The sequence below is a fragment of the Sorghum bicolor genome, chromosome 1 (assembly GCF_000003195.3).
Source record: "Sorghum bicolor cultivar BTx623 chromosome 1, Sorghum_bicolor_NCBIv3, whole genome shotgun sequence".
NCBI classification, from domain to species: Eukaryota; Viridiplantae; Streptophyta; class Magnoliopsida; order Poales; family Poaceae; genus Sorghum; species Sorghum bicolor.
Genome location: NC_012870.2, coordinates 66709480 through 66831375, shown reverse-complemented (window position 1 = coordinate 66831375; position 121896 = coordinate 66709480). Strand labels below are relative to the sequence as shown.

At 45.5% G+C, this 121896-nt stretch overlaps 16 protein-coding genes and 2 non-coding genes across 18 annotated transcripts; 12 read left to right on the top strand and 6 right to left on the bottom strand.

Moving 5' to 3' along the window:
• On the bottom strand, positions 1626-3104 carry LOC8082331. Its single transcript, XM_002465263.2, has one exon. The coding sequence runs from the start codon at positions 2764-2766 to the stop codon at positions 1882-1884; it is 885 nt and encodes a 294-aa protein (XP_002465308.1). The 5' UTR covers positions 2767-3104; the 3' UTR covers positions 1626-1881.
• Positions 9447-9983, top strand: LOC8082330. Its single transcript, XM_002467853.2, has one exon. The coding sequence runs from the start codon at positions 9541-9543 to the stop codon at positions 9793-9795; it is 255 nt and encodes an 84-aa protein (XP_002467898.1). The 5' UTR covers positions 9447-9540; the 3' UTR covers positions 9796-9983.
• On the top strand, positions 11215-18097 carry LOC8082329 (putative potassium transporter 8). The gene is made up of 11 exons (XM_002467852.2): positions 11215-11537; positions 11761-12105; positions 13212-13409; positions 13505-13739; positions 13839-14084; positions 14192-14245; positions 15183-15443; positions 15580-15632; positions 15720-15843; positions 16349-16603; positions 16696-18097. The coding sequence occupies exons 3-11, from the start codon at positions 13371-13373 to the stop codon at positions 17844-17846; spliced, it is 2418 nt and encodes an 805-aa protein (XP_002467897.1). The 5' UTR covers positions 11215-11537; positions 11761-12105; positions 13212-13370; the 3' UTR covers positions 17847-18097.
• On the top strand, positions 18378-20109 carry LOC8082328. Its single transcript, XM_002467851.1, has 3 exons — positions 18378-18413; positions 18574-19479; positions 19573-20109. Exons 1-3 carry the CDS (start codon positions 18378-18380, stop codon positions 20107-20109), a joined length of 1479 nt encoding a protein of 492 aa, XP_002467896.1.
• Positions 21223-25210, top strand: LOC8082327 (uroporphyrinogen decarboxylase). The gene is made up of 6 exons (XM_002467850.2): positions 21223-21500; positions 21588-21712; positions 22371-22481; positions 22655-22843; positions 23971-24096; positions 24385-25210. Exons 1-6 carry the CDS (start codon positions 21383-21385, stop codon positions 24898-24900), a joined length of 1185 nt encoding a protein of 394 aa, XP_002467895.1. The 5' UTR covers positions 21223-21382; the 3' UTR covers positions 24901-25210.
• Positions 30473-33355, top strand: LOC8083660 (CBL-interacting protein kinase 10). Its single transcript, XM_002467849.2, has 2 exons — positions 30473-30728; positions 31574-33355. The coding sequence occupies exon 2, from the start codon at positions 31907-31909 to the stop codon at positions 33221-33223; it is 1317 nt and encodes a 438-aa protein (XP_002467894.1). The 5' UTR covers positions 30473-30728; positions 31574-31906; the 3' UTR covers positions 33224-33355.
• On the bottom strand, positions 35457-35538 carry TRNAS-UGA. Its single transcript has one exon. It is a non-coding gene; the product is annotated as a tRNA-Ser (tRNA).
• LOC8082326 (WEB family protein At2g38370) lies at positions 36669-39333 on the bottom strand. Its single transcript, XM_002465262.2, has 2 exons — positions 39001-39333; positions 36669-38394 (listed from the first exon to the last, which is right to left on the bottom strand). Exons 1-2 carry the CDS (start codon positions 39178-39180, stop codon positions 36937-36939), a joined length of 1638 nt encoding a protein of 545 aa, XP_002465307.1. The 5' UTR covers positions 39181-39333; the 3' UTR covers positions 36669-36936.
• Positions 43070-44801, top strand: LOC8083659 (peroxidase P7). Its single transcript, XM_002467848.2, has 3 exons — positions 43070-43432; positions 43591-43785; positions 43915-44801. The coding sequence occupies exons 1-3, from the start codon at positions 43199-43201 to the stop codon at positions 44482-44484; spliced, it is 999 nt and encodes a 332-aa protein (XP_002467893.2). The 5' UTR covers positions 43070-43198; the 3' UTR covers positions 44485-44801.
• On the bottom strand, positions 45003-46651 carry LOC8082325 (peroxidase 2). Its single transcript, XM_002465261.2, has 3 exons — positions 46054-46651; positions 45770-45935; positions 45003-45650 (listed from the first exon to the last, which is right to left on the bottom strand). Exons 1-3 carry the CDS (start codon positions 46573-46575, stop codon positions 45265-45267), a joined length of 1074 nt encoding a protein of 357 aa, XP_002465306.2. The 5' UTR covers positions 46576-46651; the 3' UTR covers positions 45003-45264.
• Positions 49123-53483, top strand: LOC8083658 (putative tRNA pseudouridine synthase). The gene is made up of 7 exons (XM_002467847.2): positions 49123-49442; positions 49528-49563; positions 49957-50069; positions 50173-50321; positions 50420-50564; positions 51650-52063; positions 52516-53483. The coding sequence occupies exons 1-7, from the start codon at positions 49169-49171 to the stop codon at positions 52945-52947; spliced, it is 1563 nt and encodes a 520-aa protein (XP_002467892.1). The 5' UTR covers positions 49123-49168; the 3' UTR covers positions 52948-53483.
• On the bottom strand, positions 55170-57116 carry LOC8082324. Its single transcript, XM_002465260.2, has 4 exons — positions 56895-57116; positions 56527-56658; positions 55879-56055; positions 55170-55708 (listed from the first exon to the last, which is right to left on the bottom strand). The coding sequence occupies exons 1-4, from the start codon at positions 56979-56981 to the stop codon at positions 55610-55612; spliced, it is 495 nt and encodes a 164-aa protein (XP_002465305.1). The 5' UTR covers positions 56982-57116; the 3' UTR covers positions 55170-55609.
• Positions 66453-67159, top strand: LOC110432432 (uncharacterized protein F23B12.7-like). The gene is made up of 2 exons (XM_021452845.1): positions 66453-66752; positions 66884-67159. The coding sequence occupies exons 1-2, from the start codon at positions 66453-66455 to the stop codon at positions 67157-67159; spliced, it is 576 nt and encodes a 191-aa protein (XP_021308520.1).
• LOC110432430 lies at positions 81529-82583 on the top strand. Its single transcript, XM_021452839.1, has 2 exons — positions 81529-82302; positions 82380-82583. Exons 1-2 carry the CDS (start codon positions 81529-81531, stop codon positions 82560-82562), a joined length of 957 nt encoding a protein of 318 aa, XP_021308514.1. The 3' UTR covers positions 82563-82583.
• TRNAG-CCC lies at positions 95690-95760 on the bottom strand. The gene has a single exon. It is a non-coding gene; the product is annotated as a tRNA-Gly (tRNA).
• LOC8082323 (alanine--glyoxylate aminotransferase 2 homolog 3, mitochondrial) lies at positions 101496-104271 on the top strand. The gene is made up of 8 exons (XM_002467846.2): positions 101496-101857; positions 102047-102277; positions 102406-102576; positions 102651-102794; positions 102919-103098; positions 103216-103441; positions 103584-103697; positions 103815-104271. Exons 1-8 carry the CDS (start codon positions 101657-101659, stop codon positions 103943-103945), a joined length of 1398 nt encoding a protein of 465 aa, XP_002467891.1. The 5' UTR covers positions 101496-101656; the 3' UTR covers positions 103946-104271.
• LOC110431614 (fumarate hydratase 1, mitochondrial-like) lies at positions 107706-117784 on the top strand. The gene is made up of 17 exons (XM_021450781.1): positions 107706-107984; positions 108131-108248; positions 108810-108959; positions 109260-109370; positions 109458-109541; positions 113387-113485; positions 113582-113632; positions 113699-113748; positions 114498-114579; positions 115177-115271; positions 115357-115423; positions 115524-115574; positions 116259-116354; positions 116522-116620; positions 116707-116736; positions 116826-116891; positions 117312-117784. Exons 1-17 carry the CDS (start codon positions 107824-107826, stop codon positions 117396-117398), a joined length of 1497 nt encoding a protein of 498 aa, XP_021306456.1. The 5' UTR covers positions 107706-107823; the 3' UTR covers positions 117399-117784.
• LOC8082322 (probable phospholipid hydroperoxide glutathione peroxidase) lies at positions 117938-121721 on the top strand. Its single transcript, XM_021450782.1, has 6 exons — positions 117938-118628; positions 118759-118835; positions 120804-120865; positions 121005-121123; positions 121266-121433; positions 121532-121721. Exons 1-6 carry the CDS (start codon positions 118488-118490, stop codon positions 121562-121564), a joined length of 600 nt encoding a protein of 199 aa, XP_021306457.1. The 5' UTR covers positions 117938-118487; the 3' UTR covers positions 121565-121721.

Below are 121896 nucleotides of genomic sequence, written 5' to 3'. Positions count from 1 at the left end.
TAAGGCCTTGTTCAGTTCGCAAAAACTTGCGAAAAAGGGCACTGTAACACTTTCGTTTTTATTTGACAAACATTGCCCAATTATAAAGTAACTAGGCTCAAAAGATTCATCTCGCGGTTTACAGATAAACTGTGTAAATAGTTTTTGTTTTCATGTATATTTAATGCTCCATGCATGTGCCGCAAGATTCGATGTGACGGGGAATCTTGAAAAATTTTGCGAACTAAACAAGGCCTAAAGCTTCTTTTATAGCTCACTCTAGGCACCACGGTGCAGCTTTCGTCAAAGCTTTTTGTACTATTTTTCTTACATGTCCATGTCCTGCGTCTCTGAAAGTTCAAAAGGCCATCTTTTCCCTCACCGTTGCCATGGCGCTGCTGTGGTAGGGATGGTGGCAAATTGGCATTGGCCCCTGCTGGCTGCTGTGGTAGGGATCTCATCTCATCTTTTGCTGCTTTCCTTTTTCCTCCCCTGGCAGTGGCAGCCAGGCCACGGACGCGCAAAATAGCCCCGATCCGCACTGGCCCTGCGCAAACTGGCAGAGAAGGTTTTTTGTGGCTTCGTGCGCGCTGGCTTCTGGCCGGTGTTGGAACTTGGGCGTGCTCGTTCTGCAATCTGGGGCGGATGCGAGTGGCAGAAGATCAGCAACAGATGCGCCGGGTCGCAGGATGTGCGTGGTGGACTGGCGGTTATCAGCTGGTGTAGTAGTGGAGAACTGTCATTCCAATATTCCATAGTGCCCGTCCGTTTCACACTTTCACTCCCCCAGGAAACTTGTGGCCGTGCAGAGTGTCTCACACTCACAGAGTCACAGGAGGTGGGTAATGCCATGGCAAAGACTTTTCTCACCCACACCGCACCCTGTTCCAAAAAATGCAGCTGTGCTGTGCAAATCCAAAAACTAGTTAAAACATGGACACTCATGTTGACACACGATGCAATTTTGCGGCTATAGAATTTTACATGATCTACATGGATGCACTTTTCCCTCAATAATAAGTTCAGAAATGCACACAAAGTGCATCGTGGTGTAAAATTTCAAATGTGGGGGGTGTAGTTGAGCTCGAGCTTTAGCTCTGCCGCACTCGACATACGACGGTCTTGGATTGTCCAACCTAAAATGTCACCACTGGGACCGGCACCTCCCTCGTTCGTAAAAGGAAAATCGACAAGCAAGAGACCGGCCTCGTTGTGAAACAATGATGGCATCATGGCAGACGAGACGACCAGAGGGAGATGAGATAGGCACGGCTGCAGTTGCGGGGTACGAACCCTACCGATGCTAGTTTGCTACTAGTCGGTTGGTGGTGGTCCGGCGCTGCGAGGCTACCTAGCCTTCCCGGAATTCACCCCTTCACCTACCTGGTGGTGTGGGGAGTGTGAGACCCATGAGGGGCCACGGCCGGCCTGGCCGATCTTCAAAGCAGAATTCCACAGGAAGGATCGGTGATCAACAGCTCGGTCCGCATCGATCCTCTGCGCTGCGTCGTCGAGCTGTAAAGGCGCACGATTCCGCTCGCTTTTCCTTCTGGGAACCAAAGTGGGGGCTGCGGAGCGCGCGCTTCCATTCTTCAACCTCACGGCGTGCCGATGCCGACACACGTACGTACAGCGAACACAAGAAATGCTGTCAACTTTGCGTGATCTAATCGAGAGAGCTCCAACGCAACGCGATTCCGGCACGAATGTACAATCAGGAAGCAACTAAAATAGGTGTTGATTATAAACACGGCAAGATCCATGCAGCTAGCTAGGCAAGATGCATGCCTGCATGTTCGCCGCCGTCACAGCTCACACGACGGCACTGTTACGCTAGCTAGCTAGCTGTGTGTGTCAGCTGGTGTGTTGCGTGCGTGAGGTGCGTGGCTGGCTGCACGTACGCTAGATGAGCAGCCTGTGCTTGTCGAGGAGGAGCCAGACGTGGCGGAACGCGGCGACGACGGCGCGGTGGTGCTCGGCGGCGTTGAGCGCGAGGTAGCACGCGAGGAGCTCCTCCAGGTCCTCCGACGACCGGATGCCGTTGGCTACCACCATCTCGGACATGCTCTCCGCCAGCTCCCGCTCCGGGTCCGACGACGTCTTCACCACCACCAGGCTCTCGTACAGCCACCGCCGCCGCCGCAGCCGCTGCGTGGGCACGCGCCGGGACGACGATGGCGGCGACACCTGATCCTCCTCCCCCTCCTCCTTCGCGGCCGCCTTCCCTTTCTTTACCGCGACGCCGTCGTGGTAGTCGCGCTCGCGCCGCCGCCGACGCCGGCGCTGCCTCCGGACGTGGAACCCGCGCGACCTGGTCGACGGCGTCGTGGCGGCCGACGTGGTGGCGCTGGCGCTGCTGACGCCGCCTCCGCTTTCCGAGGCGGCGGCGGCGACGGCGACGGGCCTCGTGACGATGCGCCGCAGCTTGAGCTCGGGCGTCCCGGGCGGCGCGTCGAGGCCGCCGAGCCGCCGGTCGCCGCCCGCGCGGCGGTGCACCACGTCGACGCGGACGTCCAGTAGGTCGGCGGCGCACGGGAGGTCCCTGTCCTGGCGCAATCGGTCCGCGCTGGCGAAGTAGTAGGACGCCCTGTTGAGGGACACGGCGCACGGCGGCGCTGGCAGCAGCGACGGGCATTGTTGCTGGCCCTGCGCTGGCGGCGCGGGTGCGTCCGCTTCCGCGTCCACCTCGGCGGCGGCGGCGGTGCATTGGCTTCTGCACGGGCTTTGCTGCTTGCCCTGCTTGCTCCTCCTCCTCCGGAGCTTCTGGAACCATTTGGGCGCCGGCATGGTGGCGTCACCGTGGAACGAAGCTAGGCGCAGCAGGGGACAGGGGCAGAGACCGGCGTCGGCTGCAGCCGCGCCGAGACAGGGGAGTTGGTGTGCGTGTGCGTGCGCGGCTGCGCGCCTGTGGAAGTGGAACTGCAGCGCAGTCGCTGATCGCCTGGCTTCACCTGGGAGGCTGGGACGATGATGTGTTTGCCCTGGCTGCTAGCGAAGGCCTTGAGACTTTGGGAGGAGCACTCGCATTCGCATCGCATGATCAATTGAAGTTATACTGGGAGTTGGAAAAGCATGCTTTCGAAGCGTTTCCAAATGTTTCGATTATTATTATACTCGCATAAAAAAAGAAAAAGAAATGACAGTGTAGCAGAGAGGCGAGTGAGAGTCCCGGGCAGGATGCACTGTGGCAGCGTGTCTCTATATTCGGTACGTGGCGGACAAGTAGGTCGCCAAGGTCAAAGCTACGCTACGCGGTCCAGGACACACACACGCATGATTTCAATTTTGTACGCGAGCTGCTGATGCGCCCGCCCCCACTACTGAAGTTTGGTTTCCCGCACGCAGTGGGGCAGGGCCTGCCTCCCGCGCTGCCGGTGTGGCGCTCGTGCAGGCCCGAAACTTGAGCCGCAGCGCCGCGAAGATGGCCGGCTGCGCTGGGCGGTGGGTGCTGCAGTGCATGCACGTCCTGATCAAAGCGCAAGCAAGCAAGCAGCACGGCTGCTGCCTGCTGACGCAGGAACAGCAGCACGCTGCGAACGAAATCGACGATCGCGGGGGCACGCACACGCATCACGCATCAGGTCGTGCGCCCGTACGTGTACCGCATCTTGGCCTACCACGGCCGGGCCGGGCTGATCGATTACGCCAGTCGTGCGCGCCGGTGGATTTTTGGCGTGGCAGCGGTACGTCAGTCGGTCGAGGGCCACGGGCCGGCTCACGGTTGATTTGGAGCCCGACCAGAGGATCCGGTGCTTCCTAGGCACGCGGTGCCATGCCATGCCGCTGGCTGTTTTGCAACGTCGCCTGCATGCACCGACGATTTTGGATGTGAGACCGATCGTCGACGGCCGCGTGATATGCTGAGCCAGTTAGTCGATCAAAAAGGCCATCATTTTCCAGAGCGAAGAGATTCGATCGTTAGAGGCCATCATCAGTCGATGTTGATCCGAAGCAATCATACAGCTCGCACACCAACACATGCTTCCTCTGTGCATGCCAGTGTGCTCCCCACCTTTACAGTCTTTATAGCCCCTATCATTTCAAAGTTAGTATGCAAATGGCTGCTGATAAAACCCCCTAAAAGCTATGGTTAGATAGGACACGGAATATTCAAGTACTTGGAGTGGTATCACGCGAAAGACTAAGGGATGTTTAGATTATAGCCACACTCAGCTACACCAGCTATGGTGATATTATCGAATGCCACAGTTATAACCGAATCCTAGTCTATAAAAAGATATGGCCGCCAAAGATATATAAATCACCAACCAAACATCACCCTCAGAAGCAGTGGCAGCCATAAAATGTGGCGTGGCGTACGATGGCCGAAAACCAAACGCGCCCTAAAACACCATTAGGAGAATGAAATGGAGGGGAAAAACGAATATATGCCAATAATTATGTTACTATCACCTTTGTGTTTTTGCACGGACAGGATTCTTAGGAAATGTGAGCACTTAATCCCGTGGGAAAAAATAAGGTCATAGGCCAAACAACAGTACATTATTATTTTTCTGCTCTTTCCATCTTTATTCATAGTTTTTAATCATTTGCATTCTTCATTGTGTCTCGTCACTCATACTCTCTTTTATTTTAAATTGTAAGATGTTTTACCTTTCACACTTCCTAGAATGCATGTGCCTAAAAACATATCCAAAGACGCCTATCAACTGAATGAAAGAAATCAAAGAAGAAGAAGCTCCAAAACCATCTGATTCAGATCCAACAGATGAGAATCGTTGCCTAGTTAGATGCAAGATGTATAGCAGGTCCCTTTATGTTTCTAGATATATTGTTTTTTACGATGTATTTACTCATAGTGTATGTCTAAGTGTATAACCAGTTACGTATCTAGAAAAACCAAAAACCCTTACATTGAGGGAGTAGTTGATTCTTCATGTACATATATGTTGTCAGTCAAAACTTTAACTTGATTGAGTTGCCAGCTCTTATTTAAAGCCTATATGTTTTTATTTTTTATTGTGTCGTTTTAGTCCTCAAACTTATTGAGATGTGATTCCCCTTTTAATCCTTAATCTATGTTTGTGTCTTAGTGGTCATCCAAATAGGTTTTGGTCTATGGCCACACGCCGATGTAGTATGAGAGGTGTGTTGATATGGGCCTAACTTGTGAGGCCTGACAAGTAGGGGGCAAAGATAGAACTAGATTGCTTAACATAATAGGTTAAAAACAAATTACGTCAAGATGACCTAGACATATAAAATAGATTAATATTTACAAACTTCCCTGTTTTTCCCAAAACTATCATCGTCTGCAATGGTTAGCTAGGCCTTGCAACCCATTGAGGGCCATGAATGGCTGCGGGTGGCATGACTCCCGAGGATCGAGCGAGTGACAATGATGGTGGTAGTGGCACACGAGGCGACGACGGTGTTGGCTATGGTGGTGGCTCATAGGGTCAACATGGCTAGCACGAAGAAGCCCAACATGACATCAACTAACTCCAATGAGTCCTCCACCACATGTGGTTGAGTCGTCTATGATCTCCATGCCCCAATAGCACATGCATCCACCACTCTTGCCCCTGCTGGCGGCCAGCACTGTCTCCACTGCCATTGTCTGTCCCTTAGCCGACAAGTCCGATGACACCCCCTTGCCCTTCCTGAATGGCCGACGAGAAGCATGGTTGAAAAGGCCACGACCATGAGTGAGGTGGGAGAGAACTAATGGAGGTGACATGTATCTTGCGTCCATGTCATCACCCTATTACGCGTGGTGTGTGCCCAAACCCGTTTGGATGACCACTTGGAACCAACGCAAAGATTAAGGCCTCGTTCGTTTGACATGGAATCAATGCTTGGAATGAATCCTACTGGAATTGCTTTGAAAATTTATATAAGCATTGATCAAATGGAATAATTCCTGGTGAAATCCTGTAGAACCGAACGGGGCCTAAGAGATTAAAAGATGCAATGGAAAGTACAAGGATTGGTGTGACACATTTCAGTAAGTTTGAGGACCGAAACACGTAATTTGTGAGTACGAGAACCGACTTTACACACTCTGATAAATTTGATGACGGGCTATACACTTTACTCTATAATATTTAATAACTAGGTGGCAACTGTGATTGCAAAAATCTAACCATATTAATTTTCCTTATAATAATTAAAAATTATTAGCTAAGATTATTAGTTAGGGATTCTAAAGTTTGAATCTTGATATGTGTACGGTGCTATAAAGAAAATCAGAGAGAGTAATCCATGCATTGCCACCTCTAGATGTCACCTAAATTATAGACAAAATAGTACCCTCATTTTATTATTATCGATAACTTCAGCAAGAAATAAAGTCTATGACACGTATGAGAAACACACTCGGAAGAAGTTACGGTGCGGCAAGAGTGCAACTGTGCAAGTTGCCCGTCCATCGAGTCGTGTGGGCTCGCCCGCAGGCCGCAGAAACACATGCCTAATTGTCACGTCGGCCGGCCGTATGTGCCGACGCGATCCAATCCCCGGAATTCAGCTGACACGCAGCAGCGGTCGGCGGCCTTTGCCAAAGCCACCGCGCCACCTCCATCAGCGCTCGCGGCGCGCGGTCGTGTCAACGCTGCGGGCGCAGCATGCGCAGATTCACCCGCGCAGGCGCTGCAGTGCCGCAAAGATTTGCCTGCTCGGCCGGATCGGTGGCGGCCGCGCGCGCGTGGGGTCCTTGCTTTCTTTCGCCATTCATGCCGGTGTCGCGTCGCGCGATCAGCCGAGAGCGAGGAGCGAGCACGACAAACTACTTTGCTAGCAGTACAGTATACAGGTAGTCCAGACTGACGACAGTACACGTCCTTCGTTGTCTTGCCGCTCTTGTCTCCGCAGCCACACGTGCGCCGCCGTGTCTACTACTGAGACGAGGCCGGCCGGCACGTATAAGGTATCAGAACCGTAGCATGATGGTAGTGGTACATTTGTACATGTCATGTGTATATCGTGTATCCCTGCAACCCTGCTCGAGTAAGGCCTTGTTTAGTATTTCGTTTTTATTTGACAAACATTGTCCAATCACGGAGTAACTAGGCTCAAAAGATTCATCTCACAAATTACCGGTAAACTGTGCAATTAGTTTTTATTTTCGTCTATATTTAATGCTCCATACATGCGACCAAAGATTCGATGTGACGGAAAATTTTGAAAATTTTTGCGAACTAAACAAGGCCTAATTTTGCCAACGAATTAGCGTTCTTTTTAAAAAGTAACGAATTAGCGTTTTGATTAACTAGCTATATAATATGTTCGTGCAGTGAGGAGCGCCAGTACAGAAGAAAAAGTGGGTTGGGTTGGCTTTATTCCTTACGTCGTCGTGGGCTGAGTTGTTAGTTCTGTGACGGTGCTGGAGCTGGGCCTACAGAGTACAGACAGACAAATCGGTGCCGGACCAGTACGTGTGACCCATGCATGACTCGCTCTACCCGGGCAATCCGTCGAGCCCAGACCCATGCATCGGCATCGGCATTGGCGTGGCAACCCGCCCGTCGTCCCGTCGTCAGGCTAGCTAGCCAGTGCGGCAGGGCGCCACACTGATGACTGGGGCTGACCGCCCGCCCGGCCGCTGCCTAATTGCGCGCGCTGTTTCCTTGCTCTAGATGGTACTTCGATTTTGCGCAGCTTAGGCTCCGTTTAGATGGAGGATGAAAATTTTTTAAGTGTCACATCGGATGTGTCGGAAGGATGTCGGGAGGGGTTTTTAGAAACTAATAAAAAAACAAATTAAATAGCTCGTCAGGAAACTGCAAGACAAATTTATTAAGCATAATTAATCTGTCATTAGCATATGTGGGTTACTGTAGCACTTAAGGCTAATCATAGAGTAACTAGGCTTAAAAGATTCGTCTCTCGATTCTCAACTAAACTGTGTAATTAGTTTATTTTTTTATCTATATTTAATGTTTCATTCATGTGTCCAAAGATTTGATGGGATGGATAAAAAAATTCTGGATGGGGAACTAAACAGGGCCTTACAGCAACTACAGCAGTAGCCCCAAAACTAGCCCCTACTTTTAATTTAGGTGCTCCCCCTACTTCTTAGTGTTCAACTTTTTTTACTTCAACTCCAACAGTAGCCACCCAAATTTGAGCCCCCAAACCTATTCCAGAGAGAATGACAGAAGGGACCCACTTGTCAGTGTTTTTTTCTTCTTCCTCTTTTCTTCTTCCTTTGGACATGGACACAATTAGAGCATCGAGCCGGTTACCGTAGGGTGTCATGCACATGCAAAGGTAGAGAGAGAGGGAGCATGCGCTGGGGCTAGGACACGCGATGGAGGATGGGGGCTGCCCTGTTGGGCCAACAGAAATGGGGTCTGGGGGAGAAATATGGGTGTCCAGCCAAATATAGGGTCTGGAGTAGGGGCCCTGCTGGAGTAATGTTTTTAGCCTGGGCATTTAGCTATTTGGGCTTGAGTAGGGGCCCTGCTGGAGTTGCTCTTAGGCCTTGTTTAGTTCCTCAAAAATTTTGCAAAATTTTTCAGATTCTCCACCACATCGAATTTTTAAACGTATGCATGTAGTATTAAATATAGATGAAAATGAAAACTAATTGCACAGTTTGGTCGGAATTGACGAGACAAATTTTTTGAGTCTAGTTAGTCCATAATTAGACAATATTTGTCAAATATAAACGAAAGTGCTACTATTCTTATTTTGCAATTTTTTTTGAGAGAATGTTCGCCTGTGGAGACAGAGACGACTGCTGATTCAATGTACGGTGCTGGTGTGTGTGTATGTGGACTGCTCCTATATTTGATGATTTGGTTTGGTAGGGATCGATCGGATGGCAGTGTGCAGTATATATGCAGCAATGGTAACCGATGGTAAGTTTCCTTTTCCTTTGTTATGATTGTGAAGGAATACTACAGAGGCTAGGTTTCCTTATGTATACTCGTCCTTGAATCATTTCAGACAGTCACCTTTGTGAATATGACTACTTGACTGTGACATCGCAGAGTTTAGGTCCAGTTGGATCCATGTTGCTAATAGCTAGCAGTAACTAAAACTTATAGTAAAGTCTGAATCCAAACATACAAGCCACCTACTAATAGGTGTAGCTACTAGCAATTTTTTTTTTTAAAAAAAGATATATGTTGCTAGCAAGTGCTAATAAGAGCTAAGCTAGCATGCTAGTATTTTTCAGTAGCATCCAAACATCATATAGTATAATTATGACTTGCGATGGCTCTTCTTGTGCAGCATGTGAGTCAGTGAGTCCTTTCTTCTCGCTACACAATGAACGGAGAGAGAGAGAGAGATATTTCAAAGGTTCTGTTTGCATGGTTACAGTTGAACAGCATAAAAAAATTACTGCAGGAAAAAAAAAGGCGCTCATTCTCGTTAAAAAAAGGCGCCTACTCTCACTCCTGTCCGTCCATTCCCATGCCCTAGAATAGAATAGGCCCAATTGCCCTTACATATGACCTCGCTCAACCTCCCCCAGAATATAGCCGGAACGAAGCATATCCGTGCAGATCAATCACCAAGATTTACTACTTGTGCTAGACGAAATTTAAGGGAACAAATTCGTAGGCCGGCCGAGCCGAGAAGTATCACGCGATGGCCGCGTCGACCAGGCGAGCCGCAGCGGCGATGCTGTGGCTGGCGGTGGCGATTATTGCCGCGGCGCTGGCGGCGGAGACGGGCGGGGCGGAGGCGGAGCAGCTGGGGTGCTTCTGCGACTGCATGAAGAACCGATGCATGACGCTCGGCGCGAGCGCAGACAAGTTCGACTGCGCGGCCGCCTGCACCGGCGGCTGCACGCAGATCGGCCAGCCGGGCCAGCCCAGGGCCGACGACTTTTGCGGCTTCTGATGAGCCCGCAGGCTCTTGGGCTTGCAGGTTAGCAGCCCAGTTGGACGCCACGGCGACCGGCCCAGTCCAGAATGATGAATTCATGCATCATGTGTGCATGGATGTCCCAAAACATGCGTGTAAAGCTGACTGTTAATATTTTGTTATTATTATTATTACTCCTTGCATAAAAAATATTATTACTCCTATGTCCTACTCCGTATATCATTTGCAGTGTAGGATTAGATCATTCTCTCTCTCACACACGCACATGCTAAACACAAAGCCAAGACTAGATTCGGATGTAGGATCTTGTCGTTCACGATTAGAGTAGACTACTAGCTATATATGGGTACATTCTGCCATTCTGGTCGTTTTTGAGCATAGGAGCTAGGAGCATCTTGGGAGTTGCGCTGTTAATGTTATTTTTGTGGTTTGCAACGAGCATGATGATCTATTTGTAAAACTAGCTAGTATCTCCCTAGTTCAGGTAGTACATCGCTTTCAATTTCTGGTCACTTTTTATCTGTTGCTTTCACCCTCCACCCCTGTCATTTGAATAAAAGAAAGTGATACAATGACGACCGTTATTCTGTGGGCAGTATACAGTTTTAAGAGCCAGCCATTAGGCAATATGCCACAGCTTTTGCCATTAGGTCAGCCCCAAGCCCCCAATGCGTTGGTGGTGGTTTCATGTCGTTTAAGACAGTGATACGGTCTCTAAAACACACGGTCTTTCATGACATCTCTTATTTTTATGTACATTTTTATGAAGTATTTTTAAAGATAATTTTATTTATATAATTTTTATATTTATAAACTCAATAATTTAAAAATTATTGATGTTTTATATTCTTAATGTTTGACTTAAATTTTGTCTAAAATAATATCTAAATCTTATATGGATGGAGTATTAGCAAAAAAGATGAGAGACCATGTTGCCTCTCATTAAACCGCTGAACTTTCATAACTCCAGGTGTTGTGTTAAATGCAATATAGACTATGAGAAAGATTAATGTGAATCGATGGATAATTCACCTCCGGAAATCGATTTTTTTTAAGGTAAATTCTTGGCCTAGAAATTGATTATTTTCATGGAGGAGTACATATTTTGGGAAGGATCGACGGGAGCAGTTACGAGCGCCTCCGGCTCCGGCCGGCATATCGCGTTTCGCGGTGGCAAGAGAAAGCAACTCTCACGTACTACCGACGCCCGGGCCCTGGCTGCCTCAGTGCCTGCGTGCGTGCCTCGGTCATCAGGCGGTCCAGCCACAGCCTTCCTCCGATCAGAATAAACAAATCGCCGCGCGTGCTCTGCTCCCGGACACAGCACCGCCCTTGGAATTTGCTCTCCGCTTTTGTTCATCTCTCTCCGGACGACCGGGCCCTCATAAGTATTCTCACCAACTTGAGGAAGACCCCCTTTGTTTTATGGTCGCCATTGTTGTGTTGTATGGGCGGCACGGCATAGCGCATAGCCAACTGTTGGAGATAAAACTGACGGATATGCTACACCAGTGCTGAGTGCTGACAGTAGTGTAGTCTTGCCCGATCAATGGATACAATACAACTACCCCAGTAGCTGAGTGATCGAGTGTAGCGTGTGGCTGTGGACGCCCCCCTTCTCGTTCTTCGTCCGGCGCGAACGGAGGCCGCCGCTCCTTGCCGCCGCAGCACCAGCATTGCGACGCCCGCGAGGTCCGCCAAGAACGCAGGCCGCCTGTTCTGCTCGTTTGGTGCGCGTTGATGCTGCTAATAAAAAGGTGCGAGCTTTATGAGCTACTCCTCCGTTGGTAGCTACTACTACTAGTAGGGTCTTGTTTAGTTGAACCGAAAATAAAAAACTTTTTAAAATTTCCGTATTAAATATAAATAAAAATTAATTGTATAATTTGTTTGTAAATAGCGAGATAAATTTTTTAAATCTGGTATTTTATAATACAATGTTTGTTAAATCAAAATTAAAAAAACTTTTTGGATCTAAAGGCCTAGTTTCTTGACGGGACTACGGGAGGCATTATTTTCTGGCGATAGTATAAATGCGGGCGAAATCGATCTCTTCGTCCGGTGAGGAGGATCCGCTTTCCTGGCGTTCATTGATGGAGGATTAATGCCACTGCCGACTCGCCCGTTCAGTAGCACAGTGTACTGCTGCTGCTTCGGTGGTTGGGAGGACAGGAGAGGCTCTGCAAGTCTTTGCCCCGTCCTCACCAGATCACCGCTCAATTTCTTGCTCCATTGACACAGGAGAAACTCTGTTTGTGGTTTGTAGTTGTTGCAGTCCAGCTCCAGAGAAGAGGAGCCTCGCTAGTCTCACCGGAGCCTCGCAAGGTGATGTTTTCTGTTTCGATGCTACTTATCGTTATAATCTACAGCAAAAAGGGGCTGGGATTTCGTGGTTTCCTTTTCTTCAGCTGTCTGTTTAGGGAGAAGTTTTGCCTACAGTGTTACGCGCTTATTTCTAGACTATATAGATAAATACAAAGCTGGAAGAAGGTATGGGCAGATGCTCTGTTGTTATTCTTGTGCTTCTGGCCTTGTGGGGATTTGGTTGGTTAGCGTCAGTTCCTTGTGGCGTGAGGATTCCTGGTCCTGGACCATCCATTCCTTGCCATATCAAGCAGATGCTCTCACGGGGATTGCATTGCTTGGAATTGGACCTACCACGAAACAGACAGCAATTCAGGAACTAGAGCTTCGGTCCAGTTATTATGTAGTATATTAGAACATGGGTGGCATTCATTAGCGATAACTACGGGCGTGTTCTCACCAGCAGCAGGTCGCTCTCATCTCATAGGGGATAATTCAACTCTCGTTTCTGATGAACCGCTATGAAACGACCCCTTTTACATGGCTCCGGCCCGGTGGCACGCGTGTCTTCAAAAGTGAGCGAGAGCCGAGAGGGAGGGAGATCACATGCATTTGTCCGTAGTTTCACATGGCGTGTTCTTCCTCGACTCTGCTCCCCAAACGCATTCGGCGCCTTTTTCCCCGATTGCATCAACACGACAACACCACACCTTGAATTTGACATCTACATCCGTGGGTATTAACGAGATAGCAATTTCGATGTGACCTAGTGAGAGTTTTTTTTTCTTGGCCGGCGGCTCGTCTCCCTTTTCTACTTGATTTTTTGGCTCTGCTGTTTGTGCTTCCCTTTCCTTGCAACTCGGATCTCTTGTGTAGCTGTGCCGTGTTGTGCTGTGTTGCTACGAGCAGTGTAGTAGCAGCAGTAGCAATGAGTAGTCCACAGCTCCAAGAACACGTGGCCGTCCTTCCCTGGCCTCTCCCTATCGGTAACGCAGGGGGGAGGGCTCCACCGGCTTTAACCATGGCATGTGTCTTTTGCCTAGTCTGGTCGGCTGGTCCCTCTGCTCTATCCCCCTTGAGGGCTTGAGGCTGTTGAGTTGAGCTCATACCTCAATTTCTTGTTGCAGTTTCTGAGGTGTTTTCCCCCTTCCTTCCCTCCCAGTAGTTTTTTCATTACTTGGGGATTTGGAACAACTGGCAGTGTTCTGAAGCTGGTGACATTTGTTGAATGGTGCGGAAAGAGAGACAGTGTTATGTGTGAAGGCTAGGCTCTCACCGAGCGAGCGATGGATCTTGAGTTCGGGAGAGCCCTGAGATCCCCAAAGGTAAGTGTATTTTTACTAGTCTGGTAGCCTGTTGGTAGGATGGAGTGAGCAATGCTTGCTGAATTGCTAGCTGTTTGTTTGGGTTTTTCTTGCAGAGGGACTCATGGAAGACCACCTTGCTGCTGGCCTACCAGAGCTTGGGGGTGGTCTATGGAGACCTCAGCATATCTCCGCTGTACGTGTACTCGAGCACCTTCGCCGAGGACATCCAGCACTCGGACACGAACGAGGAGATCTTTGGCGTGCTCTCCTTCGTCTTCTGGACGCTCACCTTGATCCCTCTCATCAAGTACGTCTCCGTTGTCCTACGAGCTGACGACAATGGCGAGGGTATGGTGAAAAAAAAAACTAGCAGTAGCTTGCGCTGTGCAGGCTTTTTAATTTGCTCGCGAAAGAGTTTTAAGTTTATATGGTTTTGCAATTCTGCAGGAGGAACGTTTGCCCTGTACTCTCTGATTTGCAGGCACGCCAATGTGAGCCTTCTCCCGAACCGGCAGATTGCTGATGAGGAGCTTTCCACCTATAAACTGGAATGCCCTCCTGAAATAACCGACAAGTCCCGGATCAAAGTGTGGCTTGAGAAGCACAGGAAGCTGCGCGTTGCTCTACTGATCATGGTTATGATTGGCACATGCATGGTTATCGGGGATGGCGTTCTCACGCCAGCAATATCTGGTATCCTCAGATCAGCTTTCTTTCCTTAGCCCAATTGGATTTCTTTTCTTCAGATTGAAATACTGATAGCTGGTTCCTTACTGTGGTTTTCTGAAAACATGTCACAGTGTTCTCAGCAGTTTCAGGCCTTGAGTTTTCTCTGTCCAAGGATCACCATGAATGTGAGTTATCCTAGAAAACTTTCAAATTGAATTCATTTCCTCCTTGCTATGTTTGCTAGAGATTTTCACATTCAAAGAGTTGACTATTAGCACAGGGACATCTGTCAAAATGCTAGCCTATGTTGTCATTGGCTTCCTTCCCCACATTAGTACTGAATATTCTTATCTGGTAACTGGGCATCTATTGTCCATAGCCGATTAGTCGTGAAGTACCTCCAGGACCTCCTAGGTTGAGATTCCTATTCCAACTGCAAGCATTGGTTCACACAAAGGATTGCATTGGCTGTCTTGTTTTGTCGATACGAGTTTTCCAATCTTATCTTGGTTGAAGAAGGTGCTATGGACGTTGACTGTCTTCTGGCAATGCTGTGTTTGTGAGTTCAGTTTCGAGAAAAAAAAAATACTCTTATGGGAATTAATTTGACAGCAGCTTTTTTTTAGAGAGAACGCGCGCTGCGCGTATTTCATTAAGCAGAGAAAACACAAAGTTTGGTACAGGCTTAGTAATCCAGAGATTACCAACAAGCGACTAGCCCTAACAAGACTAGCACGTGGTTGCATATTACAAGACACGGGATTGCGACACAACAGCTACAATCCGATCACAGCAACCACTAGCGCTGGAGCGATACCAGGTGCCGATACCGGGGAACGGGAGGCCCTGTCGAAGGTCCTTGCATTCCGTTCCTTCCACAGAGACCACCCTATACGGAAGAGAAGGAATCGCTAGTTTTTCTCCCCAATGCAAAGTAAAATTCCAATGACATCTTTTACTATCTCCAAATGTCATTAAAACAATGTTGTGAACTGTGAAGTCTGAACGCTTGACAAATCGAAATGGTGACTTTTCTAATAAATTGCCTTGCTGTGGTATTTGACCTTTTCCCAGCTTAAACCTCATTGTTTGGCCATACTGATTTATTTCTTCTACATGCAGATGCTGTCATTCCAATAACCTGTGTCATATTAGCATTCCTATTTGCCCTCCAACACTATGGTACACACCGGGTTGGATTCCTCTTTGCCCCGATAGTTCTAGCCTGGCTATTCTGCATGAGTGCTCTTGGCCTTTATAATATCATCCACTGGAATCCTCACATCTACAAAGCTCTAAATCCTTCTCATATGTTCAAGTTCTTAAAAAAGACTAGAAAGTATGGTTGGATGTCACTTGGTGGAATCTTGCTCTGCATGACAGGTAAACTATGGAATGCCTCCAAATATCTTGGTGGAATCCTTATTATATGTTTTATTCTGTTTGAATGGATTCCCTCGTTTGTATCAATAATTGAATAAAAATAAGTAGGCTAATGTCTAGCATGTTAATGGTGCAGGGTCGGAAGCAATGTTTGCAGATCTTGGACACTTCTCATACAGTGCAATCCAGGTAACTTCTTGACTCTCATGAGAATTCATATGACATTTCTATGCTAAGTTATTCTGCGGATCTAATAGCTGTACACTTCTGGTGCAGCTTGCTTTCACTTGTCTAGTTTACCCCGCACTGATTCTGGCATATATGGGCCAAGCTGCTTACTTATCAAGACATCATGACTTTTACTCTGGTTCAAAAGTTGGATTTTACATCGCAGTTCCAGGTACGCTTTCTCATTGGCTATTCCAGGTATTTTCATGACTATTCCATGTACAAGAATTTTGCTAGTTTAACACCCCAAAAAAAAAATCTTGGTTACATATTTATGTCAATTAATCATCATATGGAAAGCACTTTTGAAAGCTTGATTAATAATTGGAAAAGGTTCAGTAGGGGCCTGCCCCATCCTGTTGCATAAAAAAAAATGTTTTGACTAAATCTACTGCACATCTTGAATTCTATTTCACGCTTATGGAGTCTTCAATAGTTTTCTGTTTGAAGGTTTATATAATTTCTATTTATAAGACAGGACAGAAGATTCTAAAGGTCAATTTTATCTTGCTTTATGCAGTCTAGACAGCAACTATTATGCATATACATCCATGATCGACCCATTATAAACTTCATAGGAAGTTACCGATGACTGATACTCTTCTAATCATTTCTTATCTGCTATAAATTCAATACCAGTCGAATTCATGTGGAGTTCTCTTTGATAATAACTGCAGATAAGATCAGATGGCCAGTGCTCATATTGGCAATCTTGGCTTCGGTAGTTGGAAGTCAAGCGATCATCAGCGGAACATTCTCAATCATCAATCAGAGCCAGTCCCTGAGCTGCTTTCCTCGAGTAAAAGTTGTACACACATCTGAGAAAATTCATGGCCAAATATACATTCCTGAGATCAATTGGTTGCTCATGATCCTCTGCATTGCTGTGACCGTTGGATTTAGGGACACCAAACACATGGGAAATGCATCTGGTAAGATAGACTACTTGACACCAGCTATTACACCGTGACCGATTTGATTTTATCCTTTGATGACTATCGATCAAGTTGCATGCTGTCCGCAGGTTTGGCTGTGATCACAGTGATGCTGGTGACCACGTTCCTGACGTCCTTGGTCATCGTTCTGTGCTGGCACAGGCCACCGCTGCTGGCATTGGCTTTCCTCCTGTTCTTTGGATCCATCGAGGCGCTCTACTTCTCTGCGTCCCTGATCAAGTTCCTGGAAGGCGCGTGGCTGCCCATCCTGCTGGCGCTGATCCTGATGGCGGTCATGCTCATCTGGCACTACACCACCATCAAGAAGTACGAGTTCGACCTGCACAACAAGGTGACACTGGAGTGGCTCCTCGCCCTCGGGGACAAGCTGGGCATGGTCCGCGTCCCCGGCATCGGCCTCGTGTACACGGACCTGACGTCGGGCGTCCCGGCCAACTTCTCCCGGTTCGTGACCAACCTCCCGGCGTTCCACCAGGTGCTGGTGTTCGTGTGCGTCAAGTCGGTGCCGGTGCCGTACGTGTTCCCGGCGGAGCGGTACCTCATCGGGCGCGTCGGCCCGCCGGGCCACCGCTCGTACCGGTGCATCGTGCGCTACGGCTACCGCGACGTGCACCAGGACGTGGACTCGTTCGAGACGGAGCTCGTGGAGACCCTGGCCACGTTCATAAAGCTGGACGCCTCGTACCGGTGCAGCGAGGCCAGCGAGCGGGAGCAGGAGCAGGAGCTGGAGCCCGGCGAGCGGGAGCGGCGGCTGACCGTGATCGCGAGCCACCCGCTCAGGCACCGCGCCAGCTACGACCTCCAGGACAGCATGCAGCACTCGGCAGCATCCACGGTGGAGATGCGCGCCACGGCCACCGCCGCCTCCGCTGACGACGACGACGACAGACGGAGCCCCGGGCGCGCGGAGATCAGCTCGGCGGCAGCGGGGGCGAAGCAGGTGCGGTTCTTCATCGACAGCCACGTGGCGAGCCCGGAGTTCGCGGAGAACAAGCAGGTGGCGGAGGAGCTGGAGGCGCTGGCGGCGGCCCGGGAGTGCGGCACGGCGTTCATCCTGGGGCACTCGCACGTCCAGTGCAAGCCCGGGTCGTCGGTGCTCAAGCGGCTGGCGGTGGACGTCGGGTACAACTTCCTGCGGCGCAACTGCCGCGGCCCGGACGTTGCGCTGCGCGTGCCCCCGGCGTCGCTGCTGGAGGTCGGCATGGTGTACGTGCTTTGATGGAGGCTGGGAGCCTGAGATGACGACACGGCTTGTTTTTTTTTTTGCTGGACATGAACATCTGAAGATGATACAGTAAACACGACTGTTTTCAGTTTTCCCTGTAACATAATGAGGCCTTCTTTGTAGTTTAACCTGTGTTCATCTCGGTGTTGTAACGCACCATGCGTGGAACGGATCGGCTTGCACCTGGGCGGCTGTATATATCTATATATCTATATGTATATCGAGAGAGAAATAGTAATGCTGAATCGCCCGGCAGTTTGGACCCTTGCTCATGCGAGTCTCTCCATGCGTCTCTTGCCCTTGTGCCTCCTTCAATCAAAATCCAGACGGCTCCAACCCACCTCCACCTCTGTTTTGGAGACGGAGTAGTAGTTTCCCGTCGGCCAGGCCACGGCTTCTCCTCTTTATATATAGGAAGGATAGGAGGCCGAGCTGATGTTCACATTCAACTATCCATCGTAAACAATAATAATCGCTGCTGCAATAAACAACCAAGATCCAAGCTACTTACAACGTATACCCGCCATGAAGAATAAGAAGGGTAGTCGCCGCAACCGCAATGTAAGCCACTTGCCTTTTCTTCATTTGGACCTGACGAATTCTTTTCCCCCATCATTCTGCATCTCTCTATTTACTTCTTGTATTTGTATATATGCCTCACACTGCCACATGCATCTGCACTCTGTTTAATTTTGTTTCGCAATTACATATATTGATGCAGAAATCAGCAGCTCACAATGGCCACTCACTAGTAGTGGATAGGTTCACCAAGCTTCCTGATGATCTCCTGCTCAACATCCTCGACCGCCTCAACACGCCCGACGCCGTCAGAACCTGCCTCCTTTCTAAGAGGACGCTCCACCTCCGACATTTGCTCTCAAACTTACACGTTTGGTTCACTTCCTTTGTGCCTGATTGTGGTTATATCACTTTCAAGGATACAATTCAGATGAACGCTGCGGTAGCCGGTGCAACAGACAACATTCTCACTTTCAGAAGCCAAGAGATCCCCCTTCGCCAACTCAGCATAGGCTTCTACTTGAAATACTACGACTGTCTCACCATTGGTAAAGCTGTTGCCCGAGCCATGGCCACCCACAACCTCCACAGCGCTGAATTCCTTATTATGCCAGAGAAGAAGCCACAATATTGCACTATTGAAGATCGCCGCTGCAAAGGGAAGCTTCTCATGACATTTTTTTATGCCTGTACTGATGCATTTGCCGGCCTTACACGTCTCTATCTACACAACTTAGAGCTTGCTGAAAATGACATTCCCAACATCATTGCCACATGCAAACGGCTAGAGTATCTCGGTTTGTCCATGTGTGAAACAGAAGAGAGTGTGTTGCAACTGCAGGTGGAACACCCACGGCTTGTTGAGCTTGATATCTGCAGTGCAGGCTTAGAACTAGTTGAGCTCAGCTCCCTACCGAACCTCAAACGGCTGGTTTTTAGTGTGTGGGTCTGTCCCCAAGAACCCTTGTCTTTTGGCAACATCCCATTGCTTTCAAGCCTAAGCCTCACTAATGTAAGCATGGGATGGCAGAAGGTTATCAGATTAAGTCAGTTCCTTCCTAGTGTCCCCTACATAAGAGACCTGCACCTCAGCTTCCTAAGTGAAAAGGTAACGACTACTTTAAAGCAAGCCCTCTAAGCAGCTTATTTGTTCCTCATTCTCAACTTAATCTGCATCCTTCTGTTATTACTTGTATTGTAGATTTGGGTTCAGCCAGAGTGCCCCAAACTTCTGTCGCCGGTTCTCCAGAATCTGCAATTTTTGAATCTGGAAAAACTCCCTGAAGGATGTGATATAGCTTGGACAAGATTCTTCCTCGAGGCTGCACCTAACCTGAAGGAGGTATGCATCACGGTTTGGGACCATTGGTGTGATATGGAGACAGACATGGTGGAACGGGAAGAACGGGGTTACTGTGACAAAAGAAACGTGGAGTGGGAGTCATCTGCACCTGATGGTTTCAGGCATCACAACCTGACTAAGCTCACCATCTATGGTTTCCAGCCAAATGAGAACTTCATGGGATACATCAGGCACGTCATTGAAGCTGCAGTTAAACTAGAGGAGATATCCTTATACGACCGGGAAGTTCTCGAGTGCTGTGAAGACTTGGATCCAAAGGTCGAGGTTGCTCCATCAAGATATCCCCAGACCATCGAGGAACAGGAGTTGCTGAGGGAGCAAATTACAGAGGGATTGGTGATGGCGTCACCTCATATAATTCACTTCCGGTCTTAATTATTCCTCAGCGCAAAGATGTGATTTGCTGAGTAGCAATAAGATATGCTGACCGTTCTGAATTTTTTTTCCTCTTGTTTCAAACGTTTCAACGCATGCATTGGTTTTCTCTTGTTTCCTGCAACTTTGTTTCAGGCCATATGTAAGCATGCTATACAATAGTAATAAATTCTGATGTTCTGAATATTCTTGTTTCCTTTGTTTTTTGTTGCAATGAAATATTTTTTTCGCTTTGTTTTTTGTTGCCATGAAATATTTTTTGGTTGAGAATCTGGAGCTAAGAAAAGTTGTTCGACCATAGTAGCAACAAGTAGAGCTGTTTTGGCTGCACCCAAAGTTCTATCGAATGCACCTTAAATTTGCCGTGGGAAAATGAATTTCACCCTATTGAGATGCCCTAGGCCCGGTCTAGTTCGTGAAAAGGAAAGTTTTTGGATACTGTAGCATATTAGTAACTATAGCAATTAGTGTCCAATTATGGACTAATTAGACTTAAAAATTTGTCTCACAAAATACATATAAGCTATACAATTAGTTATTTTTTTAATTTATATTTAATGCTTTATGCATGAACATTGGATATGATGGAACGAAAAGATTTTAGGTAAAAACTAAATATAAAATACTTTATATGGTTCGGTATGCACAACTATAAATTAATCAATTTTCACATGCTCCCACTAGAATCAATTAAGGCCTTGTTTGGATGTAGTCGGATTCGCATCAATCCACATGTGTTGGGGTGGATTGGAGTGGAACTTGAACTAAATTTCACTCCAATCCACTTCAACATATGTGGATTGAGAAGAATCCGACAACATCCAAACAAAGCGGAACTGCCCTCAATATGAAGAGCTAGAACCGAGAGTCTTCTTAGTAGGAGCCGGTGTGCCCTACCTAGGACAGACCACCACGGCCCACGGGACGCTTGGTGGCGGCCTCCGCAGTAGGCCTGTTTGTGCGTGGGCCGTAGCCCGAGAGAAATTGCCATATAGGCCGGCCTAACTGGGATTGGGGAGTCCGGATCCGGACATCCCGCTCCAGGCCGTGCCCACGATGGCCCACGCTATTATCCACCATCTCATCCCCCCGGATCGTCTCTCATCCAATCTGATCCCATTTCCCATCCCCTTCCGATTCTCCGTCGCCTCAGCGGCTGAGCCAGCCTGCCAAGCCAGCCAGGTCGTCGCCTCCCGAGTCCCGACCCGACGCCGCGACTCCCTCTGCCCCATCCGCGACCGCGAGCGCGGCACCTCCTCGGATCCCGCCCCCAATGGCGACGGCGTGCCCGCCGCTCTCGCTGCCGTCCACCTCCCTCTTCCGCGGCAGGTCCGCCCGCGCCGGGCCCAGACGCCGGCAGCTCTCCGCCGTCCGCTGCAGCGCCGTCGGAGGTGAAGCTCCGTCTCTTCTGCTCACACGTTGGGAGGCTTGGGCTGAGAAGTTAATTTAGTTGCTCTTTTGACGTGGTGGTGCTTTAGAGGCGGTAGTGGAGGAGGCCTCGCTCGGGACGGCGGAGGAGCCGCTGCTGGTGAGCGCAATCAGAGGGAGGAAGGTCGACAGGCCACCCGTATGGCTCATGAGGCAGGCCGGGAGGTACATGAAGGCAAGTCCACCTCCATTTTATTTTATTATTACGATTTTCTCTTTTCTTCTGCTAAGCATTTTGTAGTTAGCATTCCTGTGCCCAGCCCGAGGAAGGATCTAAATTGGTTGGTAGTGTTATAGTCATAGTCTCGAAAAGTAATCGATAAGTTATGTGAGAAATAACAGAATTAGCCAAGATTCTTCATAGAAGGGAACATAAATGCTAAATGTTTGTAGGGTGCTATGAAGTATGATGTAAGGCTCCAGTGGCACATGGAAAAATGGACTAGTCAAGGGGGAGCTACTAAAACTCATCGTCAAAACTCCCTGAAAATCAATGCCCACCCCACAGTTGTTCTACCATTTTGATATTTAAAATGAAGGTTGACTTCTGTTCACACATACATTGGCCTTGAAAAAGAGGATGATTGCACTAGTGATCGCACATTGATCTAATTGATCCTGGTTCTGAACTTGTTCGATTTTTTCATAACCATGGTAACTTTGTGTCTGCGACTTATGGTTTAGATAACCATGTCAAGTTAGCAGTGGCTTATTGAATCAGGATGGGTCTATGTTTTATTTAAAGGCATGCCTGCATGCTTTATTTGTGCAACCAAATGACCAATAGCGAACATCCATCCTTATTAACTTCTTGCCCTTTGAATTTTCTGCAGAGCTACCAATCGCTCTGCGAGCGATATCCTTCGTTCCGTGAAAGATCAGAAAATGTCGACCTTGTTGTTGAGATCTCTTTGCAACCATGGAAGGTTTTCAAGCCTGACGGAGTAAGCTGCAGACTTTAGCCTTTTGTGTATGTTGTTTATAATCTCTGTTAGGAAATTATCACAAAGCTTACATCAAATACATGAATTTGAGATATTTCCCATGTGCAATATCTGTTATTCTGCTATGTATGGTATTTGGTGTTGTGCTAATATTTTTCATATGCTTTTATTAGGTCATCTTGTTCTCGGATATCCTTACTCCACTTCCTGGGATGAACATACCTTTCGACATTGTGAAGGGAAAAGGTCCAGTGATCTATGATCCTTTGAGAACAGCAGCTGCTGTTAATGAAGTCAGAGAATTTGTTCCTGAGGAGTGGGTCCCTTATGTGGGGCAGGCTCTGAATTTGTTGCGAGAAGAGGTTAGTATTATGTTGTTCTGTACCCAGACATGAAAATTGAAAAATGTGGGCAATTGTTCATTAGAAAACATGTTCATGTGGAACTAGGTTTGTCCCTGTTATGATTTTGGTAGCCAACTCACAGTTTTCACTCTCTAATTCATCAATCCTATAGGTTTCACAGAGTATATATCGGTCGCTTTAAGTGGCAGGCAATCTGGGCTCATCTTTTAAGTTTTAATGCAACAGTACTTGGAGCTTGCTAGAGTTATGAAAACATTATGGCATAATTACATCAAGATAGTGCAGTTGCTCATGCTGAGTAGCTCATGTGCATTTTTGAATGGGAATGGTTTCATAAAATAAAATTGTTTCATTTCAATTTTCGCCGCATATGCTTTTATTTTCTTTTGGTCAGCATCAATCCGTTGTAGCCTTTCAGATAGGGCTTGACATATTCTGCAGTTTGTCTTACTGAGAATCTTAGCCTATACTCCCTCCATACCCATAAAACAAGTCGTTTTGGACAAGGTTTGGGTCAAACATTGGGAATGTAAATCATGAATAACTTTTAAGTTGTTGAGTTTGAAAATATGAAAACCATACGAATAGATCTGTCTTAAAAAATACTTTGATAAAAATATATCTATACCACTTTTTGATAAATATTTTTATAAAAACAAGAAGTCAAAGTTAGACTTTGGAGACCGTGCCATTGTCCAAAACAACTTGTTTTATGGGTATGGAGGGAGTATAACTGATCAGTTTAATTTTCATTCAACAATAAGATGCCTCTATTTATTTTCGTAAAAGAAAAACAATGCCATTGGGAACTTTTTTGTTTTTGCTGTCGTGTAATGCAAATATTGTAAAAAAAAGTATAGTTTATATTTGCTGTCCTTTATAGTCAAATGGCTTGGTAAATGGTACATTGAAACAATCAATATCCATTCTTCAAAAGATCGGAAAATAGTTTAGGTTTCAGTAGAAACTATAAACATGTGTCTCTCTAATCTTATTTGGGTTTTTCGGTATTTTGCATGACATTTCATTTTCAGCATAGAGGTAGTATTGAGGTACATTTTATGATTTCAAACATACGATAGTTTTTCTTCTTGCTATGACTGACTAAGTTGTTTCTTTCTCAGGTTAAGAATGAAGCTGCTGTACTAGGTTTTGTTGGAGCTCCGTTTACCTTGGCATCTTATTGTGTGGAAGGAGGTTCATCAAAGAACTTTACAATGATTAAGAAAATGGCCTTCTCAGAACCAGCGGTATGGAAATGATCTTTGTTCCACATGAATACTGTTCTATTCAGCACAATCCCTTGTGAAAATTGTGAATGCTGTAGGATACTGAATACTACACAGTTTGCTTGGCTTCTAGCATGGCATCTGAATAATTTGGTTATAGATATCTCCGAGTACTACAAAAGGACATTGTTAGAGTTTATTGACACAGAACATATTTTAAGTTTGTTACATTATTTCAATTTTTTTCTTGATCATCCTGAGTCTTGTTATAAAGCTTTTTTGTTGACAGCTGCTTTCGTGTTTTTGTAGATTCTACATAATTTGCTACAAAAGTTCACAACATCGATGTCTAACTATATTAAATACCAAGCGGACAATGGGGCGCAGGCTGTCCAAATTTTTGATTCATGGGCCACTGAACTCAGCCCGGCTGATTTTGAGGAGTTTAGCCTTCCTTATCTAAAGCAGATAGTGGATAGTGTTAAGGAAACACATCCTAACTTGCCTCTGATACTATATGCAAGTGGATCTGGGGGCTTGCTGGAGAGGCTTCCTTTGACAGGTGTTGATGTTGTCAGCTTGGACTGGACAGTTGATATGGCAGAGGGCAGGAAAAGATTGGGATCTAACATAGCAGTTCAAGGGAATGTGGACCCTGGTGTTCTTTTTGGATCCAAAGAGTTTATAAGCAAGCGGATTTACGACACTGTGCAGAAGGCTGGCAATGTTGGACATGTATTGAACCTTGGCCATGGCATCAAGGTTGGAACTCCAGAGGAAAATGTTGCTCACTTCTTTGAGGTTGCAAAAGGGATAAGATACTAAAGAACTTGGTTCTTGCCTTTCTCCAATCGGCAGAAGTTGTAGAATCGGTGGTTGAGGATAGAATGCAGAAAGCCTAGTATAGAGTACCTGAAAACATTTTTGTGACTGATTCTGTCTGTTGCATTTCAAATTCCGATTTCAGTGTATATTGTAAGCAGATTTGAGTTGAGGCGTAATGAAGTGCCTACTTGTTTATAGCACTATAGTTCTGTACAATCCAGCCTTGTCTACGAGACTATGAAGCAGAAATATTGATCATATGTTGACATGATGAAAATATTTCAATCTTACCGCATCGAGGGTGTTTGTTCTTGTATTCTCTTAGAATACTAGTTATAAACATTTTCTTTTCGTAATATCAGTTTTTGTTTTTGTTCTTCAGGTTAACTTCGGTTCCTATATAACTTGCTCGTGATCTATCTCGTTAAGTTAAATTTTCAGCTGTGATTTTATATTGTACTGTTTGGTATTCCTACCTTGCACTTGACCTATAGCAAGTTCGATCGATCCAACTGAAAGGTTATTCGTTTCAGGTAGTGCATGCAAGAATTTAGAAATTGTATACATTTTAGGAGTAACACCTGATTCTACATAGAGAACAGTAATTTGGATCATCAAGCAAATGTAGTTGGTTGCTGAAACATCTGTATCATACCTTTAGTGTTGTACTAGTGGCAAACAATGGAAGACTAGAGGTTGTCCCTGTAGGATGTGTTAACCAAAATATCTCTCGTAAATGGCACACGTGAGTGAGCAATTAGCAATGTTGCTTAAACATTCAGCAAAGTATGTATGTAGGACCGCAGGGGGATGCCATTGTTAGATGATTCTTTTACTTACTGATAAAAGTCCACCTTGCTTCAGCTGAAAGCGCCGAGAGCAGGCCAACGGTGCAGTCAGCTGGTGCGTATGCTATTGTTTTTCTATGGCTGCTTCATCCATGCTTGTACTCCCAGTTTAATCCTTCAGCTTGATCCAGTACAGCACGGTGCGCTGTTTGATGATGCAATAAGCCGCATACTTCTAAAAAAGCGTTTCTTATAAGTAAGAATAAAACTGCAATGCAGAGATCAGGTCATGTTTGGTTCTTTGCCATGCTTATCCTTGCTCTCAATTGTTCCTGACGTTGATGACAGGTCAGGCCATGCTTATCCTTGCTTGATCTACTGCTGCTGACAGATCCATATATGTCGCCTTAGTTTGTTGTTAGTGTTTTGTTAGCTTTTGAGCGGAGGAAAAAACTTGTCTGTGCCTGCCGCGCTTCAAAACCTGGATGTTTATCTGCATTTGGTTGGGCAGGCTTGATGCTATCCTTATGCTCACAGCATAATAAAGTAAATAAAGCAGATTAGTATTTATCAACCCCGCCGGCTGCAAGTCTCACGTTGATTTAGGAAGGTGACATTTGAAAAAGAAACTGGAGCTTTTGTTAAATTTGTTGTTGTGTTAGGCCCCACTTGATTATTCATGTCAAATGGTTAATTAGGCCGACCGATGGATAATCGTCCTAGTTTGACGATAATGACATGGATGATCAACTCAATTGTTCCCCTTTTTCCGTGCTAATTCTTTGTTTTCTGAGAAAGGGAAATGTATGACAAAAAAATATTGACGAGAATGATAGAAATGTACGGCCTGTTTGGTTTGGACTTCGTACCTGGATATATATGGCCACATTCCATCGTTGCACGGTGCCGCTCTAGCTTTATTTGACACATACACACGCTCGATTAGACGAGTCTGATTCCAAACAAACGGCGCACCCTTCCGTTTATTTTTTAGTTTTATGTAGATGAGAAAAAAAAAACGTGAAGCTGTACCCTCCCTCCCCTCCGGCAACCCCATCATCATCAGTAGCTCGACACCGCAACAGCGACAAACCCCATCCGGCCCTGTCGTGATAGGGAGCCGCGGCTTGTGGCGCCTCGATCAGGTAGCGACAGGCGGACGAGACCGATCAAGTGACCACCGAACCTAGTAGGCGTGTCGGTCCGAGGAGAAAACCGATCGAACGGGAGACGCCGGGCGGGGGCCGTGTGGTGGATCGCATACGTCCCGTGTTGATCGGGTGGTAGTTGCGGGCGGCTGGGCGTCCCTATCCAGCGGGAAAATATCTCGGGTGGCGGCCGCAGCCCGCACGATGCCGCATGCGCTGAGTGCGATGGTGACGGCATCGATGGATGGTCCTTGTCCTTTCTCATCCATCCTCGCTTTCCATTCCTATATTCTTCGCAATTCCTTTCCTTGCGTACAAACTTTTGGATTTACTTTTGAGCTCTTCTTTATCTGCGCATTCCTCCTTTTTTTTATTATCGATTGACACTTTCTCCACAATACATATCTGTCTTCGCTGATAGGACGATCGATCGAGCTGCCCAGTTCATGTCTATCCGTTTGACCCGTTCGCTTGGCTATATTATTTTCTAATTTATTATGAGAAAAAAGAACTAGACTAGTAGATATAAGCTCAAACGAACTAGCTACTCTTTCGTCCTAGCCTACTTTTTTTTTTCCTTCTCCCGTAGCAAATAAATACTTCGAGATCTCAACATCAGATGGTACTGTACATATCGGTGTCGAAACATCTATTATGATTCATCTATAAAAGGAAACATCGACGACGCGGGCGCTGGTTGACATTGTCGCCGGTCCTTACCGTACGCGAACGTGTATCATCTCTCGGTGGAGTGTGGACGCCGATCAGAGTGTGATCGACAAGGGGATCGGAAGAAGGGATATGCATGCTAAGCTTCTACGTACTAAGTTTTATCGTTTTATCGTTGTACTAGGTAGCGTGTCCGTGCGTTGCTACGGGATCACTAACAATTTATACTAAAAATATATAGATCGCACAATAAGGTTTTAATATCAATATTAAAATAACATTAAATGCAAACCACAAAGTTTTATGAACAACTCGCAGGCTCACAAACTCTACTTTACAGACCTTTCCATGTGTTTATTATAAAAGTTTGGTTGTCCTGTAGTAGTGTTTTCCAGCGTGTTGTCTCAATACAATTTATGCGTCTATTGTATTCTTTTGAATGATAGAATGAAGGTTTTTGTGGTAATTTTTTAATTGAGGAGATGACTTCCTGTTGCTGTTGGTCATATTGTAGATAATGCATCAACAATCATGTTAGATATGAGATGGCCATAGTGAAATTATAAGTAAATTTGACCATCCTGCAATATGAAACTGTACAGAATTGATGCTAATGATTCTTGCCACAGCTCATGCGGGCCAACATGGAAGTACACATAATTGGCACTAATGATTCCTGCCACAGCTCATGTAGGCCTCTGATGGACTACTACATCTCTAATTACATAGTGAAGTCAGACTCGGAACAAGTCACTGTTGATAGTGATCTAACTGAAACGCGGTCTGATCAAAACATATCGAGAACCTTCTCAATGAAGTGCAGGTAAATAGGCTAGCAGTTTGACAATGTTGTAACAATGATAATATGCACTCCCTTGCATAGTTGCACTATACTATAGTGGGGTACTTCAAATCGTCTTCTCGTTGTTGGAATCACTCAATTTGTTTCAAATGGACACTTCAATGGGAGTATGGTGCTTAGATTTATCTTTTTTCTGAAACAAAATCCATCTTATTTTCAAAGTAAATCATAATTAACACTGTTTTCTATTTTTAGAGTCAAATGTATGGTTCTATTATTAATTCATATAAAGGTTTAATCGTGCATTATAACTGCTATCAATACATACTACAATAGATAGGATTTTGGTAATTTTTAGCATGACTTGTCGTGTCATGTATACAGTCTGACAGTCTGACCAAGGAGTAGATCGTGAGGGAGACAGGCGTCGTCTAGCCGGGATGCAGATCGTGAGGGAGGCGAGGGTTGATGAATGCTGGCCCTGTCGACAGGCGTCGTTGGCCTGGAGTAGCAGATCAATGTCGTCAAGTTGCCATAGGGTGTCAGAGGATTGGGGTAGCGGATCGCAGGGATCAGACTTGGTGGCGTCAGTGGCTGCTTGGAGGAGATCACTGTCAAGCAGTCATAGCTAAGGCTGTTTTTTCACGCGTACTGGGTCACGGGAGGCGCTAATAGCGATCGCATGAGACCAGGCGCTGATTGTTGCTGCTGTTTCTTCTTCTTCTTCTTTTTTTCTTCTGCATAGAATAGCGTTGTTTGTTTGCTTTCTTTTTTATTTGCTTGGAACGGATTACAACATTGTTTATTTGCTTCCAAATGAAAAAGATTCTGAGCGCCGATTTTATTTGGAAAGAAAGAGACGGTGATTTGCTAGGAGGGTTTGCATGGAACGCAGGTTTTATTTAGGTAATAACAGGAGGCATCACGGACGCATGTCAGGTGCGTACACATTATTTTGGTTTCCTTTTTTGTTCGTATTTATTTTTTTCCTTTTAGAGCTGCATGTGGGGTCTCAAGAATAGGTTAAGGTTACATCAAATAAAAGTTGCATGAAAAAATTATTATTTTTTTGTTTTTTTCTTTTTAGTTGTAGGAGATTGTTCGCGACTAGTGCAAGAAATAATTTGGCGTCTGACTGTGCAAGCTCAGTCTGTTATATCCGATCCAATCCATCAGTCCTACACTCCTACGTCACTGCACTCTGAAGATATTTTCTCTGGCTTGGCTTTCCACGCCATCGTCGAAATGTTTATTTGGTGGTCTGTCCAATACTCCAACTTAGCTGGACACTACTAGCTGCTAGTGCGTTGCATGGTTACTAAATTGAGAAGTTTCCAGAGTCTTGCGATTTGGTTAACAAGCATATCTATTTTGTTTTTTTTAATTAAAAAAAAACGTTTGCGGCCGCCGAGGCCTGAGGACGTCGAAATCTACTCCCTGCCGTTCCTCAAAGACTATCCTCATCGATCCGGGTCATCCGGCATACGCTGTGCCATGAGAGATCCTCTGAGATTGATTCAATGCATGGATGGCTCGCTCGCTCGTCTAGTCTCTGTTTTCTAATTTCAACACTTGCGTATTGGGACGCTTTCTTTTACCTACTACGGTGCTACCGGAACACATCTGAATAAACACCTTGTTCGCTCAGCTTATGCCAGTTATTTAGTAGTTTTTTTCTCTCATAACAAATCAATCAACAGTACTTTCTGTTATAACTTATAAACCAAACAAACAAGATCGCGAGAGTTAGAGCTCGAGGTGGAGCGAGGCAACCAACAAAACCAAATGTGAGCATCATCCAGTGGGAGCGTGCGAGCTGTAGACCACCACCGCGGCAGCACCGAACACGATTACGGATCACGAGAAATATGATGATTACTCTAATTGATCATGAGGGAAAAAATAAACAAGTGCTCCACCCCACTCCACCGTCAGTCTGAGGCACCAGCAGCCCTACTGCTCCACTGCCTAATCGTCCAATCCACGACATGTTCGTTAGAGTTTATCTGTGAAATTCTTCTTTATAATAAATCAGCAAATTGTAAACTTTTTAATCAAGCAAACAACCTAAACAATAAAGTAACGATGGGCCCAGCTGAGAAACCAATGTTTCTTCTGTTCTGATGGGCCCACGCCACTGGTGATGGTGCGGACCAAGCAGTCCCAGGCAGCCCGAGATTATCATCGGCCATTGCTACTGGCAACGAAGCTCAGCGCCGCCTCCGCCTATAAAGGCGTCTCTCTTACAGTGCGGCATGCTTTGGCTAACCTGACTGTTGAGTCTGCAGAGGAATCGCATCTCCAGTTTCTTCTCAATTCTCATGCGCCGCGCTCCTCTACCCAATCTTACCTGAATCTTTCTGAAGACGAGACCTGAATTGGGAGAGACGTCTTCCGCTTCGCACGGATCGCCGGGATCAGGTACCAGTGCACACCACTTTCTAAACTTGATCTTGTTGGATCCATCCGAAAGAATCTATCTTGTCAACATGGCTTTGGATCTTTAGCTTCTGGGATCAGCTGCGTGTTTGCCCGTTCATATGTGATACTGATTCAGTCTCATTAGTGAAATATATTGGTGAATCTTGCACCTGCTCTTGGTTCTAAAACACCAATATACTCTTTCAGCCTCTTGATTTAGGCCTGCTCTATACGGACATACACGAACTATTCCGTGTGATTACCGTCAGGAGTTATTGCCCGTGCCTGTTGCCTAGTTCTAGTTGGATTGCCCTGTGATTTCAGATCAATCTACCCCTCAGTACATCAAATGCATTCTTTTAAGAGTATCATGGGTATTTTCTCTTCTTGGGGTTGCAATAGTAATGTACTAGTTGGCCTCCTCATAAACAAACCACACCCAAGTACTAGAAGGTACGGTTAGGTTCGTTCTCATCCATGTTTAGACTTTCTTGCATTGACAAAATGTTATCTATTCTTAGTCTTTGTGGAACCTACGATGCAGATCGAGCTTATATAGGTTCTCTATCAAGTAGCCTTAGCTTTTCTTTTTATCTCGTAAAACAATACACACATAAATTCAACTTTGTTATTCTTATACATATTTTGATATATAGTTTTGGGTTAAAAGACCCAAAAATTTATTCAAATTCTTGTGAAATGAACTTATTTCTTCTTCATAAATCAGGATAAAAACAAGAGGTGTTATTTATATGCACGGAAACATTCTCCTTTTTCATTTTAAAAATTCTTTTTACTTAATACTAAACAATTATGTTTCTAAATATTTGATTTTCTATTGGCAGTACTGCTGAAAATATCAAGGGATGCAGCAAAATGTGGTTGCATGATAGAGTTCCTTCCTTGGGAGTTGGCAGGATACCCAAACATAATTGTACTTTGCTTGATCTTGATGACACTGGAGTACAAATATATGCACAACAATTTCCTCATGAGCACACTCATAATGGGGCTACGAGTGGAAGCTCAACCATCATCTCAGGTTACTTTCTAGGTGGAGAAGGCTGAAATTGTTGGTCACTTATAATTACAAGCATCCTCTACATCATTATTGCTTATCACCAACTTATCAAGTTTCAAAATCATTGCTTTTATTGTGGATATAACACACCGAGAAGATGTCTGAGAAAGAGAATATTCTAATGCATAGATATGAGATGGGAAAGTTACTTGGAATAGGGAGTTTTGCCAAAGTTTATCATGCTCGCAATGTTAAGACTTCACAAAGTGTTGCTATCAAGGTGATTGACAAAGATAAGATCTTGAAATGTGGTCTTATGGATCAAATAACTCGAGAGATTTCAGTGATGAAGTTGGTAAAGCATCCAAACATTGTCCAATTGTATGAGGTGATGGCTACCAAAACAAAGATATATTTTGTGATAGAGTATGTCAAGGGAGGAGAGTTATTCAACAAGGTTCAACGTGGAAGGTTTAAAGAAGATGTAGCCCGTGCATATTTCCAACAATTGATTAGTGCTGTTGACTTTTGCCACAGTAGACAAGTTTATCATCGTGATCTAAAACCCGAAAATCTTCTTCTTGATGGAAGTCACAACTTAAAGATCTCAGACTTTGGTTTGAGTGCACTTCCGGACTGCAAGAGAAAAGACGGGTTACTCCACACTGTATGTGGGACTCCTGCATATGTTGCTCCAGAAATAATTAGTAGGAAAGGTTATGATGGTGCAAAAGCTGACATATGGGCTTGTGGAGTGATCCTCTATGTGTTGTTGGCAGGCTATCTTCCTTTTCAAGACAAGAACTTGATGGACATGTATAAGAAAATTTGCAAAGCAGAACTGAAATGGCCAAGTTGGTTTTCTTCAAATGTCCGAAAGCTTTTGCGGCGTATCCTTCATCCAAACCCTAATAGAAGAATCTCTATTGAAGAAATAATGAAGCATCCTTGGTTTAAAATCGGTCTTGATGCAAGAATGTTTGATTCTACTATAAATACAAAAAGAGATGATGTGCCTATTGAAATGGGTTTGACTTTGGATTCTTTAAAAAGCAATATAGTTGAGTGCAATTCAGCAACAGAGAAAGTTACTAATTTGAATGCTTTTGATATCATCTCTCTTTCCAATGGGTTTGACCTCTCAGGTATTTTTGAGAATAACTCAAACAAGGAGGAGTCTAAATTTACATCTACCAACACAACTTTGACAATTGTCACGAAGCTCATGGAAGTTGCAAAGAATTTAGGACTGAGGGTTATAAAGAAAAATGGTGGATTGTTGAAGATGGAAGTTTCCCAACCAAGAATAAAAGGTGTGATGTCCATAAATGTTGAGATATTTCGAATCACACCAAATTTTCATCTAGTGGAGATTAAGAGAATCAATGGTGATAGCCTTGAGTATCAAAATTTTATGAACCAAGGTATGAGACCAGCACTAAAAGACATTGTATGGGCTTGGTTAGGTGAATAGTCTGATGAGAAGTAGAACCTTTGATATCGTGACAAGTGTAATGCCCGTACCAATTATCAAATGTAATTTTTATTATTGTACTTTGTGTTTTATTCTCGTGTTCATGCAATGAAATTTTCTTTTTATTGACCATACTACTGAACATGGAGGAACATCTTCATAATCATTTATTTCTATTAGCGAAAAAATAAATATTAGAGAATAGACTAACCTTACCAAACTATTATTTTATCGGAATTTATTATATGATAAGATTAGTTAGGAAGTTATGCTTTGCTCTAATATAAATGTTGAGAAAATGGTGCATGTTATGACATAGAAGTGGTTTAGACATGTACTTTCTTTTATAATGGAGAGCTTTTGGTTTATTTTGATTTGTTATCTATCTATTAGTTTTGCTAGAAAAATATGTAATGTTTACAATCATAAAACTTATAATTATGAAAATTTTATGGAGAAATAAACATTATTTATATATTAGTTTAAATTAGACACAAAAAGCGTTAAAATGTACATAAATATAATCGCTATATTTTGGCATCCCTCGATAGAAATCTTAACGAAGGTGTGCTTGAACCACCCAGCCCCCTCCCCCGCCATAGCAAGTCCTTTTATAATGATGATATTATAGTGACTAATGTACTTAACATTGCCCTTGAGTATATAGAACACTCTAAACATATAGATCTTTGTAGCTCTCCTATCCCCCGCCATAGCAAGTCCTTTTATAATGATGATATTATAGTGACTAGTGTACTTAACATTGCCCTTGAGTATATAGAACACTCTACATATATAGATCTTTGTAGCTCTCCTACTTGTGTCCATCTGGGGCAGAGCGTAGTGAAGGCCAAACTGGACCTCCATCCCCGCTTGGTTGACAAAAGTTTTAATGGCTATAGCAGGTTAAATTGTATATATCTATAATATGTTATCATAGTTTTTCATTCACCAAAAGTCATTAAAAAAGGCAAAAAAAGCCTGATCAGCCAGATCGGCTGGGCTTATTTGGGTATGGTTCTTGTTGCATGCATACAGTGCACTATACTCCCTCCGTATCAGAAAAAAATGACGTTTAGGACAACATTTAGCATACCAAGAAGTGATTAATTAGAGGGTATCTTTTCCTGTTTGCCCTTATTAAATAAGGCTACGGGTATCCTCTAGACAGTATCCTTCCATAGCTTGACTGGTAAGCTCTCAGCGGTCTGAAACTTGATGTCCAGCGTTCGATTGCCCTTGGGTGCGCTTATTTTTTTAATGGTTCAGTCATTTTGCATGGGCGCGATTTTTCTACAGTTTGCTCGTGTTTGGGCACGTTTATTCACCTTTCGCCGGTGCGTTTTTTTGCATTCACGCCACCTCGACTCAACGGACTCCAGCGGTGCCACCTCCTCCGACATCTCCATGGAGTGAGTTCGGCGCCAACTCCTCCGACGAGCAGTCCGCCGGTATCGCATCCATGGAACGTGAGGAAGCGAGGCGAGCAGCGAGTGCGAGAGGTAAGCGGTGAGTGCGAGCAGCCAACACAAATGGCTAAATATAGCAAGCACGAGAGGTGAGCAGGCGTGGTGTCTATGGGAATCGAGGCACATGCAGGTGCAATGCGGAGCGTTGGTATGCATAAATGCACGGCGTGCCAAACGAAGAGGCAAGGGCAAGGACGTCCACATTGTGGTTGCGGCTCCAAAACGACGTTTTTAACGCAAACGAAGGTAGAGACCAGGACGTCGTTTATTTCTGATACGGAGGGAGTACATGGTTGAATATGTTGGATCTCTACAACAGCTATTGACAAAAATAATAGTCTACCATGTTAATTACTTCTTGTCTGTGCTGACCCACTTGATGTACGATTGGGCTATAAGTACTAGTGGGTTTTATCGCTGTTGAAATGGAGTTTGTGAATCACAATACAAACACACATGCTCACAAACATGCACACATATTCACCCTAATAAACACAGCGCATATTCATAAAGTCCATTTGTTTTTTTAACCTCCTCCGTAATAAAGTGTCACACCCACACTGCATATACATATACAGTTTTTTGTGTTAGAAAAAAAAACAGCCAGGCGAAAACCTAAAACGTCGACAGCAGTGTTCAGCGCATATTCATAAAGTCCATTTGTTTTTTTAACCTCCTCCGTAATAAAGTGTCACACCCACACTGCATATACATATACAGTTTTTTGTGTTAGAAAAAAAAAACAGCCAGGCGAAAACCTAAAACGTCGACAGCAGGGTTCGAACCTGCGCGGGCGAAGCCCAACAGATTTCAAGTCTGTCTCCTTAACCACTCGGACATATCGACGTTTGGTGCATATCGATTTGAAACGTTCTATCTATGCGAAAATTTTCCGGTGCTCATTAATTACCTGCAATACCTTATACTTCACCAATTCGAAATTATAAATTGTTTTGACTTTTTGATTCATTCGTTTTGCTAGATCCATACAAAAATTGATATATCAAAAAAAAAAGACAAACGACTTATAATTTGAAATGGAAGGAGTACAACACAACATAATCATGTTTTGTTGCCCTACATAGGTACTCCATCCACAAAAGAACGCAATTATGAGAATCATGTCAGTCAAACTAGCTCATGTTTGACCAAGCTTATAGCAAATAGTATTAACATTTATGGTCCAAATAAGTTTAGGAAAACATAGTGTATAATTAATCTAACGGTACTTATTTTATATCATGTATGTTAGTATTTTTTATAATTTAATCAAAGTTTAAATTGTTTGACTCCTTGAAAAGAGTGTGTAATTCTTTTCGGGTTGAAAAATCATACACATGCCCTACGTCAGGCCACTTGCTATTTTTTACTATGAAAAATAATTAAAATAAATATATCTGTTTTATTAAGGACTTGTTTAGATCCAAAAATTTATTACATTTTAACACCGTAGCACTTTCGTCTTTTTACAAATATTGTCTAATCATGGAGTAACTAGGCTTAAAAGATTCGTCTCGCGATTTACAGATAAACTATGTAATTAGTTTTTATATTCATATATATTTAATGCTTCGATGTGACGAGAAATTTTAAAAAGTTTTTTGTTTTTGGGTGAACTAAACAAGGCCTTCGTGTCCGGTAAATGGTGTAGGCTGGGCTGGGCCAGCTCACATCTAGCGTGCAACTGCGCAAGTATTGTTTGACACACTAAGTTAGCACTTTTGTCATTTTATATTTGTATATAAACATAGATGTTTTCTCTCTCACACGCACGCACACGTGTGTTCCTATGAACACCTGCGAGGAAATAGTTAGCCGTAAATCTGAGCAATTGTGTTTGAGTTGTTAACTCGAACCGAGTTGCCAAGGATAACGGTGCTTGTGCATTTTTGGCCAACGAAATGGTGCTTGTGCGTTAGATATGTTGCACAGAAAAAGGTAATATTTTAGACCATATAGGTACCTCAACGCAGAAAGGTAAAACTTGGATCCAATTACGTAGATCTCAATAGCATACATAGCAGAGAACTGCTAGTCACTACTCTAATTAGCAGCAAAAATTGCTACCGGTACTTTAACATGATGAACTAAATGTACTACCTCATTCCTCATATAAAACAACCTCATTCCTCATATAAAACATCTGATATAGTTAACTAGTACTAATGACAAGGTTGAACTACATCTACATATTACAATACTATAAAGTGCAACACTGATATTTTTGGGGCAACTTATATCAGTTTAAAAGGATTCTCTCTTCTTCTTGTTCTTTGATTGCTTCGCCAAGAGAACAGAAAGGCCAGTCAATGCAAACTTCTTCCTCTTTCCTGAAATTCTTTTGCGAGTAGCCATATCTTCTCTGCACAAAACACCACTCCTGTTTAGAATCTGACCAAGTGAGATATCTGGTATCTCGCTTGCTTTGTCATCCCAAACACTTTTGTCATACCCATCAGGTCCCATTAACTTCATACTCAGTATCTGCCCTATTGATAATGTTGGTTTGTGTGATCTATTTGAAACATCAGAAATCATATCTGTGGTGTGCGAATATTCGCGACGGTGAGCTACATTTTTGAATTTTGGGGAGCCACCAAGATATCGCTTTTTGTGTCCACTCTCAGATTTCCATCTACGAAGAATCTCTTCCACCGCAAGTTTCCCATGGTTTGCAGCCTCTACCCTCTTTAGGGCCTCTTGTAGTGCCTTCTTGCATTCCTCAACCTCTACTTTGGCATCCTCGAGCCTCTTAACCGACTCAGACTCTGAATTGTTAGCTACATCTACCTGCAGCATGGCGTCTTCTGCTTTCTTCCTGGAGTTTTCATCAGCTTCAAGAGCTTTGGAACACAGTGTGAAATACTCCTCCATCGAGAGAGTTACTCCGTCAGAAGCAGTGTCACCTTCGAAAGAACTTTCACTGCTCAGTAGTGCTTTGATCTCGGCAAGTGCAAGGGCTTCTGCTGCTCTAGCTGCATCTTCCATCTTTCTGGCTGCAATGCACCTGACCTCAGCTGTGCTAATGCTGGCCTTTGCCTGCTCAATTTCTGCAGCCAACACCATAGCTTCAGATTTTGAATCATTTGCCATGCTCCTGAGCTGCTGCACCTCAGTGGTCATTTTCTTGATCTCCATAAAAATGTCCGAGGGGTCTTTTCGTCTCCTCTGCAGATCCTTCAGCGTTTCCATCTTTTGTGCTGCCTGATCCAGCTCATCCTCCAGAGAAGAAACCAATGAAGTGTTAGAGGAGAGCTTTTCTCGGCCTCTTTCAAGTAACAATTTTTCTTTTGTTATGCTATTTCGCAGTAGCTCAACTGCAGCCCGCACTGCAGCCAGATCACCTGTAGTTCTGTTCAGGCTTGCCTTTGCCTGCTCAAGTTCTGCCGAAACTGAACCTGAATGATTTTCCTCTGCACCTTCCATGTCCACATCTACATTGATGTTTTCAGGCTGCTGCTCTTCAGGTCCTGCCTCAGAAACCTGATCAGCTTCATCAGACTTCGCAGCTTCTTCAGGGGATGTTTCAGTGGCTTCCTTCTGTATCTTGAGTTTCAGGTCTGCTATGATTTTCTTGGTTGCCTCCAGTTCCTTGAGCACATCAAGAGTTTCCCTCTCTTTGACAGCCAGCTCGTTTTCTAGCTGTGCAGCCTGCTCCTCTGCGTTGATGGCCTCTGCAGCTTGTTCAGAGTGTTCATGTTTCTGCAGGTTGCAAACGTGGGAAGGAAAAGTAAGAAACAACATCATCAAATCTGTATGTTGCTTGGGGCAAAGATACAAATCCCGCAATGAGATGTTCAAGGCAAAACCACACAATAACTCACACATGTCAATCGACACTATTCGAGCCTTGCCGAGATAAAAACGGCTTGCTGCAGCTGCACCATGGTTGAGAAGACCTTATTCGTGGAGCTACAGTGATCACCCAATTAGGAACCCGATGCTAAACTCTCTCAACATAAATGTGCAGATTGCAATGCATGGTAGCAAAAACAGGCATCATCTGTTGCTGGGTTGCTGGGGGCAGTGACTCGGGGGACCAAGCAACTAGGCAAAAGTGACATGGAATTGACGATGTGCTTATTGACGGGCAGCAAGCACCAGCAATCACTATAGGATAGAGTGAAGCAGCCAGGTACCGACATCCACCGAGACCAAAATGCCCAAATCCATCCAGACAAAGAAGGAAGAGCCAGCAACCTCGGATTGTCGGATCTCACATTACAGCAAACGGAGCTAGGTATACCATGACAGGGATTGACGGAGGAGCAGGAAACGGGAGAAGAAAAGGAGGCGGCGGGTGGTCACCTTGGAGGGCGCGAACATGCGCCTGACGAGGTCGGAGCTCCAGGCGGCGCTGCCGCCGAACCTGTCGACGGCCTCCCGCACGGACTCGAACGGCGCGGACGTGTCGATCTCCGCCCTGCCGCCGCCCGCCGCATCGGGGGCGGCGGCCTGAGCTGCTGCGCATTCGGCGTCGGAGCTCATGGGGAGCTGTGGGAGCAGTTTCTTGGTGGCGCACTGCACTGGTGCGCGAGGAGAGTGGAGTGGCTAGACTGCTAGAGCCTAGAGGCAGAGGGGAGAGATGTGGGAACACGGGAAAGCTGCGGGTTTTCAAGAGCGAGCGAGTGAGCGACCCGGCGAGAGAGAGACGTTGACCGCCCGCCCCACCAAGGAGCCGTTGGCCGTTGCGTTTTCGTATTTTGCAGCACAGCCCCAGCCCCTCCTAATTTTTAAAGTTTCCACTTCCCACCAACGTTGCTGTGTCACGGTCTGCCAGAGCCAGCGCGCGACCACGCACAACAAGGCTGCCACATGTTACCGTTTCCCTGCAGCTGCAGGCCTGCAGCCCTGCAGGCCGCGGCGGCTGCTTCCTCGGTTCCTCTGCCTCTGCCACACCGAGACGGAGGCATTGTAGCGGTAGCGGGCGTGGCATTAACGGTCGGAAACGGAGTAGCTGGCGGGCAGGCGGGGGCGCGCCTTGGCGAAAAATGATGCAGCCGGACACCGAAAAACGATGCAGCCGGACACCGTGCGTCGACTTGCCGTTGCACACCGCGCCGCCCCGCTCACTGCAGTCTGCATCCAAAGGAACGCAGGATCCGCCGGGCGACGCGTCTTGTTTCCCGTCACTGTGTGTGTACTACTACTGTGTCTGTGGCCTTGTTTAGATGCAAAAAGTTTTGGAATTTTGACACTGTAGCATTTTCGTTTTTATTTGACAAACATTGTCTAATTATAGAGTAACTAGGTTTAAAATATTCGTCTCGTAATTTACAGGTAAACTGTGTAATTAGTTATTCTTTTTATCTATATTTAATACTTCATACATGTGCCGTAAGATTCGATGTGACGGGAAATCTTGTAAAGTTTTTAGGTTTTTGGGTGTATCTAAACAAGGCTTGTATGTTGGTGCGCGCGGATCACGAGAAACCAGCCACCCCAGCCCCTATTGATCGTCATCTCGGATCCGGCCTTGGCTGCGAACTGCGATGCCACCGCCCACTTCCATCTCCTGGTCCTTTGGACGGTGAAGCAATAAAACACTTCTGCCTGCCAGTACCAGCACACGGGGACTGAACGTGAACGTTGCCGAGGAGAAGACGACAGCAAGGCCTGCTTCGTTTCTGGACCGTTGCCAAGATCTGAATGGGATGTAAACAAAACCGGTTGCTGATCTCTAACTGTGGTACTATAATTAACACTGAATCAGTTGCTACTACCTACTAGTACTACAAACGTGATCGTCATAGCTCGAGCTATTTCTTATAAAGGAAAAAAAGAAAGAAAGCTTGACTGAGTGAGCTCCCTTCTGTTTGGGTGTGGCCGTTTCTGCAAGTGAGTATAGTACGTATATCCGGAAGAGACAGATTTGCAGCTGTCTGCCTGTCCGTGCCGTGCTACTGGGATCCGAGAGGTTACAAGCTCATGAACTATGTTCTGGATTTTAGCCCATATGCTGCCATTGAAGAAGCCCAAAAAAGATAGGCTCCCGCTACTAACAGGCCCATACTAGTCCGACGCAAAAATAGTTTGTTTTAAATTAAATAAAAAAATCTTAAAAACAAGAAAAGGCACCACAGGCAAAGTTTTTTTTTTTTTAAAAAAAGGAAAACACAGGCAAGGATTTTATGGAAGCCTTGGTGGCAAACCAGGCAAAATGCATCTATTTGAGCCCCCACGATACTTTATGTATTTAGGTAAGTCTAGATAACCTCGGCTCGACTCGTTAGAATAACGAGTTAGTTCGGTTGAGCTCATTATTTTAACAAGCTAGAAAGTTAGCTCGGCTCGGCTCGGCTCGTTATGAGCTCGAGCTGACTCGTTAAGCTCATACGTCAAATATAAAAAAAGATACAAAATATCATATTTACATTTATCTAAAGCTTGAAAATAGTAATAATATAAAAATAATATATCTAATTACCTTAAATAGTTAAATCAAACAAAATATTCATATGAGCTAATATATCAACCATTCATAAGTTGCAAGATGTGAAGTAATACAAAACTAATATAATTTTTTTTCTCTAAAGCTGTGGCATTTGGCTCGCGAACAGCCCACGAGCTGGCTGGAGTTGGCTCGTTATAGCTAACGAGCTAACATCTTGGCTCGGACTCCTTTTGATAACAAGTTAACCACGAGCCGAGCGAGCTAGAACTTCGATTTTTTCATCTAGCCTTGTATTTATGTAATCATGGAGGTACGTAACTTTTTATAAAACATAATTAGACCCGTTTCTATTATTAGCAATGGTAATTAGAGTTTATCAAATTAAAATTATCGAGAGAATTTTAAGGTTTTTTTCTAGCATGGCTCGTGGTAATGAAATTTTGATGAAGTTATCGATTTCTTGTAAATTTTAAAAATCAATGTTCCAAACATGTTAAAATAGAACGACTTCTCTAGTGGAGCTCCTTATAACTTGATCTTACAAGTAGGGATGAAACCAGATCAGATATAGACATATATCGATGTTTCTACATTATGCCCCATATTTCATATTATATCTTTTTTTTTATCGGATCTTAGAATACGCATTCGAATATTGATATATGTCTCGTTTATATATCAGAAATCTAATTTTGACTATTCATATATAGTCGGATAATAAATATTTGGATTTAGATATATATGTACTATCTAAATAGTGTTTTGACTCTTTCGAGACAGACGAATATCAGGAAGTATCTATCCCATTTTCGTCCCTACTTACAAGGGATAGGTGCTGGGTGGAGATAAAATGTAATAGCTTCTTCTAGCTCTCTCTTTGCTATCTATTATGAGAAGTTATTTTACTAAATATTTTTTAAACACCTAGTAAAATTTCTTTTAAAATCTGGTCTCACAAGGAATAGACATCGGACGAAGCTGAAAAATCTTGCTTCTTTCATCTTCCTGTCTTCTATCTACTATAAAAAATTGTTTTACCAAACGTTTTTCTGAAACAACCTTAACTTCACCAGTGAAGTTGCTCGAGGAGCTGAAGTCAAAAGGGAGCTGCTCCACCAGGAAAGCAGAACCGTACCAAACTGAATTTTGGAATTGCACGTTTTTGCGGAACTGAGTATATTAAAAATTTAAAAAGAAGGGACTACTCTATGGATTACTGAGAATTGGTTGAACCACACTCCATGCAAGAAATCAAGAAACTCAAACTTTGACCTGCGCACTTTGTTCACGTACGCATAAATCAAGAAACAAGAATTCGATTCTTGAGAAATTAAACAAATGTTCCATATAATTCTGGAACTCCTAATAAGTGAAACGAGACAACATTATCTTGGCAGTAGTAGTAGTAGTAGTAGAGGAGCTGCACGGTATTACCAGTAGCAGGGTATGCGTAGTACAAGTGTACAAAGTTTGTGTGCTGTTGTCGCTGTCGTTGTCGTGCTGGGTGCATATATAAAAACCGCTTAATAACGGAGAAGCAAAGTACGATCAATGAGCTTGGGCCACACGTACAGCTGAGTTAGTCTTGGGTAGGTCAATTAGATCACCTTCATCTCATGTTCTCATGAAGCCTGCCCGCTGAGCAAATCGAGGCAGCTTCCCCGCGATTAGTTGCCGGCGATCGTCATGCATTAGGAGATCATTATCATCAGATCGACCGGTGGTTAGCTAAAAAACGTTGAGCAACAAAAGGCCTCACCGCAACCAATGCATCAGTCATTCAGTCTCCATTTTTCCTACCTACCAGCTGGAAAAATCCTGAGCATTCCATAGAGTGTAGTCAACTCCACACACGCCTTTCCTTAGTTCATCTACTGAATCATTTATCTCACTTGTTTAACGCTTTCTGCGCGAGACGCTAGCTCGGGTAGCTGCTTGCGTATAACCGAGTCAACTCCATATGGGCTATATAAATCGCTTCCAGCAGCGCTATTCTGTATTCTCGCATCCACAGGAGCCAAAGCCAGCTTGATCGGAGGTTTAGTTGTCGTCTGATAGCTCAATTAGTTAGCTGATTAACGTGGTGCAGAAGCCGTTCAGCTAGCTAGCGATATGATGGTGGCTTCAATGTCTCGCCGTTTCGTGGCGGCGGCGTGTGTCGTCGCGACCGTGGCGTTCGCTCTCTTGGCCTCGACCAGCAGCGCGCAGCTGGACCCGCACTTCTACGACAAGGCGTGCCCCGCGGCTCTCCCCACCATCAAGAGGCTCGTGCAGGAGGCTGTGGCGGCGGAGCCCCGCATGGGCGCGTCGCTGCTGCGGCTGCACTTCCACGACTGCTTCGTCAACGTACGCACGCACGCAGATGCATGCATTACTAGCTAGCAGTCACGTCTCACGCTGATGCAGTGATGCATCCGGCCGTGCATTTCGACTCCTCTCTCGACATCGTCTGTGCGCGCGCGTTTAATTACGTGTCTCCGATCTTATCTTTGTGCTTGGTTCAGGGGTGCGACGGGTCCATCCTGCTCGACGACACGCCCTTCTTCACCGGCGAGAAGATGGCCGCGCCCAACGCCAACTCCGTCCGCGGCTTCGACGTGATCGACCGCATCAAGGGCGCCGTCAACGCCGCCTGCAGGGGCAATGTGGTCTCCTGTGCCGACATCGTCGCCGTCGCGGCACGTGACTCCGTCGTCGCGGTTCGTTCGTTTCACCTCCCTCGTCTTGTTGCACGCACCAAAACCTTCACCCGTCCAGCGCATGCATGCGTGAAACTGAAATGTGAATGCGTCGTGATCCTTTTCCCACCCACGTCCATGCATGCGCAGCTGGGAGGCCCGTCGTACAACGTGCCGCTGGGCCGCCGGGACGCGCGGACGGCGAGCCAGGCGGCGGCGAACAACAGCATCCCGGCGCCGACCTTCAGCCTGGACCGCCTCGCCTCCAACTTCGCGTCGCACGGCCTCTCCCTCCAGGACCTCGTCGTGCTGTCCGGAGGCCACACGCTGGGCTTCGCCCGCTGCACAAACTTCCGGGACCGCCTCTACAACGAGACCGCCACCCTGGACGGCTCCCTCGCCGCCTCGCTGCGGGCCGTGTGCCCGCGCGCCACCGGCAGCGGCGACGACAGCCTCGCGCCGCTCGACCCCACGCCGGCGCGATTCGACGGCGCCTACTTCGCCTCGCTGCTGCGGAGCAGGGGAGTCCTCCACTCCGACCAGCAGCTGTTCGCCGGCGGGCTCGGCGTCACGGACGCTCTCGTCAGGTTCTACGCCGCGAACGCCGACGCGTTCAGGAGGGACTTCGCGGAGGCCATGGTGAGGATGGCCAGCCTGAGCTCGCTCACCGGGAGCAGCGGCGAGATCCGCTACGACTGCAGGAAAGTGAACTACTCTTGAGTGGATTTGCTTCATTCGCACGCGCACAGCTGACGGGCTAGAACGAACGTGTCAGTGTGCTGTTGAATCCAGAACTACTGTTCGTGTCAAACAGTGTTATTTCGGTTAAGTTTTCTACATTTATGTTGTTTTGTCACCGGTGAAAAAAAAAGAGCTTCAGGCCTGGTTCTTATTTTGCTGTAGTCTTTCGTTTGGTTGGCAGTTACTTGTGAGGTGTGTATATGACTGTTTCATCTGACGTTTCAGTTGTACGACGCATTTCAAATTACTACTGTACTTCGATAGAGAGGAAGCAATTCAAAGCTGTTTCTAAGACAGATGAGGGATGATCTGCATCTTGTTATTGGTAATGCTGGTGTGCCCAAATCATCTTTTGCAACAACGTGCACGGGCTTCCTGCTTGTGCGTTCAGTTGGTGGACCTACTAGCATCTCGCTGGTGCTATTGCCATGCCTTTGGTTTTCTTGCTTCTGTTCTCACTATTTCCTTTTGGACTTACAGCAAAAAGTTGCCACGAGTTTTATTACAAGTAGAAAAATAGAAAAACATTTGCCATTCGAGATGTGCATGTCGGTTGCCTTCACAGTTTACATTATGAATTTATTTTTCTCTAAAAAATACACAAATGGCCCAACAATCTTATTCCACCACAGGTCCACAGCACCCACGACACGATCACACCACACCCTGGGCCGTTGTTGGCCCAATGCTCTCTCAATCGCGGGTGCACGCGTAGCAGCACAGCAGGTGGCCAGGCAGGCCGGACTCTCAGTCTCAGTCTCAGTTGACGCTGGAGCAACTGAGCCTGATCTGGCCCTGCGAGCCGGTGAGCACGCCGATGCTGCCCATGCGGACCATGGCCGCGGCGAAGTCGTTTCTGAACTGCCCCGCGTTGGACGCGTAGCTCTGCACCAGCGCGTCGGTGGAGCCCCCGCTGAAGAGCTGCTGGTCGGAGTGCAGCACCCCGCGCTGCGAGAGCAGGCCGCGGAAGAAGGCGGCGTCGAACGTGTTGGGCGTCGCCAGGTCCATGGGCGCAAGGTTGCCGTCGCCGCCTGACTGCGGGCAGTTGGCCCTGAGCGCCGCCGCGTCCGACTGGTTGAGGTTGGACTCGCCGTAGAGCCGGCTCCGGAAGTTGGTGCACTGCGCCTGCCCGACCGTGTGAGCTCCTGCACGTACGACCAACCACTGACATGAGTAATGAGTGCAGCAGGACACAGCATCCCTCGTCCAGGTGAAGGGTTGCCATGCATTGCATTGCATGCGCGTCATGTTCGAGAGCGTGCACCTGAGAGCGCGACCATGTCAGTGGTGGTGAGCCCCTTCCTGGCGAAGCCGCTGATGAGGCTGGCGAGGCTGGAGCCCGGAGAAGGGAGGTCGCTGTTGGCCTGCGAGAGGCTCGCCGTGGTGGAGTCCCTCCTCCCCAAGAGCACCGTGTACGGCGGCCCTCCTAACTGCAAGCAGCGAAACACAGGGAAGCATAGAATAAACCACCATCGGTGTCGGTCAGCGCCGCTGCTTGTCTGTCAAAATCTACGCGCATTTTGTTTATTTGATCGATCGATATCTTACGGTTACGACGGAGTCGCGCGCGGCGACGGCGAGGATGTCGGCGCAGGAGACGGTCCGCGGGCAGACGGCCTCGACCTGCGCCTTGATGCTGTCGACGACGTCGAAGCCCCTGAGCGAGCCCCGGTTGGGGAACGCGTTCTGCTCCCCTGTGAAGCTGCCCCTGTCGGACAGCAGCACCGACGCATCGCATCCCTGTGCACGCCACGGAACGGAATACGTACGTGAGCTGAGCGAGCGAGCGAGCGGCAGAGACGACGACGACCGAGGACTTGCCTGGACGAAGCAGTCGTGGAAGTGAAGCCTGAGCAGGGAGGCCCCCATGCGGGGGTCCCTGTTGACCGCCGCCGTCACGGCGCTCCTGATGGTGCCCAGCGCCCTCGGGCAGGACGAGTCGTAGAACGTCGCCGACAGCTGCGCCGACGCCACAGCGGCAACGGCCAGGAGCAGGAGGACGATCGTCTGAACGGAAACTGAGGCAGCAGCCATGGTACTACTGACAGTATCTAATTTAACTACTATCATTTGACTGATAGAGGCGCAGGTCACGCATATATAGCACTGGCCACTGCTACTCCAACCTCGCGGATAGCAGTGCAGCTAGCGTCGTTGTTCCGTGGCTAGTGAGCAGAACTATCCGTGTCACGGTTCCGTGTCTGCTACCTGGTCTGAATGCATGCGCGCAGGAGTGCCGGGCTGCCGGCGACGCATCTCTGTTACGGTAGGCCTTCCTAAATCCTACTAATTGTGGAAGAACAGAGCGATCTTCTGGCATAAATGCATCTCTGTTAAGCATTGTGCATGGATAATTTTACTGAAGAAAACGTGCGCGTACAGGCAGGCCGAACTCCATACTAGCGCATGATGTTGATCGGTTAACGCACGTAATCGTGCTGAATCGGTAGGAACCACATGCACGTCTGCCTCTAACTCTGCCTCTGCCTGCCTGCCTGCTGCTTGCTGCCTGATATGTACGTGCGAACACACACACAACAAACCAATTCCTTCTACATAATGTATCGTACAGTTTTATCTCAAGGACAAGGAAGGATATATAACTGTAATTAGTTACTATAGCTAACGATGTATGTGATACAAATCCGTCATTTTCTGTCTCTTTCTGTCCTGCGGGAAGCCATGCATGCCAGTGCCAAGCCTGTACTACGTACTGATGGCTTGTATTAACAACGACGACGACCATCAATTAGCTGGACAGCTTAACAAGAAGCAAAATTCCATATGCGGTAGGGACCTTGTACACCTGGCTGCACCCTTCGTTGCACATGCTTCCATAGTTGCATTGCATGGAGCGGAGAGGTATGCGTCGCCGTCGCCGTCGATCGGCACCAAATATAATAACCAAAGCTCTCATACACATACTTAGTACTCCAAAACCTGTATCGATTTGTTATCACTTGATTGCGTTATTGTTTGTTGTCTCCACGATACGACTATATCAGGCAATCCAAATAAGGCCTTGTTTAGTTTAAAAAAATTTGCAAAATTTTTCAGATTCTCCGTCACATCGAATCATACGGCACATGCATGGAGCATTAAATATAGACGAAAATAAAAACTAATTACACAGTTACCTGCAATTTACGAGACGAATCTTTTGAGTCTAATTAATTCATGATTAGACAATATTTATCAAATACAGACGAAAGTGCCACGGTATCTATTTTGCAAAAAAATTTAGGACTAATATCTTCTATTGTCCTCACCTTGTAACTTCGAGCCCCCGAATCAGCAGGGGCCCCAAAAAAAATCGAGTCTCCTTACTTTTGATAAACTTTATCGTCCATCACATCGAATATTTACATACATGCATAAAGTACTAAATGTAAATTATTTACAAAACTAAAAACATAACTAGAGAGTAATTTACGAGGCGAATCTTTTGAGCCTAATTAATCTATGATTGGACACTAATTGCCAAATAAAACGAAAAGGCTACAGTACATGTTAAACTTTAACAACCCAACCAAACACCCTCTTATATTTCTTTCTTTGAGAGGAGCTAACTGGTGTTTAAACTAAAATTTCTTCTTAAGGTCAGGTTGTTAAAATCGTGATGCTAAATTAGATCTGAACTCCAATGCTAGGATCACAGATTGTAGAATCATAACTCGTAGGATTGTAGAATCGTAGGTTCTATTTATTAGAGTAGTAGAATCAACCACCAAAATCGCAATAAGATCATAATAATAAAAGAGGTGCGTCAGTTTTCTGATCCCATAATCTCAGCATATAATTGGTGGTTTAAAACTTAACCACAAAAGCTTGACAACGAAATGGTCTTTACAGGGTCGTTTCTATAGTTTTGAAGGCCCTTGGACAAGCAAGATAGCAAGGGTTATTGTGGGGCTTTTGGTCCTGCAGACATTTAGGTCAGTCTCAATGCATGTTTCATGAGAGTGTCATGCACATTAAATAGGGTGCCACATAAGCAAAATTGCTGATTTGGCAGAGTCATTAAAATGAAAGAGTTTCATCAGATGAGAGAGGAGTTTCATCCCCATAAAACTCATGTGACTCGGTTACATAGTTTATAATCTTGATAACTGTGCCATGAAACTATGCATTGAGACTGGCCTGATCAATGCCCCCCCTTTAGCCTTTGCGACTTGCCATGTACTCCCTCCATCCCAAATTGTGAGTCATTCCAAGAATTTTAGAAAGTTAAAGAATCTCAAGTTTGACCCAATTTATATGGTAGGATAATAACATTTATGATATCAAGTAAGTATCATTAGTTTTTTCATTAATTATATTTTCATAGTATATCTATTTGATGCCATAAAACTTTATAATTTTTTTTTATAATTTTAATCAAACTTGAGATGCTTTGACTTTTCAAGATTCTTGGAATGACTTACAATTTGCGATGGAGGGAGTGTCAAAAATCGAAAAGGCCGTCCAGCATGCAGGGTTGCACGATTCGAGTTGAGCCCGACCCATCGCGGATCTTTCGCGAATAGAGCATTTCGCAGGTCTTAGTCTTACAAGCCCAACTCTAGAAAGCCCATAAGATAAAGCCCATGTTTGGTCTTATCTGCCACTGCAATTAACGAACCTTTCCCGTGGGCCACTCCTCCTCGCATCGCCCCCCTCGACGATGGCCGCCGCCGCCGCCGCCATCGCCACGGCGTCGGCGTCGTGGCTTCTCAAGAGGTCTATATCCTCCGCTTTCCTTGCGAGGCGCGCGGGCCCTAGCATCCTGCGTACAGCCCTTAGCTATTCCTCCTCCGCATCCGCCTGCCCCAAACCAGCGCCGTCCCTGTCTCCGCCTGACACATCCGCCAATGATGGAGGCGGCGGGATGAGGTGGGAGTCTGCGCGCAAGAAGAGAGTGGTGCTCCGCATCGGCTACATAGGCACCGAATACCGAGGTTTTACTCGTCGACTATTTAATTTCCGCCAGGGAAATGTGTGGCATGGAGCTTTGACTGAATGCTATTGCTATGTGCTTGGCAGGGCTTCAAAAGCAGCGAGAGCTTGGCGTGGATTCGAGTAAGCTCTGAATTATTAACTTGTTTGGGCTTGCTTAAAGCTATTTAATTTTGCGTGCTCAGTGTAGCTTAAACTTTTGCAATGTTGCTGCCTGGTAGAACTATGACCGTGCTAGTTGCATTGCGTTGCTGCTAGTGGTTCTACGCATTGGAGCTCTAATGCTTGTTCACTTGTTGAATGATTCAAACTTTCATCGTGATGTTTTGTAATCCTATAGAATGATTGTGAAAGGTCACACACATGACATAAATGCCATTTCTATAATATGGATACTAAATCATGGATGCTCTATAGACTATAGTTGCTTCTGGTTCTTTTGCTAATTATCAGAAATTCAGAATGATGCATTGACAGTATAAGATATAGATTAATTGCTCTGAGCTCATTCTGCAGCCATTGAGTCAGTCTTGGAATCTGCCATCTTCAAGTCAGGTGGAATTCTTGAGAGTAATTATGGAAAACTGCAAAAGGTTGGGTGGGAGAGGAGTAGCCGAACTGATAAAGGGGTAGGGTTTAACCATTTAACCACATGAAATTTTATGAAGAATGCATTTAATTTTTTCCAGCTAACAAAAGCTTGTATGCATGCTTAGAATGGACTAATTTCAGGTACACTCACTGGCTACAATGATTTCCCTTAAAATGGAAATCCCTGATAGAGCGTGGGAGGATGATCCTGATGGCATTGCTCTTGCCAGTTTCATCAACTCAAATTTGCCGGACAATGTGAGGGTTTTTAGTATCTTGCCTGCACAAAGGTAAATGGGTCGTTTATTGTACAGAAATAGTAGAGAGTAGAGGATTCATTCGCTTATACTTAATTTTTTATCATGGCATGGTGTGCATTGAACTATAGGAGTTTTGATGTGAGGAGGGAGTGCTTATACCGTGAGTACTTCTATCTTCTTCCTGCTGAAGTTATTGGAATCAAAGATGGTTATAGCCCTGAAGAAATACAAGAGCACTTGTCAGAATTCAACAGCATACTGAAAGGCTTCGAGGTATGTGCCTGATTCAATGTGTCTCGTTCATTCTGTGGCTGTGCAGTATTGGAAAACAATAGAATACATCTTCCATGAATCTAATGACAACATTCAAGTGATTTGGGGGACATCCTATGTTTAAATCAGAAAGAGGCCATGGCTGTGAGTTTTATTTAATGAGCATATTACATTAGATATCATTGGACCTATCCAGTTGACCCATGATTCTACGAGTCAATCTTGGATCCTGCCCTGGTATATGTACCTGAATTGCTTAGGTCGGTCTTTTATTTCTCAATTAGGCGATAGAAATAAAAAAATCTTGGACTACTTATGAACATTTAAGCATGTTAAGAGAGGCATGTTTCATAATTAAGCATGTTCATTTGTTGGTACTTTTCCAATTGCTTCACTGCTGGATGCTTCAGTGGGCAGTTAAACAACTTCAAGCTCCTTTGGGACTAAATTTGAAGGTTCAGAGTATATATTTTGTGGTACTGACAACAGAAGAACTGGAGCCTAGTTTGTTAGTTGAATAAATCCTGAAGCAGTCAAGGACTCTAGTTAAGTTACTTGCTTTGTTTCTGTATGCGATTAGCCCCTAGCTGTAGGCGCGCTGCAGCCCTCTGCTCAGTGTGCATTCACGCTTGATGTGCGCACGCACAGAGCGCACCAGCTGCAGCACATCCCAGGCTTGTGGGATGGCTGAAGCTGAGCATGAGCATGCCACGGAGATCGGCCACGATCTCAACCATGTAAAGCTATTTAATTTGCATCTATCAACAGAAACGCTGCCGCTTTGCAGCACAAAAGTCTCTGTGCCCACTGTATTTTGCGTGTGTGCTTGCCGTTGGCTCGTGCCATTCTCTCGTGGGCGGTCCTTTGACATAGTTCAGTGTACTCTCTGCGTGACAATTGCTAGGCAATTACTGCTTAGACATAACAAAATTTATAGAAGCCTGGACATATTAAGTCCTTAAGATATTTAAGCACACCCTCTTTCGCCCCAATATGCATATTGGGGGAAGACCTTGTCAGAATGATTTTGCACGTTGAATTACTTTGCATGCATATAAACTTCAGCGTATCTTCTCAACCTGTAGGGAAACCATCCATTTCATAATTACACTGCACGTGCCAAGTACAGGAAGGTTCTTGCGGGAAGGCACCCGAGGGCCAAAGGAGCAAGCTTGACGTTGAAGTCCATGTCCTCTGAAATGGGTATGGCAGAAAGCTCTTCTTTAGAAAGCACTTCTTCAGATGATGATGAGGACTTGAATATTTCATCAATCGACTCTGGTGCATCAGAAAACATTTTTGTGAATGATATCCTGAAATTTTCTGAGAGTCGAGTGCAGATTCAAGCTAGGTGGCTGCATGAACCTGATGAAAGTGATAGATTAAATGCTTCACATTTCAGAGATATCATTACCTGTTCATGTGGAGAGTTGCAAACTTCATCAGGAATTCAATTTGTGGAATTGACCATATGTGGGGTATCTTTCATGCTACACCAGGTATGTGTAATCCACTGTGAAGTCATTATTAATGTACTACTCCCTTGCAACTGATCAGGGAAAACTGGATTTCACAAGATTACTTTTAAGGTTGAATATGTTATGGCTAGACTTTGTGTTTTTGTTTTGGGTGTTTTATGGAGCTAACCTATAGATACGTACTTGATTTTTCAAATTCTCCCTCTGAGAAACCAGCTCAGTATAGTAGTATTTATGATTCTGAATTGTGTTACTTGATATCACTGTCAAGAAACTAATCCTTCTGAGAACTTTGAGAAGCTCACGTGCCTTTAAAACAGTTTCTTTTTTACTAACCAGTTCATTAAATAGTAATATTCGAACAATCTAGTCACATTTGAGAAGCGACTTGATTTTTCAACCCAATTACTGAAAATATCATGCATCATGTTGTTATGACTTTGTAGTCATGCTGTTCTTTTTCTTGACCTCAGATCCGGAAAATGGTTGGAACTGCCGTGGCAGTGAAGCGTGGATTACTACCCAAAGATATCATAGAACTGTCTCTTGCAAAGTTTTCTAGAATCGTTCTACCAATAGCCCCTTCAGAAGTTCTGATCCTTAAGGACAATAGTTTCTGCACAAAGAGCAAGGAAGGGAGAATCGTACGCCCTGGGATCCAGTCAATGAACAAGTCAGCAGCAATCAGGAAGGGGGTTGAGGAATTCTACAAGGCAGCTCTTCTGCCAGAAGTAGCGAAATTCTTGGATCCTGCTGTGCCACCATGGAAAGAGTGGGTGGAGAACTTGGACAGGTTTGCTGGCATATCAGATTCGCAGCTGGACGAAGTTAGGGAGGCCTACAGAGCATGGAAGGCTGATTATGACCGCGTGAAAATGGCTAGAAAGAGTGCTAGCAGTGTCTAATTTCATCACAACACTACCTCGGATGGGCAACTGAACTGAACTGTTCACTGTGAAGAGTGGTGTTTTGCACTTTCAGCCGCTTACTTGTAATGGACCTGTAGGGTTGGCAATGTTGCCACCTGTATGGTGGTTCTGGACGAGGGCATTTAGTTCAAACCTGAAATGATTCCTAGAGATTTGGATCTGTATTGAGGCCCTGGATGTTGCAAGCATTTCTGCTCTGCCGAGGCCCGAGGGGTACAAGGTTGAGAGCCACAAAAGGGGTTGGGTGCCCCACTGCAGGACAATTCACAGGTATGCAGAATTTTGCTTTCATTGCATTGCATTGCAGATTTGATGATTAAAGTCAATCAAGCAAAAAAAACACCTCTAATATATACACTCGTATGGCTCCGTTGTAATTCCCTCCATTTTGTTTTGAGTGGACAATGAATATCAAGCAAGCAGCCAGCGTGCGTGCGTGCGTGCATTGTTGTTCAGTTGATGCTACTAGAGGAGTATATTTCTGTATTCACATGGAGCCATTTGGATTTCAAGGCACATGCACGGATGCACCCCCGTGCTCGGTTTCACGTGGATGATGATGCTCGCTGTCACTGATGCTGGGCTGGCTAGCTAGCTTGTTTCAACCGAACGTCTCGTCAGTCAGCATGCATGCGGGGGCAATGACTAGTGCAGAGCCCCCGGCACGGCAGTGCCCTCCCTAATTGTCGCCTCACGAGCAGCAGCTGCCTGCGTGCGGCCAAGCCCCGCGCGTCTGGCCGGCCGCACTGAGCTGCACTGCACTGCACGTCTGATCCGATCGAGGACGAGGACCGGACGCCGGACGGCAGACGCGACGCCAGGGGGAGATCGAGGACGAGGACGAAGGACGTGGAGCAAGCCTCGCGCCGCGCGCAAATCCCTCTCGTGAGGCGCATGGCACTGGCAGCGGCATGCAGGGGGGCAGCGGCGACCTGCCGGGGGGCCCTCCCCATATAGCTCTAGCTGTGCAGCATGCTGCGCCGTGCTCCCGGCCTCCCGGGCTTCGTCCGTTGGCTCGACAGTGCCAGGTGAAAAACAAAGGCACCCGCGCTCCCGTGCGGGGAGGCGACAAAGCGCTGGCCCTGCCACGGTCGTACGACGCCTGGCCGGACGCGCGCCCTGGCGCGGCCGCGGCTGGCTGGGGGGCATGTCGCCGTGAAGGCGTGAACCAACTAGCTAGCTAGCTAGGCCGCGCGCGGAGCATGCATGGCTGGTGGCACGACGTACCTGCCGCCTCCGCGCGCCGCGACGTCTGCCGCGCCCGGGCATATATCCCCATCGATCCGTCTGTCCGTGGCTTCGTCAGCTTGCTGTGACTGATGCTGATGGTGTCCGCGTATGTAGTATCGGCCTGGCTCGTCCGTCCGTCCCCGGGCGCATGCAAGGCAAGGCAAGGCAATGCAAGCACGGGTCACAGGCGACGCGGAGCCGTCTGTCACGAGAGCGTTGTAGCGATCGATGCGGCTGCCACCTTGCCGCGCGACCCAGGATCAGATCATTCAGGGTACGTACGTGGTCGATGGATGGATGGATGGATGCCTGCTCTGCCTCTGCCCCTCTGCTCGTATCTCGCTCCGACGGACCCGGACCGGGGTAGTAGCCCAGCCCAGCCCAGCCGTGTGTACGTGTTCCCTAAAGAAATGGCACCGCAGATTTTAATAACTGCCGCCCAATGCTTTCGGCATCATCATACCGTCGATCTCACGGTCATAGCGAAATCGACGCTAGCTAGCTTGTTTGCTTGAGCTTATCAGACATGAATGACTACCAAGCCTCTGATCCATCTGGGGCCGGTCCATCGTCCCATTGGCTGCCTTCCTGTGTTTTTGGAACCCGTGACTACTACTGCCGTTTTTAAATAAACACGGTCACGGTACGGTGTGCACCCTGTACGTGCGTGTTTTGTTTGGGCAGATCAATCAACTTGTAATAAAAAATATCTGATACTCCTACGGGGACGTAGTAGTATATCTTATGCTCTTCTTCAGCCACCGTATATGTTTCAGGGACTAGCAGCTACCTAGGTCGATCGAGCTGCCGACTTACCTGCAGGAGATGCTATATTAGCTGCTTTTGTTCATGTTCAGTCGATCTTTTCCAGAAGTTCATATTTCATTTTGATTTCATCTCATGATGGATCGATCTTTTAGCGGATCGGAGTATATGTAAAAGAAACCTGCATCAGTATATGAAAGGGGTAGTTGCATGCCAGCTCTATTCAGCTTTGCTTCCAAGTTCCAACCTCCCACCACCATCATCATTCTTACATCATGCATACATGATGGATCGATCTTATTGTCATCATAGACATATATATGTAAATTACGGCATTCCCCCCTAATAATACTATTACACAGGAAATGGTGCTGCTACGAACGAATTCACCGGATCATCAGCACTCACTCGCTAGGGAGCAGCAGCAATTTCATCTTGCCACGCACCGATAGATAGAGGAAATAGAAGCATAAATAAAAAAAATCAAATTAAAGAGAGGGAACGGAGCTACTAGCATACAAGGGGTCTCGGCTTAATTCATGTATCCTTAAGACCACTACATACGGTCCAGGACATGAGGACGTACGACCAATGCAAGTAGAGGCTTGGTGTGTGCTTACGCGCTCATCAGCCTGCCCCCTGCTTACTCCTCGTCCTGCTCGCTGCCGCTCTCGGAGCAGTTCCTGACGGCCTGCAGGACGGCCTGCTTCACGACGTGCTCGTCCACGTTGTCCGCCACGTTCTGCGTGCACACACAGGCAGGCCACCAGTGAGTGAGTGAGAGAAAGAGAGAAAATTAATTAGCTAGCAGTAGCGTGTCAAGAAGAATCCTCATCAGGCCGACACGACGCGACGATAATTAACCATATCATCAGCAACTGACGACGACGAAGATTGTGGTTAATTACGTACCTCGCCGCCCACAGCCTCGAGGCGGAAGGAGTCGGCGCAGGAGGCGGTGGCCTGGAGGACGCTGAGCCCGAGCTCGTCGAAGGCTTCCAGGACGGAGACGAGCAGCCCCGGGCAGCTCTTGTCGGAGAACACGTTGACGAGGAACGACCCCTGCACTCCTAGGGTTTCCACGGTCACCTGCATTTGCATTGCATTGCAGCCGGCGGTCCACCCGGCCGGCCCGGCCGTTTCGATTATCATCATTTGATCAATCGACGCTAGCTAGCTGCTGATCAACTGACTGAATAATGCAGACGACATGCATGGAATGAAGCAGAGAGACGCCTCCTCGTCGTCGACGCATGTGAACTACTACTCCTATCCTATATGCTGGTCCTACTCGCTGAACCCAAACTTCATCGATTGGTTAGCATGTGAACTGCTGGGGCGTGGAGCAGCAGTATAGCAGTACTACTATATATACACACACTACTGCTTGTTTTACTGGTTCTATATGTAGTATTACTGTTAATAAGATATATCACCATATATCTACATACTGTGTATATCTATATGTACCTCTTATATGTATATCTAGTACCGTACCTCTACGTACATGATAAATATAAGAGATATATATGCGATAGATGTGATTGAGATTTTGTATACCGTCGGATAGGACGACGACTTGTGTCTCAGCGCATCTTGCGCGCAGGCAATCTCCTGGTTCAGCCTCACCACCTTCTGCTTCAGCTCCTTGATGTACGCCGACGCGTCCATGATTATCGATGTGTTGCTCAACTGCGTATATGTTGTGTCCATGGCAAGTAATTAGAATAATATATTTGGATCGATTCAAAGAGCAGGACAGAGAGGGTATCACGAGAAAGGTTGCAGAACTGATGATGGAGATGGGGATATGCATATCATATTATCATTAAAACGTTCTTGAATTCTAAAGAGCTATGAAAAGAATTTGGGAAAATATCAATAAGGAAGAAGCAAAGATTGAGCAAGGCGCGGAGATTGTGTTATACAGCGTGGGAATGAGTGATGGAGCGGAGGATCTTCAGCTTCTCCTGAAGAGCAGCCGCCTGCTTCTTGCGCTCCCTTGACGACATCATCTTTCTCTCCGACGAGTCTCTCTCACTCTACAAAGTCACTCGACGGCCGCTTTACAGCTTTGCCCAATGGAAGCAAGAGAGAAGTGTATAGGTGTGTGGAGAGCTTGAATGGAGGACCAAGAACGAAGGACTCGATCCCCATATCTATATAGTCGTGGTCTCCCGGTCCCCCCGTGGGCAGTGGGCACTCACGTGACCTTATTGTTCTTCTGTTGCTATCCTGCTGCTTCATGTGTAAAGTCATCTACATTTCGTACTGTGTATTTTTTTAAAAAAAGAATAGATAAGTATTCTTTCTTTCTCTAGAAAAGCACAATAGTGAAAAAAGAAAATAGAAAGCCAAATAGTCAAATATATAAAAAAAACATTTGAAACACAGGACATGTCAAATCTATTCATATATCGAGAGCAGCTTTTGAGTTGAACTAGCAAATCGGTGCATGTCACTCAGTACTAGGTCGGGCCACAAATCTGAAGTTCAAATCCTAAAATGACTAATTATCGTTGACTCCTATACTTTTTCATGTTTAAGGCATAAAAAGTAGCCTACTCATAGCAAGTGGTAAAGTTAAAGGGTAGTCCCAACACAAAAACTATGATAATTTTTTTATTCATAATAAGGGTGCTAACTAAGCAAAATGATAATGTGACATTGAAATTAACAAAGAAAGTGGAGAAAATTCTTAGACACAAAAAAAAACTATGTAGATACGGGAACTAAGATATAAATATATGTGATAAGTAGATGATAGGAGATAGAAGAGATGTGATTGGACAAAAAATATTTTAAAGAATAGAAATATAATTTCTACATGTAGTGTCCACAGTCCGCATGACTTGGCAAGTAAATAAAACATCCCATGTTTTTAGATTAAATTCCCTATTAAATTATTAGCTTAGGCTCTCAAGTTGGATTAGTCGGTGCTTGCAACTCAATAAATACATGTGAAATGTTTGGAAGGGTATGTTTGGTTCGCGAACAAAATTTACCACGCCAAAGATTTGGTAAGCCAAAGTTAGGCAAAAAAAATTGTCATGGATTTGGCAAGCTAAATGTGAGAAGGTTGGAAAGTTTTGTTTAGAATCAAATAATAGCCAAAATCGTGACTTGCCAATTCTCTTTGGCTTGGCCTATTTTCAAAGCCTATCAATCAGGCCCCTAGTGCAACAAAATACGGTTTTCCATGAAAGATATATCATATTTTTTTCCATGTGTTAGCTGTTATATATATATAAGTTTTTTCTTGTCTTCTAGTAATACCTAGCTAGAGATACAAATTAAAGATGCCAGTTTATTCTTGTATGGACGTATATATTCTCCCCATGATTATTTTACGGCCGGGCTGGGAGAGCCAATCAGTAAAAAGTTCATGTGTTCGTGTACGTGCAACAAGTACAATTTTATATTGCAGCTCGCGATCGGCAAGGGCAAGTTGTGGGCTCTGCAGCTAGTGATCAAACGCATTACAAGAGAGATAAGGCAAGAAGAGTTTGGCAAGACAAGCTAAGGTCATTCGTGTTATCGTGTAGCTAGCTAGAAGACAGACATAGATATAATTCGGCCACTGCATTCCGTGTGCGTCATATGTCGAGTTTGCCTGGGTTAAAGGAACCTGCATGCACGCCAAGATTCCGTACGTTCCGCATTGCATATATATATAAAAAGAAGCGATATCATTATCCTCTGGCCACTATATATGAACAACTTGAGGTGGTGGGTACATATGAATTGACACAAACACACACCGTACCTCGGATACTCACCACCATTGAAAAGAACCGAGGTTCAAATCAAAACAACGCTTTCAAACAGAAACAGAGGGCATATAAAATATATAATATACTCTCCGGCAGTAAACAAGTGATTCCCCCTTTGTTTTGTTGTTACATTATTGTAAGTCGTTTTAGTTTTATTCTAATTTCTAAATCAAGCATTTTTAATTTCTGACTTTGATTATGTTTATATAAACAAATATGTTAATTAATAACAGTGATATGGATCCAAGGCACCTCACCGTCTGAATAAAAGCTCATTGCCACCAGAGTGGGACGAAGCTGGTGAAGATGAGGCCCAACCGAACCAGGGTACGTCATTAATTAGATGTGGTGGAAAGTACCTATATTATATAGACCTTGGATGTTATTCTATAAAATATGGTAGTTATTCTGTTTATATTTTCCTTGTAACCAACTAGAAAAATATCTATAAACCAAGAATCCATGTAACCCTACCCCCGAACGATTTAAGGAGTATTATTAGGGAGCCCCTCATCGATATTCTTGGTACTCATAGGCTACAATATTGCATATGTTCATCAGTGCCCTTGTAAACTCTAGGCACACAAGATGAGAGATCTAACCTCAACTACCTGAATCAATATAAATATGTATCCCGTGTGCTACCTTTATGATTCCCATTGCATGACATGATGATCTGCATTACCGAAGCCGATACCTGAGACGTTTAATATTTCCAAAGTCAAAGTATGTGTAATTCAAATCCTATCAACACGGTTAAATGAATATGGTCAAATTTAGACTAGTTTAATTTGGTACAAAACTAAAATGACCTACGATCTAGAACCGAGAGACACAGTATAGCTCTCAAACAACGCACAAACATATACTTAGGTCTCATTTGGTTACACAGACTAAACTTTAGTCTGAATCACATCAAATGTTTGGACATATGCATTAAGTATTATATATTAAATATAACTATTTATGTAACTAAAAACACAAATTGAGACTAATTTATAAGACGAATTTTTAAGCCTAATTATAGTCCATAAGTAATGATAGATTAATCGGCCATGATCATTACAGTAAAAATATGCTAATGACGGATTAGGCTTAATAAATTTATATCGTAGATTAATGATAGAATCTATAATTTATTTTTTTATTAGTATCTAAACACCTTATAGACCACTCTTTTATATACCTCGGACCTATGGTCCAAGCCTAGCTTGCTAGCTTGTGTACAATGCAAAGCCCAACTCGCTCATTTCCTATAGGTTAGCTCTCGACGTTGTATATTCACCACTCCACCAGCACGCACGCATGCCCGCAAATATGCTTGCACGAACGCAGCCCACCATTCAGGCGGCATTCGCCAAACATTCCCCACAGCTAGCGATCGAACAAAAGGAATGGAAGCCCCACGGCATCCATATATCACAAGATAGATACTGTGTATAGCTATATAGCTAGCTAGCTAGCTAGGTTGGCGCGATCGAGTGTACGTACGACGTACCAGTACTTATATAGTTTTGGCGGGCCTTGTTTAGTTCCAAAATTTTTGGTAAAATGAGCACTGTAGCAATTTCGTTTGTATTTGACAAATATTGTTCAATCATGGACTAACTAGACTCAAAAGATTCGTCTCGTCAATTTCGACCAAACTGTGCAATTAGTTTTTATTTTTATCTATATTTAATACTTCATGCATACATCTAAAGATTCGATGTGACGGGGAATCCGAAAAATTTTGCAAAATTTTTAGGGAACTAAACAAGGCCTTGCATCGCTCGCGATCTCGAGCCCTAAAAAAAGCAGCCCCCTCTGCGCGTTTGCATGCGGATATCCGCGCACGCATGCATGATGATGATGCACTGCATCGAGCCCGCCGCGCGCCACACCCACGCTACTACGAACCGGCCCGCCGCCCGCGCCCTTGCAACTTGGAGCCTGCCTCTGCACTGCAATGCGCTTGCAGAACGACGGGCAGGCGGCAGGAGGAGATCCGAGAGGATATAATTTGCATATTCATCTGCGTGCCAGCAGTGCCACTGTGTCAGGTGTGTGTGCGTCGAGCCGTCGACCGCGGCCGGCCGCCGGCGCACGAGAAGCTAGCGTTTTTTTGATGCCGCATGAGTAGTTGTGACGTCGCCGCGCACGCACGAGACGAGAGAGAGGGTGGCCGGGCCGGGGGCAACGCGCGCGGAAGGGGCGGGCCGGGTCGCCGGGGAATCTGCTCGTGAACACGGGGGGGGACGCGCATGCATGCAGCACCTCACGCGCACCTGCATGCGGGCAGGGGACGACGACGACGACGACGCGCCTAGCTTGTTGCGGAGTGGCAGCGGCAGTGTTGTTGGAATGATGCATGGAGGGAGGAGCAGCGCAGCGAGCGCGACAAAGGCAGATCGAGATGACCGGGGGCCGCGCGGCTGGCGGCCGGGCGAACCAGACAATTCGCGCACGTCATGTACAGCAGGCAACAGACCAACAGTGGTGGCCCGGGCCCGGAATGAGCCGTTCTGCTCGCGTTCTAAGTTCTAACACCTTGCATGCATGCTGAGATGACTTTCAAAACTCAACCGGCTAACTCATATATAGTCATGAATGATTAGTACGTTGTATTATGAATATATATGGCCCTAATTATAAGCATGCATCAATTTTATCTGTGTGTTCCACTAACATTAATTATATTACGTGGAACTTAGCTAATAAGTTGTTAACCTATATATCCATCACCACTACAGGAAAATCCTACTTTGCCGAGAGCCGGCATCTTTGCCGAGAGCTGTCGAGTAGACTCTCGGCAAAGAGCTTCCTTTGCCGAGGGCCACGTCACGCGCTCGGCAAAGGGCTCTTTGCCGAGAGCCGAATGCAGGCTTTCGGCAAAGAGGCTCTTTGCCGAGAGCAGCCCACTCGGCAAAGGCGGGCTCTCGGCAAAGTCTCTGTCCACCAAACGCCGGCTGCCGGCGTCCCCTTTGCCGAGAGCCTTCCGTTTGGCTCTCGGCAAAGGAAGGCTCTTTGCCGAGCGCCAGCTGGAAAGGCCCTCGGCAAAGCAATCTTTGCCGAGTGTCTTGGCTAGCTCTCGGCAAAGTATTTTTATTTTTTTTTGTTTTTTGTGTTGAGTTTTTTTTTTGTGTTTTGTGTCACTATTGCAAACTATATTTTAAAGTTTGGAACAAATTTGAGTTTTTTTGGTATATTTAACTGATTTATTTTGTTTTTTTTTATGTTTTGGGATAAGTCAAATGTGAACTACAGGTACATGAAATAACGCAACCCAGTGCTTTAAAAAAATGATATTCATGGTATTAGGTGTATTTTGAGTCCGTATCCAAGACATCACATGAAATCTCGACCATCTCGCTGAGGTAACATGTCGAGTTACGTGCGCGAAAAGAGGATTAAAATTATATAAAATTCATACGAAGTTCGAAAATCGTGAAACTTGATGATGCGTCGTGTCATCGCATGTGGAAGCTATGGTTAAAATTTGAGAAGATTTGGAGCAAGATGCAACGTCGGATGTCTAAAATCCAGACATCTCCACATGTCTAAAGTCCGCATGTAGTTGATATGTATGTGTTAGTAGTTGATATATATATATATGTTAGTAGTTAGTGTTAGTAGTAGTAAGTAGTTAGTGTTAGTAGTAAGTAGTTAGTGGTAGCAGTAGTAAGTAATTAGTGGTAGTAGTTGTTGTAGTGTTTTTAATTGTTTTTTGTTGTACTACTTTGAAGCGATGTCTACATGTAAATAGAAGTTTAGTACATGCCTTTTGTTGATATATATATGTGGTTTTTGGCCTTTGTGTTTATGTGTGGCATTCGTGTCGTATATGTGCTGTCGGCCATCGAGCCGACTTCTTTTTTTGCAGGTTTTGGAAACCTCCCCGTACAGGGGAGGTTCTGCCAAAATTTTTTACTTATATTATTGTTTTTATTGTTTTTGCAGAGCAGGACCTGTCGAGGGGACTCGGAGCACCTCGACACAGCGTCGCCTCGCCACTGCACCGACTCGTCACCGCCGCTAGCCTGTCTTCACCGCCACCCTAGGTATAATTAACCTGCATCCCTTAACCTTGTCGTACTTAGGTCACGTAACCCAGTTAGGCGTCTCCCGTCCGAAAAAGATACGGTCGTTGGTATGCGTGTCTGTGCATATTCGTCGGCCGTATCTGTTTCGGATTGTCCACATTTTTTGGACAGCCCGTGGATGCATAGATGGTTAGCTTCCATGTTTTGCTCCCGTCCGAGTCGGAGTTTCGACAACACCTCACCCTTGTTCTCCGGATACACACTCTCCTTGCTAGGACGTGTATTGGGAGAACAGCGGGGAGGTGCTGCCGAAACTCCGACTTGGACGGGAGCAAAACATGGAAGCTAACCATCTATGCATCCACGGGTGGGATTAGGACCTATCCTTCACCTATTAGATGGTAGAAACGTCATGTAGATGCAACCGCTGGTTATATTACTCGCTTGCACATATGTATGACAGAGGATGGCTAACCGTGAGTGGATGTATGATGGCTTTGGAACAAAGAGCAATACATGGATTAATGGGACCGTGGGGTTCTTGAATAAAGCATTTGGTGAGGCTGCTAAAGGGTCAATAAGGATGTCGTGTCCCTGCATAGACTGTAAGAACGGGAAAAGAAAACGTAAAGATGACATGTGGAAGGATCTTCACAAGCACGGATTCATGGCAAACTATACCACATGGATCCACCATGGTGAAGGCGACCGTATTAGAGAGGAGGTGGTTAGACCACGCCTCGAGGAGTATGATGGAGATGCCGGGATAGCCGACCTAATGGAAGACTTCACTGATGCACGTGACAATGAAGTGTTGGAGCCTGAGGATCTAGAGGAAACCGCAAAGGCGTTATACCTTATGATGTCTTCGGCCCAGAAGCCCCTTCATGAGAAGACATCAGTTTCGCAACTGGATGCCATTGTACGCCTATTACATGTGAAGTCGCGGTTGAGCCTTAGTCGAGATGGGTTTGATTTCTTGTTGACAGTTCTGGGCACAATGCTTCCGGAGGGTCACACGCTGCCCAAGAACACATACGAGTCACAGAAACTCCTTCGTGCACTTAAGATGTCGTATGAGTCGATCCATGCTTGTCCCAATGGGTGTGTCCTATTCAGGGGAGATGACCTTAAGGGAGCAACGCACTGTCCAAAGTGCAAAGCCTCTAGGTTTGTGGAGGTAGAGAGCAGTCCTGGCCAGAAGAAACAGTCTAAAATTCCCGAGATGGTCCTACGGTACCTTCCATTCCTACCGAGGATCCAACGGTTGTACATGACAGAAGAGTCCGCGAAACTGATGACATGGCACAAGAATGGCAAAAGATACAGTGACAAGATGGGACACCCATCGGATGGTGAAGCATGGAAGTACTTCGATGAGCAGCATCCTGGCAAAGCTATGGATGCTCGGAATGTACGTGTAGCGATTGCAACAGATGGGTTCAACCCGTATGGATTGTTGGCGGCCCCCTACACTTGTTGGCCCGTGTTCGTGATCCCCCTGAATCTACCCCCGACGTCATGTTTGAACCCAAGTATATGTTGTTGTCGCTGATAATACCAGGACACCCGGGCAATAATATGGGTGTGTTCATACAGCCGGTGTGGGATGAATTGCAATATGCTTGGGAAAAGGGGGTGCTGACCTATGACCGAGCTACAAAGAGGAACTTCACAATGCATGTGTGGTACCAATATTCAATGCATGACTTTCTGGCGTATGGCATATTTAGTGGTTGGTGTGTTCATGGGAAGATGCCTTGCCCAGTATGCAAGGCATCTCTGAGGTTCACCTATCTGAACAAGGGGCGCAAGTTTTCTTCGTTCGACAAACATCGCCAATTCCTTGATGACAATCATGAATTCAGACGAGACATCAAGCACTTCACGAAAGGTCTTCAAGTCACCGATCGTATTCCTCATATTATGAGTGGTGTCGAAATCCTTGCTGAGTTAGAGGCTCTCACAATTGATGAGGCCACAGGTGGTTTTATTGGATATGGCCACGAACACATGTGGACGCATATATCGGGCTTGACTAGGCTCCCTTACTTCAAGGACCTTCTGCTTCCACACTGCATCGATGTAATGCATACAGAAAAGAACGTCGCCGAGGCACTCTGGGCAACACTCATGGACATAAAGGAGAAGTCAAAGGACAATGTGAAGGCTAGACTGGACGTCGAAATGATGTGCGATAGACCAAAGCTGATCATGAAGACACCTGCTCCCAGCAAGATTTGGAAAAAGGGCCCAGGCGATTACATCCTGAAAAGGAACGATAGGAAGGAAATACTGGAGTGGATCAAGACGTTAATGTTCCCTGATGGGTACGCGGCGAATCTGAGTAGGGGAGTGAACTTGAAGACTTTGAGAGTCCTAGGGATGAAGAGTCATGACTTCCACATATGGATTGAGCGGCTACTTCCTGCGATGACCCGTGGATACCTCCCTGATCCAGTGTGGCGTGTCTTAGCAGAATTGAGCTACTTCTTCCGCCAGCTTTGTTCTAGGGAGTTATCCCTGCCAGTGATTGGTGACCTGGAGCGTGCTGCACCTCTATTGCTCTGCAAGTTGGAGATGATCTTTCCACTGGCTTTTTTCTATCGATGCAACATCTGATTTTGCACCTACCGCGTGAGGCAAGGCTGGGGGGTCCCGTGCAGTTCCGTTGGTGCTATCCAATCGAGAGAAGTCTAAAGATTCTTCGAAAAAAGTGTGAAAATAAAGCCAAAATTGAGGCTTCAGTGGCAGAGGCATTTAGGGTGGAGGAGGTGTCCAACTTCACAACAACATACTATACTGAGAACCTTCCCCCCAATGTGCACAAGTCACTCCCTTGTTACAACGATGACGAGAGCTCATCGACACTGAGCCTTTTCAAAGGGCAATTCGGAAGAGGAAGCGCAGGTACACCCAAGATCTTACAAGATCATGAGTGGCGCACTATCACACTATACGTCTTGTTGAACCTTGAAGAAGTGACTCCTTATCGAGAGTAAGTTCTCAATGAGCTTTTTACGTACATCGTCAATATCCTCCACTTATCGATCTAACATCCTCACGATCTTGTTTTTACAGGGAGTTTATAAAACAACACTGGACTCATAGAAGGGCTCCTACCATCCAAGAAGAAGACGATCTTATAAAAAATGCTGATTTTATTTCCTGGTTCCGTACAAAGGCCCGCACGGATAGTGAAATGAGTGGTGAACTTAAACAGGTTGCAAGGGGCTCCTCCAGTAAGGTCAAGTCCTTCAACATTTATGATGTGAATGACTATCGCTTTCGGACGAGAAGGTACGAAGAGTGTCGGCCCAACCGGAAGACCACGTGCACAGGAGTTCGTACGCCCGGCACCGATGATCGCGACTATTACGGCATAGTCGAAGAAATATACGAGCTCCACTTTGAGGGCCCCAAACCTCTTAACCCAGTGATATTCAAATGCCATTGGTTCGATCCTAACATCATTAGAAGAGCCGATGACATCGGGCAACTTGAAATTCGACTAGATTCTGTCTATAAAGGAGAAGATGTCTACATTGTGGCTCAATAGGCCACGCAAGTTTATTATCTCCCATGGGCGTGCCAAAAAAACAAGGACCTTAAGGGTTGGTACCTTGTGCACTTGGTATCGCCACGCGGCAAAGCGCCTGTCCCAAATGAGGATGATTACAACTTTGACCCGATGGCAGATACTGGAGAGTTCTATCAACCTGAGGGGCTACAAGGGCGTTTGGAGATAGACCTTGATTCGCTGATGGGCATGGAAGTAGACAATGACATCGATGAGGACGAGGGTGAAGTGGTGCAAGATGCTAAGGACTTAATGATGCTTGAACGATGGCGGGCTGAGCGCGATAGGCTTGTTAGTGATGATGACAATAGTGACAGTGACACAGACGACAAGGAGGACTTAAGAGAGCTCGACAATATTGATAGTGATGATGACAATAGTGATAGTGATGATGAGCTGCCAACCTTTACCGTTGGTGGAGATAATTTCTAAACCTCATGTAATACTATATTTTTCTTATTATTTCTTTGCAATAATGTTTCGTTCATGTAATACTATATTTTTTTGATTATTACTAATTTTTGTAATCTTTGTTATTGCAGGCACAGGACAGTATGCCAGGTGGAAGTAGGCGGCAGCAAAGGACGGGGGTCACCTCGGCCTTCATGAGGCCCAACGACGAGGAGCAGGAGGAGGAGAGGACGACGAGGAGGATGAGGAGGATGGAGGAGCTTCACGAGGAGAGGCCGAGGAGGGGACGGGGAGCAGGGCGAGGACGTGGACGAGGACGGGGCCGAGGACGAGGACGAGGAGACGACGAGGACGTGGACGAGGACGAGGACGAGGAGAGGACGACGAGAGGCCGAGGAGTACGATGAGGACGAGGAGAGGACGAGGACGAGGATGAGGACGAGGTCCAGGCCCAGGGCCTGGACGAGGACGAGGACGTTGACTTGGGCGCGATGACACCGTTGGAGCCGACTTCCTCAGCTTCAAGGAAGCCCTACCAGCGCGGGGTCACGCGCCTCCCTACCTCGGCGCCTGCGGCACACTCACGTGGGACGATTCGACCCGTGGGTGATAAGTAAGTAAACGTTCATGTTTTCACAACTTATTCATATGATATGTTGGAAATCAAGCCGTCAACTAACAATTTTTCTTAATGAATCGTGCAGGTTTCAGATTGTGAGTGCGGGCAAATTCCGCCACCCTAGTTCTATCCAGGGCCTCCTTATTAAGAAGCACTACCCTGGTTTCGTCACCCACAAAGGGAGACGTGAGCCAGCCTTCACGTGGGACCACTTCTACAGCGTGTTGGACGAGAACAATGTTCCCATCGCACAGGTCATCAAGGACGAGTTCTGGGTGAGTCATCATCGCACAACGTTGCTCAATATTATGCATTTATTCTTGAAATATTAAAATGATGCATGATGTATGTATGCAGGAGTGGTACGTGATAGAGGACGGCGCCCCCGCGGACAGGGTTGCGTATGCGCAGGAGGAGACCTGCAAAGACCGGGTCAAGGACATGTACCACGAGGCGCGCATCCAGTGTGTCGTCACCTACAACGCCGACGTCCTTGGCCGGTCGGTGGGCAAGAGCCAGGCTAGGGAGATGATCCTGGATCCCGACACCGATCTCACCAGGGACCAGTAGGTAAGTATGAAACATTACTTCTGATTCCATCCATGAAAAAATAAGTACGCTACATTTCTTTTGATTCATCTTATGACGTGTCAAATGCAGTTTCCTGCTGAATGGTGCAAGGGCCATCTTGACTGCTAGGAGGCCATTGTAGACTGGTGGAGAAGGCCGGAGGCGTACGCCGAGCGGAGAGCCAGACGGGCGTACCGCCTGCAGATGCCAGGACCGGCCCACCACCAAGGGAGCCGCTCCCTCCCAGGGTACATGGACACATGGGTACGCTTCTGTTCATTTCATTTGTTCATTCATTAATGTATTCATTCTCATTACGTGTAATCATCCTTGTGTTTTTCTCGGAGTCCCAGTCGCATGGTGGCATAGTCATCAACGAGTACGTGGGGTACGCCCTTGCACACAAGGGCCGAGCGGACAATCCAAACAACGTCTACAGCCCCGCGGACGAGGCCGAGGCGTACACCAACCCGAACGCCTACGAGAAGATGGCCGAGTACACCTCACATGCTCGCGCGCGCCACGGGGACGACTTCGACCCCGCCACTGAGCCCCTCGACACAGAGATCCTGATGAGGGCTGGAGGAGGGAAGCAGCACGGGCGGTACTATATGGCCCACAGCGCCATCGACCCGACCACTGTGCCCACGCTCCGCCAGGTGCGACAGGCGAGCAGCACGACCTCCTCCGACATCCCCATACGAGCTCGGCAGCCGTCTTTCCAGGTAACTATAGTTTTATGCGTCGTTCATATACTTTACATATATACCTAGTGCATTGTTCAAACATCACGGGTGTGTTATTGCAGTCCCAGTTGGCCGAGTTGCGGGCCAGGTAGGAGTCCGCGGAGGAGGCCCATCGGCAGGAGATAGCGCGCCAGAACGAGGCCCATCGGCAGGAGCTGGCGCGGCAGTTCGAGGCGTTTCAACAACACCAGCAGCGTCAGATGCAGGACTTCGCCAACTACTTCACCTCCCTTCAGATCCCTGGTGTGGTCACGCCTCCGCTGCCTGCCTCGCTGTTCGCTCCACTCCCTCTTCCTGGCACTGTAGTACAGTCTCCAGTGAATATATACGAGTGCATATTGCTTTGTCTTCTGCGGACATCATGCAGGTACTAATGACATCGCTTCTACTTTGTGAAGGCACAGTCGCACGGATCGAACCCGACTCCTCAAGACGGCGCTTCTCCAGGCATGGGTGTCAGGTCCAGCAGACTCCACAGCAGACGTGGCCTGGCGCTCCTCGGCCTCAGACGTACGGGTGGGGTCCGTGGTCAGCTGGCGCTCCTCCGCCTCAGACACACGGGTGGTCGCCGTGGTCAGGTGGCGCGCCTCAGCACCCAGCAGGTTGGCCGTAGCAGGGGTGGCCAGGTGAGGGCTCTTCCCAGGGACACGGGGACGCCGGGTCGCAGCCGGACCAGTGATATGGACATGTTATGCTTGTGATGGATATGTTAGGCGGATTTGTGAACTTTGTGTATGCGGATTTGTGACAGGATGAATACCAACTATTCTGTATGTGGATTTGTGACCATTGATGGATGCATGTGTCGATTTGTTACTATATATGTTATGCAGGTTCTATTACATATGTTATGTATGTTGTCTATTGTGAATTGAGTGAAAAAACAGCAAAAAACTGAAAAACAGCAAAAAATCTCAGCTTTGCCCAGTGCTGGCACTCGGCAAAGCTGGGCACTGCGTGGCTGTGGTTCCCAGCTTTGCCGAGTGTCACCCACCAGACACTCGGCAAAGAAATATTCAAAAAAATAAATAAATATTCTTTGCCGAGAGCCAGCGTGTATGGCACTCGGCAAAGATTTTTCCAAATAAACAAATAAATATTCTTTGCCGAGAGCCAGCTTGTATGGCACTCGGCAAAGATTTTTTCCAAATAAAAAAATAAACAATCTTTGCCGAGCGCCGGCCATGGTGGCGCTCGGCAAAGAGCCGTCAACTAACGCCTCCCTTGCGACGGCCGTCAGCCTTTGCCGAGTGCTTACGTGGCTCTCGACAAAGCCTTTGCCGAGAGCTTGCCACGTGGCCCTCGGCAAAGACTGCCTTTGCCGATTAAGACTATGCCGAGCGGTCTTTGCCGAGTGGGCTCTCGGCAAAGGCTTTGCCGAGAGCTTAGTGGCCCTTTGCCGAGCGCTCGGGCTCTCGGCAAAGTACCAGAATCCTGTAGTGCACGGTGCCAGAGGCCATCGATCCACCGCCACCGCCACACCGTTTGTCCTCTACAACCATTTCACCAAAGCATATTTCTCAAGGTCTATCTGCGAACATCTCTAAGAGATTAGCCAAATCGTTTTCTAAAATTAAATTTAACTTATTAAAGTAAAAACGTTTTCAACAGACTCTGTAAATGACTCTTCAAATTTAGTAGCTCTCCATCCCATCTTATTCTCTCTCTACTTTTGATATCCTACCTCACTAGTCATCTAGTATTTTGGTTTTACAGAGTTTGTTAGAGTACATTCGTATTTTTTTTGTCAAACCTATTGTAGAGAATAGCTAAATCAATAAATTTATTAGCTAGTTCTTTTGGCTAATCTCTTGAAGATGCTCTGAGGGATACCACTCTTTAAGGGCTTGCTTGTTTGATACCAAAATCAAGGGCGTCAGAGCCCTTTAATCCCCTCTAATCCCTTTAATTTTGGGATCAAACGAACAAGGCTTCAAGTGAAATGAGCCACTCATTGCTAACCGTACCTCGGCAGTGCTGGCTGTTGGAACTTCAAATACTACTTCATCTATTTGAAGTTATAAGTTGTTTCAATATTATTCTATTTCAAATTAATCTATCTAATTTTAATCAAGTTTGTATAAAAAGTATATTAATATCAACAACATCAACCACTTATAATTTTGGAAATGAGGAAATAGTGAATTTTCAGTCTGATCGTCCCTATAGCTTGTTGCATTATTGCATAGAACTATTGCATGTACATCTACTTGTGTACCTCCAATTCTCATACAAAAGCAGTGTCAAAATACTATCAACTTGTCTTGACCCAAAGTATTTCAATCTTGGTGCTGCCCCTAATTAAGCTCACGTACGGTGCAAAGTATTTTTCCCTAAAGAAAACATTATTGGTAGTCAAGACTAATGAGATTTTGCGGTTCCGATGTGTTATTGGGAACACTATTACAAGCAAGTGTACAATATCAAATTACCAGATTGTTCAAATTAATACTGTTTCAGATTCTTCAATAATCATTCTTCTTTCATAGAATCTTAGCGCATTGTACACACACTTTATTTCCGTGGGTAGTCATGCATCATGGTCTATTTCTAGAGAATTCCATTGTTGCTTTTGGCTAGCTGGAATTTTGTCATTCTCGTAGAACACAGCATGGGAGTTCAACAAATATATAGCACGACATATGTTATAATACTACACGGGAATTTTGTTTGTTTTTGCAAGCTAATAAGCGATGAGATGTGCATGCCGCAGCTAGCACACAAGGCTCCAAAGGAAATGCTTTCACGGGGGGAGATTTTGCCGCCGCGCCTTGTCTGCTTCCCTCGTGTTGGCGCCGGCCCACACGTGCCGATCGCTACAAATGGCTGGCAGAACCCAAAAAACAAATTGTAGTGTTCATCATGAGTTAACGCTCGTTTGTTCTGTTGCCATGCGGGGACAGACGATTAATTGAACTGCCAGTCTAATCGGATTGTATGTCTGTGGACACTGATTTTCTTTCAAAAAGAATGTCTCTGTACGTGTGGCAATGGATCGACGATATAGTATTATTACTAGCTACGCGAGCTTTTTTTAAGAAACTGGAGGAGACGTAGCTCGTCCTACAGAGAATTCTAATTAAAGTAAGAGAACAGGTCCGCAGGTCTACAAGTTACACAACAGGGATTCAAGAAACAAAAAAAAAAAAGAAATAAAGAGGACCAAACGAATTGTTGAAAAGGTTGTAAAATGATATACAAGATTATGCTAATAATATATGCTGCACTAGATCAGTTAAAAACCCTAGAAGATCATCTAGTGAACATATATGCTTCAGTATTTTTGGCCATATCCTTTTGCTTCGTACTCTGATTTTCATTTTGATGATCTTTGACTTGTTGGAAAGCTTGTGAAAATAATTATAACTTGAACTTAGTGTCATACCAATTTTGCCTATAAAGTAATGAGACAAATACAATATATATATACATCTAACTTATATATCTTACATACATGCTATCTCTTTACAAGGACCAAAATTATTCTTCGAAGAAATCTACAGGACACTAAGAGCATCTCCAAGAGACTTTGTATATTCTTTCTAAATGCTAGAAATAGCCATTTTGGTGAAAAACTATCCTCCAACAGCTTCTCTAAATGGTCATCTAAATATAGCCATTGTCTATTCCGAGTTTTTTGCTAGCCAAATATAGAAGACGAGAATGACTCTCTAGAGTGCGCATGAGATTTAGCAAAAATGTTGGAAAGTAAAAAAATATAGAAAGCGATTTTTATGCAATGGCTCTCCAAATGATAATTTAGAGAGTGAGATTTAGAAAGACCGTTGGAGATGCTATTAGCGCGCGACTAGCCGACCTCCTGATCCGCCGCGCGCTGTCTGTGGACGTCCCGGCGTGTGTGTGGCGTGTGATGACTGATCAGCGTGCCGGGGCGTTGTCGTCCCCCCAACCCCCAAAATGCCACCACGGGAGCTCCATTCGTAGTACAGCCCAAGTATTCACATGCGCGCGCTTCAGTCTAGTCATGCTGCATGGGTGTTCAAGTGTATATATGTACGTGCATGCATGACCCTCCCGATTATTGGTCGAGTTCTGGCAACAGGCACCCAATCAGAACGATCGATCTCAATAGGTATCCACGTATGTTTGATTCATATATGCAGTATGCGCACTGAGTAATACACGTGCACCCCGGCCCATACACACGCAAAGCTAGCTAAGGCCTTGTTTGAATGTTGTCGGATTCATCTCAATCCACATGTGTTGGAGTAGATTGGAGTGAAATTTAGTTCAAGTTCCACTCCAATCCATCCCAACACATGTGGATTGATGCGAATCCGACTACATCCAAACAAAACCTAAATGTATATATACTCATAGTTTACTACCGCAGAGGACGCGGAGAGTATAATCAAAGAAGAGGGTATAATGAAGTAAACATATTTCTTCTATTTTATCATGTGTTAGTTGTGTTGACTACTCCCCGGCCGGCCCGTCCTCAAAAAAGTGATGTTTTGTTATTTAAAATTTGTCTCAAAAAATGATGTTATGAACTTTAGACACTTTTTTGGATGCGCAACAAATCCAGCCTTTAATTTCCTTAATAGAATGCATCCACAGACAGGAGAGTCTGCATGCTTGCATACATCGTATGTTAATTAGGCAAGTAAAGCAGGACATTCCCATTTAAGGGAATCAAGTGTAATAAACCAAGGGTATTAGGGACATTTCTCTTCTTTATTAATCTGTCTGAAAAATCCTATAAAAATATTTTTTTAGGCGCGAGAGTATATAGTTAGAACTATCTGTTTAAAACTATCTTTTTGGGGACGGAGGGAGTATATAGTTAGCTAAAAATTAACCTTTATCAATCCAACATAGTCTCATTTATTAGCCTAAGTCTTTAATTAGTTATTAGCTAACTAGCTAGTTAAACTAACTAATTTAAACTAAACTATTTCCTTAGCTTATCCATAATATAGGCTTAAAGAAGAAGATTCGATTCCTGATTTGACTGCTGCCCTCGTCGCATAAGTGGACAATGAGAAGAGGTGTCCTACTTGCTGGAGATTAGTGTAGAGAGGAGAAAGCAGAGAGGCAGAGAATGTGATAGCTCCCTCCGTGTCTCTCCTCCACACAGCACAGAAATTTTCACATCCATCAACCTGAGATGTTTTTCCCCATCGATCTGTCTGTGGTGTTAGCAACATTCCACACATTCCCCTAGTTTATTGGACAGACGTCATTCCCTCTTGCTACTGCAGGGAATATGTTGCTGTGAGCTGTAGATGTGCTTGCCCCACTCTAACAAGCCCTATTAGCTAGGCTAGCTCGATTATACTAAAGCCTTCTAGTCTCATCACGTACTTCAAAATGGAGCTGCTAGCAGTATACTATACTAAAATCAAGTCCGTTAAGTGGATCGATATCATGCATGCTGTGGTCATTGCAGGTACGAGTAGTAAATCAAGCACAAAAATAATATTCTTGATTAATAAACCATATCTCTTCCGAATATACAAGTTTCAATACCAACAATATATATGTGTTCAGACATGGACCACGACAGATGTCAACTTGTCAAGGTTGTAATCATCCGTAGTGTCGTGAGTTTCCAACTTGATTTTGTTATTTTCCTCACAGATGCCACTTTTTGCTACATATTTTCTAGAGAAATTAATGAAAGTAATTTGATACTATTATATCTATATAAGGTTGGTTAAAGCTGAAGAAGTCTGACTTAGGATATAATTGAAGCTAAAGTGGCCAACAATTTAGAATGGATGCATGGCCTTTCACCATATTGGATCACTCTCTGTTTCAAGGTTTCCTTTTCAGATGTTTGAGCAAGAGTTTGGATCAAACATCAACTGATAGCCATGTGTTGCATATATAGCCCTATATAGCATGAAAATCCATTGGCGATGATATAACCAATTCATTCGGTTACAGTATACAATACCCATGGACAGAGTTGCGGCAGGGTCAGGCTGTGGCACAGAAGCAGGTCTGAGGCGATGTTTGGCTGCATGGAATTTTGACAAACATCTCGTGAACTCGGACTGTTGTTGAGGTTTTGTTGTGTATGCACAGATTGGCAAGTACTCGCATTTGGCCCATATCCTCGCAAGCCTGACCCTTTGTCTTGCACTGCCTTGCATGAAATGGACTTGTCTTGTTCTTATATGTGTATTCCTTTATTTTCTTGTGAGGCAGCTGTATGTGTGGAACTATTGATAATAAGCTGATATGTTTTTTTTAGAAAAAAAATGTTCGGCAAAAATTACTATTAATTGACACGGATGATTATTTTTTCTTCGCTATTAATTACCACATATACAATTTATGCTCCATCCTTGCTGCATGCCGTTATTGAGGCAAAAGCAGAAGTTCTTTCTGATGCTTATCCTCACCAGTAAATAACAGCAGGACAGCAATAATTCAAAACACTATATAAACAACGCATGTACAGAGATAATGACAAAATGCAACTTGCAGGAAAAAAAATGAATTATGTGTTCTGTCCGAATACGCATTTGTTTCAGTTGTCAACATATTAATATTGCCCAGCTTGCATGTCTTGCATTGAGTCTCTGTGCTGAAAAAAAGATTTTGCAGTTTCACCTTTCACACATGGATGATTCAGTAGCCGGAGATTGACCCGATATTTATGAATTAATCTCGATCAAAATATCACTACTACAGAATTGATATTCATTGCCGGTTTTTAACAAGTCAACGGTGATAACCCTTCATTGCAGGGTCATTAGCTAAAAATTTAAAAAATGATAGGGTTCTAATGACTCAATTGTTAAGGTTCCTGTCACTGCCGGCTCAAGCCACAAGCCAGCAGTGACATATCACTATTGGTTAAAACCATGAGCCGGTAGTGATACGAAGACTATACCACTACCGGCTGATGGCTTCGACTAGTAGTGATACATATCTATCACCTAGTGGCATGTGCTGGCCATGAAATATATGGAGCCTATCACTATCGGATGTTGGCTTGAGCCAGTAGTGATATTTGTTACGTACAAAACCGTCCTTCCACCTTCCTCTCCCCTCCTCGCTCCTATCCCAAGCACACTCATCCAAGGAGGCACCTTTCCCTACCTCTCCCTCTATTGTTGCGGCCAGCGTTTGGGTGATAATTAAGTCATGATAAAAAGTATTGTTGGCTGATTTGTTGTGAGAGAAAAACACTATTGAATAGTTGGCAGATTGCTTTAAGGTTAGTAAACTAGTATCGTTCTTCGAATTTGTAGCTTGTTCAGTTGTTTTGATGGCTAGATTGCTTGATTCCCGTGCTAATTTCTCCATTTTAGAGAGCATTGTCCAATTAGATCTTGAGGTAGGCATTCAAATTATGGTGAATTCATCTTCTCCAAAAGGTTGGTGTTCTATGAACCTATTTAATTTCTAGATAATGATATGGTGGTTTTAATGGTTGTTAATTAGTATGTGAAATGGAGTAGATTTTTTTCAATAGGACTACCAAATTTAATTTTGATGAACACATGCATCCATGTGACACCTAGCAACCCATTGTGTTTAGCTACAATTGTTGTTCATGAAGGCTTTAGTTTTTGTTTTTCTATAAATAGTCTCCCCATTTTTGTGGCATAAAGTAGAATTGTTCTTCAAGAGGGGTACTGATTTTAATTTTGATGAACGCATCCATGTGTCACCTAGCAAATCCCATAAAATTTTTATCTAAAATGGTTGTTCATGACAACGTGGTTCTAGTTTTAAATTTTCATGATCGCACACATGTGACACCTTTTTTGTGCTTATATGGATCAGAACAAGAGAGCTATTGTGGCATGGCTCAAATGCTACATAAAGTTTATTGACCAACCGTCTTCAGGTGAGAAGAAGAACACTGGATCATATCTCCTGCCCCATGCCGCATAAGTGATCCTCCTCCCTCACCACCTCTGAGAGACCAGTCCCCTCCCTTTTCAACCCCTCCACCCCCACCCTCTCTCTCCCCCCCTCCACCACCAGCATCAAACCACACACATGGTAAGAAAAAAGATCAAGGGCCTCTTTAGATTTATTTGTAGAGGTGGCTAGATAGCGAAACGTCTCTGAAAATACTTATACAAAGGTAGACATAGTGTAGGCGGGCTCAATATAGTAAAAAATGGTCATATTCCTAAAAAAAACTGTTTTTATGGTAGTGCGAGAAACATGTGCTGTACTAGTCGAGATGAAAACAAATGTGCCAGTACATGTATATAAACGTACTATATATTGTACGTAGTTGTACGTACGTACGTATACATACAAAATACAAATACGATCCCGTCGTCCTTGTCTCCTTGAATAATAGAATTGTATGGTAGCGAGGTGCCTACGTATAGGTAGGCGCCCCCTGCTAGCTGCCTAGCTACCTGATAAACTAGCCTCTCGCTCTCGAACAGTATCTTTGCCAACGCATATTGTGTACGTGTATACGCGCGTGGCCCTCAGCTCGCGGCTCGCCGTCGTCGTGTACTACTTATACCCGTCGAAAGTAGAAACGTCCCCAGGTTTCTTTTCGAGCTATATATGCTTTCATTCATGTTCCGTGCATGACAATGCAACGTGTGACGTCGTCGTTGTCTACTAGGCTCTGCACAGCACGCACGTATACAGGCACTACAGCTAGCGCGGCACGTACGATATATATGCTACACTATACTACACACGTAGTAGTAGTACTAATAATAACAACAATAACAATAATAACAATAACAATAATAATACGAACAATGCAAGATGGAGAGGGTCACGTGCATGCATGTAGAGCCCCTCGCTACCCCTGTTCGTTGTACGTTACAGTCTAGGATTCTCGGGGCGGCAAACTAGCTCCCAAAGCTCACGTGACGGCGACGGATCGTCGGTCGAGCCGCCGAGATCGAGCCCGGCTGCCGGCCCGAGCGCGAGCGCGAGCGAGAGCGAGGCAGGCCTCTAGCGATCGCTTCGGAAAGTACAGTCACATGCCATTGGCAGAACGTATGCATGCATGCTGCTATGCTAGCTGCTACTGGGCAACAGTGCATGTGTCAAGTTCAAGTATGTAAATGTCGTGTGCGAGTGATTACCATCCATCATCAGTACGTGTAGTAGTACGTGAATACGTGATAGCTAGATGCTGCGTGTGTTCGTACGTACGTACGTACCGTAGTGTAGTGGCAACAAATTAAAGCTCGATCCGGAGACACGTATATACATACACCGTCGTCGTCGTCGTTCATTAGCAATATATAGCAGCTTTAGTTTGTTTCCTGCCTCTCTCTCGATCGTGTAGTCGTATTTGTATCGGTCGTCGTCTATCCCTGAATGGTTGGTGTTGGTAAAATGCTCTTCGCACGCCCCAGCAGTACAGTAGATCGAGAACCTTCTCACTCGGTGCCGTGAGAGGCTTGAGCAGTAACGGACAGTGGGCTCAACAGTAGGTGAATACAGTGAATGCTCTCTCTCTCTATTAATGGCGGCATCACGCCCCTTATATAGGGCCCGGGAACCGACCCAACGACATTTACATAAATGCCCCGTGACGGTGGGGGAATATTCCAGCATATTCTTTCATCGCAGTCTACTGACCCCAATACACTCGCGTAATTTCACATTGCGAACCCTTCGTTCATCCTTTGACTGGGGCCTCAGCAGGTCGGAGGCTCGGATCCTCCGCCCAGTTGCGGATCCTCCGACGCTTCGGTGTCGGAGGTTCCGCAGCCCGGCTGGTCGGAGGTTGCTTCACCCGGCCACCCCGGGAGTTCCTCCTTGGCCTGGTCCAGTCGGAGGTTCCTTGGCCTGGCTACGTTCTCCCGCCATCCTCGGACCCGGGAGGGTCGGAGGTTCCAACCTTTCCTCACTCGTGGACCTCCGCCGGTGCTTCAGTCCCTGCACACACTTTGCACGACCAGACGAGTCGTCAACATTAGCATTTCCCGTCGAAGGATATCCTCCGACGTTCCAGGCGTCGGAGGTTCCTCAGGTGAAGGATAACCTCCGGCGCTACCAGGGGGAAGGATGCAGCTTTTCCCCAACAGTTCCCCCCTTTTTGGGCTAATGGCACTCCTGCGGTCCATGTGCTCAAAAACATGCTACGCTGCGGAGGTTACGAGCATGGTTGCTGCCTTCCCCCCTGGTGCGCAGGATGTGTTTGTTAGCAAATGTTGGATAACTGTTTCTTTTACTTAGTCGTAATTTTTCTTGTTTCTTTATTTTGCCGGGATCCTCCGATCATTGCTGCTATATTGGTCTGGTATCCTACGCGCGTTAGATTGCGGAGGATTGCGGAGGATTTTATTGCCGTTGGAGTTAGCCGTTGGCATTGACGAAGCGCAACGGTCTGGCCGATTCCTCCGCTTATAGCCGTTGGGCGCGGGGAATCGCAACGGCCGCGCGGTCGCAGGCCCCCCCCCTATAAAAGGGGATGCTGGGGAGCTTTGAGCTCACCCCTGCTGCTCATTGCCTGCACACCTTCCTTCGCTACGTCTTTCTCTCTGAGCTGCTCGCGTGCGTTTAGTTCTAAAGTGTTGTCGGAGGTTTTACGGTGGCTCAGCTTCCTTCACCGCGTCCTTCGAGGTCAGATTTTTCTGGTCCTTTGCGCAGTTTCCTTAGCGTGAGGTCTGGAGGTTGGCTGCGGAGGTTTGAGGAGTGGATGCTTGAGGTGGCTGCAGCTCAAGATCTGGAGGAGACGTTGTCTGACGTCGAAGCTTCTGTCGGTGATTTGATCAGTGCGAAGGAGTTTGAGGAAATGGCGGCGATTACTTTTGAGTTCGGGCAGTCGACTGTGAGGGCGGAGGGTATCGCTGACATGGTTGAGGCTAGGTTTTTCAAGGAAGGTCGTGCGGAGGCTCCTCCTGCGGGTCAGACGGTGCCTGCGCCTGAAGAGGGGTATGCGGTGGTATTCAGGGACTTCTTTACTTGCGGACTTCGGATGCCTCCGTATCATTTCCTTCGCGAAGTGATGGAGAGTTTCAACGTGGAGCTGCAGCATTTCAGCCCTAATGGGATACTGACCCTTAGCAAATTTGCCTGGGCATGCGAATCCTACGGAGCTATGCCCCACATCGACACTTTCTGCTCGTACTTTGAGCTCTAGCGCCAGCCTAAAAAGGTGAAGGATGCCGAAGGTGTTGAGTGCATTGCGCAGTTTGGAAGCTGCGCGTTCATGCCACGCCGCACAATGCCTGGGCCAAGGTGCGAGATCTCCTACTGCCAAAAGGGGAAGTGGGAGAAGGATTGGATGAGAGCTTGGTTCTACGTGAGGACCCCCGCTGCGTCGAAGACTTTAGATGACGGCAGCGTTGATAAGGTTTATCCTTACGCGTCGCTGATGAAGGAGTTGAAGCCTTTCTCGAAGGTTGATCCTTCGCAGGAGATGTCGGAGGAGCGACTTGCTTGTGATAAGGCATTTGCGCTGGCATGCCGATATTCCGGAGGTCGGGATTTGGTTGAGGGGATGGTCGCTGCTGACTATTGGCCACTTGGCCGCAGGACCGATGAGTTCACCATTGAGATGGTGCAAGTTCCTGTTTTTGGTCCCCCGGAGGGGTTGCCGTTTCCCCGGTTCGGCGCTGGTATTCCGGAGGATGAGACCAAGGAGTCCTTCCTTGATCGTGTGGAGGTTTCTGCCCGGAGGATCGTCGGGAAGATCTCGGAGAAGGAATATCTCCAGCGGAGGTCTGCGCTTGGGACGATGCCCCGGTTCAACCGCGTTTTTGAGGAATTGGGGATCGAGTATGAGGATTATGTTATTCCTCCGGATGTTTTGCTTGGGTTGGAGAAGAAGAAGGACTCCTCGAAGGCTGTCGCCTTGGCGGAGTCGAAGAAGAGGAGAGGGGGTGGCGCAGTCAAGCAGCTTGCGAAGAAGCGGAGGGCGGAGGTTGTGCTAGAGACTCCTGTGGAGTCTTCCTCCGCCCGCTCATCTGGTGCCGAGTCGAACTCGGTAGCTTCTGCACCTGCGGAGGCCGCTGCTGCTGGTGGAGCTCCTGAAGTTGAAGCTTCGCGTGCGGTCTCCTCTGTGCGCGCGCCTTTCGCGTCTCTTCTTGGGGAGGAGTCTTCCGACGCGGATGCCCCTGAGGCGAGCCCTGCGCGGGAGGCGAATCCTACGGCGTCTGAGGGTCCGCGCGTTGCTTCGGTTGGCGGAGGGTCTCCGCCTAAGGAGGTTCAGGTGGAGTCCAGCGACGAAGCTGAGTCCGCCTCCGTTCGGAGGATCAGGAGGGCGGAGGCTCCCCTTCGTCCGGCTGGTGACGGTATTAACTCGTTATACATGGGTAATGATTTTTTGTTGATTATTTTGTTTTTATGCAAGTTTTGATTGACTTGTTCTCATGTTTTTGGTTTATCTTTCAGCGGAAGTTTTTGCTGGGCTGGCTACCGCGGAGGAGATGGCTAAAGGCGCCAGCGTTGCGCAGGAGGGGCTTGCCGTTCCTCCGCCGCGTGAGCCTGCGCCTTCTGCGTTGGCCAACAGGCCTTCGCCTGCTGATGTTCTTGGTCCTGGTGAGTTTCCTCTTTTTTGGTTTCAACGGTTTGGTTTGTTTTTGGCATTTTATTCTAAGGTTTGTTTTTGTTATGTGCAGGTGCTTCTGAACCTTCGATCACAGGTTGGACTGATGCCTTGCGCGAGGTTCATTCCTTGGTCGGAGGTTAGTGTTCTGGCCTCCGCCAATGGTTTTTTGTTTCTTACGATGGTTTTTCTTAATTGTTTTTGGTTTACAGATCGTTTTCATCAGAAGCTTCGCGGCATGGACTTTGACACGCTCCTTCGCGTGCAATATGAGCACCATAGCCTTGTAAGTTTGCGCTTTGTTGTATCTTCCTTCGCGGTTTTTCACTCGGAGGTTTGTTGTAACTATTTATTTTTGAGCAGGGTCACCACATGGCTGCCGCCTTAGAGGAGCGTTGCTCCCGGGAGGTTATCTACCGTGATGAGGCAATTGGTGTTCTGAAGAAGGAGAACGAGACCTTGGAGGCTGAGAAGGCTCGTCTGTCGGAGGAGGTTAGGGAGTTTTCCTCCGTCAGGAGGGAGGTTGACTCCCTGAAAAAGGAGAGGGATGACTACAAGGCTGGGTCGGAGGCTCTAAGGAAGGAGAAAGAGGATGCCGAAGCTTCGGTGGCGGTCCTCCGCACAAGTGTTGCTGAGGCGGGGAGAGTTAGGGACGTAGCCCTGCAGCGAGCTGAGAAGGCGGAGGACATTGCTGAACGCCTTCGCAAAGAGCTTGACGCTGAGCGGACGTCTGCAGCTGAGCTGCAGACTCGCATACAGAAGGCGGAAGCGGAGGCTTCAGCTATTGTCGGGCTCTATGCCAACTCGCTTGCGAAGTTTGGGGGAAGCACCTCTGCTCCTCCGCCCGGCGGCGATGTTGGGGCTGCCCTCGCGTGGCTGAAGTCTCATATCCGCATGCTCCCCGACTTTGTCGGAGGTGCTGTTGATTTTGGGGCTTTGGCCGCGGTTAGCTCCTTCGCTAGGCTTTTGCGCCGCGGAGGTTGCTCTCACGCGGAGGGAGTCGCCAAGGAGGAATTTGCCGCGGCGGAGGACGTTGGCGAAGGGACCCCTTCCCTGCGCAAATCTGTCCGGAACTTTATCAGTTCGTTCTGGATTAGGTTTGGGCGGGATGAGGCGAAGAAAATGGCGGAGGATCGTCGAGCTGAGGTTTGTATTATTTGGTTATTTCTTTTTGTACTTTGCTTCGCTGCTTTGCAATGTTAATTAAGATGGGTATTTTGTAGGAGATTGCGAAGAAGAAGGCTAAGGTTGTCAAGGCCGGTCCTTCGCGTCCACCGAGTGAGGCGTGTCCTCCGACCCAGCCTGAAGCGGAGGCTCGTGATACTGGTGCCAAAGCTCCGGAGGGATCTGGTGCCAAGGTTTCAGAGACTCCCGAGGCTCCTGCTCCTCCTCCGCCTCAGGTGTGAGGCTTTTTAGTTTTTAGGTTTTTCTTAGTCTATTTTTGCGTCCAAGCATGTGACGCTTTTTTGTAAGTAAGGCCGGAGGTTGTTGTTTTATTTTGTAAAGACTGTTGAAAATATAATATATTGAGTTGTTTTCAGATAAGCCTTTGTTTTACACTTTGATCCTGCGTAGGTCTCTGGCGGAGGACCTGCGCAGGATCGTTTCATTACTCCCCTTTCGTTTTTTTACAAAGGGATTTATGTTTCTGGTGAATTGTGGGAGTATTGGCAAGTTGCCTTCCCTAATATGAGATTGGTGGATATGTTTGAGTTTGTTGGATATGATATTGATGGCGAAGGATCTGGATTTATCCAGTCGCTTGCGCGCCGAGGTTCATGGCCTCCGGCTTAGGTGGATGATTTTGTTTTTCTTTTCGTTTATCGTAGGTTTTGGTTATATTTTTTATGACATGATTTGATGTGTTTATGTAGTTGCCATATCCTATCCTTCGCATCTTTGGTGAGAGAGATAGGGTACGCTGGGTGGCGGAGGCTTCTGAGGATGTTGCTGAGCCTTTTCTTCAAGGTTTTCCGGAGGTTCGAAAGCTTCGTTTGGCTTTTTAGTTTTATCCTTCGTTTTTGTTGGATTTGAAGTTGTTATTTTCTGCGCGCAGGTTGTGAATTCCTCTCCGTTGGAAGATCTTCCTTCGAACTTTGTCGAAGGAAGTTACGTTACCCCGGTGACGTTCAAGCGTGGAGATTTGTACGCGAGGGGTTATCTAATTGACTGGTGGCGCCACAAGTATCCTACGCGTAGTATAGATGACTTAGTTGATTTTCTTGTACGTGATTACTATGATGATCTTAGGCTTTTTCCAGATTCGTATGTTAGAATTGTGCGAGGGTCTTAGAACCTTCGGCGTTTTACGGTCGGAGGATGTTTTTCATTTTTTGTTGTAAGCTTGTGTTATGTACATTGTATACGGTTAATAAAGATCAGATATTTTTACCACATGGCCTTCGCACCTTTTAATTTTGACAGCCTTCGCGCTATAGTTTGTACGTGACTCATAGATCCTTCGGTTGTTTAGTTGAAGGAGGGTTTGAAAGTTGAATTTGTACGAGCTACCCATAACCTTCGACTTTTTATGGGTCGAAGGATGATTTTATTCATTTTTTTGTAAACGAACTTTTGTAATGATTTCTTCATCGATAATAAAGTTTTTAATTTTGCTACAACCTTCGATCTCATTTTTATTACAACCTTCGCGCTACAGCATTTATGTTTCGCAACGTTACGGTGGTGTTGATCCTAAGGATCTTTGTGTTGCTGTGGCTTGCTTGTTCTTGATGTTTGTTGTTGCGAAGGAGTTCTTGATTTTTTCTTGCGCGGAGGATCGTTGCTTCTTGGCCTTGGAACCTTCGAGTTTATTGGTGCGAAGGATCCTTCGCTGAATTGTGCTATTTTTTTCCTTTGCTCGACTCCCGTGGAGTGTTGTCGAGGAGAACCTTCGGCTGTCTAAGTCGGAGGTTTTGAAGGGATGTTACGAGACTTCGTGCGATACCCTTCAGAGACCTCTGAGTCTGACTTCCATTGTTTCTGTTGTGGATGTACACGACTTTGTGGTCGATGTTCATCACAACGCCGTAGTTCTAGTGTTACGAAGCTTCGTGCGATACAAACTTTTGTTGGTGTTGTGAGGCTAACTCCTGCTTCCATGGTGGCCTAGGATTTTGCTTTTTGACTGCTAGGTTTGCACTCGATGCTCGGGTCTTTGTATGCTGATCCTGATTGAGGGTGGTGGTAGGGTGAGCCTGGTTTTATAGGCTTTCATGCATTTATTTTATGTACTCCGTTAGGTTAAAATTTATTATCGGGTTATTGATGGTTGTTGTGGTAGTTGGTTTTGTTGTATCTGACCGAGGGTTATTGTAGTTTCGTTTTAATTTCACACTTTGTTTGTTGGGGGTCTGCTTAGAGTAGCAGGATACCTTCGACCTTATTTTGGTGAAGGTTATGTGAATTTCGTTGGGGTCTGTCCTGTGAATGTTAAACCTCCGCTGCCTTTTTGCGAAAATAATATGGTTCCTGATGCCTGATTCTCCTCAGGTCTTTGTCAGGTTTGAAGGTTTTGCTCCTTCTGGCCATGTTGTGATGCCTGAGAGGGACAGGACTTTTTCACTTTTTGGCCGTGTTATCCTTGCTGCCCGGCTCTTGGCTAGGTCTTTTGCTAAGGATTTGGTGTTATTTCACCTTTGAGGACGTTCTGAGCTTTCTGAGCTGTTGGATGAAAGCTGCGGAGGGTCCTTGTGATCACGTGATGTTTTGTCGAATGCTACAGCCTCGTTGCTGGCTGTTTTTCGACTTTTTGGGCTTTGGTTCTGGGGTGGATTCCTCTTTATATTTCAGAGGTTTTTACATAGGTTCTGCCTCGTTAAAAACCTCACCTCCTGGTAGGAGTACCCCTGTGAGGAAAAGAGTGCAGACCTTGGAATGCGAAAAAGTAGAGAAAAAGAAAACAAGCGTATTTAGGGATGTGGATGCCGCCGCTTATTTTGCAGGGGTCATCCTTACACTCAAATGTAAAATCTACGTAGGTTGTCGACGTTCCACGTGTGGGTGGAGGTTCTTCCTTCGAGGTCTTTCAGGTAGAAGGATCCCGACCTTCCCGCTTGTATTGCTGTGTAAGGTCCTTCCCACTTGGGTTGCAATTTACCAGCGTTTGGGTGATCTCCTTTTTTCCTGAGCACCAGGTCCCCGTTTTGTATGTCTTTTCGTACTACCTTGCGGTCTCTCCAATTCTTGGTTTCTTGTTGATACCTGGTAATGTTCTCCACTGCCTCAAGTCTTATTGATTCTAAGGTTTCCTTGCAGTACTCTTCATCTTCAGCCAACTGCTGCTTCATGGAACGCAGGCTTTGGTGTTTGATTTCTTCGGGCAACATTGCCTCTTCCCCATACAAGAGCTTGAATGGAGTGAACCCAGTTGTTCTTGAAACTGTTGTGTTATGTGACCATACAACCCTTGGTAGTTCTTCAACCCATTTCCCCTTGCGTAGGTTGAGTAAGGTCTTGGAGATTGCGGAGAATATTGTTCTGTTTGCTCTCTCCACGGCCCCGTTTGACTCTGGGTGATATACAGATGCGAAAGCAATTTTGGTTCCTATGTGATGGCAGAATTCCTTGAAACTGTCTGAATCAAACTGCTTTCCGTTGTCAACTGTGAGCAAGCGTGGGACTCCGAATCTGCAGACTATGTTCTGCCAGAAAAATTTCCTGATTGTTTCAGAGGTTATGGTTGCCAGTGGCTTAGCTTCGATCCATCTTGTGAAGTATTCGATGGCCACGACTGCGAATTTGTTTCCCCCCTGGGCAGTTGGCATTGGTCCTACCAGGTCCATTCCCCATCTCTGCAACGGCCATGATGCTGGTATGAGCTGAGTTAGTGCTGAGGGTCCTGACTGAATTGGTGAGAAGGTTTGGCAGGCTTTGCATGTTTTCACTATTTCTTCAGCGTCTTTAATGTGAGTTGGCCAGTAGAAACCTTGTCTTAGTGCTTTAGCAGACAACGCGCGGGGTCCAATGTGAGACCCGCACATCCCTGAGTGTATTTCTTGTAGGAGTTCTCTGCCCTCGCTTTGTGATATGCATCTCAGCAAAGGTTGGACTACGCCTTTCTTGTACAGGATCCCGTCAATGGAGGTGTAATTCCTTGCTCTTGCCTCCATCCTCTTGGATGTTGCTTCGTCATCTACAGCTGTCTCGCCTTTGAGGCAATCAGCTATTGCCTGCCTCCAATCTTCGTTTTCTGTCAGCAGGACTGAGCGAAAGGCTTTTGGCAACGATTCGGTTGCGGGTGTTGTAACAATCTGGTGGAAGGTTCCTTCTGGCAAGGGGGTGTTGTTGGCTGCTGCTTTCGCTAGTTCGTCTGCCTCGTAGTTTTCGGCTCTTGGAATGTACTGCAGAGTGAATCCCTTGAACCTTCTCTCCAGGCCTCTTACGACGGCCAGATACCTTGCCAGCTCCGGGTTGTGTGCTAGGTATTCCTTCTCCACTTGCCCTGCCACCACCTGGGAGTCTGTTTTGATGAGTAGGGTTTTTGCTCCCGAAGCCTTAGCTTTGTTCAGCCCGAGGATGAGACCTTCATACTCGGCTATGTTGTTTGTTGCTTTGAATTCGAGTCGTATGGCAAACTTTAGTTTGAGTCCAGATGGTGCGATTAGGACAGCTGCTGCTCCTGCTCCCGCTTGGCCCCAGGCGCCATCTGTATACAGCGTCCACGGCTGATCGACTACCTTCTCCTCGTTTTTGTTCGAAGGTGTCCAATCTGCCATGAAGTCAGCCAGGGCTTGAGATTTGATGGAGGTTCTGGGGACATAGGTGATATCAAACTGTGATAGTTCGGCCGCCCATTTTCCTATACGTCCGGAAGCCTCTTTGTTCCTAAGGATATCACCGAGTGGCTGTGAAGTGGGCACTTTAATCTCATGGCTTTGGAAGTAATGCTTGAGCTTCCTTGAAGCACACAGGACCGCGTATGCGATTTTTTCTATCTCCGTGTAGTTCAGCTTTGCTCCTGATAGAGCTTCAGATACGTAGTAGACGGGTCTTTGCACCGTTCCCTTACTGTCGCCTGTCTCGTGCACCAGGACACCACTGACAGCGTGATTGGAGGCAGCCACATACAGTAGTAGTGGGGTGTCCGGCTCAGGCACTGTCACCACCAGGTTGGTTGCAATGTAATTTTTGAGATGCCTGAAGGCCTCTGATTGTTCCGGACCCCATTCTGTTTTACCTTCTCCTCTCAGCACTTTGAAGAATGGGAGGCTTCGTTCTGCCGATCTCGAGATGAATCTGTTGAGGGCTGCTATTCGGCCAGTCAGCCTTTGCACTTCTTTCTTGTTTGAAGGTTCTGCCATTGACATGATTGCTTTTGTTTTGTCTGGGTTAGCTCTAATTCCTTCAGAACTGATGATATATCCCAGCATTTTTCCCTTGCTAACCCCGAACACACACTTCTCCGGGTTAAGTTTCAGCCCGGCAGATCTAAGATTGACGAAGGTTTCCTGTAGGTCCTTGATATGATCTTCCTTGCGCTTGCTCATGACGACAACATCGTCGACGTAGGCTATGATGTTTCTCTGTAGCTGACTTCCTAGAACCTTCCCCATCATTCTGGAGAAGGTTGCTCCAGCGTTTTTGAGACCTTCTGGCATTCTGGTATAGCAATATGTGCCGAATGGGGTTGTGAAGCTTGCCTTTCCTTCGTCTTCTTTTTTGAGCCAAATTTGGTGGTAACCAGAGAAACAGTCCAGCAGTGAGAATCTCTGACAACCAGCTGCTTTGTCCACAGAGGTATCTATCCTTGGCAAGGGGAAGGAGTCTTTGACACAAGCCTTGTTAAGATCCGTAAAATCTATGCACATTCTCATTTTGCCATTTTTCTTGGGGACCAAGACCACGTTTGCTAACCATTCCGGGTATATGACTTCTCTAATGACCTTTGCATCCAGGAGTCTTTGTACCTCTGCCTTTGCGGCTAAGGTTCTTTCTTCAGACATTTTTCTCTGTCTCTGCTTCTTCGGCCTCATTCTCGGATCAATGTCCAGCGAATGCTCTATTATGTCTCTGCTGACTCCTTGTAGGTCAGCGGCACTCCAAGCGAAGATATCTTGGTTCTTTTGCAATACGTCTAGCAATTCGAGTTCCTCCTCTCTACTAAGGGTGGCGGAGATGGTGACCTTCTTATCTGGAACAGCTTCCTGCAGAGGGATACACTTCGTTTCCTCCTGATCAGCCAGGTCTGTTTTCCCCCTTGGCATGTCTGGTGGCTGGGAAGCTTCATGTTGCGTAGAGTCTACGGAGTTTATGTTCCGGAAGGACTTGTAGATTGCTTTCTCTATGTTCCTTGCCTCCTTTTGACTTCCGTGAACCGTTATCACTCCGTGCAGAGCCGGGATTTTCATGCACAGGTATCCCATATGAGCGGCCGCATTGAACTTGTTCAAGAATCCTCGCCCGAATATGGCATTATATGGGTAGTGCAAGTCTACCACATCGAAGGTGACGTACTCTGTTCTTGCGTTCTCTGTTGTGCCGAAGGATACGGGCAATGCGACCTTTCCCAGAGCATGTATCTGCTTTCCTCCGAACCCGATCAAAGGTGACTCCGAAGGTTGGAGTTGGCTTCTGCTGAGCTTCATTTGGTCGAAGGTTCCAGCAAATATTATGTCTGCGGAACTCCCTGAATCCACTAAGATCCTGCTTACTCCCCAACCCGCAACATTTGTTGTTATGACCAAGGCGTCTGTGTGAGGGTAGCTTTCCAATCTTAGGTCTTCCTCGGTGAAGGTTATTGGGGTTCTGGACCAATCAGTGCATCTCACTGGCCCTTGAACTGCAACGTTGTTGACGAGCCTGAGGTGATCCTTCTTTTGTTTCTTTGTCTGGAACTCCATTGAGGACCCCCCGGCTATTGGTAAGATCATCCCAATTGTGGGCAGGGGTGTATGAGGGCCGATCTGATTATCAGGGTGGGGTTCGGTTTTTGGTGGTGGTGGGGCTTGGAGTAGCTGTAGCTGGTTTGAGGGAGGAGGTAGTGACTGCTGGTGGGGTTGCGGGGTTTCGATGTACGTGATATGTGGAGGTCGTGGAGGAACATAGTTTGGTGGAAGGTTGTGGTCCGCGGTTTGCTGGGCTGGGCGCCAAGCTGGTAGGAAGCTGGGATAGTAAGCGGAGGCTAGCGCGCTGGGCTGAAGTGGAGCTGGGTGCTGCTGGCTTGAACCTCCGACATATGAATGGTAGAAGGTTTGAGGGAATGTGTGGTTTACTTCCCGAGGCTGAGCAACTGGTATCGGAGGTTGCGGAGCCGACCTGCTCTTGATCCTCTCCTGAGTTTCTTTTGCATCTGGGCAATCTCTGGTGGAGTGACCCTTCTCTTCTCCATGGAAGAAACAATACTGTTTCCGTGGTCGCTGACTCTGATTTTTTCGCCATCCCGCATTTCGACCCCCTCTTCCGGCTTGATTGGGTATGCGTTCCGAGCTCCGCGCTTCCACTGGTGGACGGTTATTTTCCGGCCTGTCATTTTTCGGTTGCTCGATATTCATCATCTGTCCACCAGCCTCTCGCTGTGGCCGGCGTTCATCCTGGCTGAGGTTCTTCTTCTGTGAATTTCTATCATTGCTCTGCCTCTTCTGAGAGTTTTGGTCTTCCAACCTTTTGCGGTAGTCGTTGTCTGACCTGCAATACTTCTCAAACTCGTGGTACAGCTCATGCATGGATGCCGGCTTTTCTCTGGCCAAATGAGCCGCGAAGGGTCCTATGCGAAGACCCTTGATGGCCGCTTCGATGGCAACCTCCTCCGGCACACCGGGTGCTCTCGCCTTAGTCTGCACGAACCTCTGGAAGTATTCCCGCAGTGCCTCTCCCTGATTCTGGCGACACTGGAACAGGTCCGTGGAGGTTAGTGATTCAACCGCGAATCCCTGGAAATTCGCCAAAATCTTGTCTCGAAGGTTCTCCCATGAATAGATCGACCCGGGTCTGAGCATCGAGTACCACGCTAAGGCATCTCCCTCGGCTGCGATAACGAAGGATTTTGCCATCACAGTCTCGTTCCCTCCAGCTGAGGCCACGGCTGCCTCGAAACTCATCAGGAATTGGCGCGGATCGGCCTTTCCGCTGAATTTAGGGAGCGTGATTGGTTTGTAGGTTGTTGGCCAAGGCGAGGTCTGCAATCCTTCGGACAGAGGGGAACGAAGGTCCAACGTGCCCCGCAGCATGCCGCCGTAGTTCGTCGGTTGCACATCTAATGTTGGGCCGGCGCTGTTCAGAACAGCGGGCTGAATTGTCGGCTGAGCTGGAGGTTGCATGCTAAGGATTTCTGCCTGCAGGAGTGAAAGCTGCTGCCTGATCTCAGCCGCTTGCGTCGCGGCTACCGCTGCCTCTTGGCTGGCGGCGTAGGCAGCAGCGATCCGGTCTCGCTCTTGCTGAAGGTTCCGCAATTGCGCTTGAAGCTGCTGGAGCTCTTGCGTGGCCGAGGGCTGCGCCGGGTCTGCGGCGGGAGGAGGTTCCTGGCGTGTTTCCGGCTGCTCGTTCTCTGGCTGCTCGCCCTCAGAACCTTCTCCCTCCACGGTCGCGTACGTGCTCCGCACGGCCCTCCTTGGCCTTCCTCTCCTGGAGGGCCCTCCCCGAGGTCTTGTGGTGCTTGTTCTCTTTTCAGCCATCGCAGGTTATAGTTCGGGCCCCACGGTGGGCGCCAATGTTGGGAAAATGCTCTTCGCACGCCCCAGCAGTACAGTAGATCGAGAACCTTCTCACTCGGTGCCGTGAGAGGCTTGAGCAGTAACGGACAGTGGGCTCAACAGTAGGTGAATACAGTGAATGCTCTCTCTCTCTATTAATGGCGGCATCACGCCCCTTATATAGGGCCCGGGAACCGACCCAACGACATTTACATAAATGCCCCGTGACGGTGGGGGAATATTCCAGCATATTCTTTCATCGCAGTCTACTGACCCCAATACACTCGCGTAATTTCACATTGCGAACCCTTCGTTCATCCTTTGACTGGGGCCTCAGCAGGTCGGAGGCTCGGATCCTCCGCCCAGTTGCGGATCCTCCGACGCTTCGGTGTCGGAGGTTCCGCAGCCCGGCTGGTCGGAGGTTGCTTCACCCGGCCACCCTGGGAGTTCCTCCTTGGCCTGGTCCAGTCGGAGGTTCCTTGGCCTGGCTACGTTCTCCCGCCATCCTCGGACCCGGGAGGGTCGGAGGTTCCAACCTTTCCTCACTCGTGGACCTCCGCCGGTGCTTCAGTCCCTGCACACACTTTGCACGACCAGACGAGTCGTCAACATTAGCATTTCCTGTCGAAGGATATCCTCCGACGTTCCAGGCGTCGGAGGTTCCTCAGGTGAAGGATAACCTCCGGCGCTACCAGGGGGAAGGATGCAGCTTTTCCCCAACAGTTGGAGCGCCGCTACCTGGATCATGCATGTATGCACGGCCGGGCGGCGCGAGCCGGGAAATATCTCGTGTCATATCTCATATGTTATATATATATACATATATATACATATATGGCTCCATATATCGGCTGGGGTAGCTGGAGCTAGTGTGGGAGTGGGACAGCGCGCGGGAGAATTCCTGATGGATCGGATCGAGCTGCATATGCTACCTGATGAGGTCAGTGACGACTGACGAGATATATGCATGGCAGCTTGCATGCGCTCGGGGACAAGCGCGCACAATGCAAGCAGGCAGGGGGATTTGGCTGCATGCCATGCATTGCTCGCGCGCGCATATGATCAAGCTAGCTTGCATTGGCGTTTCCGTAGGGTTTGATGACATGGACATGCATGATGCCACACAGTTGATCTGCTGCATTATATTAGCTGAATTTGCATATTCCCGCGCCCGCCCGTGCATGCATATCATCCAGCTAGCTGCTAGCTATACCACATGTATATATGCACGAAAGTTTTTATTATTTGACATAATGCATGCATGTATCTTCATATATACATGATACATACTCCAAGATGATATGTGCATGCATTGTGTGACAGATGACCATGCATATGCATGCTATAATAAGAAAGTTTTGCTTCTCTAAATATATAGCTAGCTAGGGCCTATACCAGTGTCGTGGCAGTTAGCTAGCGCTTTAGGGCACTCCCGGTGCTAGAAACTACATGTAGTTTCTATACCTATTAATTTTTATAGACACTATATATAGAAAATGGATAGTTTCTATAGAATATTTTTTTATCCAATTACATTCATTCTCTCTCCATTCTCAGCCAATCATATCGCTTTATGTCTTGAATTTTGTGTAGACATGGTTTATAACTCAGACCCAGTTTCTATGATTTTTGCTCTCTCTCTCTCGCTTCAATAACTACCTTGTCACGTCAGCAAAATGCTTAGGTGGCACTACAATTAATGTTTATAGAAACCATGATGGTTTCTGCATTGGAAGTGCTCTAAGGGCAGTCCCAATGGTGTATTTATGGTGGTTTCTATGTCTATTAATTATCTTGATAGCTCAGCTTTTTGCTGATGTAGCAAAAGAATTAATGAGGAGAGAGAGCACAAAACAGAGAAACGATTTCTACTATAGGAAACGAAGTCGACGCTCGTACCGAGACCGTAAGAAACTGCCCAAACCTCGTTGGGGAGACACTGCTCGTTTCCATCCAATCCGCTGCGCCATGCCTCCGCCGCCGCTGCGTAGACTCTTGGTGCGAGCTCACCCTCGATCTCCTGCGCTTTTCCCAATCTCCCGCATGAGCTCTCTATCACCTGCACGAGCTTGACTCCGTCTCCCATGCTCCCTTCCTCCGTGCCCCAATCTAAACACTTGTTCTCTGGAATCAGTAGAGGTGAAGACCTAGCCTCCTCTGCCCCAATCCATCCCAAGTCTGAGAAAATGAATCACCTGACGAGAAATCAGAGCTCAAGATTTAGACGAGGCACTCGTGCTCCTATCGCCCTTGCTGTTGGACCCAATATGGTCTCGATCCCCAATCCCTCAATGTTGATGCAGCAAGTCCGGCAATGCCCGATGCCATAGCCCCTTGACGGCGAGGCCCTTGCTGGTTGTCTGACTCGGCTGACGCTTAGACGCTCAGCGCAAGCTGCCGGCCGCCGGCGGTCCTTGCTAGCTGCTTGCCTTGCTGCATGTTGTGTTAGTTGCTTGTCTTGTTGTGTGCTATGATAGCTACCTGCCTTGCCATGGATAGTTGGATTTATAGGTTTTTTGTTCTTCAAATTTACAGGTCTTTTAGCTTTTGGATAGTTGGACTTTAGAATCTTGTTTAATTAGTGTTTTTGTCTATTGACTGAAATCATCTAATGAAAAGCAACTGTAAGTGTTTAGCTTGCCGGATTTTCTGCATGGTGGACAGGCCCATCTCCTATGGCCTCTCCGACTGAAGGGTATGGTGCATCTAGTATGTTGTTTTTTGAATAATGTCAGTATGGTTTAGCAGTTCTGAATATTTGTCAAGTGTGGTCAGTTTCTTTGTCAAGTGTGGTCACGATGGCTACTATTGTGTCGTCATGTTAGCTGCAGAAAAATTTGCCACAGTTGATCTATCTCCTTTTTGTGTTGTATTTAAGTTATTCTTTATATGGACATTAATATAGAAACCATGGGTTGAGAAGGATGGTTTCTATTAATATTAATTACTTTTTTTTCTTTCTTGAAAACTACTACTGGAAACTAGCCATTGGGACTGCCCTAAGGGCGTCTAGCTTTTGAAGGATCTTACAATACGTGTGGTGGCAGCTATAAATTCAAGCCAAGAAAAACGCGCGGGCGAACCTTGAAAGTGGTATGAATAGTTCATCGCAGAGAGATATGCATGACAAATTGACAATGACAACAACGGCTAGTCGGCTACTGTGCTACGGGCTCTCCAAACAAGAATATAGGGGGAAAACAAATTATAAGGAAGGCTCCCCATCTGGAATTAATGAAGAAGAAGCTTGGCAAATAAAAGCCCACTGGCTAGGTAGGCCCGTTATACAATATCTACTGGGCTGGGTTCTCAACCCAGTCCAATTCTTTGTAGCGCCATTGATTGATTCACCCACGGTTGATGCATCCAAATTAGAAATGTACGACCATCTACATTTATCCTAAGTCAGAATTTGTCTAGTTTTTTTATCAGTAATATATATAAATATGTTAGATTAGTGAAAACAAATTATACACTATAAAAGTATTTTTTTCGATCAATACTATAAATGAAGTACCTCCTCCGTCCCAAATTATAAGATGTTTTACCATTTTTAGAATCATAGCTTCTACTATATATCTAGACATAATACATATCTAGATACATAGTAAAAGCTACGAATCTAAAAAAGTCAAAACATCTTATAGTTTTGAACAAAGGAAGTCATTTTCATAGTACATTTAGCAAAGCCAATCATCTGTTGTCAAATTTACATAGAACTTTAGGTACTGAGAGTTCAAATTAGACAAGTTTGATATTTTTTTAGATAATGAGAAGTTTCATTTAGAGTAAACTTATACGGACTTATATTTTAGATCGGACGGAAGAAGTAGATATTATGAGAATTAAATCTTAAAATCTTAGTATGGAGAGGTCTCTTGACATCAAAATCAGTTCAGCTCCAGTATATAGGAACTCTGTTTTGGCCCTTCACTTGGGCCGACACTTGGGAGTTTGGAACTTTGGAGGCCTTGCAGGTCCGAGGTCTGCCGACGACATAGAAACAGAATCATGCAGAGGTCTACTACTCTGTTGACATAGAGTTCATCGTTTGACCAGTAATTTGTGTATCACGGCAAATGGAGTAGCACACAGGACATAAACGCATATGAGATACCTTGCATGTGGTCAGTTCAGGATATTTCTTCATTTTAGCAATTAAAGAGTACAAAAAATAATTAAAAATAGTTATGAAAGCACTCATAAATTTTTATGTTTGACAAAATTCACAAATAGTACCCTGTAATATAGAAAACGATATCATAATATAGAAAAATAAAATGATCAATTCAAAATTTTTCTATTTCATTTTCAGTGACACGTCAAGTCACGTTGCAAGATCTTGAGAGTACAACAGCATATAACGTATATTTTGTTTTAAGGTGTTGAGTAATTTTTTAAGACATAGTATTACCCATGCGGCAGATATTAATATTGATATATATACTTGAACCTGTGTACATGATGGTATAAAGATGTAGCGGAACTTATTCGCGGAGTTATTAGCGTACGAAAGAAATGGATATCGAAGATTTCTTCCAGCCGATATGAAATATTATTTTGAGTCTGAAAAGGTCTATAAAGTAGAGTTGAGCCTGCGACGTCGTGCTCTTCGTGACTGTATTAATTTCATAAACTTTGCCTTTTGAATTAAATGTTACTTTAACGTTTTCGGTATTGTCATCTTATTCCACGATCCGTGTATTTTTAGTATAAAATGTTAGTTATCTCGTAGCAACGTACGGGCACGCTACCTAGTATATAAAAAAAGACTCTAAGTATATTGAAAAAAGACGTCGATGCTGAAGCGAAAATGAAGAGGAAGGAATTTTTGAAAATTAGAATTGAAAAAAGACGTCAATGCTGAAGTGAAAAAATGAAAAAAAAAATAATGCTAGCTTGTGTGCGCATCCAGGGAATCGAACCCTGGTCAGTACCGTGGGAGGGTACTATGATACCACTACACCAGATGCGCTTTGCTGTGCACACTCCATACAATACTTTAAAACTTTATCTGTGGTCAATACTTGGATTTTGCAGCCTGCAACAAACCATCCGCAGCTGTGAGCTACTGTACTTCACTGTGTCTCCAAAAGGTTGGTATTGCAAAAAAAAAAAAAAATACCGGCACGGCAAACATTTGGATCGAAAATATTCCAGTTTGGCATGATGTCTCATCTAATTAGCGTTTCATTAGTTCATGTGGAAATCCTCATCAGGAGCCCCTACGCGGTGATTCCATTTGTTGAGTGATCCCATCCTGGCCTAACCTTATGAGTCCATAATATGTCTCCTTCCTTCACCTACTCATCATCACTTCATCTATCAGAAAGCGAAGAGCACTACTCCAATCACTGACGAACAACCCTAGTACACATGAATACACACGCCATCACGCAGATCTATATAATAATACTCACTTCATACTTGAAAAAAAAGTCATTTTTGAACAGCAACATGATCTCTAAAACATTACTTTGACTTTTTGTTCTTATAAAAATATGTATCTAAAAGTGATTTGTTGTTATTGTTGTTGTTGTTGTTGTTATTGTTGTTGTTGTTGTTGTTATTATTATTATTATTATTATTATTATTATTATTATTATTATTATTATTATTATTATTATTATTATTATAAAAGTATTTATCAAGATAAATATATTTATATAATTTTTATTTTTTAGACTCAACAACTTAAAAATTTATTCATAATTTACATTCTTAATGATTAAGCTAAATTTTGTCTAAAACAACCTTCTTTTTCGAGTACGGAGAGAGTATACTAGTGCCAAATGGCCAGGCGCCTGGCTCCATCACCTATCAGACTCGACAAGCACATATATGTTGTTTTCTTGGAGGAGCTAGGCAGAGAGGTCATGCTAGCTTAGTGCGTCTTTATCATGGCCTATGAGGAAAAAGGCAAAAGACAGACGCGCGCTGAGTGAGTAAACCAGCAGCTCTTGTCGCCATCGACGTCTCGCTGGCTGATCGCGGCGTGCGTGTGCGTGTGCGTGTGCGTGTGCGTGTGCGTCGGTTAATTGTCTACGCAGCGACGCCATGGGCAGCACAAGCCAAATTAAGAAAATACAGAGGCGGCACGCAGCGACGCCTGTACTATTCATCTGTGATACTGTGACTTAGCTGATCAAGTTGGAGCGTCACGGAAAGAGAAAGGGAGAAGACACGATCGATCGATCGAGTAGATAGCAGACACGTAAAAAGGAGCTCAAGTGATATGCTGCGTCCGTTTTTTGCTCTGTCGTTAAGATGCATGATGGATAGATGCCGGTGGAGATGACGTTACCTTGGCTTTATTATTAGGTGCTAGGTAGCTTATTATGAGCATGATTTGCCTTATTATGGTCATGGAGATGGTCGGATGGATGCGATGCAGAATGTATTGCGTCCACATTCAATGTACTTCTAGTCTGTTCTATTGATGACGGTCCACATTCAAGTAGCAAGCAGTGGCGGAGCCGAGGAACTTTTACGACTAGGGCTAATACTATAAATTACCAACATCGATCACATGCTAATAAACAAAAGTAATGCTAATATGTAGATTTAGCTGAAAAAACAAAAGAAATACTCTAATATTTTTTTTCCACGCCTAGGGCCATGGCCATATTGGCCCTAGGCTTATATCCGCCACTGGTAGCAAGAGATCAGAAGCAGTTGCACTAGTACTTGATAATGAAATGTGCATGTTAGCACGTCATTAGCGCACTTATATTTTAGGACCTGAGAAACCTGTTCACAGCAGCGGAGCCAGAATTAAAACTTTAGGTATTTCCTTGTTGTTGTCTGCTAGGCCGCCGCTCAACTGTTGTCTCTAACCTCATGATCAACGTGTGCCCTCGTCTATCACCATGTAGGCGTAGCATAGACACAGACGTCGCGCCCGTGCTACGTGCCCCGTGTCGCAAGGAGCTTGAGACATCGGTAACCAATAGTGTCGTCACCATGTCATGTCCAGTCGGCTTAGGTTAGAGATTTAGAAATGGGGATTATGAAATTGCCTCCCACTCATACTTTATTCACTCACACGAAAGAATAGTTTACTATACATGTTGCCATATGCATATTCCGATTTATCTTGAAAAAGAGTTTGAAAGTAAGATATAATTTGGACTGATACTTAACAGCATGAGTCAATATGTATGTGGTCTGGAGATAAATAATTAGGTTCTGATTTGCAGAAACAACAAAATAATAATGTTTTGCAAAAACCCTTATTGAGACTAGTGGCCGTAGCAATCGAGCTAACATAGAACCTGCGTGGAAAAAGAAATACAGGGATAAACTAAAAAGAATGAGAGAGAAATTTAATTAGCTCCTTAATATAGGAATGCTAATATATTAGATATATATATATAAATATATCTATATACCGCATCCAATCATGCGTTTGAAGCAAAAGTTGTGCCAAATGGCAGGATTTTACAATCTCTTCTCAATAAGCAAATTCAGTGAATGTTTCTTTTTGGAATTATAGATGCAGATGCTCACATACATGCATACACACTCTATGGCCTGTACGAAGTTAGGCGTATGAGCACCTCTGAAAGACTGAGTCACTATAGTTGTTTAATTTGATTGATGGTAGACATTATCGTCTTCCGTTAAAAAAATATTGATATTAATTCTAGAATGAACTAAATAAGTACAATAAGCAAAATATGTCTTTCAACACCTTTTCAAAAAAAAGGTGAATTAGGATCAATCATGACCAGCAAATAGGGCCTTCTCCAATTAACTACCAATCTAATAAACCCATCTCTTCTCTACATTACCTTAATGCCAATTTCCTCCCACTTAAAGATGCTCCTAGTAGTGGCACTAAAGCGACTTGCCAACTCAAACTCCTCTACATCTTCACTATAATCTACATCTAACCATTGCAATATCAATTGACCATTTCATCACATTCAACCATTAGCTTAGGATCCCAAATGACCTCATTTTTGAAATACATTGTCCTTTGGGGAATGTTATGTGTTACCTAGAAAATCGTGACATACACTCTCTCACCTTCGCTCGCCCTTTCCTCCATCTAGTGGCTCTCCACTGTCACATTTATCGTCACCATCCCTAGTGTTCTAGGACTACCTTATTAGACCAACAATGCACCATCACCTTACCGCCCCATTTATAAGCAACCAACATCGTTAGCCTCACATAGCCTAATGATCTCCATCTACAATTAGAGCCACCCAATAAGCAACACTGACCTATAATTCATATTGATGGACATGCTGACGACCATCCCTTATTGTGAGGAATGGGGTGGGTGATGCAAATGCCTAGGCAACAACGCTGTCATCTCCATCTCTAACCCGACATTCATGCTTAATGCATTCACCTTACTTAATGCTAAACATATTACCATTGTTGACGATAATGCCTAAGGGGTGGTGCACAACGAGCAAGGAGCCTTATGCTCAATGGATCAAGTAACTATGAGTGAGGCCATGGTGACCTACATCAAACCAATAAAGAGAAAGAGGACATGGAATGAATGTGGCGAACATCGTTGACGAGTATGTAGACCCTAGGTACCCTCAAAAGAGGATTCTGATATGGGAGGTGAGTTAGGTATGAATTATGAAGAACTAGTGTACTTGTCAAGTAAATCTTTGATGTCACAAGATTCGAATATAAGTTTCGTTAATGCTAGATTTTTTTTTCAAAACATAGCCTCTTTTCACATGCTAGTTGGCCTGTTTGGATCCAAGTAGCAGCTTATAGTTCATAGCTATATTAGCTAGTTAACTATTAAATAGGTATTATTTAGATCGAACAAGTAAAAAGCGGATGCAATGATGGGTTTATCTATAATGTGCTTCCTGCTTTAGCTATTGCTAATAGGGAGGACACGTGGATACATGTTGGCGTGGGACTGTGGGAAGGAAAATATCTTTTGGCAATCTATTAGCTGCTATTGAATGGGTTGTGGCATATGACTAGATAATGTTGTTAGATGCATGCCTCCAGCTAACAATTAGCGCAACTAATAACTAGCTAGACCTACTTGGATCCAGCCTTTCCAAATTTTAGCATCTAAATATTAGTTTAGTAGATCCAAATACCCACTTACTTGTGAAGCATCCAAATTATCAGAGAAATTAAAGGATGTTAGCTACTGCTTGTGCTTGATCACAACTTCCCAACTCTATTGTCTATACTTTCAAGTGTTGTGCCACTTACCATACCGTGATGCAAACTGACCAAGTTAATTAGAACAAATTTAGTGATGTCTGAGCAAGCACTGTAGTAGTTGCTTTCTTGATCACATCTCTATCCCCAACCAAAGAGTATACAAAGATTGCTAACCACCTACTCTGTCATCAGATAAGAGTTCCATTGTGGATCCAACTTGGAAGCAAGTAAACACTACTGACACCTGAGCCAATAATGCAGCATCCTTGAACCAATAATTCTCTCGATCAACTTGTTGCTTGCAAAATTTGTTTTGTGAAGAAAGACAAAGATAAGTAAGAAGATTGAGGACTGCTCGTGATTATTTACAGAGTAAACTGAAAGTTCAGGAGAGAAATTTGGTGTCGAGCTTTTTAACGCAAAGTTAACGATCCTGGGAACAGAACTTTTTTGCACAGCTTACTCTTTAGAAGAGTTTTCCTAAACAGACTGGAGGAGCAAATCTGCTCATATCAATCCAGAAGTACGCATCATCAATATGGTGCACAGAAGCACTATTATCTCATTGCATAAAAACAAGAATGGGATGAGACCTATTGAAATGTGTTCCGTCTCATCACAGCCAAATCTCATCTCATTTGCTTGACTGTGATGGCTATAGTGTGTTCCCTAATCGCTGTCAGACCAATTGTCTGATTGCATTCCTTTCCTATTTGTTTAAAGAATTAAACTAAAGCAAGCATCATCAAGCATTGCCGTGTCCGTCGATTCGCACCATCGCGTACCTTTCAGCTGCTTATTTCTTGACATAATACTGTATCATCAGCGTATATATCCATGTACTCCGCATGCCACAAGCAGACGAAGCACTTAAATAACATAACCCAACTTAGTTGCAGATTGAGAGGAATATAATGTCTGTTTTACAGTATGTGACCCAACTTAGTTGCAGATTGAGAGGAATATAATGTCTGTTTTACAGTATGTGATTATTAGACCACTAAATATATACAGGGAGGGAAACATCAAACTTGCTAAAAATGATTAAGAAAAACAAACGTATAACCTTCTTTAGGGTGGTTCAGTTTAACCGTTCAGAGAAGAACAACAAACATACTGTAAAAACACCTTAAAGCCTGCTTCAGGGAATCAGGGTTCAGTTTGTGCACAGTAACTCTGTCCAGGTGCAATGAACCAGGGTACGGGGATATCGTTGGGCACGCACTGGTTGAGCCCCCGTCTTCTGTTCTATCTGCTCGAGCACGACGTACGGTAGCCGCACAGTTACAGCTCAAAAAGGAAAGAGTCCAGATTCTTGGGACTAGCTGTGCGTTGCCTAATTGCCTAGAGTAACTATAGCACCTTCTGATTCTGGAAATTCCCGTCGTCCCTTGATTTTTGCAAAATCCTTGGCGGATTTTCCGTCTGAGATTTTATCATTTGACATTTGAGGCTTGAGAGCTTTTCGAAGCATGTCGACGTGTAAACTTGGCAGTTTAGCGCACCAAATCTTTTTGTGCAGCTTTCCATTGCATTGCAAGGCCCATATAAACACCTCCCGTCGTCCTCCTGATTACTCCCCGCACGGTCACACCTGCCCTCCCAACACCAAGAAAAAAAAAACTGATCGCAATTAGTAGTTAAGGCATAATTTGAGGGAGGAGGAGAAGGGGAATTAACTAATTATTAACCCAATCGCGAGTGGCGAGGCGATGATGCAGCTGGGGGCGGCTAGGAGTTTGGTGAGGAGGTTCTCCCGTCTCGCCGCCGCGGCCCCGGCCGATACGGCGGCGCCGAGAATGCCGGCGTTCGACCACGTCCCGCTGCCCTACGACGGGCCCAGCGCCGCCGACATCGCCCGCAAGCGCGCCGAGTACCTCAGCCCGTCCCTCTTCCACTTCTACTCCAACCCTGTACGTCGATGGATCGAATAGATGCATCTGGGGCCTCCATGCCGGCCACTTATCTGTTTTTTTTTTCTTTTGTTCCTTCTCTTTTTGTTTTGAACGAACTGGTTCTTGATCTCTGCACGCAGAGGGAAAAAGAGCCGCCACAGTAGAAAACATTGGTAATCGATCGTTTGCATTGTTGTCCTGTTGCAGCTGAACATCGTGGAGGGGAAGAGGCAGTACCTGTACGACGAGCACGGGCGGCGCTACCTGGACGCGTTCGCGGGCATCGCCACCGTGTGCTGCGGCCACTGCCACCCCGACGTCGTGGACGCGATCACCGCGCAGGCCAAGCGACTGCAGCACTCCACCGTGCTCTACCTCAACCACGCCATCGCCGATTTCGCCGAGGCGCTGGCATCCAAGCTGCCCGGAGATCTTAAGGCACGCGTTGCTAGCTGACCGCGTCTTGTGCACGTTCTGTTTGTTTCAGCCGTCGAGCAACCAATGACTGACACTCATTTTTTTTCCCCATGCCGTTATTATATTGGTCTTGCGTATAAATACCATAGGTCGTCTTCTTCACCAACTCCGGCACGGAGGCGAACGAGCTCGCCATCCTGATGGCGCGGCTGTACACCGGCTCCCACGACATCATCTCCCTCCGCAACTCCTACCACGGGAACGCGGCCGGCACCATGGGAGCCACCGCGCAGAAGAACTGGAAGTTCAACGTCATCCAGGTAAAATGAACGCAATGCGTCCGCAACTTCTCTGATCTGATCATGCATGTGATGTTCGTTCGCTGCGCAAGTAGAGCGGCGTGCACCACGCCGTGAACCCTGACCCCTACAGAGGCGCCTTCGGCTCCGACGCCGACAAGTACGTCCGGGACGTGCAGGAGATCATCGAGTTCGGCACCACCGGCCATGTCGCCGGCTTCATATCCGAAGCCATCCAGGTACACTCTAACACTACTGATCGAGTACTGACGCACAGACAGCAGCTGTTCTGTTCCTCTCGCTGCGACTGGACGACGTACGTCGTCATGACTTTGTGGAATGGAATCCTACTGTACTGTACAGGGTGTGGGTGGAATCGTGGAGGTGTCACCGGGGTACCTGCCGCTGGCGTACGACAAGGTCCGGAAGGCCGGCGGGCTCTGCATCGCCGACGAGGTCCAGGCGGGATTCGCCCGCGTCGGCAGCCACTTCTGGGGGTTCGAGACCCACGGCGTGGTCCCCGACATCGTGACCATGGCAAAGGTACGTACACGTCATTCTAATTTTCCCGTGCCGTGCCATCAACGACGCCTCCTGAACATGACAAACGTGGCGGCGGCGGCGGCGCGTACGTTCTCCGAACGCCTGAATTTTTTTCAGGGCATCGGCAACGGCATCCCTCTCGGCGCCGTGGTGACGACGCCGGAGATCGCACAGGTGCTGACCCGGCGCTGCTACTTCAACACGTTCGGCGGCAACCCGCTGTGCACCGCCGGCGGGCTCGCCGTCCTCAAGGTGCTCGAGAAGGAGAAGCTCCAGGAGAACGCCTTCGTCGTCGGCTCCTACCTCAAGGATCGCCTTCGTGGTCTCCAGGAGAAGCACGACAGTGCGTGCACCTGACATTTTTCTGACCCCAGCTGGATTTTTAATTTGTTCAGGAATTCGACAGATTCGATGTTCTTTCTGACCACAACCTCGGCCTGATATGATGATCCTTTTTTTTCTTTCCTGTTTGTTCATTCACGCAGTCATCGGCGACGTGAGGGGAACAGGTTTCATGCTCGGTGTCGAGCTCGTCACCGACCGGCAGCTCAAGACACCGGCGAAAGATGAGATCTGCCATGCCATGGAACATATGAAAGGTAAGGTGACCTCAAAAATTGATCGGAATTATCAGATGGAGTTGCCTGCAGAGTTATGACTACTATGCAAGTGATCGGTGTTGTTTTTTCCTCTGATGATTGTGGACGGATATGCAGATATGGGAGTCTTGGTCGGCAAAGGCGGGTTTTATGGGAACGTCTTCAGGATCACTCCCCCTCTATGCTTCACCAAGGAAGATGCAGATTTCTTCGTTGAAGTGATGGACATTGCCCTGTCGAAGCTCTGAGCTGAGACCCCAGACGGAGGGGCGGTACGGTGTACAGATGGAAGGAATCCTTGCTGAAGTTTCAGCTGCATCAGAGTTCTATGATCTCAACCCAAGAGAAGGGGGAAAAAAACTTGCAGCTCGTAACTCCAGTCCATGATAAATGAACCAAGCAGACCGAGTTGGCTTATCGATCGCTACTCTTCTAGCTTCAGCTTTTATCTGGAGATGACCTGATATGCTTGCCATGTAACGTGCCGGATATAATGACTGGGGTGTGGGGTCCAGTTAACCTTATATTTTAAGTGCATCAGCCATCATTCATCATCTCTTAAAGCTCTGAACTATGAATTCTACTTCTGCATTGTGATGATGTTCTATGCTACCCCTTCCTTCCAAATCATAACAATTAAAAGTGATATATCTAGAAAAACTAAAACTTCTTGTATTTAGAATACACAAGTACACAATCCATCTCAAATTATAAGATGTTTGATTATTTTATCATCAATTTTGATTTTTTTTAACCACTCGTTTTATTTAAAAAATCATACAAAATATCATCTTTTTATCATGGCTTAGTTTATTAATAAAATTTCTTTAAAATAGCTTAAATTTAACTATGTTTATATAATTTTTTAAATAAATGAGTGGTCAAACTTAAGGTTGAAAAAGTTAAATATCTTATAATTTAAGATAGAGAGAATACTTGTTAACTAGGTGCGGTTATGACAAATAAATGCTGGAAAAAGTCCTTCTCATGCTCCGATGCCCATGTTCTGTCCTTGATCGCGCAGGATGGAGGTGTCGCCGGAGCTGATAGACGCGCACGCCTCGTGGCCGTGTCCTAGATAAGTTGCAGGATGGTATGTTTGGCTGATAAACTATAATAAAAAGTATTGTTAGCTGATTTATTATAAAAGAAAATTATTGTCTGGTGCCTGTGTCCTAGATATGTTCTTAGTTCATTTCTCTCTCTCATCTATGAAAAAAGTAATTGGTAAAACTATTTTACCAAACACTTTTTTCAAAATAGCATAGCTTCATCTAGAAAGTTGCTCATGAAGCTATTTTCTAAAAAATAACTTTACTAGTGAAGTTGAGATGTATCAAACAAGACCTTAGTGTTGGGTACCATAAAAAGGGATACCCAAATCAGAGCAATAAAAGACGCAAAAGACCAAGCAAGCTAACCGCAATCACCGGGGCACGGGCCCCAACTCGCCCGACCCCTCCGGGCCTCGGACGCAAGTTCCGACTCGCCCGACCCCTCCGGACCTCGGACGCAAGTTCCGACTCGCCCGACCCCTCCGGGCCTCGGACGCAAGTTCCGACTCGCCCGACCCCTCAGGACCTCGGACGCAGACATCGCCTCGCCCGACCCCTTCTGGGCTCAGGCACCAGACCCCGCTCCACCAGGTCAACAAGACTTCCACCATACGGCGCCCGTACCCCCGAAGTGACAAGCGCGATGACTCCCATACCGCAGCAGGGCAGGGTGCCGACTGTTCCAACCACCCTGGTCACTGTGGCCTTACCTCTTTCACTATGCATCCTTACCTCTTTCACTGTGGCGTACTGCCTCACAGTAGAAAGAGAATGGGGAGGTTAATCACCACCACTATTTGAGGTCTTTTCCCACTATTGACGGGATGTTCAGCAGTACCGGCGATCCGACCCCCATGACCCCTACAGGGCTCGGCAACCCTCTACAGGAGCAGCTATGCTGTCAACCATCTCTCAAGGACGGGATGGACCAGCTTCAACAGGGTCGGGACTGTGGCTTCACCATTCAACAGAAGAAATCTACCCGTGTAAATCCCTGTCTCCTTTTGAGGCTATAAAAGGGGAGCCAGGGCTCATAGCTAGGATCAGGTTCAGAAGGATCACACACACTACCGCCACACTCTTTCACAGAGCAGCGATCACCACTCTCTCCACCACTAAACCGAGACCTGGGACTTAGCCCTCTCTCGCAACCAGCTTGTACCCCCTACTACAAGCACCTTTGGGTGCAAGGTTATACAGAATCCACAACTACACTGGACGTAGGGCATTCTTGGCCCGAACCAGTATAAACCCTCTGTGTCTCACTTGCATCACCATCCAAGCTTGGGTAGTCACGCAGACTTATACTTGTTAGTGCCTAGACCACGAGTTTAGACGCCGACACTTAGTGGGTCATGAGAAATGACGTGGACATCTTATATGAAGAGAAAATTCATCTAGTAAGATTTAGCTTTATAAGAGTATATGATATGTTTTGCAAAATGTCTTACCTACTCCGTCGTGGTGTTTACCTACCAAGTGACCAAGTTGGATTTATTTGTGGTAAAACCTTCTTCTATTATTTTTTCAATGATAATAAAGCTTTCATATGGTTGCATTGATGGTTCATGGATACACGTCCATTCAGTGCAATTCGCTCCATGGGACGCTACTATAGCGATCGCTCTTGTGAGACTGACACCAGCGTGTCGTTTTGCTAAAATTTAGCTTATTATGCTACTTAGTTTTTTGCTAAATTAAATAAAATTAATTTTTATATAAAAATTGTAGATCTCAACAAGATCTACAATATTCTAGTTTTAAGTTTTTTCATTTGAAATCGTTAAGATACTCAAAAAAATAATAACATATTTACATTTAAGGGTATTTTTGACTTTTTACATCCACAGTTTGACACCGCTAGAGCCTAATCTAACGGCGGTGGTTTGGAGGGCAGAAAAAAATTGGAACAGTGGCGCTGAAGTCCGTTGAACTTTTCCAGTGGCTTACAAGGAATCATGATCTTTTATAGTGGTCACATGGTATTCTCCCTTGCACTATTAGTCATGCTCTAAGGATAATCCCAACCATAAAAAGTACACTCTCTTTATTTTGAATTATAAGATTTTTTAATTTTTCTAAGTACATAATTTTTGCTATAAACTTAGATACTACATCATCTCTCAACATATATTAAAAATAATATATTTAGAAAATCCAAATATCTTATACTTTGAAAAGGAGGGAGTATATGAGATAGTTTCCATCATTGCCAAGTAACATAGGAACCACATAAAACTATATATTTCTAGTACATATTTTGTTTTCATTTTTTTGTGATAGATTTTCTTTTTAATTTTATCATTATTTGTCACACCCACCTTGCCGAGAGCGGAGAGTCCAAGAGATAATGGACCTTCCTGGTTTCAGGCCCATACGGCCGACGAAAGGGAAGCCCAGGTCCTACCCACGCGGCCATGAGGATTCAATCTTTGCACTTGCAATTTTTTTAATTGTTTGGTATTGTGTTTTTAATAATTGTGTAGTTATGAAGAGAGATAGAGATATTGCATCACTTTTTAATAATTTGTGGATATTTTTCAACTTAATCTTCAAATTTAAAACTTATCATGTTATTTAGCTTATATATGTTGAATTACATTGTAAATTTTATAATTGTTACTGATTTGCTAAATGATTTTACCGATATGTACATAATTTTTTTGGGCACTCTGATCTAAAAATCTTAGATTCGTCACAGGATATGTGTATTTATTTTGTGAGGAAGCTCGTAGTAGTTTTTTAAACTTCTTAGTTGTTCTATTGGGTCTGCGTAATAGCACAATAACACAAGCGATCAGCCGTTCAGCAAGCCAAAAAAAAAAGCGTCCCCTGAGCAAAGCCAATCAGACCAACTTTTACAGCAAGGCAGCCCATCAACCACCTGCCACCACCCGATGCAGAATGCACGCGTGAGATCAGCCCATTAAAACCTCCCTGGTTCCCTCTTCCCTGCTCCTCTCTCCCGGAATCCCGGTCCACCACCTGCCCTGCTCGGGTGCTCTCTTTCTTCCCATTCTCCAGCCGCCGCGGCGACGCGCAGACCTAGCACTACCAGAGAAACACCCGAGATGGCGATGGCTCTGCGCCGCCTCGCGGGCGTGTCCGGCTCGCCGTCGGCCTCCGCTGCCGCGGCCGCGCTGCTACTCCGGCCGGCGCTGACCCGCCCGATCTCCACCGGCTTCCGCGAGGAGCGCGACACCTTCGGTCCCATCCAAGTCCCCAACGACAAGTGCGTGGTTTCCCCCTCGCCCCCATAGCTGCATAGCAGCGTTGTCCCGTTGATCTAATTTGTTGCCCGTTGTTTCGATCTGCTGGTGTCGCCGGCAACTAAGATGCTGCGGTTGATCTGATGGTGTTGTGTTCTGTTTCGGGCAGGCTGTGGGGCGCGCAGACGCAGAGGTCGCTGCAGAACTTCGACATTGGCGGGGAGCGCGAGAGGATGCCCGTGCCCATCATCCGCGCTTTTGGCGTGCTAAAAAAATGCGCCGCTAAGGTACAATGTGAAACTGTTTTTTTTTGGTTGTTTTCAGCGCGTGGTGGGTGGATAAATGCATTTCGTTGATTATCCTTTGTGGCCACTACAAGCTGTAAAGCAATTTTTGTATTCACTCAATGGAAGGAATGGTTGTATTAAGCAATGCGCGATGTGCCCAAGCCCCAAATTCCATCAGCTATATTATTCAGTGGTTATGATTGTATTTTGGAGTATATAAGATCACTACTCTGGATTTTCCTGTTTGTTGTGAGCCACCAAGTATCTGTTTGTTTGACTTATTACAAGATCAGAAATGGGATATGCTAGTTACAACTTATAGTTTGTTTGACATATTAAATGTCACAAGACTATTTTCTAATTTCAGATAAATTCCATATTAGATAGGAGCTTCTCACTTTGCTTTTAACCAATTTCAGATTGCTCTGTAGATCACATTAGACACAATTATTGGTGTCAGCTCGAACTTTTCTATATACTTTCAATTTTTCACTTTGGTAGTTTGTAGGCTACTTGTAAGTATCATTTATGTATGGATACCTTTTCCTTTTTCTTTTGAAGGTGAATATGGAGTATGGTCTGGATCCAACAATAGGGAAGGCCATAATGCAGGCAGCTGAGGAGGTCGCAGAGGGAAAGTTGGATGATCACTTCCCACTTGTTATCTGGCAAACTGGCAGTGGCACGCAAAGCAACATGAATGCCAATGAGGTTGGTGTCCTATACATCCAATATTTTTACTTCAAATCTTTCACCAAAAGTGTCAATTCTAAAGTAGTATGGCTGTTGATTAGAATGGTAATCCCTGCTGAAGTGTGAAAAGTTAAGCTTCACTGTCCAAACAGTGGGCAAACTGAACCTACCTCCATCTGTGCACCACGCTGCTGATTGTCTGTATGCAAAACAGTATTTACTTTTCGTGTTAAGCTAATGGTCTGTGAATGTTATTGTGTACTTAGCATGTTTTTGCCAGCTGTGCCATATTGTTTATGATATCTTTTCCCAATTTAGGTAATTGCAAATAGGGCAGCCGAGATCCTTGGACACAAGCGCGGTGAGAAGTTTGTGCACCCAAATGATCATGTGAATAGGTCACAATCTTCAAATGATACATTTCCCACTGTAAGCTTTAACTATTTTTAAATTTTTTATTTCAGTATTACTATTACTGCTGCAGATGTTTATTATTCATGCTGTTGACATTGCCAGGTAATGCATATAGCAGCGGCCGTTGAGATAAATTCGAGGTTTATCCCAAGTTTGCAACAGTTGCATGATTCACTTCATTCAAAAGTATTAATTTCTCATTTCCTTCCATGGGAACTATTTTACTATGCTTGTCAAATGCCTTTTATAATTTTATTGTGACCCTTTTTGTACTATTCTTGTTAAGTGCCTTTTGTATAATTATATCATGACCCATTAATATTATATTAGCCTACTGCGAATTTGCGCCTATTGATTATATGCACCTGCTGATTAGGGATTCAGATTGAAGTTGAAACATTAGAAACTTAGAAAATCGTCTAGGGCATTGCTTGTACAAGAACTGCATAGTGGCTCCTAACTCTATTTAAGTTCTGTAGCAGTCCGTTAGAGTCGCTTAATTCTTTTCCCAATTGAAGTTTGTATTGATAATTAGGTGCTAATGAGGTAACCCATACCCTGGTGACCACTTCATATCAATTTGTACATGCTAATGGTAATATGTATAAACATCTCTTATAAAATTCATTCTTCTTCCTTTTTTTTCTCCAAGGCATATTTTTAATTTGTAGAGTGGGTTAGTGGGTGATTTATTTTTATGTTCTTTTTTTTAAGTTCCTGCTATCCATGTTTTGTTGTTATAAATTGATTTCAGGGTAATGTGTTTTATGATTCATAGTTTACTTTTTCTTTTATGTAAATTCTAGGATGGAATGGAACAAACTAGCTAGCCGCCCATGCATATACCACACATACAAACCCACAGAGACTATATAGCTAGGATAGAGTATATGTTTAAGACACCAATACTACAGTATATATTTTACAAACCTGAAACATAACTGAGAAAACAAAACTATATAATACAGAGTATATAGTAGCAGTCTATAGCAGAGTAACCATCTGACATGTGCATACAGTTCTATATGTACTCATGAACCACTGGGTGTCATGCATCGTGCGCGCGTTGAATCACTTCACCACGCACAAGCTTGGAATGAAGTAGCTGGTGCAGGGCGCGCGCCGGCGTCATCGATCAACGCGAGAGTCAGAGAGGAACAACGACCTACTGCTGGTGCTGCGCGGCGCCGGCAGTGGAGTCTATCATCATGGTGGGGGTCGACCAGGCAGCCGCTGTGTGGTCCCAGATGCTGCGGGCGGCTTCGTCGAACACCTCGGGGGGCACCTCCTGGAAGCCTTGCAGGCCGAAGTCCTCCGCCTCGGGCAGCCGCGTCATGAAATCGTCTGGCTCCTGGTGCAGAAGCGCCGCTGCCAGCTCGCGGATGATCTGCTGGTGACGCTGCATCTCCATTGTGGTGGTGGTGGTGGTGTCATCGATGTGGCAGCCCTGCGCTTGCGGCACGGCCGCCGCATGACGAGGGCGGTGGTCCATGTGGAATGTCTGGTGGTTGTTGTAGTTGTAGGTGGGCGAGGCCGCCACGGCCGCCGTGGTCACCGGCGACGAGCTGGAGTAGTTGGAAAAGGAGCCGGAGTTGGACGACGACGCGCCGGCGGAGTAGCTGTAGTAGTACGGCATCATCATCATAGGCGCTGCCGCCATGGCGGCCTGCTTCTGCTGCTGCTGGAGGTACTGGTGGTGGCGGTTGTGCCCAGCAGCAGCACCAGCACCAGGGCCAGCAACCACAGTGTTAGGGGACGGAGACGACACCATGACCGCTGGTCCTCCTCTGCCTGCCGCCGCCGCTGCAACCGCTGGAGGAGGCAGCTGCAAGTTGAGGAGCGCATGGTCGCCATAGATCTGACTGGCCATGTTGTCGTAGGCGCGCGCGGCCTCGAGCGCGCTGCCGAAGGTGCCGAGCCAGAGGCGCGTGCCGCGGTTGGGCTTGCGGATCTCGGCCACCCACTTGCCCCAGGTCCGCTGGCGGACGCCGCGGTACGGGCACTGCTGGTTGTCCGGCCCACCCTTGCCCTTCATGCACCCCTTGCGCGACTGGCGCAGTCGGAAGCATCTGCGGCGACCGGCAGCCCTGCCGCCGCCGCCACTGCTGCTGCTGCTGCTGCGGCGGCGGTGGCTGGTGGTGCGTACCTTGCTGCTGGTGGACCTGCAGGTGGTTGACAAACTGCTGCTGTTGTCGCTGTCGCTGTCGCTGCATCGCCGCCACCTCCATAGCAACCGGCGGCAACTGATGATCCATCTGGACCAGCTTCGTCCCTCCGTCTGTCCGCAGATCGATTGATATGGCGATCGACTGGCGGCGATGGATGCTAGTAATGCAATCCTTGTCTGGGTCTTGGTGCCTGGTGTGTGTGCTTTGTGAGGCTCCCTGGCCCGGTATATATAGACAGTTGGCAAGGCATGCAGATGGAGCACTGCAGGCCAGGCAGCAGTCTTTCAGTGTGCGCAATGAAGGCAGGCGGGCAGGTGGGGGCGGGCCGGCAGAGAAGCCGGCGCATGGCACTGCATGGCGCCTCTGTGTAGAGGCGGCACCAGGCGGGGCTGGGCGTGGGGCCACATGGGGGCGCTGCGTGCCAAGTAAGAGAGGCAGGTGACCCGAAGGGGTGGGGGCCAGCGGGGCGGGACACATGGACACTAGGGTGGGCTCCACAAGTCGCAGCACAAGGGCCATGTGGCGACCGAGGCGACCGGGCCAGCACTAGTGAGGTCACGCTGATGCAGCCTGCCCGCCCGCCCAGCCCATGGACGCCAATCCAGATGCAGCCACTGCCTGCCATCGCCGTCTTCTATCTATAAATCATCTATCTATCTATCTATCCATGAATCCATCTCCATCCATCCATGGACTGCACCGATCTGCGAGCCGCAGTCATGGCTTGGCAGCTGGACGCTGGGTTTTGGATATGGATCTGTATCTGGTCTGCGAGCCCTGCCTGTGCTGCTTGCTTCATACAGCTGACCCTGGTCTCCGCACACGCACGCAACAACGGACTGACGACTTTGTCCTCGGCCCTCCCTCCCTGTGTTTTTAGTAAAAAAAACAGTAGTAGTATGCAGTAGGCATGCATGGACAGTAGAAGAGGCCATTGCCGTAGATTGGCAATCGAATGGGCACAAATAGATGATGATGTGGAAAAACAGTAGAGCAGTAAATGGTGTACAAAAATAAGTATCTGGTCTGCGAGCCCTGCCTGTGCTGCTTGCATCATACAGCTGACCCTGGTCTCCGCACGCACGCACGCAACAATGGACTGACGACTTTGCCCTCGGCCCTCCCTGTGTTTTTAGTAAAAAAACAGTAGTAGTATAATTTTTTTGCGGCAGTAGGCATGCATGGGCAGTAGAAGAGGGCATTGCCGTAGATAGGCAATCGAATGGGCACAAATAGATGATGATGTGGACGCACAGTAGAGCAGTAAATGGTGTACAAAAATAAGGGTAATGGTAGATAAGCTTGTTATTAGTGATCTCAGCACTTAGATTACAAATTGACTGAAAAGATTGAACAATGAGCTCAGTGAAACTAGTATAATGAAGCGAATGGGTCTGTAGCCTAGTTGGTCACAGGAGCCTTAGTTGCAACTCAGTTTCTTGGTTCTACTCCTGGTGGAAACGAATTTAAACAGGCCTGGGTTAAAAAACACTCCTCGTCGGCTGTGTTCCCGAGTTATACGTGTAACCACACATTGCCGCAGGCACGTGTCCTGGGCACTTGGTGGTAAGTCCAGGGCAGCTGGCCTTCTGGGTGTTTTTTGCCTTGCACATGAGAAGTTTGTTTTTAATCAATGCAGCAGGGGTGGTCCTTCCCCTGCAGGTCGACTTTTTTTAAACTAGCACAATGAACCCCACATAATATGTGTGTTGACTTTTAGCTGAATAGCTGATTAAACTAATGTTGGTTTCCTTGACATGTTAACCTATGGTTGCCAGTGCCAGTAGCTATATGTAACATTATATTTCTGTATTGTTATATAGTAAATTTTGTTTTAATGAATTTGCTAACCTGACTGTGCAGACTGTTGAGTTTAAAGACATAATTAAAATTGGACGTACACATACCCAAGATGCCACCCCGTTGACTCTTGGCCAAGAATTCAGTGGTTACACTACACAGGTAGGATTTATTCCAGCATCTTTTATTGTCTTGTTTATTACTATATGCACTTAAGAGTAACAGGTAGACTTAGTAACTGTTTATGACTCTATGCAGGTCAAATATGGAATTGACCGTATTAATTGTACATTACCTCGGATGTACCAGGTACTATACTGCTAATGTTTGTTTTCTTTACAAATTAGCACTACTGATAATTACCTTGCTGAGCAGCTTGCTCAAGGTGGAACTGCAGTTGGAACTGGCTTGAACACTAAGAAAGGGTAATTGTCAATTAATGTTTGAGATAATTTGTTTACATTGATACATTTGATCGATGAATTTTAATTTGGTTTTGGATTAAGTCCGTTTATGGCCCCTCAACTCTGGCATTTGTCTAATTTTAACCCACAACGATAAAACCGTTTACCTTTGACACCTCAACTATCAAAACCATTTCAGTTTGGCACCTCAACCATCAAAAACCATTTCATTTTGACCAGAGTCATCTGAAAACCACTCAGAACTGCTTTGGGTGTCAAAATTGAACGGTTTTGATAGTTGATGTGCCAAAGTTAGACAAAAGCAAGAGTTGAGGGTGTCAAAAAATGGACTTAATCAACTACTTTAGTTTTTTAGATATTTATGCAAAAATATATATTTAAATTTACTTCTTGAGTTACCTAGTAGTCTATCGCCATTTGCCTTGGGAAGAGAATCCATGTAACCCTGTCATCCAGAGTGTCATGAGCCATGACAATAACCCAGATTAATCTGTTCATTCCAATTAGTTTCATTACTATCTAGTTTGTTTTTCCAGTTTGACCTCATGTCTACTTCTGGATTAAATGAAGTGAGACATGAAGATTTGAGTATCCAACCCAAATTGTTTTTTTCCTTTTATATGGTTAATCATTACTAATCTTATGGTACTTGATTTAGGATAACTTTGAAACAGAGTGTTAATTCCATGCTTTACCTAAGGCGTTCCTTTCATTTATTTAAATACTTAAATTTCAATCTATCTTTTCAGATTTGATGTCAAAATAGCTGCTGCAGTGGCTGAGGAAACAAACCTACCCTTTGTGACAGCAGAGAACAAGTTTGAAGCTTTGGTTAGTAACAATGCACACATAAATGTTATACTCTGATCTGCCACTAGGCACCGAAGGTTTCACACAATTTTATTGGATATTACATGACATTTTAATTGCAGTGTCTGAGGCTATTACTGCCTGCAGACATATTCGTCCACTAAACACAGATATTAGGTATTTGCAATGGAAGATGATCTGTGGGAGATCCTTATCATCTTCTCCATTTATTCCATGCTACCTTAGCTCCATGCGTGTAAAACAAGGAATTTATTAGTGCTTAGCAGTCAAAAGTGCATTTTTGAATATGCTGCCTCAGAAAATGAAAAAAACAAGTATTTGCGAACTGAAACCAAAGGACGCAAATATCATCTGTTCCCAAGTTGAGCAGATGAAATATTAAGATGTATATGTCACTTTCAGTTATTTTATTTGATTCTAGTTGTTAGGCTTTGTTCTTTATAGAAGCAAAATCCAACCACTTCTTGCTTGTATACTGTACTTAGTATGGCTTTTGGTTTTATTGTCTCGCTAACTTTTCTTTTTCTAATTTTGTATTATTCAGACTCTCTATTATCTCATCACTGTATGTTCTCATCAGTTTTTTCTTATAAGTAGGCAGCGCATGACGCTTTTGTCGAGAGCAGTGGCGCGGTAAATACAATTTCTGCATCTCTTATGAAGATAGCAAATGACATACGCTTGCTAGGAAGGTCACTATCCCAATCTTCTATTTTTATAAATGATTTTTTCTAGCATTCTGGGGGCATGCACTAAATATTTCCAACACAATCACAGTGGTCCTCGATGTGGTCTTGGTGAACTAATCCTACCAGAAAATGAGCCTGGGAGCAGCATTATGCCTGTAAGCAGACTGTTACTATATCATATCATGTTATGGTTTTCATATGTTTATCAACAGAAGATATCATTCCGAAGCTTCTTTTTCAACTTGTACTTTTCAGGGAAAAGTTAATCCAACCCAGTGCGAAGCTCTGACAATGGTTTGTGCTCAGGTACACAAATAATGTTTGTTTTCTCTTCTGAAAATAATCAAATCTCCATATTGTATTTTGACAAACATTTCTTGTTGCTTTATGTTCTTGATGAACAGCTTTTCCTTTATTTGAAAAGCATTTATGTCCCATTGGTATACCATTTATTTAGTCATATATATTTATTTTATGGTTCTCATAACCCGTATCAAACTCATAATCCTAGTGAGAACTACATATTCATCTATTATGATGTTTAATGGTTAAGGTGATCTGGACCTCATAACTACCTTCCAGTTTGCTTAGTCAGAAACATTTTTAGGGAGCAGTTGTTGTCATTTCCTGTAGAAATACATATATCTGAGTCATTAAATTTGTCTGATGCAGTGCCTTTTACTATATTTTTAAAACTAAATGTTCGATAAGTAGCAAGAGCATCTGAATAGCGACTAATAACAAACAATTGAGTTGGTAAAAATGAATGATACTAGCATGTCTGACAAATGAAATATGGTTATATGAGGTGCCCTCCACCTTTACTTTCTGCAAATAAGCCAAAATCTTGGTACCTGATGGGCTGCTGCTGAACCATATTTTTGTCTTGACATTCTATTTCTTTTTGCATTATTTATACTCTAGCATATGCACTTGACTCTCTGAATTTTAATAATTTCAAATAACTGTCATTTGGATGTCGCATTGCAGGTTATGGGTAATCATGTTGGTGTTACAGTTGGTGGTGCAAATGGGCATTTTGAACTGAATGTTTTTAAGCCAATGATAGCAGCCGGATTGCTTCGAGTATGCTTTCTATTATCGTACTTCAATATGCTTAATTTACTATAAGAACTTTTTCTAGCCTCATATACCCTCTTATTGTTTTAGTTACATAATGTTAATGTGAGTTGGTAACTTTAACCTCCTAAATTTTAACTGCAAGTGTCTTTAATCATTCCTTTTTTCATCAGTCATTGAGGTTGTTAGGGGATGCATCTGTGTCCTTCGAGAAAAATTGTGTCAGGGGAATTCAAGCAAACCATAAGAGAATTTCACAACTTTTGCATGAGGTAACAGTCCATCACATAACTACTGAGTGCTCGCATAAGATATGTGTATAAAGTGCAATACTTATTTCTCTTCCTTTTTTGTCCAGTCTCTGATGTTGGTGACATCTTTGAACCCTGTAAGTAAACTGCAAATTTGCCTTTTTTTAAATCTCTGTTTGTAGTTGTAAAAAGTAGCGAGTCATGCTTACTTTTGGAATGAATGCAGAAAATTGGCTATGACAATGCTGCAGCTGTTGCTAAGAAAGCCCACAAAGAAGGAACCACGTTGAAGGTGCTTTACTTATTTCACTTTGCCTTGGCATTGCTCTGTAGTGTATAATGCATTATCTTAGCTTAGGTGACTTGGGCACGTTGATATCTTGGCCCAGTTGCCTGAACCATTCAATTCTTAAGACATTAGTTATCGAAAACTTGAATAATGCATTATCTTAGCTTAGGTGACTTGCGCACGTTGATATCTTGGCCCAGCCCAGTTGCCTGAACCATTCAATTCTTAAGGCATTAGATATCGAAAACTTGAATCAGGACATTAATCATGTGATATAAGTTCATTCTCCATTCCCTCGTCTATTCATATCCTCATAGAGTATAACCTAATCATGGGAATTGTAATTTTCATTGATTTTACATTCTTTAAACTTCTTCCATGTTATTATACACTAATCCTTTCTTTATTTTATCTTTTCCCCAGAAAGCTGCATTAGACCTTGGAGTATTAACGGAGCAAGAATTCCATGAACTTGTTGTCCCAGAGAAAATGATCGGTCCTTCTGATTGATAACCCCATGTTCATTATGTTTCTTTAAAGCATTCAGGTTGCCACATCCGGAGTTCTGGTGGTTTCCTGTGATGCCAACTTAATGATTCTAGTGCACCCGTAAATAAACCAAATAATTTTTCATATGGTCATTAGGTCCTCTCCACACTGGAGAAATGATTTTTGCATGGCGGATGGTACCTGAGAAAACAATTGTACGCTTGTTCCAATAGGACAATAGGGCACTTTGATGGATGAGGCACCTTCCATTCTCCTGGCATCGGTCAAGCTTTTGTTGCCAGGTAGCTAATGCTATGTAATAAGTGACATGGCAACCATGTCTAGAAACTATTTGCATTGGTCTTTGACAAGTGGAAGTAGAAATATACCCGAGTTCTAGTTCTTTTTACCGATTTTGAGCTAGTTTTTATCCATCGCTGAATTCAATGTCCCAGAGGACTCGGACCTTAATTTTCCCTTCGACCATTTCTGAACTTACTAACTCCGCTGTCTCCAAAACCTGTTGTTTTCATGTTTGAAAGCGTCAAAACTCAAAACTATGATGCGATTCCGAACTTACTAACTCCACTGTCTCCAAAACCTGTTGTTTTTATGTTTGAAAGCGTCAAAACTATGATGCGAGAGTATAAAAAAAAGTGCATATATAAGCATTCGTACCATTTTGATTGTGTACCAATAATTAACTCTGTCCATCATATATACGCTTCTAGTTCTAGAACAGTGTTTTTTTTTTCCCAGTTGTCGTGTTGTCCATGGAAACATGGAAGGTAGTCATCGAACATATTTTTGACCTTTTTGATCTTCTATTCTGAACATGGACCAAAGCTAATGAACCCGTGCTTGGCGTTAACTACAATGCTGGCCAGGAGGAAGATGCTGGGGTTTATGCTCTACGTACAACTTTCCTGTGGCCCATCTCCTTGTACCGACCAAGAATCTCGTCAAGCTGCGTGCCTCAGATGGCCGCAACACAAGGCGAGAGCAACTTCGTTGCATACGAGAAAGATGCCAAGCGCGTGCATACAGCAGAGCCGCGGCGCAGCGTAAACCCCTGCTCCTGCTCCGCTATAAAATGGGGTCGCATCCCCGATGCCTCCCCACGCATCTGCATCTGCATCTCCCAGGTCAGGTGGCATCCTCAGGTCTCTGGCCGGTGAGCTCGAGCTGTGTGAGTTTACTCAGCAATCCATCATGGCTGCCGCCAGCTCCCTCCACGACTTCATCGTCAAGGTTCTGGCTGCTATTATCCTCCTCAGTTCCCTTTTGTTTGAAAACTAATGCACGCCAGGGTACCGTGTCCTACACTCCTACTCCTACTGTGTGTGAATCGTGTGCATTATCGTATATATTGCGTGTGTAGGATGCAAGCGGCAAAGATGTGCACCTGAGCACCTACAAGGGCAAGGTTCTCCTCATCGTCAACGTTGCATCAAAGTGGTATGGTGCATGACAATCATATTATTGTTCCCTCTGTCAGCATATATAATATTGGAGCGATTGAAATGTAGGACGCTATTCCCGCTTTACGTTTAGCAGAATTTAAGCTAGAAAACAGATGATCATATTCTTTTGCCTTTTCTAATTCATTCAAATATGGGAAGTTGAGCTTCGTATACATTAATAGTAAATACCAAAGATGCTTGACAGCGGGCTGAAATGTAGGACGGGGCCTTTCTCAGATATATATATATTTTTTGAAACCGTCTCTTCGCAGAATTTTTTTTTTTGATTCAAGGTGCTCTTTATTACTCATTAGTGTCAGCCAAATCGCTGATCACTAAACCCTCAATCTCCTGAGGGACACCCTCCCAAGTGACACACTGTCTACTAGGGAACTTACACCCGAGAGCAGCCAAAGCATGGGCTACACTATTACAGACTCAATTACAAACATTAATACTACTAGACCTGAGGTCTGTAGCTAACAGGAATTTCATATCTGTTAAAATCCCACCGATCGCAGACAAACGGTAGTCGTCGGACTCCAATGCATCTTTGACAAGAGAAGCATCTGTCTCAATGCACAAGTTCGCAATCCCCAATCGAGATGCTTCCTGCATTCCAGCTGCACAACCTAGGATTTCTGCATGGAAAGCATTTAACAGGAAACCTTCAGAACCCGCGCCTGCTTTAAGCACTTGGCCTTGATCATCTCTTATCACATAGCCCCATCCGCCATTCTTGCTCTCTTTATGAAAGGCTCCATCAGACTATAAGAGTTCAGTTTGAAACATCCATCAGAGGGCTTCTTCCATCTGGGTATCTGACAGTTGTCCGACAACAGCCCACCTTCTGGTTTTTTCATATAGTTTTCAGCATGCGCTGCCGCCATATAAGCGACCTCTGCAGGTGTACGGTTTCTTCCATTTTCCCTTCTCTTATTTCTCTCATCCCACCACATCCACAACAGCAAAATCACTGTAAGTTGCTCTTCTTCTTGTAGTCTCAGGATTGTTTCCATCACCCCTCTGGCTGATCCGGCTTCAAGTAGTGCACATCTGATCCTTTCTAGGTTCAGTTCACGCCATGCAGTTTTAGCTTCTTTGCATTTAAAAAACAGATGCGCCCCATCCTCGTCGAGCCTGTTGCACATACTGCACAAAGTATCAGTCTTCACCCCCCTTCGTTTCAACATCCTTTTGACAGCTAGAGTATTGTGACTCATCCTCCATAAGAAATGTTTCACTTTCGGTGGGCATTCCAGTTTCCATATTTTATTCCAGAAGTCTGCTCCTCCGGTGCTACTACCAGTACCAGCCCTGTTCAGACATTTTTGTTCTCTGAACTCGCAGTTTCTCTGAACTTTATACGCTGACTTAACGGAGAATTGTCCTTTCGCATCAAAATGCCATCCAACAACATCATCCATCTCCTGGTGTACTGGTATGGATCCATTCATTTGGACATCCTCCTCTGTAAAGATTTGCTGCAGCAGAGAAATGTCCCAATGTTCTGTAATCGGGTCTATAAGCTCATCCACCTTTTTCAGCTCGTTCAAGTATAGGAAGTTGAGCTTCGTATACACTCGCCTCACATAGTCACATATTCATGTGCTAAACACCAAAAGATGCTACATGCTGTAGGGAATATACGCACTGAACGAGATATTAGTATGATATATATAAGCAGACAAATTGTTCAGAATTGGACAGATAAATAAACGTTTGTACATATTTTTGAAGTACCATACACTGTTTTTTTCTATTTTGGCCTGAGAACGGGCTGACAATTTTGGCCTATACAAATATTAAGGCCTGAAAAAAATAGAATCAGATTATGAAATGGCCCGTGGGATATGATGTGGCCCATTGCCATCCTCAGATGCAGATGTAGCAAGTCCTATGAATGTTTATTAGCTTTGGTTTTTTGAATTAAAAGATCACTTGTCTGTAATGATTATTACAGTGGCCTGACCAATTCTAACTACACGGAGCTTACCCAGCTATACGAGATGTACAAGGACCAGGGTGAGTCGCATTTATTTGAGATACTGAATTTCTCTCTCTGTTTTTTTGATGCCCAGTTCCTCATGTCGTAGATTGGTTCAGTTATGATTCATAGTATGCTATAAATTAATATTGCTGTAATTGGTGTGACCTTCTTCAGGTTTTGAGATCCTTGCGTTCCCATGCAACCAGTTCGGTGGGCAAGAGCCTGCCACGAGTGAGGAGATCGTCCAGTTTGTTTGCACTCGCTTCACGGCCAAGTTTCCAATTTTTGACAAGGTAATAAATTTGTGCGCACAAAACTTCTTCAATTTCTACTCTTTTGCATGTCCAACCTGAAATGAACAGCGACTGATCATCATGTAGGAGTAATTCTAAGGTTACAAAGTTTTAACACTTTTCCTTTATTTTTCCCCGTAAGGTTGACGTCAACGGCGAAGATGCTGCACCCATCTACAAGTTTCTGAAATCCAGCAAAACCGGTCCCTTCGGTGAGAACATCAAGTGGAACTTCGCCAAGTTCTTGGTTGACAAAAAGGGGCATGTCATTGAGCGGTATGCTCCAACCACTTACCCACTCAGCATCCAGGTGAGAGTTCGGACTGGTGCATCTTGTGCTATACATACTCGTCGAACTTCCTCGATCGTCTGATCTTACAAGACTACCTTTATTTTGCATATCTGCAGAAGGACATCAAGAAGCTGCTTGGGAGTTATTGAATATCTTGAGCCAATAGATAGATGCACTTGAAACATCTGAAATGTCGTAATAAAGTTATGGTGTTAACTGTTACAAGCTTGCTATGTTTCTACCTAGCAGTAGTAGGAAATAATAAGATGCAAGGTCTATCTTGTACTAGCTAGTAGTAAATACTCCATCCGTTCCAAAATAATCGCACGTTTGCAATTCAAATTTTGTTCCCAAAATAAATGAACAAATGACATGAGGTCCAAAGCAGTGGCAGAGCACAGTACACTGGACAGGCTTGAGGAACAAAGAAATAAATAAAAATTGAGTTAAAGAAAGGTAACTGATGGAGGCCTCCACTACG

Excerpts from the sequence above, each read along its gene's own strand:
- LOC8082324 (XM_002465260.2), bottom strand. The coding sequence starts at position 56,981 with ATGATGTCGTCAAGGGAGCGCAAGAAGCAGGCGGCTGCTCTTCAGGAG. Across the intron at positions 56,659-56,894 it reads CCATCACTCATTCCCACGCT|TTGAGCAACACATCGATAAT; the intron begins GTATAACACAAT and ends ACATATACGCAG. Across the intron at positions 56,056-56,526 it reads AGTCGTCGTCCTATCCGACG|GTGACCGTGGAAACCCTAGG; the intron begins GTATACAAAATC and ends ATGCAAATGCAG.
- LOC8082329 (XM_002467852.2), top strand. The coding sequence starts at position 13,371 with ATGGATCTTGAGTTCGGGAGAGCCCTGAGATCCCCAAAG. Across the intron at positions 14,085-14,191 it reads TCTCACGCCAGCAATATCTG|TGTTCTCAGCAGTTTCAGGC; the intron begins GTATCCTCAGAT and ends AACATGTCACAG. Across the intron at positions 14,246-15,182 it reads GTCCAAGGATCACCATGAAT|ATGCTGTCATTCCAATAACC; the intron begins GTGAGTTATCCT and ends TTCTACATGCAG.
- LOC8082323 (XM_002467846.2), top strand. The coding sequence starts at position 101,657 with ATGATGCAGCTGGGGGCGGCTAGGAGTTTGGTGAGGAGGTTCTCCCGT. Across the intron at positions 101,858-102,046 it reads TCCACTTCTACTCCAACCCT|CTGAACATCGTGGAGGGGAA; the intron begins GTACGTCGATGG and ends GTCCTGTTGCAG. Across the intron at positions 103,698-103,814 it reads TGCCATGGAACATATGAAAG|ATATGGGAGTCTTGGTCGGC; the intron begins GTAAGGTGACCT and ends ACGGATATGCAG.
- LOC110432430 (XM_021452839.1), top strand. The coding sequence starts at position 81,529 with ATGGCTGCCGCCTTAGAGGAGCGTTGCTCCCGGGAGGTTATCTACCGT. Across the intron at positions 82,303-82,379 it reads CGGAGGATCGTCGAGCTGAG|GAGATTGCGAAGAAGAAGGC; the intron begins GTTTGTATTATT and ends GGTATTTTGTAG.
- LOC8082328 (XM_002467851.1), top strand. The coding sequence starts at position 18,378 with ATGAAGAATAAGAAGGGTAGTCGCCGCAACCGCAAT. Across the intron at positions 18,414-18,573 it reads GTAGTCGCCGCAACCGCAAT|AAATCAGCAGCTCACAATGG; the intron begins GTAAGCCACTTG and ends ATATTGATGCAG. Across the intron at positions 19,480-19,572 it reads TCAGCTTCCTAAGTGAAAAG|ATTTGGGTTCAGCCAGAGTG; the intron begins GTAACGACTACT and ends CTTGTATTGTAG.
- LOC8083658 (XM_002467847.2), top strand. The coding sequence starts at position 49,169 with ATGGCCGCCGCCGCCGCCGCCATCGCCACGGCGTCGGCGTCGTGGCTT. Across the intron at positions 49,564-49,956 it reads AGAGCTTGGCGTGGATTCGA|CCATTGAGTCAGTCTTGGAA; the intron begins GTAAGCTCTGAA and ends CTCATTCTGCAG. Across the intron at positions 50,070-50,172 it reads GTAGCCGAACTGATAAAGGG|GTACACTCACTGGCTACAAT; the intron begins GTAGGGTTTAAC and ends GACTAATTTCAG.
- LOC110432432 (XM_021452845.1), top strand. The coding sequence starts at position 66,453 with ATGGCAGATACTGGAGAGTTCTATCAACCTGAGGGGCTACAAGGGCGT. Across the intron at positions 66,753-66,883 it reads ATGAGCTGCCAACCTTTACC|GCACAGGACAGTATGCCAGG; the intron begins GTTGGTGGAGAT and ends TTGTTATTGCAG.
- LOC8082330 (XM_002467853.2), top strand. The coding sequence starts at position 9,541 with ATGGCCGCGTCGACCAGGCGAGCCGCAGCGGCGATGCTGTGGCTGGCG.
- LOC8082331 (XM_002465263.2), bottom strand. The coding sequence starts at position 2,766 with ATGCCGGCGCCCAAATGGTTCCAGAAGCTCCGGAGGAGGAGGAGCAAG.
- LOC8083660 (XM_002467849.2), top strand. The coding sequence starts at position 31,907 with ATGTCTGAGAAAGAGAATATTCTAATGCATAGATATGAGATGGGAAAG.
- LOC8082326 (XM_002465262.2), bottom strand. The coding sequence starts at position 39,180 with ATGAGCTCCGACGCCGAATGCGCAGCAGCTCAGGCCGCCGCCCCCGAT. Across the intron at positions 38,395-39,000 it reads GCATGTTCGCGCCCTCCAAG|AAACATGAACACTCTGAACA; the intron begins GTGACCACCCGC and ends TGCAACCTGCAG.
- LOC8083659 (XM_002467848.2), top strand. The coding sequence starts at position 43,199 with ATGATGGTGGCTTCAATGTCTCGCCGTTTCGTGGCGGCGGCGTGTGTC. Across the intron at positions 43,433-43,590 it reads TCCACGACTGCTTCGTCAAC|GGGTGCGACGGGTCCATCCT; the intron begins GTACGCACGCAC and ends TGCTTGGTTCAG. Across the intron at positions 43,786-43,914 it reads CACGTGACTCCGTCGTCGCG|CTGGGAGGCCCGTCGTACAA; the intron begins GTTCGTTCGTTT and ends ATGCATGCGCAG.
- LOC8082327 (XM_002467850.2), top strand. The coding sequence starts at position 21,383 with ATGGCGACGGCGTGCCCGCCGCTCTCGCTGCCGTCCACCTCCCTCTTC. Across the intron at positions 21,501-21,587 it reads CCGCTGCAGCGCCGTCGGAG|AGGCGGTAGTGGAGGAGGCC; the intron begins GTGAAGCTCCGT and ends GTGGTGCTTTAG. Across the intron at positions 22,844-23,970 it reads TGAATTTGTTGCGAGAAGAG|GTTAAGAATGAAGCTGCTGT; the intron begins GTTAGTATTATG and ends TTTCTTTCTCAG.
- LOC8082325 (XM_002465261.2), bottom strand. The coding sequence starts at position 46,575 with ATGATAGTAGTTAAATTAGATACTGTCAGTAGTACCATGGCTGCTGCC. Across the intron at positions 45,936-46,053 it reads CGCGCGACTCCGTCGTAACC|TTAGGAGGGCCGCCGTACAC; the intron begins GTAAGATATCGA and ends CGCTGCTTGCAG. Across the intron at positions 45,651-45,769 it reads TGACATGGTCGCGCTCTCAG|GAGCTCACACGGTCGGGCAG; the intron begins GTGCACGCTCTC and ends TCGTACGTGCAG.
- LOC8082322 (XM_021450782.1), top strand. The coding sequence starts at position 118,488 with ATGCCTCCCCACGCATCTGCATCTGCATCTCCCAGGTCAGGTGGCATC. Across the intron at positions 120,866-121,004 it reads CGAGATGTACAAGGACCAGG|GTTTTGAGATCCTTGCGTTC; the intron begins GTGAGTCGCATT and ends GACCTTCTTCAG. Across the intron at positions 121,124-121,265 it reads AGTTTCCAATTTTTGACAAG|GTTGACGTCAACGGCGAAGA; the intron begins GTAATAAATTTG and ends TTTCCCCGTAAG.
- LOC110431614 (XM_021450781.1), top strand. The coding sequence starts at position 107,824 with ATGGCGATGGCTCTGCGCCGCCTCGCGGGCGTGTCCGGCTCGCCGTCG. Across the intron at positions 107,985-108,130 it reads ATCCAAGTCCCCAACGACAA|GCTGTGGGGCGCGCAGACGC; the intron begins GTGCGTGGTTTC and ends TGTTTCGGGCAG. Across the intron at positions 113,749-114,497 it reads GGCTTGAACACTAAGAAAGG|ATTTGATGTCAAAATAGCTG; the intron begins GTAATTGTCAAT and ends CTATCTTTTCAG.